We start from the raw sequence: 103,722 nt of genomic DNA on the forward strand, positions 1-103,722 counted from the left end.
CGCAGTTGTTGGAGACTCCACCGGTAACTTTCCACCACAAGCACCACTTCAACAAAAAGTTCAAACACCAGAAAAAATTGAATATAAGGTAGGTACAACAGAAGTTAGTAGTTAGGGTCTGTATAATTATCTTTAATAAAATTAATTTGAGAAATATTACAGTATATGGAAAAAGAATATTGCTCTCCAAAGACTTAGGTAAGTTTAATGTAAAGTTTCAAATTTCTACTGTGTAAGGAGCAGAAACTGCACTGTGCCTTAGCCCTCAACTTCTGAAGCTGTCAATGAAATACCAGACGTTCCAGTAGAACATCAAAAGGTGAAAATGTGAAAATTTATAAATGTTTTTCTTGATAAATCGTTTTGATTTTAGATCTGAAGATTTAGACTTAGCAGATTCTGTTGTGCAGACGACGCGAAAACTTTATCAGCATTCTTTCAAATTTTATGTTACTGAAAAACTCCATAGCACTACACTTGGAACCGTATGAAATAGAAGACGAAGATATCTGCACCTACAACCATCTCACATTCTGAACTTTATTGTTGTTGTATATTATTTTTTTCGAATGTAATAAAAAAACTTTTGTTAAAGGATACGTCATATTTAAAACCAACTTTAGTCCAGTTATTTTTCAATGAATTTGAATCAACCATAACAATCACCATCGTTTTGGTTGATACAACTTCTTTAAATTGTTTCGAAAAATAACTGAACGAATGATTTGAATTATTCCGCCAAAAGCAGAAAGGAAGCTGTTGTTTCCATGTACGTATAGGATTGCTAATGAGCCCAGAGATGGCGCTGAATCGTAAAATCGAGTTGTCTATCTAAAGGAGGGCCACCAGTGCCACTAAGAAATGTTAAGTTGTTGAGATTGGATTTAAATAAAAAGCATCGAATTCAATTTTGTTTTATTTATAATATTGACAAAATAAATATTGTTCTGCTCCATTTATATGACACATGTTTCGATGTAGAACCATCCGATGCTGCATATCTATCGAGCAAATAAGATTTCGATGGATACTTCCTTAAAAAATTAGGAGAATCTTCATTTTAAAATTATTGATATTGTATAAGGCAAATATTCTATTTATAATTCGCTATGAACGTATTCCGTCGTTACTTTCAATTCTTCAGCAAGGAATCCTTCGCATTCTTCAGTGTATAATCGCTAGAATTCATAAATTGAATACATGGTTAATATAATATATAAAATAATATTTAATAAAATAAATTTACGAAATTGAAGTTAATTAATGAATCTTTAGATAGTATAATACGCGATTGAGAATGAAAATTCGTAGTTTCGTGTTTTAGAACACAAAATATTGATTATTTCTTTCTGTTAGCAAATCAATAAAGAAAATACTCATGAAACTACAAAGAAAAAACAGTTTATGTAGACTCCAACAACTAATTAACTTGAAAATAAACCTAGATTGGAATGGATTTATTCAAATGAAAAAAGAAAATTAGTTAAGTGAAGTTAATACAGAGTAGGCTAAAGAAAACTGTCCAGTGGTAGATTATAATGAAACAATTTCCTTCACCGAGCTTACGAAGGTTCTAAAGCATTCCACGAAACACATACATCTGACAAGAAATTTATGGGGATCGTATTGGAAAACCATTTTTTTCCACTAAATTTGCACTCAAAAACATAACTCGAATAATTGAAGGGAACTGTTGATCTGTGTCTCTCTCTCAAATACGAGGGTTGCTACTTAAATTATGTGACAAATTAAAACAAATATTTATGTTTGAATAATGCTTTACAGTTTTCCAAAATATTTTCCAATACACTTTGGCACCGAGATTGAATTTTTTTTCAGTTTTTTTTGTCCCAATCGACACGAGCTTTTTTTTGAATGATTGTCAAATTCCGCGGTATTCAATGCGAACAAATCTATTCCACTGCCGAATGATCATGCAATATTGAATGTATGCGAATGGAATTAATGCCCAAGTATGCCTCAATCTCACGGTATGTCACATGGCGATCTTGCAGTATCAGTTCACGTACAACATCGATGTTTTCTCATACAAAAGCCAACTTTGGACGACCTTCAAGAAATTCATACTGTAGCGAAGTGCGATCACGTTTGAATTGTGAAAACCTGCTAAACATCTTTGCTCGAGGTGGTGCTAAAGTCAAAGAGAGTTTCTCGATACACTGCTGTTGGTTAAAGTCATAATGTTTCTCACTACGTGTATCCTAATGGATGTTTCATCACCAAGATGAATGTATCTGTAAACAGCTCAAATAGCACATCATGTTTTCTGTACATTCATCATTAAAAACGTCAAACTTTATGACGGCAATGTAAGATTTGACATAGTCACGCCAGTATTGCCATATCTTGAAGCCTAAGTACCCTGATATAATCGCCAATCGTTTCCAACACCCTTAATAACCGATTTCTTAGGTAATTAATCGGAGGGTGGTTTCACTGAATTTAGCATCTCAGGATTTGTTTTTGATGGAAGATCTAAGATGTAAAATCTTATAGGTATGAATGCGGTGTGAATTGAGTCAAAATATTCGAAGTTATTTTCAACAGCGACGATTTATTTCATCTGTGAGTAAAATCAAATTTGATTTAAGAGCAGTTTTTTAAAAGTACTTCAATTAAGTGATTAGATTGGTGAGATATCGAAACAGACAAAACATCTGCATTGTTTCCATTTATATTTCAGAGGTACACAAGTGAAAAAAAGTTCTCTAGTCCTTGGTACTCACCTTGCAATTTGTGTTTTCTGTTATGTCAGTATATAAAGTCCAAAAGGGTGTTCCCGTTTGGGCACTCAAAAACCATCCTGCCAACAAACTGGAACTTTTATATAACAGTTTTTTCAGGCCAGGTAAACTTTCAAATTCATTCTGGCTTTCTTCATTCACTAAACATAATACATACCTAAAAATATTGGGATTATAATAAAGAAACAGAATAAACTATTATCAAAACTTTTTTCATGAAAAGTGATGAGATACTTGCAAATTATGAAAATATAATACGCGTAGCTACTTCCTTGGAATAATGATCATGAAGTAAGTTGATTTATTATTATAAACCTATTCTTGACCTTCGAATATACATTGAATATGACCCGAGATTGTTTAATAACAGTCTCCGAGACCGACAGATAAAAATGGCATATAGTTGGAAGGCCAAGTGTTTATAATGTATCATTCATAGTAGAATTCGGGAAAATAAAGCATTCTTAGTCATTATCATTTTCTTTATTCATCATAAATAATTATATTAAATGGAATTAAACAAAACTCTAGAATATTGAAGTAATGAGCTTAAATGAAAACGAAAATTTAATATTATTGTACTAGAAACTAAAATTAGAATTCCCTTAACGACAATTTTTCATTATAGAAGCACAAACTATAACAATCCTAACTAATGACTTGAAATTTTACTGTTGAAATTAGTCTTACATTCTTTGCATGCTGGCGGAACGTGTTTCAATCATAGAGAATCTGGTGAAGCCTCATTTTCTCATAAACATTATTTTTAGAATTTTTTTGGAATAAAAGCGTGTCGTTCAAGCAACTAGTTGGCCAGGTTTTTTAAGATCATTCTTCTGGGTTATTTTGACTGTACATTTGTCTTATCTATCACATATGAGTTGATGGTTGCTATATTTAGTGCGCGGAGTTGTATGCTGCGCAAAATGTATCTACTGTGTATACGCTTCAGTTGAATTATAATCAATGATCATATCAGGTTTATCAGTTGCTTTGTCTATGATATCATCTCTATAGATCGTAGAAAGAACGACACTACAATACATGTCTCTTAAAAAGCGAAATAGAATTTTTCTCAGGCCTTTCCAACTTTATCTTTCCTGGAATTTGTGGTTTATTCTCCTTCGGGGAACTAAAGATATATTCGATGTGTCAAGACAATTTGGACCTGCTGGTTTGTCTTCCGACATATATCTCCATTTTTGCATCGACCAGGGAATAATCTTTAATCTCGTACTTATTGGGTTTATATGGTATATGAACCCAAAGCTGTCAGTTTATCATATTTCTATCGTTATCGCCTTGTTGTTTTATTGTTGTATTATTTTGAAGCTATAATTTGAATCTTTCTAATAACATTATCACCCTTAATATTTCGAATCTCATGCCATCAGTTCGAAAAAGATTCAGAATATTGTGATAATTGCTTTTCATTTTACCAGCAATATAAAGCAATCCGAGCAGAGCTTTTATTTCATCTTTGTCCGTTGGTCTTACTATTTTGTTCGATTCTGAGATTGCTGTGCGTGCTACTATATTTTCCTGTGATAAAAAAAGACCATATTTCATCTGCTACTGTCTTCTGTTTACCTTCTCCTTCCACTCCCGGCAGCTGAGTTATAATGTTGATGTTTGAAGATTTACCTTAATGTTTCTTCCATTTGGTGCTATCTTTTGATAAGGAGAAAGCCTCCCTATGTCTTCTAGATTCGAATGCATCTATTTCCGTATCAAATATATCTTGTCTTGTGTCAGAATTCTCATCTTGATTTTCGACGACATTATCTTTTCTAAGATTGCTGTCGCTGTCATAACCTTCTCCAATTCCATCTGATTCAGCTTCATCCCATTCTGTTCATCTTCGTAACTTTCTGAAGCTATTTTTTTTTTCAAACAATTCTGAATAAATTACTCGATTAGTTAATATACAAATTTTTGATTTATTTCATTTTCAGTATTATAAAACTATACTGAAACTAACGTCAGTCTGTAGAACCGAGCACGTGTTAAACGAAAGGATACTTACTTCATTAACTCAAAACCACTAACACTTTTGACACTTACAGCCCACAATTCGATACCGAAGAGAGATGTTTGGGGTAGGAAGGTACTGGATGCCGTTGGGCTATAGCTTGGCAAAATCGTAGATTTTCGGAAAAATTGTAAACTGTCTGTATCTGAGATGACTTGTTAGCTTCAGAAGGTTAAAGTCCTTGCTCTAACCGTTCTTGTTATAGACCAGAACAGCTAGAACTCAAGTGAGCAACTTGTAGTGAGCATTGGACATTTTTATATTTTCAATATTTTGTTCAGTTGATTATTAGGATTAGTGCTCTAGTGACCAAAGTCGTGAACTTTGAAAATATTTTACTCAAAAAAAAGGCAAGAAAGATACAATGATAATGTTTCTTCGACTGTTCATGCATATAGGTATTGAAAATCGAGTTTACTACCTATTTTAGTCACTTCAATTCCAATCATTCACTTGGATTCTTCAACTCAACAGAATATTTTAATTTCGTTTCGTTTTAGTTAATTGTTTCTTATTTTCTGCTTGTAGTAGTTATTTAATATATTTTGTAATAGTTAAGATTGTCAGTTTAATTTAGTGGAATTTGTAGACAATAATTGGTGAAAATATTTGGTATTGATTTACTTGACAACAAGATATGTATGAATTAGTTTTCGATAAAAATAGAGTTCGATTTATAGCTGAATGGTACTACTACACGAGCATTTTATTTTAATTTTCATATTCACTTTTAAATGTTAAAATGTTTGTTCATAGAAAAAAGATCCAATGAGGAAACGTCTTACTGAAAGAAGTGAAAAGTTAAAAGCAACTAAAGCTGAACTATATACAATTATGTAAATGTGCAAGGTAGGTTTTAAAACATGTATAATAGATCAAAATTTAGCAAAACATGAAATTTTAACTCCTCAAATCCAGCTAATGATATTGACACTAAGCTTGATGAAGGAAAATTTTGAAAAAATGTGAATAGCAACACTTATGCGTACTTTAACCACCAAAGTTCAAACGACAAGCTATAGAAAGAATCAGTAACATGATTTCAGATTTATTTTATTGTGCCTTCAAAAACCAATTAATTGCCTTCGAAGTTACCAAAAATTGTACCTAGAGCCCAACGATCTTAAAAATAGTAAAAACCGTGTATGGACGCATATAATTGTTGTTTTCTAGGAGAAACTGAAAATCTTTTCAAACAAAAAAAAATTAAGCCAAATCGAGGGGTTAAAACTATACTGTGGCCAAAGAAATGTATGAATTTACAGTTCAATTAAAATGTGATAAAGGAGATCATTAAAATAAACTGAATGCAAAAAAATGGAAACTTTCGATGAGGATAAATTCGAAATTGCCACACACTTTTCCATACGTTTTTTCATTTGATCTGAAAGTCTTCTTTGGTGAACGCCTTCAGGAGCTCTGCCGTTTTTTGCTTTATCGCTTCCGATTTTTTCTGAACTTTCAAGGAAATCTGAGCAGTCGCATAGACGCAAAAGCTTTGTAATTTGTAATTCCACGTGTAACTTTTTCTTTATCGGCGTTTACAGCCTCGGCAATCATCCGGATGCTCATTCGACGATCTGCACGCACAATTTTGTTGGTTTTGGTCACCGTTTCCGTAGTTGAAAGAGTCACAGGGCGACCAGGACGCTGGTGATCTTCAGTGCTCTCCCGGGCTTCACTAAAGCTCTTCAGCCACTCAAAACTATGTGCACGGGTTAGAGAATTGTCCCCATATACCTCTAGCAACAATTTATAGCACTCAGTCGGAGTTGTTTTCAATTTAACGTGAACTTTGAGATTGATACGTTGCTCTTGATTTCCGTCACACATGGTTTTTGGCACGAGAAAAAAACACGTTCATTTCAAACAGCTACTGCACAAATACTATATCCCATCCGTCTAGGGTGTCCTCTAGGGTCTCGTTTCGTTATTTAATAGCCAGACCTCGTATTTATTTGAAACTATTATCAAAAAACAATTTCGATAAAAAAAAGTAATTCATGAAAAAAGTTATTCGATCTACCGTGAAACTGAACGCGTAGCCAATTATTAAAATTAAAGGAAAATTTATGTTTATTTATATTGACATTCACTTTGAAATTTTAGTATAAACCAGAGGTTTGGTATTTCTGTTGAAATGTAAATACTCAAATCACATAGATGTACAAACCAAATAACTGAAATTTCATAGTATATGTCAATGTACAGTTTGGAAATTATGTTTAAATGTGAGTTTATATTTCAAAACGAATATATCGTATGTCAGAAATGTATTTGAACTAATTCATACTTTTCTACATGATTATTTTACGAGAATTCTGTTACTTAACCTCATTTTATTTCAAATTTAGTGTTATTGGATAATTCAATATGAAAAGAGATTCTGTATTTTAAAATAAATTCAATAGTTCATTCTTTGAAAAATGGTCGGGTCTTTCGAATATTATTCCCAATACAAGGATACCGGACCTAACTTAGAGATGGCGGTAATTACTTGAAAAATACCACTGTATTAGAAAGTACACAATCTGTACAGTTCCTGCTTCTGGGTGAGACTACTCCTTCGTTATCAACAGTCAAATATTAAGTAGTAGAGGTTAAATGAGGCCGCTAAGACCAGCATCGCAATGATCGACCAAATGAGGTGACGACTCTAGATATGTTGAAGAAAATAAAAAAATCTGTCAAGAATAATCGTTGACTGAAAATGCACGAGGTATCAGACATAATAGGCATTTCGAAAAGTGCGGTACATCAATTACTAACTGAAAATTTGAACAAGATGGATGCCGCGTTTGCTCACAATGGAAAACAACATCGTGAAGATGTGTCCATCAAGAGTTTGACAATATTTTTGCGCCATTTTATAACCATAGATGAAACGTAAGTCCATTACTTCACATCACAAAGTAACAATGGATTGAAAAGAGAGAACCATCTGCAAAGATGGTTCCGATCCATCTTCAGGAAAGATAATGGCGTGGATTTATTGTGACGCGCATGGGATAATTTTCATTAACTATCTTGAAAAGGGAAAAACTATGAACGGCGAGCATTATGCGAACTTATTGCAACGTTGGAGCGAAAAAATCCGCATTTGGCTTAGAAGAAAGTGTTAGTTCATCAAGACAATGCATTAGCTCAAAAATTCGTTATTTTAATGTAACTTCATAATAATACGGAAATAATAATAAAAAATTATGTTTCTAATTATAATGAGTGAAAAATCGCGATGGTTTGCGTATCAATTGAATTAGAGCATTTCGTGTTAACATTTCTAGATTCTTCACAATCAGTTGTATATTTAATAGTAGAAAAACAATGAATTACTCGTAGAATTTATTTTAACTTACCGTTCACATTTGGGATAAGATTTAATGTATCTAAATGCTCGGTTAACTCTAGCCAAGGGCTCAATTATTTCCAAATTTATTGTATCAGTTAGCTTATTGGAGAGTTCAATAGAATTACTGAAACTTTTCAGTGTCCCTCTTTGGTCAGCTAACTTGATAAGATCCTGAAAATAAGAAGTTATATTACAATTCGACAACTAATGACATACTTTTGATATTAACAGTGATATTTGAAAGATCCCCGACATTGCCACATGATCAGCGGATTCCAAACAGCAATAAATAATATTCACATAGTCAGCGGATTCCAGAACACGAATTAAATAAATAAAGTTCATTCATTGTTAAAGTATTGATTTGTCTGTAAAGTTATTTTCTGTAGAAATTATAAGTATTTTTATAAAAGTTAAGAATGTCTCAAACAACATTTCTATATTCAATAAAAAATCTACTTAAGGAGGTTCTCGCATCTACTAAGCTAGTTATATTGAAATTGAAATTTATTGATTTTTATTCCAGATGTTTTAATGCTTAAAAATCTTAAATTGATTAATTATGAACTAAAACAATGCATAGAAGCTGCTAAGCTAGACGTTAACATTTTATTAAAAATAAATAGTCGCTCATTTGTTTTTTTTTTTAATACGAGGTCTGTCTTTTAAATAACGAGACTGAGCGCCTAGAAGGCCTAGAAGGCCTAGACGTGTTTTTTTCTCGTATCGTAAACGACGTGTGACGAAAAACGTATCAATCTCAAATTTCTCGTTAAATTGGGAAAAACACCAACTGGGTGCTATAAATTGCTGCAAGAGGCCTATGGGGACAATTCTCTAACTCTTGCGCGTGTTTTTGAGTGGTGTAAGCGCTTAAGTGAGGGCCGAGAAAGCACTGAAGATGACCAGCGCCCAGGTCGCCCTGTGACTGATTCAACTCTGGAAACAGCGGCCAAAATCAACTAAATTGTGTGTGCAAATCGTCGAATGAGCATCCGGATGATTGCCGAGACTGTAAACGCCAATAAAGAAACAGAAAAATTTTACACGAGGAATTACGCATGACAAAATCTGTGCCAATAATGTGACTCCTGACCAAAAGCTTACGTGTCAACGGATCTGCTTAGATTTTCTTGGAATGTTAGAAAAAGATCTGCTTTGAAAGAGATCCGATTTGAGTCGGTGGAAGCGGTAATCTGAATCTGCAGCCACGGTTTTAATTAATATCTTTTTATCGAATTATTGAGAATATTCGGGGTTTGGATTTTCAGAACGAGCATTGAAAATCCTTTCGATTCATATATTTTTTCTTAATTTTTCCGAATATTTGGCTGCTAGCTTGATAGAGCTCTTCAATAGCTCACAACTTATTAGTGAAATGGCATCTCATCCTAAAAAGGTAAGTTGTTTTTTGTTATTATATAAACAATATAGTGTTTTTTGTAATGCGGTAAATTGTCTTAGCTTCATAATACTATAATGAATGCAATTATGCAAAGGAAAAATCCTGATAACTGATTTTCTGTTTTAGAAAATACATTTTGTGAAGGTATCATATTTTATAGCTTGCCCGTTTACGGTAAAAGTTGAAATAATTTTTTAAATTAAATTAATATGTTTTTGACGATACTAAATTGTTATTTAATTGTTTATGTATAATTATTTTGTCTTTTTCATATCAAGACAAATTATTTCTACTAATTAACTTAATTTACTGATTTGGCCATTGGGTTTCCTCATTTTTCACAACCATTTTTTCATAAAAGAAAGGTAATAAAATAAGTTGTTTTTTTGATGCCGATTCTTAATATTATTTACTACGGTGAATCTTTGGTTTTTATATATAGTTTGATTATTATTTTGTGTATTATTACATATAAAAATTGTTATTTTTAATAAAATTATTCTGAGCGTTATTGTCTAATTTATTGCTTTCACCTTACTGATATGATTGAATGGCCATTGGCCTTGTTTATTTACACAAAAAATCTGATGTGATTTCAACTAAATTCTAGAAATTTTTAGCTAAATAACTATACATTTCAGTACCCTCTAAACAGGCAAGGTGTCATATATGAAACATATAGTTTAAAAATTAAAAAAAAAAAACATCTAACATCTTACTTAAGGTTCAAATAGAAAATCATGAAAACAAGAAAGAAAGTCATTGGTTAAATCTTGCCAGTTTAAGGATGAACGTTTCATTGTGAATTAATTTGTTGTGTGAATAAATTAATTTAATAACCGATTCAAGTTAAATCATATTAGATTTAATACTTACTTGAATATATTCAACAGCTGGTTTAACGTACTCCTTTGAATTTATTTTGATTTCAAAATATTTTTTGGATACGTGGTTGACAAACTCTGAGATCGTCTCGACTGGTCTGGATGGATCAAATAGAGCAGATTTGGGAAAGCCCTGACTTTTTATATAGCTATTGAAAAAGAAATGAGCTCCGGAAATGTAACTGAAAGCGTAAATGTTCATTAGCTTTTATACAGATACTCAATAAGAAAAGAAATAATCTGCCAACTTTGATTTTGTATTATTGTGATAGATCAAGAATAGAATGAAAAATTATATCAACAAGCACACAGGTAGAGATCCGCTTAATGCACCTCGTTGTAAGCAACTATTACTTAGTGGATTAACTTTGAAGGTACTACACATTCTTTGAAGGTGGTAAAAACTGGACAGTTTCCTACCCTTTTCACACTTGTTCGATGGGATTTGAATCTAGGTCCAAGATAAACCTCCTATACAAAATAAGAAACAGATTGGCTGGATGGTAAGGCAGAGAACCATTAGAAGATGGCAGGAACGATGGAATGAACAAACCAATGGACGAAAACACCGAACAACTTACTATTTTGTCACGCAGATTCTCACAGGACATGAATAGTTCGGTACCTTTACTAGAAAAATTAAAAAAAAAACAGTGACGATATCTGCGAACAAAGGGACGACCCAGCTCATGTCTTGTATGAATGTGCGAGATGAAATCAAGAAAAAAGAGAAATAGAAAAAAAGCTTAACAGAACATTGCCGAGAACGAGTTAATTGAATTCATGATAAGCTCCAAAATTAATTGACAAAACGTAACAGAGTTCATGATGTCAATAATGAAGAAGAAGGAAAAGGAAGATAGAGAGATAAAAGGGTAAGTACAAACAAAGTAGGTGTTGAAGAAATGGCAGTCTCTGTCCTACCAGTACACAGTCACTCCCAAGGACGTTTTTAGAAGGGGAGGATGGTTTAGTGAGGTGCACGAACTCTCAGCTTCTACCTTACCTCTAGGACAAAAAAACGTCTAATATAAACACTACATAACAAACTGTATTAATTTTTAGAAAAACTCTAGAAATAGGGAAAAGAGCGCCGGCCGATAAAATGATGAGAAACTTGAAGGACCAATACGAAAACATGAGGAAGAAAAAAAATGGAATAAGAAAATAACGAAAATTGATTCTAAGCTTCAGAATTCATAACGTGCTAGAAAAAATCCAAGGGATGGATGCCAATATGAAAAAACTCTTAGAAAAGACGGAAAAAATGGAAAAATAGCAAGGGAAAAAGTCTCACTCCTATAGAAGACAAAAAAACGAAAAATAAAAGTGGGAGCTCCAAAAATTAATCGACGGAAGCCAGAACAATATGAAAAAATAAGGATAGAGGAAGAGAAAAAACAAGCAGAACCGGAGAGAATGCTACTTCTAATAATATTAAAATCTCCACACAAAGAGGATTTCAATAGAATGAAGATGCTTCTGAGTGAGTATAAAGAGTTTGAGTGGTAGACGTACTTTGCTAAGTACGTCTACACAGGATAAACCAGCTTCTCAATTCCCCATCGAAATGGCAAATAGAGGTATAACTTTAGAAGTCAAATTATTTTGTTAGGTCTATTACAACTAGCAAACTTGCAAAACTATATAAGACAGTCGTTGAAGTAAGGTTTTTATATTTTATAAAGTCTAAACACTTGAATTTATTGAAATGCGCGTCTGTTAGTGTATAGTGAACGTTGGTGTGGTGGTAGTTGGAAATATCGTGCTCCAGAAATTTCAAATTTAGTTATTCGGGAGAAGAATTGAAAATCAAAATGTGTTTGTAACTCAAAGATAGACAAAAACCGATAAACTATTACATCTGGAAGTAATAGTTTTAATATTACTTAGTATATTTTGGATATGAATATTACTTACGATTTATAAACTCGTGGTTCTGATGCATATTGCAAAAATTCTGCTATTCTATCAGTAACAACCTGAATCCATTGTCTTCTGTAGGAGTGATTTTCCATCATCTCTCCAAATTTCTTAAAACTAAATCTCCCCTTATCGTCCAAAAATACTCTAAAAGACTTTTCTGCTCCCAAAGAGGAGATAAAGTTCTGTCCAATTTCCGAATGTATAAAATGATCAAACATCACATGAATTTTCTCCAAAACTGGAGGCATTAATGAGGAATGTCGTTCATGACTCTTAGCTCTACTTTCAGCTTCAGGTCCTACAAACGCATTAATAGTTTGTAATATTGAGGGAAGAAAAGTCAAAAAATTCAAATCATTTTGTTTTCCTTCCGTTTGAGCAGTTTTCCCCAATAAATTGCTTGCTAGAGACATGATATCGTCAATATTCACATCTGAATCTGCTCTAGATTCCGGTTTTGTAGTTTCTTTAGTGGCTGAAAAAGATAACATGATACGTTAATTATATGAAAATTATATCTTTCTATTACCTACAATCTACGGTAATATCTTTGGTTCCTTTTTTATCATCTTCTTCGCTAAAGTAATTCAAAACCGATCCAAGAACATCCATCTCTGGTGATTTATCTCTTTTATTCTCTTGTCCAGCTTGATTTAAGAGAGACCCTACACCTTGCAATAGTGCTGCTGCTGTCCCAGCACCTTGACCTAGATCATTACTTTGACCAAAGAGAGATCCCAAGCCTTGCAAAAGAGCCGCTGCTCCGTCATCCTTCCCTGTATCTTGATTTCCTTTATCTGAACTCAGAAAAGATCATAATATTGAATTGAGTGTGTCCAAATAATGATTGAATTTGATTTTTGATTCTAGTTAAATTTTTTCTTGGAAAAATATTCGGATTAAAAAATAGAATTTCATATTTAAAACATAGTGTCTGAAGAAAGAAAGAAATAAAACGAGATAATTATGGGATAGGTCTGGCTATAAAATAACGAGACTGGTTACGAAAAAGGGATTTGTTATAAAAATTATTCTACATTCAAATACTCCCTTTCCCTCACCACATACCTTTACATACGTTTTTTTCATTGATCGAAGCAGTGCTGGAAGTCTTCTTTGGTAAGGTCCTTCAGGAGCTCTGCCGTTTTTTGCATTGCCGCTTTTATCGACTCAAATCAGATCCCTTTCAATGCAGATCTTTTTCTTACTTTTTTAGCCTTTCAAGGAAATCTGAGCAAACTCGTTAACGCAAGAGCTTTTGGTCAGGAGTCAAATTTTGTGGCACCATCTTCGCACAGGCTTTTGTCATATGTAATTATTTTTTTAACAGTATCTTTATCGTCGTTTATAGCCTCGGCAATCATCCGGATGCTCATTCGACGATCTGCACGCACAATTTGGTTGATTTTGTGACTGTTTCCGTGCTGGTCATCTTCAGTGTTCTTTCGGCCTTCACCAAAGCGCTTACACCAATTAAAAATACACACAGGAGATGAAGAAACGCCCACCCATCTAGGGCGCCCTCTAGGCTTGCAGTTTCGATATTTAATAGCCAGATCCCGTATATTATAATATATCGAAATATAAATGAATGTAAAACATTTAACACTTTTTTTGATTTTTTGAAGACTTGAAATAGACAAGTAGATATCCGCCGTTTTTATAAAAACCCAAACATTCAAATTATACTGGTTGATATTAAGTTCACATTGGTGACGGTTCATATCCTTGGAAATGGAGTAAATTTACTCTTGGGATCATATTATTGCAAATTTTATATTTTCATCAATAAGACGATCCTGAGATATGCATATTGCGAATGGAAAAGGTTTCCATCATTATATACAGTGCCATTAGTAGAAGTGCAACTATAGTGACATATACGGTGGGTCTTTCCTGTAACAACATTTCCTTAGCCCAGCTAATTCCGAGATACCACCCTTATAAGATGGTGACATAAATTGGGTTTCTAGCATTAATAAAAGTTCATAAGCACAAAACAAGAACTCAATTTTAATCATTATCTCATAAGGGTGATATCTCGAAAAGGAGTGCGCTGAGTACCACCGAAAATGATATATAATCTATTTTGATAGTTTTGCATAAAGAAAATTACCACCTTTACAAAGTTCAGTTGGCTAAGGTGTTAAATGAAGAATCCTCACTGGATGTGCGAGGCTCACACTCAATATCCTTAAAAAGTGAACTTTTGGGCTAGTATCATTGACAATAAAATTATTAGCCCTTATTTTTTGAGGGCATAGTTAATGATGAGGTTTATCTAGATTTTTTCCAGATGTTGATCATCCAAATAGATGAATCTATTTACTACCAACAAGACGAAGCTCCACCGCATTTTGCACGTACAACTAGGAACAATTTAAATGAGGTTTTTTCCAATAGATGGATTAGAAGACGCGGAATGATCGAAGGACCGCCCGCCCAGCTTAGGAATTTCGATTGATACAATAAAACAACAAAGCAACAATCGATGGAATGGCGACACTCTGGTTCTCCAAGACCTAAGAAGTTTCGTGTCCAAAAATTTGATGGAAAAGCTCTTGCTTCAGTTTTATGAGATTGCCATGGAGTGACTATGATTGATTTATTGGATAAGAGAAAAAATTAAAGAGAAAAGACGCGGAATGCTATCTCCAAAGGTGTTGTTTTTGCAGAACAACGCCCCTGGACACAAATCTCATGCAGTAATGGAAAAAATTCGTAATTTAGGGTTTGAATTACTAGAACAATCCCTTATTCACCAGATTGGGCTCCGTCGGACTATCATCTCTTTTCTCAAGTGAAAAAAAGTTTAAAAGGTCGTGAATTTTCTTCCAACGAGGAGCTAATATAAGCTGTGGAGGTCTTGTTTGCAGAGCAAGAAGAAACATTTTTTTTTAAAGGTTTTGAGACGTTGCAGGTTCGCTGTAATAAATGTATCCAATTAAGAGGAGAATATGTTGAATAATAAAATATTTTGACATTGAAATTTTGTTTGGTTCCATAGTAGGCTAAGAATTTTTCGATATTTCCTCATAGATTTCAGATGGATGTATAAATTTTTGTCAATATTTCTAGTTAGTGATTGCTAACGTACAATCATCTTGTATGGATAGAAGTGAAGTTACTTCGCAAAAACAAGACTTGTAGTACAATTATCAGATTATTAGACAACTTCAGGGTGGAAGCATTTTTGTAGTGAGCTTAGAAATGTGAATTCACAAATTGACTAAATGAAATATTACTTCTCAGAACAAACAGAATTCATTACATCATGTATTCAACCTGTATCATAAATTTTTCTGTCAAGAAATTATGAATTGGATTCATGGCATTGAATTACTATTTTCTTATTCCACTATACATTTAACAAATGAAAATCATTCACTTGGTGACCTTCTAAATATTAGTGGGAGAAAGGAGGATCTACTCACTTAACATATTGCTGATGGCTCCTATTCCTTTCAATAAAGCCGCCGTATTATCCTTGCCATTTTGTGACTTTTTTCCTTGAAGACTACCCATTAGGGTGGCAATACTTCCGAGACCTTGAAGACTTTGAAAAATATCTGGACTATCCGAATCTATGAAAAAAATGATAAATATATGATGAATTATGAGGAACATCACTTTAACCATATATAGAGGATATCATGAAGCTACTTAAAGGTATCAACACCTCTTCTTTATCAATTTACAGGGTGATTTGTGAAATTAACCATAAATTTTGATTGGGTGGAGTGTTTAGAAAAGTAATTTGTCTGCATCTGACTGTAATTAGGCCTGGGGAAGGTGTTTGACAGATCCAACAAGATCGAGACCTATCAAAGGATTTTACCTCTCTTTGCAAATGCTGAACCATGAGATATTTTTATATCAATGGTAGGAGTCGCGTTCTTTGGAGAAGAGGTAACACAATATTTGTCGCGTCATTAGTGATTCTTCTTCATAGAATGACCGATCATGTTGTGACGATATAACTGTGATGTATATTGAAATAATCACTAGATTCGGTTGATTATTGTATTTACCTGAATTTCCATCTTTTTTCTGTCCAGCGAGCAGAGAAGTTAATCCTTGTAGAATTTGTCCTCCGCCATCTTTACCAAGTTGCGACATAGCACTACTTAAAAGATCCGCTCCACCATTATCCATGATAGTTTTTATAAGATCACCCACATGCTGCTTCTTCTGTTCCTTTTTGATATCTGATACTACCTCATCATAGGGATTTGAGTCTTGTACGTCGATTTCATTATTGTTTATATCTTGTAGGGATTGGTTCACTATAATGAGGATGACTAGATAGATTAGAGTCTTGCTGGCCATTTCAGCTTCTGCAATAATATAAAAAAGAATTATATACAGGGTGAGTCATAAAGAACTTTACATACCTCACGAGAGATATCTTGTGGCTTTTATTGACTATAGTGTTTATATAGCTGGTTAGGTTAGGTAACTTCCAGAACCGGCTTTGGAAAAATCGATTTAGGGATTCGTACTCAATATTCCCCACTGTATAAATTTTTTTTAAATGCAATAAGTGATTTAATAATGATGATAATAATTGCAAAAAATAAAAATAGTTCATAGTAGTTTCTTGACATATAACCTAGCAGTCTCTATAAATTTTTATTGACGATATGTTAAATGAATTCTTGAATTTCTAGGAAAGTTTCCGATGAATTCTGGAATTGCTTTTGAATTTCCCATGACCTGTTGAGTTTCTCATACGTTGATGAATTTCTTCGAAAAACTGCAAGAATTCTTTAAATTCTTCGAGAATTTAAAGTGAACTTTTGGATTTATTCGAGAATTTGCAACAAACTTTTGAAATTTTTCGTGAATTTTCCATAAACTGTTGATATTCTTTGAAAAATTTTTATGAGCTCTTGTATTTCTTTGATTTCCGTGAAGTGCTGAATTTCTTTGAGAATTTTCAAAGAATTCCTCATTTTTTAAAACTACATGAATTATTTGCATGAACTCTTATATTTCTCCTAAAATTTCATCGGGAAATTTTGAATTTATTTGGGAATTTCCAATAAACTTTCAAATTTCTTCAAAATTTCCCATGATTTGTTAAGTTTCATGGAGAATTTTTCATACGTTAATGAATTTCGTCAAAAATTTCAAAAGAACTCTAGATTTTCCTCAAAACATTACATGAACTTTTGAATTTTGAGAATTTTCCATGAACTTTTGTGTTTCTTCTAGAATTTCATCGTGAAATTTTGAATTAATTTGGGAATTTCCAATAAACTTTTGAATTTATAACAAAATTTTGCATATCTACGAGAATTTCCCATAAAATGTTGAATTTTCTTGAGAGTTTTTAATGAGCTCCTGTATTTTTCAAGTTTTTTCCATAAACTTTTGTATTTCTAGAAGAATTTTCCATACACTGTTGAATTTATACGAGAATTTGCCATACACTTTAGAGGTTTCTTGAGAATATCTCGTACGTTGATGAATTTTTCCGAGAGTTTTTGAAGAAATCTTGAATTTCTCGAAAAACTACACAAATTCTAAAATTTTCTTGAAAAACTACATGAACTCTCAAATTTCTTCGGGAGTTTGTATTTCTTCGATTATTCTCCACAAACTTCTGAATTTATTCGAAAATTTCTAATAAAATTTTGAATTTCTACGAGAATTGACATGTTGAATTTCTTTGAGAATTTCTTATGGGCTCTTGTATTTCATCAAGATTTTCCCATGAATTCTTGAATTTCACTATTGAATATTTTTTAAAATTTCCCATGAACTGTTGAATTTCTTCTAGAATTCCCCATGAACTGTTGAGTTTTTTTGAGAATTTTTTCGAGAATTTCCAAAGAACTCTTGCATTTCTTCGAAAAACTATATGAAGTTTTAAATGTCCTCGAGAATTTCCCCGTGAACTTTTAAATTTATTCGAAAATTTAGAATAAAATTTGGAGTTTCTTCGAGAATTTCTCTTGAATTGATGAAAATCTTCGAGAATTTTCCATGAAATGTTTTGAGAATTTTTCATAAGCTCTTATATTTCTAACGAAAACCAATTTTGTTGTCCGTCGAGTTTAACAATCGACTCGATCGAAACTTTTTTAAGTTACGTTACAAACTTGTTATAAAAATGACTAAAACTCAAGTACTCAATTATTAAACTACTAAAGAACTCTACAAACGTCCGTGCAGGGTAAAAAAAAAGTCGATAAGTGTGGAAAAGTTTGTGCAAGATAATGAATTCGAACATACAAGTCTTCCAGGCACGAGATGTTCTGTATTTGACGCTACTACGCAATTTAACACAAACTAATTCATAGAGTTTTGAAATTTGTTGGAGCTTGAATAAACACCTTTTCATTAATTTATTTTGAAAAATTACGAATCAATTACATAGTCGGATGGAGTGAATGAAATGAAATAATTGTAAAGGAAATACTTAATTACCTACGAGTGTTAATAGTGTAGCCAAATAATTTTGTAGTTTATGAAAATATGAGAACTGTACTTTTTATTGTGAACTAGATTTATTCCATCCCTAAAATCAACATCAATCTATATATCTTCATATACTTTTTTCTCAACCCCACGTAACATACAATTTGTCTTAATAGGTCAATGAGTATTTACTATTTTAGCACTATAACTTAAACTTTTCTTCTTGGCTGGCAGTATGTACTAAAAGATCTCTTTTTGTGATAGAATTTGAGCACATTCTACGAGGCGTTCATAAACGCTTAAGATCTTTGTTCTGAAGCCTTTAGAGGCTTTTCATGCTGGAGTTACTTGTAGTACCCCAGAGCTTATATGTGATTTTCGACTGTACAATTTAGAACCAAAAATAATGGATGCTGTTAGGTTTTTGGCTAAATACTTTAGAAGACTTCTGGAAGCTGTTACTACCAATATGGTTGAACAATTTACTGCCATAATTGTACAAAAATTGGGAGACAAAAGGATCAATTTCACCCAAAGAAGATGCTACCAAGATTGCTGTTTTTCTGTAGTTCTAGCGACAAATACCAAAAAGTTTCTTTGTCAAAATATTTTAAGCTTTACATGAACATTTAAACTACGAAGTCTGGCTATTGAATAACGAGACTGCGCGCCTAGAGGGTGCCTTAGACAGGCGCGGTAAAAAACGAGTAGTGCGTTGGATATATAGATATCTTGTGCAGTAGCGGTTTGAAACGAAAGTGTTTTTTCCTCATCATGTGCGACGAAAAACAGGAGCAACGTATCAATCTCAAATTTCTCGTTAAATTGAAAAAAAACTCAGACTGAGTACTATGAATTGTTGGGGAGAATTCTCTATCTCGTGCGCGTGGTTTTGAGTAGTGTAAGCGCTGTAGTGAGAGCCGAGAGATCAAATCAAAATTCAAGGCAATATTGATCGTTTTTTTTCGACATTAACGGTATCTTGATGACTGAATGGGTTCCAGTCTGTCAACCAGACTTACTATTTGTCAGTTTTGGCAACACTGCCACGAGTTGTGGAAGAAAAACTCGTGGATTTTAAACCAGGCATTGCACCTGCCCATAATGCGCTATCTGTGCTCGAAAACCCGCCGTACTCACCAGATTTAGCACCATGTGACTTTTTTTGTTTCCGAAGATAAAAACTGCTTTGAGTATATTGAAGGAAAGCATTCGAATGTAGAATAATTTTTATAATATAACCCTTTTTCGTAACTCGATATTTAATAGCCAGACCTCGTATACCCAGCTTTTTACGTATTATACACAATTAGCGTTTCCTTACTTCTGTAGGTATTATTCGTTTTTACAAAAACTAGGGCATACAGCATAAATGACGGTTGAAACACGTACATACATATTAGCAGTATGTTATCAAATTGGCACCTTGAGAAATGCTTTTTTCATATGTACGCAAACAAATTATGGTATCAAGAACCATGAAATAACCAACTGAACGAATAATTAGTTTCCAGTATACCTTTATCTATCTAGTTAAAGTAAAAAAATTGAGTTAGTTCAGACATTGTTACTAATATAGAAATTACATACACACTTTTCGAAAATATTCTTTCTCATAGGAACATGACAATTACAGATATAAGTAGTTCGTTTTTACTTATAGAAACATGTCCTACATTTCTACTTTTACCAATATTTGTTTCTTATCAACTGATATAAACCACTCAACGATTATTCTGATAAAATTATTATTTCTATGGCTATAACACAAAGCTACTTTATTTCAACTGTTGATAGATCGATGAAGTACACTGTATGTCTAACCTGATTAAATAATGTGTTGTTTGGAGTTATTAGATTCGTTCCAACCCATCAAAAAATCGTCCTTGGTACGGTGACGATCCTGCGCAATAGAGATTACGTGTTCCAACCGACTAAGGTAACGTGAACCGTTTCTGGGACGGTCTTTTCGATTGGTTGATAGTAAGTACTGTTACAAGAACCGTGCAACTGTGCAACCTATTATTTCACAATAAATTAAGTCGACTATGAAATGTCAAATTTCAAGCACTGACAGCTCTAATTAGACATAGTTGTGAAGGATTTTACAAAATCATACAATGATCGAAGAAAGTGAATTAGAGCTTATTCCACCGGAAACAGCTGCTGCTGAGAAAAAATATGGAAAGACCACAAATCTTTCCGAAAAAATTCGGGAGTGAGTTGAATAACGTGAAAATAATACGAACCCTCGTTTCTGAGTTATATGCCTTTAAAGTTGCAGAATCGAAGCTCATATTTAAATATATTTTCAAAATTGTACATTCAAACATTATTAATTTTTTATGGGTGATTACGATTCCACACTACTATCTGAAAACCAGAGACGGCTGATGTCCAATGGTTAACAATCCGTAACTCTTACAGGGACAAACTGTACAATCTTAAGATATCAAAAATGAATTTTTCAATGGATTTTTTAACAAACTTTAACTTCCTTCAACTCGATGAATAGTTCATACAGTTGTTGAATCGTTTGAATGCAAAAATCAAGGAGAAAGGGCCTCCTATGTCGAAGAAGAAACCACTGTTTCACCAAGAACATACACCAATTCACAAGTCGATGGTTAAATTGAACGAATTGCTTTCTTATCGACCGTATTGTCCAGATCCCAATGAATACTAGTAATTCGCTGATTCAAAAAATGCAAAATGCGTGGGATTGAATATATTACTCTTGAAGGAGATTATTACATTGATGAATAAAATCGATTTTTGGTTTTCTTAGTTAGTCATACGACTTATTGAGTGATGTGTTAAGTTTTAAAAAATTTGTACAGTTACAACTATACATAACCGATGCAACTCAAAACTTTTTTTCGAAATAGTTCAGACGATTTTCGACCGTGATAAAACCCAAATTTTTTTCATTGTGTTCTCACTTATTCACAAACTGACAAATTGTTAAAACTCTAGGACACTTCTAACAGAGAAAGAAGCTTCAAATACAGAAAAAAATTATTGCTGGGTACACGGGTCACTACAAAACTAGAACATTTTGCAATTTCTATGCCATATTAGTGATAAGTAACTCTTGCTGTTTGAATGTGCCTTGAAATTTTATCTAAATTCGATCAAAATTACGATTTATTTAACATATTGATTACTGAAAAGCTTACTCACTAATTAACTGATATTATAGTCAATTTTTATGGCGAGAGAGTAATAAAATCTACTTACTAATCCAAAACTTATCAGGGCATTTTAAGTGTTATCACAGAATGATCTAAATATTTTCTAGAATTTTCATACATGTACCTGATTTAATACAAGTTTTCAGGCTTTTATCGGTCTCTTTCAATCATAAGCTGTACAAAACAATAAAAAAAGTATACAAAAATACATAGTGGAGTCAAAAGATTTATAGATTTAATGATAGTTAGAAATTTTGCTTCATTTTATTTCCAAGAATCTCTTTCAGACCAATTTTACCGAAAATACAATATTAGTATAGTTAAGAGGTCCAATTTGTGTATTCTCAACAGTTTAGTTGCAACTTGCAAGGTGAAATTTATTGTGAGTTGTAGTATGATTATCAGATAGAACGCTTGTTGTAGGGAAATCTAAGATTTTCAAAATTTCGAATAGAAAATCATTTGAAAGAAAGATTTCCTAGGAAAGTAGATGCGTTCTTCTTTAGAAAAGAGTTTCCTAATATAGACAAAACTCTCGTATCGTAATAAGGTAAGGATTTCCCTGAACTGAGTCGAAACGCAATATGAAAACTGTGAAAAGAAAAAGATTTTCCCTGCAAAAAGCATTCCAGTTAGTTTATTTTGATAGAAAGCGCTTTTAGAAGCACTTTCCACTGGACTACAACATCCTTTACATAGCATCAAATGACGGATTTTCGCCCTTCGAATCACAACAGTTTAGCGATCACAATCTCGATTCTAATGTGATGGTTATTGAAGATTAGTTCAGTAGAGAAACACTTTGTAGATTAAATTCGAACTTAACCATTGTAAGATACAGACTTCAGGTAGAATTAAGACGCGGCAAAATTATCTGAAATGTGCGCTTGCTTCATGACTATGCTCCAGACCACCTCAAAGCTTCTGTACACGAATGTGGCTTCCCAGAGATTGAATACCCACCATATAGCCCTGAACTGGTCTCGTTCAAATATTTTTAGTTTGCAAAACTGAAGGCCGAGTTAACTTATCAATTGGAACCAATAGCAGCAATAAAAATTCTCATAGAATTTATAAAACAAGTTGAAAAAGATCCGCAAATACTCAAGAAAAATAATTATCTCAAGATAAAACCAATTTTCCACAAATATGTCACTATTATTGTGGTTTTCTACTGTATATTGAAATTTTATTTTATTTGTATCTTTATTTAGTTATTTTTATGTTTGTTTTTTAGTTGTTACAAGCTTTTGTCTGCAAAATTTTTTGACATTAAGCATTTCTCACTCATTATTGAGGACTATTCACGGCCAAAAATCCTCACATTCCTATGATTTTAAAAATAGATTAGTGATGACATTGAATTCAGAAAAATTATACCAGTTTCAAAAATCACCAATTATTGATAAAGCTATGTTAACTAATGAGGGATCTAATACAATTTCGCAAGATCCGGATGAGTTTTATGCAAAACCAAATCCTGTACGTCCACTTCCCAAAATGAGAGAAAAAATCCCAACTCCAAGGATAGATCAAATATCTTCTGTTAGAGGAAAAAACTCGGAATATCCAGATTTAAATTCCATTGTAGAAAATAATTATGATAGTAAAAAATCTGTAGTATGCCTCTAAATAGTTTTTCGGAGGATAACAGCACATCTCTAAATATTGGAAAACGACTACAAACTCCAACAAAAGCTCAAGGCAATCTGGAAATTCCAGAAGAAGACAATACATCTTCCGCAATTAGTTACAGACTCCTGTTGAAGTTCTATCAATATATTTGAACCATTTCCATCGAATTCTAATAAAATTATTGCTAGTGACTAGTTTATGAAAAATCAGTATTATATAACTATAACACGCGTTGGTGGGGTAGCTAAGAATTACATTGCAGTCTAAATAATTTAGAATTTATAGGACAAATGAAATTAAACAGGCGGTGTACGAAAATTTTGACATCAAAGATGAATCATAGTAGCATAGAAGTTGTGGTCTGAAAAGTTTTGAAAAGTATGTAAAAATAAAGAGAGAATATATTGAAAAACAATCAAAGTTTTTTTAATTATCACTTTTTTTTCTATATTAGTCACATGCATCGCACTAGGTTAATGGTCATAAAAGTAAATGTTCTAAATAAGATTCTGAATCCCGCAATTAGCTGTTGTTTCTCTCATGACATATAAACTGGGAATTAATTACCTATAAAATAATTTTATCTGCTTGATCAGAATCGTGCCATAAAGGAAAGTTAATAGGTAAATAATAGGAAATCCCGATAATTGGTTATTTTTCTCATTAAACTCTATCAAATTGAATTGAAGTTTAAGTACGCTCATGGTTGCTAAATACAAAGTGATTAAAATATTTTAATGGTTTGAAATTGGTTGGAAAATATACATCCTAATCTGCGTTATCAAGATCATTACTTCACGTACTTAAAAATATAATCTACCCTTCATGTTATCACTTTCCTCATTTTATTTTCTATTCACTAGAACTGATATATGTAGAAGTTTTTAATCAAATTTTTTTACTGTTATGTTAGTGGGTGTCATTATTTATATTATGCTTATTTTTGATAGAAAAACTTATTGTTTTCGTTGTGATGCGATGAAATTATCTGCAACTATGATTTCTGAGTTAACTTTCCAAATTCTTATGTACACTATTTTATCATTATATAATCAAATGATTTAAATTATTTATAAGTTGTTGAGTTTTATATGTAGACCATGGTCGATAATTAATGAAACAAAAATATTATAGTAGGATGAAACCCTTTGGAAAAGGAGCAGAGTATTGAAAACAAACGGAAGAAAAAAGAATTTACAGGCGATCTGAGGTTTTTTATTCTCATCTTCTACAAAAACTTTTTTTTTCATTAAATTTTGTGAAAACTTTCCTTTTTATGTGTCAAATACACTATAACTAATTTGATTTGAAATATTTATTTTTTTACATCATTTTAACGTAATATAGAAAAAGCACCCTAATTTTCAATCGAAAACAATCCCATCAAAGTATCAGCTTTTTCTAAAAAGTCTGTTAATTTTTGTTGTTGAAGTCTCTTCTTTCTGATTATGTGAAAAATATCACCATCATCATGGTAAATTTTCCCAGAAAAGACAAAAAAATCGAAAAATCTTTTTTTTCAAATCATTTGTACAATTTTTATTTATTTATGAAAACTTTCCACTCTAATTACATAAAAATCGTAAGAATCCATGTTACATTGATAAACATAAGTTGAAATTTTTGAAATAAAATGGTAAGTCTTCAACAAATTTCATGAAAAAAAATATTTTCTATAAATGTTAAGAATAAAAACCACAAACTTTGTTATTTAAATTTTTCACATGAATTTTGAGGTTATATGCAAAAAGTGTGTAGATCTTTTTATCACCTACAATTTTGTCATTTAACATTTTTCTATGAGACTTGTAGTTTTGCCTAAAATCGAGATAAACCGTTTTTCACCCTTAGAAACTAAGAAAATCGCCCGTAAATTAGTTTTCCTCCAATTTATATCATAATCTCCTAATTATCCTATGGGTTTCGTTCTTTTATCTATTTTTTTTTTCACTTCTTAAGATTTTTAAAGGCTTCTACTCTGGTTCAATGCACGATTAGTTCCACTCATCAATAGACGAATGCGTGTATCTAGCGCAGGGCGGTTCGAGCGCACAGATTATACAGGAAGGTGCATCGAGTGCACATTTGCAGGTATAAAGACGGTATCTCCAATGCCTGTATTTAGCTTGAAATGTTTATTACCGTGAAAAAAAGAAAAAAAATTATAAAAGAGTTAACAAAAAGTTAGTACTTTCTCATCAATGCGATTATAGAAATAGTCTCTTAACCTAATCTGACCATTCTTAACTTAAAAGGCTTTTTTGTCGAAAATTCAAAATACATAATTTTTAATTTTGGACCTAATACCAAAAATGCACTTATTTTTAAAAAAATAGTTTTTCCTATCAATTTTTCTCAACATTTGCTCATTTTGGAAAATCTTAGATTTAGCTGATGGTTTTTCGTTTTGTCTTAATGATAATAATTATTCAAAAGTTCGTATCTTTGCCTATCTCCAGGACTCACTTCAGCAGATCTAATTTTCTTGTGCGCTCGTTGCAAGATATCTTTGATACTGTGCGCTAGATGCGCGAAATGTTTTCTAAATGTGCCTGTGCGCTCGATGTACGTGCGCTCCCCACCAAATAGACCTTGTAAGCTACGCTAGCAAAATGTAATTTTTTATGAAACTACAATTATTAAATGTGCAATGCATGAATGACACGTTCTTCAAATCATTCCGTTCAAGGTCGAATTTTCCTGTAATCAAATTATATTTCATCTTGCCATTACAACTCCCATTTGGTCGCAAATCCGGTGTTATTTTATCATTATTACCACACGTTCTAAGCCCTTTATTAGCTATTTCTATCCTGTGTGCTACCGATTCATCAACATATACTTCAGCGACCTTTAATTACTTCCAACTGTCATCAAGTCTCCTCCAGATTCAACTAGAAATGTAGCAGATGATGTATATATAGCAATGAACTGTACATGAGTTGAAAAAACTTAGTTACCGTTTGGGGAACTTTATGAAGTACCTGTGAATTTGCGCTAGATACACTCTCCTATATAATTTGTGCTCTCGATGCGCGCATTCCTGGTTTTCACCCATAGCTTGAGCGATACATTTTCCATTGTGATATGCATAAGATTTATGTATATTGGGTAGCATTTAACATATTTTTCTTTAACTAAAAATCTCCTGTTCACATCATTCTTTGTTTCCTCAAATTTCACAGTTAATAACGTTACCTGGCCGATTTAAAAAATTCGACAAGCTCCTGAAACCCAACAACAACAACAACCTTGACCATTAAATAAACTTTATCGGCAGCATTGAAAAATCACTAATTTCTATACTGGTAAAATACATTTTGTTTCAAAAATGTAAATAATTTGATATATTTTGAAATGCCTACAATATCATTAGATCGTAAATTACTTTTATTCATTAAATTATTCTACCACACTATTGAAGACTTTTGTTAGTATGCAAATTTACTGTATATTTTTTTCATCTATCATTCCATGAATTTTGAATACGCGGTTTCGTAAATTTTCTTCTTCTGATTCCGGTGGAGTCAAAGATAACTCGGAATCGGACATTTTTTTTACTTTATAGTATTGAAAATACCTTCTAAACAACCACTAAGTTCACAATTTTTAGTCGTGTGTGTGTGTTGATATTTGGCTTCAGGAATCATAGTCCTCACCGAAAAAATTTGTTTTAAAAGAAAATCAATAAATAAAATCATATAATTTTATATGACATCAGCATTTAATACTGTCCAGTGAACTTATTTTCTTCAAATGCCCTTGAGATATACCGTGATTGAGCCTCATTTTGGTAATTGTGGTAGAATATTTTTTACAGACACTATATTCGATTGTATAGGAAATATTTTGAGGTAGTTAATATTCATCTTTTTTCTAAGAATTGGTAGTAGTCTTGGGTAATTTTTTAATCAAATCTCAAAATTCAATTGACATAGCTACGAATTTCAAAATTCAAAAAAATCATCATTTTCACGTCATAGAAAAAATTGTGTATTATACACGGAAAAACTACTGGATTTTAGTTAACAGTAGTTTAAAATCTGATACAAAGTCCTTCAACAATATTTGTTTTTGTTATAAATGAAGACAGTTGAATTTGAATTTATGACATTTCAAGTTAATGACCCTCTTTCCTCGAGGTAGTGACCCATTAGACGAGAAGCTGAAAGACGAAATTCATAGTTTCCATTTGAAATTTCATATTAATTAGAATGAAGATGATTAATGTGTTCTTCCATGGCGGATTATTAATGACGAAGACCGATGTACCTAAGTGATATTTAAATTCAAACATTTCTACTTTTTGAAAAAGAATGATGAATCAAATATTCATTGCAAACACTGCAATTAAAATTTTATTAGAATTTATTACACATTATCATATTTTTTTATCTTTAAAACCATTAAAAGCAAACGAAAATGTTGACTACGCATTATTAGAATTTCTTACCTCAATTTTAGAATTTTATTAAACCGAAATAGTAAAATGTTAATAAATCAGTACACACAGTAAAAGTACAACTTTAATCAACATCACATATCACCTAATGAAGATCGAGTACTACGGTACCACTATACACGCACTTAGAAATTTTGTTGAATATTGTGTTAAGCGATGACGTACTTCTAAAGTCAAGCAACTCTTGGTAACGGTACCATAAAACGGTTCTGGAACCACTGAAGTACCGGCTTGATGAGCAGATCCTACCTGACTTATTTCAATGATATACATACCTTATCTTTTCGGTAAGTTCCAGTGGCGTAGGTGACCCCTTAACGAAAGATTTTTAAAGCATTTTCAGAAATCATTCGAAACCAAAAATATGATCATTTTTGCGATTCATATAGAACAAAAACAGATTTTAATATTGTGATGTTTTTCATATTAATTTATACTATCATAACTTGTTCAATAAAATATTGTAAATTATACAATGTGTGTGGAATAAATTCAATTTCAGCGCTGTTATGTACTATGTGAAAAAAAAACCTGAAACAGATCGATTTTTATACTAAAATTGACGATTTACAGTATGAAAATATTACCCCCCTCGAAAATATCAAATAAGAAAGAGATTTTAATCCTCTGTTAAGCAATATAGTTTTTCAAAATTTGGTGCTATCAGAAATGAGAAAATTAATTTTTAAAAAGTTAAATTTTGATAATGTCTCTATCATAAAAGTTTACAATTAAATTAAATGTTCAAAATAACCACCATTCACTTCTTGACAATAACCGAGGCGATTTTGGAATTCTCGTACATAATTTTAAACGACCTCAAGTGTTATTTTGTTAATTTCTTCCGTTATCCTAACTTTTAAATCAGCAATATCGATTGGTCTATTGAAATTTATTTTAGATTTTAAATAAACCCTAAGAAGTAATTAAACGGAGTCAAATCGGGGGATCTAGCCGGCCATTCGATCGTTCCACGTCTTCCAATCCACCTATTGGAAAAAGCCTCGCTTAAATAATTTTAACTGTACTTGCAAAATGAGTGGAACTTCGTCTTGTTAGTTAAATAGATCATTTGGATGATTAACATCTGGAAAAGTCTTCTTAATGTAGTTAATCAAAAAATCTGAATAAACCTCACCATTAACTGTACCCTCAAATCCAATAATTTTATTGTTAATGATACCAGTCCAAACGTTCACTTTTTTAGGATATCGAGTGAGGATTTTCTAAGCTTCAATATTTACAGTTCTGTTTAAATAAAACGTCGCTCATCAGAAAAAACTATTTTGTTTATAAACTGCAGAACTGCGTTCATTCTATCCATCATGAATTCACAGAAATCTTGTCTTCCAACTGAACTTTGTAAGGGTGGTATTCTTGCAAAACTAAACACTCGATATCCTGAAAAAGTGAACGTTTGGGCTAGTATCATGAACAATAAAATTATTGGCCCTTATTTTTTGGGGGGCACAGTTAATGGTGAGGTTTTCTAGATTTTTTGATTAACTTCTTAGTGCCTACATTACAAGGACTTTTCCAGATGTTAATCATCCCAACAAGACCAAGCTCCGCCGCATTTAACAAGTATAGTTAGAAATTATTTAAACGAAGTTTTTTCCAATAGGTGGATTGGAAGACGTGGAACGATCGAATGGCCGGCTAGAGCCCCTAATTTGCATCCGTTTGATCACTACTCAGGGTTCATTTGAAATCTTCAGTACGTGTGTTTGTAATTGAACTCCTTCTAAACGCCGATTTTGATGAGATTTTTTGAGTGTATTCAAGGGGATTCGAGAATTCGATCAAGTAGATAATGTTTTATCAACTATTTTTAAATTGTTGTTGATGTTAGAACGTTTTCCATAGAATTCCGATAGACTGCGCTGCAGTTGTGTCAGATATTAAAAAGTATATTTGAGTTTCAGTTGCACCTGGTAGACGGCGCTGAGATCAGATTTTAAGTTAGCATAAGTATAGTCCAAACTATGGAGACTATAGACTTCATGTGTATGGTGTCTAAACATTCATACTGCTATGCTACTCTATACGATACATATCTGAATGAAAATTCATAAAGGACAGTTCGGCTGAACACATTTGTTACTTTTTGGTACATCCATTACTTTCTTCTTACGGATATTACTTAAAACTATTTATTTTGAAATTTGTTATATGTCATGTCACATGTCACAACAGACATAATCAGAAACTCACGTTAATTATTCAGGTAAGTACTATTTATCACACCTTTTGTATCAAATACCTGACAAATTGAAATCTCGTTATTTCACTTGTCCGTATTTAATCTTCATTAGTTATGCTGATGCTATTACGAAAATATCTTATCTTTTTTCTTATCTCCTGGAGATAAACCTGTTATTTATATAAAATTGAAATTTAAAAAAATCTGAATCAACATTCACACATTTAACAAGAAAAATATGGAGCAATGATTATGCAGTTGATTATTGGGTTGTAATAAGCTACAAACTCAATACGTTCTGGAGCTGACGCCATCTTTCGGAGCGCTTTTAATTTTAATTTGTGCTAGGTAACGGTAGCGAAGCTGAAACGTGTAAAACTGAAAAAAGACTGAGACAAAACAAAACTTGGAATTTGTTAAATTAAATAGGTTGTTGTTGTAGCCTTCTTAGGCGCAATTTTACAACTTTGAGTAAAACTGAAGATTAAACTAAAGTTCAAACTCTGGATTAAACCCAAGAATAAACAAGAATGTTTTATTTTGAAATTTTTAAAAAGCTCGTGGCGTCCAATTTAATATTACCTATTCTAAGTACCAGTTAATTATATTTTTTAACTGGGGCCAAATACCACTTTCCAAGGAAGAGTCTCCAGCCGGGGAAGTAAAGTTGAAAAAACAGTTTTGAATAATTATATTTCATCATCACTAATATCTTCTTCCTCTTCTCGTTCGTGCTAGCTGTTGCTCGATTGAACGCTCCACGTTTCTCTTTTTCAAATTCTTCAATATTTGGAAATTCTGAAAAAAAAAGCAGTGGGTTTTTCGACAATAACTCGCTCAATTTTCAAGCTAGACACTTTTTTAAAAAAGCGTTTTGTAGGGGATTTCAAGTACTTCAACAGAATATTGATTAATGCCTCGTTTCGAAAAGGATGCACCTCAAAAGGGTTGCATAAACCACATACATAGATTTAAAAAAGCTCAAAGTTTTTTGCAAAAAAAAACTCTACAATTAATATTTGAAACATTTTCTCATAACATGGATAGTTTTTGGATTATTTAAGAAAAATTGCAATTTAATAAAATATTTTTTCATATCAATAATACATCAAGTTAATTGCAAGTGAATTATGATTAATTTCAATTAGGGTGGTACTGGCGAGGGTATAATTATTATATTTTTTCAAGAAAAAAAATCTTATTTTTGTTATAAATCAGTGCCCAGGTTTTTTTATGTACTTTGAGAAAGATATTTTGAGTTTTTTAAAAAAATTTCATCAATTTCAAGTTATTTGAGATTAAAGTTTTCAAATTTCGGGGTTCTACAAACATAACCATTCTTCGACAAGCAATAACTTATTGAATTTACAGAGGTCCTTTAGCAACGAATCTCTTTGTTTTTTTAATTGGATACATTTTTGACCTTGATGATTTTGCTGATAAAATTCATGAAAAAATGTGAAAAGTCTCGATCGTTAATAAATCTTTTTTTTCCCATTCTAATATACATATCGTCCGGATTTTTTACGTTAGCTATAAGATATTTATTATTTTTTCAACTACTTGCAAACTTAAGGATGAAATTAAATTTTTTTCTCCAACCTAACTTGACCTCAGAACGACCATGATTTGTCATTCTTCACTCTTATTATCAATGTGTCAAAAATCAAATTCAACGCAAATTTTGATTTAACACTAATTTTAAACTAAAATTTTGATGTTCCACTAAGTAAATTAGTTCACCAACAACTTAAGTTGGTGCGGTATCAATGAAAAAACTTTGTAGAGTAAAAGTTGCTTACATTTGGTCAATCTATCGAGAGATTATTTTGATGAAATAAATAAATTTGAGGCAAAAATTTCTACATTTTCAAATTATTTTCAATGTAACAGCGTGTTCTAGAATGCTGTACCATATTCAAGTTACATTTTTTTAAATGATCCTCATTACAATAATAAAGGAGTGTATCGAGTTCTACGGGGTAGTTAGAACCAAAGTCGGTTGTGATTCGTAATAATACAAATTGGTGTTAAAAAATACTCTGGAAGGGTGGTCGATGATCAGAAAAAGTGGTTGAAACCAAAATAAATGTCGCTCCAGACATAACTAATAATTTATTCAAAAAATCGTATGCAACTCTTTTCAGGGGACAGTAAAACACGTTTTTGGATAAAAAATATATTACATATTTATAGGTTATGTAATCGTTACTCAATCAAAATCTCATTTTATGCTTAGATTAATTAGATGCATTTTTCGAATGACCCGCACCCAAATCACCCGTATTACACGGTATACTAGGGATTTTCGAGCCCTGTTTAGAAAACCCAGAATACTCGGACATTATAGGTTTCAATGGTGGTGGTAAACCTGTCATGGGGGTTTCTCCGGTCTTATCCAATAAAGTTTCTTCACAGGTAGAATCTTCTAAGAACGGAATAACGAAATTATCTGACTGTATCGATATTTTGGATTCATTTTGCACAAATACGTTGGAAGGTATTAGAGGAGTTTGTGTTACGGGACACGAGGATCCCATAGGAGAAAATGGATCTGAAATGAAACTAGGTGTTGGAGATTTTCTTTTATCAGGTGTAAGATCTTCGGCGATACTGTTTTCGGTACTTAAATCGGAAAAATCAATGTCGTAATTTATTTTCGATAAACCTAAGTAGCTATTATCATCTGGTGTAATACTTTCAACGCTTTTATCAAGAGCTGGAGACAGCAGAGCCTCTTTAGTGCAGGATTTTTTCGAATCCAAAGATTGAGGTACTGTAAGACATGGTATAATATCCAATTGCAACTTATTTTTGGTACTATCTAATGCGTTCATTTGACTAAGCGATAAATTTTGTAAGTAATAATTTTGATTCGTAGTGCTGGTTTCTTCTTCTGGTGGAATGATATTTTCTGTTAATTTGTCGGACGAAGATGTTGCTTTGGTTAAAGTTAAGGTTAATGGACTTTTTCTCGGTTTGATAATCAATGGAGTTCTTGCTAGTACTGCTGTTACGCTTTCACAAATTTCTTCCTGTAAAAATAAAATAATAAATGACTTCATCTTTTAAAAAAAAATGATGATGTAACTACCAACTACATGCAGTACAAATCAGTCAATTAAGATGTATCAACAGTATACATTTAATCACTTTAATTAATTTTTAATATGTTAGAATAACTTATTCCAAATTTGATCAGCAACGTTGAAACTTGAAAATTTGGTTAATTATTTAATAATAATTGGTGATATGCATCAGAGAGTTATGTAATAAAACCTAGTGAACGTCATCTACGGCTCAGTCATTTCTTTCCAGCTGAAAATTTGTAAGCTGATTGTTTATATATTGCTGTGATATATAAAAAAATCCGCTAGTAGTGAGTCGAGGAAAACCTGGTCAGCTGATGCAATAGATGCTTCCTACGTATCAGTTGACGGTTTTTACCACGAAGATAAAACCAACTGACTTATAAATTAGTGTTGGTGTAGTGTTAGTGTAAACAATGTATTCGGTATGAATATAACCAACAGTTCCAGATATTCTAACTTAGTGACTGTCATCTGTCTAGCCTAAAGCCTTCGAATATGATGCCTGCCAAGTCTGTATACAAATCAGTGTAGCCGTGGCCGTTTTTTTTTGGTTTTGCCGTAAAAATGATTGATCTAAAAATAGACATCAGATTGTTGTGAAATTTCAGATAAAACTTAAATTGAAACTTATAAAGCAATTGAAACAAGTGTATGGCAATAAATTTTTGTCGCGATCACAAGTATTCAAGATGACCGAGAAGATGTTGAAGATGATTCAAGTTCGAGTTGTCTTTCTACTTCAAAAACGGAAGAAAATATAAAAAAAAATCAGCAATCTTGTTCGATCTGACCGTTGACTAAGTATTCGTACCATTTATGAAATTATTGACAAGGAATGTGTGTGACAAATTTTACTTGAAAATTTCAACATACGAAAAGTTTATGCAAATTTGTATTGACATTTTGAATGCGATTGAAAACGAATTAAACTACAAGATTTCCTGCACTGTTTCGAACAATCGAGTTATAATTTTATTTACTCTAATTGAAAATTAATGAGAACGCTTTTCTAATTGTAGAAAGCTATCTACAGGAACGCGAAACACGACCTTTACCTACGTCTCTACGTTTAGACTTAATTAACGGTTCAATACTTTACAATACAAAAAAATGCACAATCATTTTCCAATTCAAGTAAAATCTTTTTCGGGATTTCGCAATAAATTCAAGGCATAATTACTGGAAAATACTTGCTTCGGTCGGTTGGTTGGGAAAAGCACTGTAGTCAAAATTCCAAATAATTTTCAAATACTGTTTAAGGATGTAGGTTAAAGATGCATTTATAAACTCTTACGATCGCACCCGTCGGCTTTAGACGTTCGAGTTCACGTTGGAAACTATTTAAAAAGTTTAAAAACAATCTCTCAGCTCGAACATGAACGTTTGTTTTTATTAATTGCACTTCGTAATCTGTTTAATTTACGTTGAATGCGAACGAGGGCGTGAGCGTGGACGAGGTTTATAAATTGACCTTAAATCTACCAACTCAATGGTAAGATTTTTGATTATCTCTATATATAATCAATTCTTGGTAAGCAACTAACAAGATGTAATTAAATATTCGATACTAGGGAGAATAAATAAGTTGCCAAATTGACTCAAGTATTTAGATCTTCAATTGCGCTAACAATTCTAAATTATAGAGAGTATTTCGAAATGTCTTTATCTTTTGATAAAAATAGAAAATTACTCAATTTAGACGCAGTACCATCTTTTAAATGACAGTTGTTAAATTTTGAGTTCATTCTTTATAATGTGTTCCCTTCTGCAAAAGAAGAACAGGAAAAACAGGAGCAATGCCATTATAGATCTTTTAAAAAAAGTTGGAGAACAAAATTGACATCATTCCATGAAAATCCTGGAGGATAAAGGAAAACAATTCACATTTGGCATGTTTTTTGAATGGAAAAGGGTCGATTAATAGGCAAGACTATACAGATGTATTTATTATATCTATAATAAATAAACTTGTACACGACATTTTTTCAAAATTAATTTTGAGAATCTCCAGAATAAATTAATCGAATTCGGTTAACAAACTATTTCGGATAGTGAACGGTTTATATTTACCGATCACCCATCACAAATTTTACTTTGAAGGATGTCAGTTACACATGATAAATACTAAAGTAGATCACTTGTATGCATATTCTACAGGATCGGATTAAGCCAGCGGCTTGCGGGTGGCTATAGCCCCGGACGTATCAATATATATTGTTTTAATTTTTCCAGGTTTCCGAATTCCTTAAGGGGGCCCTGACATTATTTTAGCCCCGGGTCTTATAAATCTTAATCCGGCCCTGATATTGTACAGACTTATATAATAGTTTCGTTCGACTTTCGATGGTATTGAAACTTCAAACTCAAGAAATAAGAATTTTGAAAATAGTTTCCTTTATTAACCCTTAACTCCTACCCGCGGCAAATACCAGTATTTGATCGATCTAAGCCTTCAAAAATTATTATGTACTTTAACGCATTAACGGCGTAATGTAACGCTGAAGAATGAATGTGAAAAGAGGTAACAGTGCGATATTGCTAAGATGAATGTGATCAACAGCAAATTAGTGTATTGGAGATTTAGAAATCACCTGTTAAACCTAACCTTGAAATTTCAAGTGCCGAGAAATGGACTTTTTGTGTATAGGAGGTCTGGCTATTGAATAACGAGACTCCCTTTCAAAGCAGATATTTTTCTAACTTTGAGGGAAATCTGGACAGACCCGTTGAGGCAAGAGCTTTTGGTCGGGAGTCAGATTTTTTAGCATCAATAAACTTTTGTCGTGCCTAATTCCCCGTTTAAAATTTTTCTAATCGTTTCTTTATAGAACGACCGCAAAATGAACATTTTTGCGATTCCCGCAAAGTACCAGTTTACCAGCAATGTGCCCAAAGTATCTTTAGGATGTTTTATTAGAAACTTCGTTTTATAATGTTTGTTTCATCCTTTTTCTGTTAATAAATGATTTTATTTCGATCTGTTTTTACTAGTAAAATAGAATAGTGGGCCACCTTGACTCTTGGATAGTTTTGATATACAACTCTTGCGAGGATAGTAGTTAAGGGTTCAAAATAGTATCACAAATTTCTGTTTATCCTATACATTAGAAATGGATCAATGAAACACAAAATTATTCATACATTTATTTTTCAAAATAAACAAATTCATTTATTGAAACATTTTTTTAAACTTAGTCTCAGGAATCGCCTCTTAAACTATCAGAGATTTTCTTCTATAGACTATCTTGCTATCTGCTCATTGCAGAAGTCGTTGATTGCCCACCTGACAATTAGAAATTTTCCACGTTGTTTTTGGAACCGTTGTATACAAGTCAGTCAAAAAAATTTGAAATATTCATAGTTATACATGCTCCTTAGACAAGACAAGACATAGACAAGCACGCTAATAGACATGTAGAAGCGTCCAAATCGATTTTTGAAAATGCAGATACTACGAAATCGATTTACAACAAGTTCAACACCATATTAAGAATTTGTTCATGGATATAATCACTGCAGCGATGTTTGTAGCACTAGATAGTTATCAAAGGACTTGTACAAACCAAAAAAGACCTGGACAAGGACGATAATAGATATGGAGAAGCGACAAGATCGATTTTTGAGAATACAGATACTACGAAATCTATTTACAACAAGTTTTGCACCACAGTAAGAATTTGTTCATCGATATAATCATTACAGCGATGTCTGTGGCACTAGTTACTTATCAAAACACTTGTACCAACCAAAAAAACCTGAGCAAGGGCGCCAATAGACATGGAGATTTAGCTACTACGAAAAAATCGTTCAAGATGACAAAAAAAAGTTTGAGCCCTTAATATCAATATTTAGAGGTGCTACATCGTGATTTTTAATTTATCATTTAAATTAGATAGGATTTATTTTTGAAATCTCAATGTTTTTCAACGGATTATTGTGTGGTTAACTCGGTTAAAAGTTATTCGCAGGTAAAGTTCAACCTAAAATAATATATGATGACTTTCACAACTCTTTATAGTTTTCTATAAAAAAATTGTCTTGAAAACATAATTTTCGTGATTTTTCTCATTTTTAATTTCCAAATTTATTGAGAAAAACCAAAAGAATTTGTTTGTGTAAATTTTTTTCTGAAAGAAAATGGAATTTTCTATCGAATACACTTTAGGGAAACCATTACCATGAGAGATAAACAGTTATCAATTTTTTTAAACATTTTCCGGTTTTGCAAATCCACGCAAATTTCGCGTTATCAATACCTATAGTTTTGAACTATTTTCATAAAAAAATTACATGCACGCTCAAATACTCTTAATAAAACACAATCTTGATGTTAAGCATAATAATTTCCTATTTAAAATTGCAACATTGCCTTGTGTTGGGAACTCTTAGGATCTGTTAATCATCTAGTTAAGTGATACAAAGTTGCCCTCCATCAACGCATCGCACCTAATTTATCTTATATGATTGTGACTGTAAAGAATTATGCATTTACCTACCTAACTTTAAGTTATTGTATTCGTTAAGATTGTATACTAGCCGCCCCTAATGGGAACCAACGTCATAGTTAAGCGATCCAAGTGTCCCTTAGTCACTTGAAGTTCCATTAAAGTATCAAATTACTTACTTTTATTTTATATAACTATTCATAGCTTTTGTGTACAATGAAATTTTGGTATTTAACGGGGTGATACGAAATTTTTAATAGTTTTTCGTTCGTGCAGTTCGGTAGTCGGATTATTGAAACCAAATTTAATTAATTATTTTATTATTTAACGAATAGTTTATTTCAAAGTAGTTTTAATACAAAGATTATGGTCAACCATCATTGGTTTAGCCCGAAGCTACATTATAGGTACATTCACCCCACCATTTTGTTACTTATAAGACAGATTTTTTTTTGTTTTAATTCACACAGAATAGTTCAAGCGACAGTTACCTTCAATTTTTGCATATCCTCGCTCAATTTGTGAGTGGTATTTTGAACTGTTGTCGTTCGTTCAGAAAGTCCTTTTAATAGAGAAAGGTGTTCGCACAATTGATGCATACCTTCGCAGGCAACTAATGCAGATTCCCATGCGCTGACAACTGTCAACTCGCCGGACATGTAAGCTTCGAATTCTTGTTGCGGCATATTCAAAGATTCCGCTGTTAAATTTTCGATAAAGGAAACGGCACAACACTGTAAGAACAAACATTAATTTTCAAACGGTTGTCATAAACACGTACAGTAGAATCTGATCTGGCGCTCTCAGACAGGTGTGGAGGGGGGGAAATCACGTTCATACTCAACACTACAACTGACGATCAGCCCAGTAACCTCTTATTTCATGTATCGTGAACATCTATTCTTTTAGTGTTATTCTCAACGTTGCTGTTTAGTAGTGTATCAGTTTATTTGTGACAAAAATGTCATCACAATGTAAATGGAAACACCAAACATCAACGTTGCTTAAAAAAAGGAGATTTTGAAAAGGTGAAAAGCTATCCAACCTAGCAAATGAATACGAAGTGCTACGATACTCAATATACGAAAAAACTGTACAGGTTGAAGACAGTTTTGTATGCTAGGTTCCTCTAAGAGCGAAACAAGCATCCACTGACCTCAGGAAAAGTTCTCAAAGAAAAAGCCAAATACTACGGTAAAATAATGGGGATTTTCCAATCAGTGAAGATTGGCTTGAAACATTTAAAAATCGTTTTGGAATTTGTCTGCCAAGTATGACGGGCGACCGCAACAGTCGACCCATATTAAGATAACTTCAAGAAGATAGTTTAAGAGTTAGGCCCCCAACTCTCGACCAAATCTATAATGCAGATGAGAGCGTTTTATTTTGCCTGAAAAGACATTTGTCCATCGTGCTGAAACAAGTGCTCCAGGGCTGAAAACTGACAGGGTAACGTTTATGCCATGTTCGAATGCTAGTGGCACTCATAAACTGATTCTATTGGTGATGAACATTTAGACAACTGCATTAGAATGGCAGCTACAACATACTCCAATCTTCAAGAAAATACTTGATAGCCAAAAAGAGTTCTACTACTTTCATTGAAATGAACATTTAAACTTTTTGTGTTAGACTTCATATATATTTTGATTAATACTAGAATTAAATGTTCGTTTGTAATAAACTGGTTTAAATTCCATTTTGTGTACTTTCTTTGGCCCAATATTCTTAGGTAGCTCTCTAAAAGGTTTATAAATGTTAAGATGCTTCTCCAACTCAATAGTTTGGCGACCACTGTTCTAGATATTGAGGAAAATTCGCATAAGACAACTAGAGAACTTGACCTTCACTGCATTTTGCACTTACAGTTAAAAATTATTTTTTTTCCCAAAAAGATGGATTGGGAGACGTGGAACCACTGAATAGCCGCCTAGATCTCCCGATTTGACTCCACTCGATTACTCCTTATGAGGTTATTTGAAATCTAAAGTATATTTTTATATACCAGACAATATTGCTGATTTAAAAGTTAGGATAACCAAAGTAATTAACAAAATAACCCATGAGGATATACAAAATGTTCCAATAAACCCTAAGAATTTTACAGATTCAACGACGTCAATGGTGGGGTTATTTAATAAAAAAGAGTGCAATGTATTTTTATAAGAGAAAACGTTGAGATATAGTAGTAGCTATTTGAAAGAAGCGCTTACCAAATTTGTAAAATAGTACCCAGCTTCGCCTTGCATTAACCTGGAATCCTTGCAAAATCTAGTAACATACAGTATGTTGCTCTTCAATCTAGCAGGATTAGCTTTCAACACGACAAAAATCAAAGCAGGTAAAAATTCATCGGCGCTCACTGGACCACCTTGACAATGTTGTAATACCTCTACGACACTTCTACAACATTTGACAACGCAGGCGAGTTTTTCTTGTGGCGCTTTCATCGAATCCATACCGAGAAGATCGTTTATTGCCGTGTAGACCAAATCTCTGACTTCGATGCTAGTTTCACTGATGCAACAATCTAGATGATGAGCATTCACCCAACTCAATTTGCGTATTCTGTCTTGGATAGTTAAATCTTTTTCTTCGTCATTAGTTGTTTGTGGACAGAAAAGAGAACTGCGAAGAAAAATTATATTTTTTCATTTATAAAAATAGCGAAAGATAAAAAACCATATAAAAATAAACACGAAAGACATAGAGACATGGAAAGAATTCTTCGAGGAAAAATTCAACCGCAGAAGTAGAAACTAGACAAGACAAAGATGAATTGGAAGAAGCGACAGAGAAATCAAAATAGGAAAAGCGCGTGGAGGAGTGAACATAGAAGTGGAAATATTTAGGACAAACAGGAAAGGGATAGATATTAAAGATAATCAATTTAGCCCGAAGCACAAATAAAATACTCAAAGGCTCCGAGGAAAATCAATTGGTACTACTACATAAAAAAGACGACATAATGACATCGTGACAAAGATAAGGAAATGAATTAGTATGAGGAAAATAGGAATATGAAAATGGAAGAAGATCGTGGGAGTTTAAAATGAAAATGGGAGTAAAACATGGATATAGTCGCAGTTCTTTTTTATTTATACTTGTCATGGAGAGAATGATAAAAACAATAATAAAAAAGACTATAAACTGAAGACAATTGTCTACAAAGCTAGAACCAGAAAAAAATAGACGGATTAATATACGCAGATGCAGGTAAAGTTAGCCCAGGTTTTTTCAAAATTCAAAAAATTTAAAGTTGTCCTAATTTGTGCAAGGTTTCTGCTACTTGTGCTGCGAAACAAAATTCATTTTTTTTAATATTGGAAGTTCTATGAGCTGATAAAAAACTCAAAAAAGTTAGCCCTGCCATTTTAGAATTTCGAAATAAAAGTAGGGTTCAATTGTGCCAGCTTTCTGCTACTAGAGAAAATTTTGAAAAATTAATTGGAATACCTTGAATATTTTTTTTTCTTTTTTTTTAACGAGGGGTTCGTCATGACTTTGTCATTCGACACAGGAATTTTTTTTCGGAAAAGTGAAGGTTGTGCTACCATTTTACTCCACGGTGCAGTCAGCACGAAAAATTCTTTTGTCAAAATTAGTGATTAAACTTCTACACAACCTCTTGTGATTTTTGAAATATTAAAATACATTTTGAAGTTAGATGTGATTCGAAAATCGAGCATTTTATTACCAAAATAAGACATTTGAACAAAAAACATTGTTGTAAGACGTTTGTGTTAATAGTGATTCACAAAATAAATACCACATCGTAGATAACAATTACCTGTAAAGTGTGATCATGCTGTACTTTTCGAAAAACTCCACTAATTTCTCCCGCACTTCAATCGGTAAATTTTCGTAAACTGGATATGAGTTAACACGGTTGTTATACAGGTTGTAGTAGTTCTGTGCTGTTTCCGCCAAATCTTCGATTGGCTTTGTGTCTAATTCACTTAAAATTTTGTTGGAAAAAGCTTGACTGCACCTGAAGAAGTCCTTCTTAATTCCTTCACCCCATTGACAAAATATGGAAATGAACTCGACCATTAATTTATCAGTATCTGGATTAGGTTGCCTCAATATGTATTTTTCTGGTCTGCTAGCATCTATAAAATAACGAAACAACGATTTTTTCAATTTCTTTTCAATCAAACTTAAAACTCCCATTATTCTACCGACCGAATTCAAATAAAGTCATAAATTATTGGAAGTAATAAACTAAATTGATCTTATTCCGGGGATTATGAAAATATCATTAGTTTGCTAATAGATAATTACACACTTAAATTGCTATCTTCATAAAATGTTGATTGAAGTTCTAATACATAATTAATTTACAACAGAGGCGGATTAGCCCAACTCATACGTTTTCAACATACAAAATTTTGCTAAATTTTAGATGAAGAAACTTAATTTTTTTCTCTAACCGAACAAGTTTTTTTTAATTTCCCAACGAGAGTCGAGAAATTTTCTCAAATGTGCCATGAAAACGCGAATTTTATACACGAAATACAAAAGACATTTTATGTACAACTATGAATGTGTATTTATCTGTCTAAAGTTTACAGGATGTTTCAAAGAAAGTTGATGGTTACACGGTTCGTGTCAAGTAGTATTGAACATAACTTATTCAATATTAGATTTATTGAGCAAAATTTCAAGTGAACTCGAACATCATTTAATTTTACACCAAAAAGTTTGCCAAAACTCGATACTGTACACCGTTTTCAGAATATTTTAATCGTTAAAAGCTATCAACTAGTTCAAGAAGGAAGAGTGGGGCTACAGCGATTACAGGATGTCTGACGACGTATTTTTATGTCTTTAGAACGACAATGAAGGCTAAAGTAGCAATCATCCAACCTACATTGATTTCAAGCTAAAACAAGCACGTCGTCGGGGTAGATAAGTGTTATGAAGCTGTTGCGAATCTTCGTGCAAGAATGTGTTCTAAAAAATGTGGTGGTCAATATTTGCCTACTTTTTAGACGTGTCGTTGTACAACAGTTGATTACTCGCGAGAAAAAAAGGATGCAATGAAAAGACAGACTCTTTATTAGCATTCAGAAGATATTTAGCTCGAAGCTTCGCTAAAACAAGCAGATAGGCGAGGTGGATAAGTGTAGTGAAGCTGTTGCGAGTCTTCGTGCAAGAATGTGTTCTAAAAAATGTGGTGGTCAATATTTGCCCATTTTTTAGACGTGTCGTTGTTTAACAGTTGATTACTCGCAAGAAAAAAAGGATGCAATGAAAAGACAGACTCTTTATTAGCATTCAGAAGATATTTAGCTCGAAGCTTAGCTAAAACAAGCAGATAGGCGGGGTGGATAAGTGTGATGAAGCTGTTGCGAATCTTCGTGCAAGAATGTGTTCTAAAAAATGTGGTGGTCAATATTTGCCTACTTTTTAGACGTGTCGTTGTTTAACAGTTGATTACTCGCGAGAAAAAAAGGATGTAATGAAAAGGCAGACTCTTTATTAGCATTCAGAAGATATTTAGCTCGAAGCTTAGCTAAAACAAGCAGATAGGCGAGGTGGATAAGTGTGATGAAGCTGTTGCGAGTCTTCGTGCAAGAATGTGTTCTAAAAAATGTGGTGGTCAATATTTGCCCATTTTTTAGACGTGTCGTTGTTTAACAGTTGATTACTCGCAAGAAAAAAAGGATGCAATGAAAAGACAGACTCTTTATTAGCATTCAGAAGATATTTAGCTCGAAGCTTAGCTAAAACAAGCAGATAGGCGGGGTGGATAAGTGTGATGAAGCTGTTGCGAATCTTCGTGCAAGAATGTGTTCTAAAAAATGTGGTGGTCAATATTTGCCTACTTTTTAGACGTGTCGTTGTTTAACAGTTGATTACTCGCGAGAAAAAAAGGATGTAATGAAAAGGCAGACTCTTTATTAGCATTCAGAAGATATTTAGCTCGAAGCTTAGCTAAAACAAGCAGATAGGCGGGGTGGATAAGTGTGATGAAGCTGTTGCGAATCTTCGTGCAAGAATGTGTTCTAAAAAATGTGGTGGTCAATATTTGCCTACTTTTTAGACGTGTCGTTGTTTAACAGTTGATTACTCGCGAGAAAAAAAGGATGTAATGAAAAGGCAGACTCTTTATTAGCATTCAGAAGATATTTAGCTCGAAGCTTAGCTAAAACAAGCAGATAGGCGAGGTGGATAAGTGTGATGAAGCTGTTGCGAATCTTCGTGCAAGAATGTGTTCTAAAAAATGTGGTGGTCAATATTTGCCCATTTTTTAGACGTGTCGTTGTTTAACAGTTGATTACTCGCAAGAAAAAAAGGATGCAATGAAAAGACAGACTCTTTATTACCATTCAGAAGATATTTAGCTCGAAGCTTAGCTAAAACAAGCAGATAGGCGGGGTGGATAAGTGTGATGAAGCTGTTGCGAATCTTCGTGCAAGAATGTGTTCTAAAAAATGTGGTGGTCAATATTTGCCTACTTTTTAGACGTGTCGTTGTTTAACAGTTGATTACTCGCAAGAAAAAAAGGATGCAATGAAAAGACAGACTCTTTATTACCATTCAGAAGATATTTAGCTCGAAGCTTAGCTAAAACAAGCAGATAGGCGGGGTGGATAAGTGTGATGAAGCTGTTGCGAATCTTCGTGCAAGAATGTGTTCTAAAAAATGTGGTGGTCAATATTTGCCTACTTTTTAGACGTGTCGTTGTTTAACAGTTGATTACTCGCGAGAAAAAAAGGATGTAATGAAAAGGCAGACTCTTTATTAGCATTCAGAAGATATTTAGCTCGAAGCTTAGCTAAAACAAGCAGATAGGCGAGGTGGATAAGTGTGATGAAGCTGTTGCGAATCTTCGTGCAAGAATGTGTTCTAAAAAATGTGGTGGTCAATATTTGCCTACTTTTTAGACGTGTCGTTGTTTAACAGTTGATTACTCGCGAGAAAAAAAGGATGTAATGAAAAGGCAGACTCTTTATTAGCATTCAGAAGATATTTAGCTCGAAGCTTAGCTAAAACAAGCAGATAGGCGAGGTGGATAAGTGTGATGAAGCTGTTGCGAATCTTCGTGCAAGAATGTGTTCTAAAAAATGTGGTGGTCAATATTTGCCTACTTTTTAGACGTGTCGTTGTTTAACAGTTGATTACTCGCGAGAAAAAAAGGATGTAATGAAAAGGCAGACTCTTTATTAGCATTCAGAAGATATTTAGCTCGAAGCTTAGCTAAAACAAGCAGATAGGCGGGGTGGATAAGTGTGATGAAGCTGTTGCGAATCTTCGTGCAAGAATGTGTTCTAGAAAATATTGAAGGCCAATATTTGTCTACTTTTTAGAAAAAAAAAGTATTCAATAAAGAGACTGACTCTTTATTCGCATTTTGAAGATATGTAGTTTGAAGCTTGCTCGTCACAAATGGAACTGCATCACATTAAATGCAAAAGCTTATCAAACATTTGTCTACTACACGGTATGACAGTAGGACAGAAAGTCACTGTGGAATTCGATGTCGACGAAACGCAAAGTTCAAGTGCCTGAAATGCCTTTGAAGGCCTGTATCTTAAGTGTTTTATGGACTACCATAAAACAGGCTCTTAATCGTAATATACATGTTTTAGTCAATCGATTACTTTTTTCAATAAACGACTTAATTTGACAACAACTGTCAATTATTTAGCATAGTAATCAAATTAAGTACTACAAGAAACTGTATGCAGTAATTGGTTGAAAATATTCGTCGAAAATAGAAAAACGACGATATGGATTTATCACAACTAGAAAACAAAAAATTTACCTTTGTCGGGGAATAACACACTTTTCAAAAATTGTTTGAGGTATGATAATTTTGGATGTTTACCGTAATTTAGAACATGACGAATATGAGTTATATAAATTTTTGATATGTTCATATTTTTGTGAAATGACGTTAAAACGTCAAGTTTAAAATGCAAATTGCCGAAAAAAATTTGAAACTTCCATAAAATAATTTGAGCATTGTGAAAAAACCAAACGGAATAAATTTTGCCTACTATAAATATGTTGTCATTTATTAAAAAAGAAAAATTCAATCAAAAATATGATAAGGGGATAAAAGAAAAAACTAAACAGTTGAACAAGATGGTAGGTAAAGTAAAAAAGTGACGATAATTGATAGTAAACAAGACGATGAAATAAAATAAGACGATACACAGGACTGTAACGACGTGTGAATATCTCAGAATTATATTTTCAGAGGAAGGGACAATAGAGGTTGGAATAAAATAATGAAGAGAATAAATAAACGCCATCATACTAATCACTAAACAAGACAAGGGATATACCAAGATGGTAGCGGTTCTCCATGTTGAACCACTAAAACTGCTGTTAATGAAAAAGGGTCTAATGATATGGTTTTCAAAAATACCTAGGAAGAGGCCCTGCAGAACCGAATAATCAACTTATTACACAAAATACGGAAACTAGGTGAGATGCCAAGCTAATGGAACAAGGCAATTATTTGTCCCATACATAAGAAAGGAAATAAGGGTGACTGCGGTAATTTCAGGGGCAATACCTTAGTGGATATTATGAATGAAGTGCTAGCTTCATTCGAAGCAGGTTAAACAAATACTGGGACGAACAAGTAGGGGAGTATCAAGGAGGGTTTAAAAAAGGAAGATCGACTAGAAATCAAACAATACAGAATGATAGCTTTGAGCAGGGACTGAATTTGAAGCTATTTTTCATCGACATTAAACAGGCATGATTAAATAATGAGCTCTAACAAAACTTGGAATACCTAAGAAATTAATACGATTGGTGAAAATGACACTGAACAAAACCGAAAATATAGTAGCCATAGAAGGAAGTTTATCCGAAAAAATCTAAATCGAAGAAGGTTTAAGACAGGGCGACCCGCTATCAACAGTGTTGTTTAATTTCCTACTGGAGGTGATTCTTAGAGATAGTCCTGGCATATGCAAATGACTCAGTATAAACTGTTTACCTTCAGTCTCTGAAGACGATAACTTGGTTATCGAAACGCGCGTCAGACAGTGTAATCGTGAATGTTGGAATAGTGTAAACAGTGTGTTCAGTAGAATATCAGAAACAAAAAAATACATTTGTATTAAATTGATATGAGGTATTCAAGTAGCTCAAATAGATATGAAGAAAACATTGGAATTTTATTGATTTAATTAAGTAAATTCGATGTACTGACCTTTGACATTCGACGTCTTCCTGAAAACTGGTAAGCTTTTAAGATATTTGTTTTTCTTATCCGTTTGTTGTCGTTTCTTTTCCTCAAATTTCGAAAATCCAGACATATTAGTCTTCGATTGTTCAGCTGGTAGAGTCTGATACGACTTTTTCTGCCTCTCCAAATCCATTTTATTTCTGTAGCATTGTGAACAGTATCCTGAAAAACCGCGCGAATATTGATAATGAAACATTTTAGGAATAATTATGAAGAAAAAAAAATTCAAAGAATTTTGTAAGTAGTTTAAACATTTTAGGAAGGTCGCCATATTGCGTGATGTCATAAGTATAAAATAAAAACTGAACAGTGAATATGAAAGTGTGTCTCTCGGTTATTATAAAATAAGCGATTAAAACACGTGATGAAGTTTTTCTTATGATGCCAAAAAATTCGAATATGCAACAAAAATGGTTTGAAAGTGTTGGTCGTTTTGACGATCCTGCGGGATGTAATTATTATTGTTGCCAGAATCATTTTAGTGTAATTAAGATTGAACTTTAACTTCTTTTAACATTTTATAGTAATTAAGTTTCTTATGCCTTTAATTTTTAACGTGATTTTTAAAAATGTAAGAACTTAACCTATGAAAGGTTTATTTACTTTATTCTAATAAATCTACATCTTATTCATAAACTTGAATTTCCGTTTGCCGTTGTCGCGGGTACATTTGTCGTTTGACGTTCGTAGCAAATTCTACATCCTATTTATAAATTTAACTTTCCCGTTTAACGTTGCCGTTCGCGGGTGACGTTTGCCGTTTGAAGTTATAGCAAATTCTACATCCTATTCATAATCTTGACTTTACGTTTGCCGTTGCCGTTCGCGGATTACGTTTGCCGTTCAAGGCAAAATCTACATCCTATTCATAAACTTGAAATTTCGTTTGCCGTTGCCGTTCGCCGATGAAGTTTGCCGAATGTAGCAATTTCTACATCCTATCCATTAACTTGACTCTCCGTTTAACGTTGCCTTTCGCGCGTGACGTTCGTAGCAAATTCTACATCCTATTTATAAATTTGACTTTCTGTTTGCCGTTGCCTTTCGCGGGTGACGTTTGCCGTTTGACGTCCGTAGAAAACTCTACATCCTCCAGACGTTGCTGCCGTTAACTGAAATTTTTGTTGTTTTTGACGTGTTATTGTTTTTTGTTTTCGTCATATGTTTGTATTTTTATTTGTTATCCAGTATTTATGGAAAATAACGAGCGGGAGGAGCTCGGGCCCCGGCAGCTGCCGGCATGACTCGATTAGATATCCTTGTTGCACTTTTTTTATCACACTTATTTACAAATTTTATTAACGTCTGGTAATAATTTATAATCGTCTGTAGGTCTTATTGTAATTACTTAATAAATACGTGATATAAATTTCAGATTCCCTAACGAATATTTTTTTATAATTAAAAACAAATTATTTTGTAATCGCCTGGCAATACTTAATCGACAAAAACGTCTGGGATTTTTTTTTCAATTTTAGAAATAATAAATAAGAAGATAAAGGAAATTCAAGTTGCCTAAAATTATATTTTCTTTTGCAAATGTTGCTCAGTAGCGAAATAACCGCTAACTCGCTAGAAAACTTTCAGGGCTGGATTCGCCAATTGACTAAACTGTAATTTTTCGCAACTTCAGCTTGCTTAAAACACCTTTTCAAATTTTGTCATCAGTTCTCCGAATAGAAGAGCTTTTTTTATTGGATCAAACAAGACAAACGCAAGCGGATGTGATTGGCTCTTGCTAAGGAAATTGCTACGAGCGGACAATGGCAAAAGATAAAATTCGTTTATGTTGAAAGTTACCAACGGCAGATCGATCAGCAAACAGCGACGTTAAACGGCAACTATGAATGAACTCAAAGATCGTACGACCTCGTTCTTCACTCAGTTTGTGGCATTCTAGGACGATTTGCAATGACGACAATTCAAATAAACATCTACTCCCTACGTTTTTAAATGCGTCTATGTCTTTCGCAACATGAAACAATTCTCCGACGCTGAGATTTGTCCATTCTGCATTATGTTCTGAAGCAGTAGGTATTTGTCGTTGCATAAGATGTTTTTCTTAATCTTAATAATTGTTAACAGCTTTCTTGTGCGACCAATACTTAGTCGTTGGGGATTCTGTCAGTTCAGGGTATCTTCGGATGCGTCTGTAGAGCCATATCTCAAGTTTTTTGATTATTTGAGCTTTCAAGGTCCAAGTTTCCAGCAGTACTAACCACACATAACATTCCATGAGTCCTATTATGACGTAGAGGTTTATATTTCTATTTGCAAACATTGGGGAGTAGAATTTTTTTGAAACTCTTTTTTGACAAGGTTCCCTCAAATATTCGGATTCGGCGACCTCGAAAACATATAGAATCGACCATTATTGGCCTTTAGTACAAATCTGCCCGCTACTATGAATTTTTGGGGGTGGTTGTCGCTCGCCTAATAATACTTTGTTTAATAACTTGGTTTTTCTTTGCAAATATATGTTTTTGTCAATTTAATCTACGATCTAGATGTGTGCCAAGATATTTAACAGTATTTTCTGATCATTTAATTGTTTATTGTTGAATTTCAGAGGAAGACATGTTTTTGTTCTATTTGTAAAGCTTATATTAACTGATTTACTCTCATTTGTTTTAATTCTTTATATTTTTGCCAGTTTTGTATTCTGTCAAGTGCAGTCTCTAAGTTGTGAGATGCTCTTGTTGAATCTACGTGTGATGATTATATGATAATAGAAATTATAAATTGTTACGAACTAGCTCGCAAATGGGTCCTTAGGCCGGCCCTGTCGAGCTACAATGGAATGTTAAAATTCGGCGAATTCGCGCGGCTTCTTCAACATTTTTTATAAATGCGATTTTGATGTGTCGTTTTATTATAGCGGGCGGATTATTTACAGTATTTCTTCTAAATAATTTCTATCAAAGTCTATTTATTTACTTCTTTAGTTTCTTTGTAGAATTCTATTTGTGGTATGTAAATAAGTTTATGTAGCATAGTAAGTTTAGTTTTGAATAAATAATCGTAGTAAAAAAACGAAATAGTGAAAGTAATTGCAGAAATTCTTCATGTGATATTGATAAGTGAATTATTTTAAGTGTTAAGTGTATTGTGTAGTGTGTAAATAAATTGATAACATAAGAGACAGTGTTTATTAATTCACCATACGAATAGAAAGAGTGTATAATGCTAACGAAACAAAAGTTACTCACCATCCCAGTCAGCATTTCCATAGTATTTACACCCACTTTTACATTTCAAATCAGCCTGTTTAATCCTCAGGGAAGGCTGCTTAGTGGCGTACATGATGTACTTATAAGATCTCTGCAAAGTTAACACAGGCATCTTAATTAATTAATTAATTATAATAACCCTTAGTCACTAAAAGAATAACACTAAAAATTATAGTCTGTCTTTCTTCACCTTCAAAAACTTATGCTTTCTTCATATTTTTTTTTATTTTTTCACAAACTTATTTGTGATGAATTTATTTCCTAATAGTAATAAGAGTTCTGATGATGATTATCGAGGTGGCACGAAACTGTGATCGTGTGCACACAAGTTAAGTTCTGTCATCAACATTTGTACAATTGGAAACTGGGGGTATTTGAGAAATTGGTAAGATACTTCTTTGGATCCTTTAGATTTGTTGATTGGAGTGCAGCAAACGACACCAAAATAAATATTAGAAGATTCGCCAGGATCAGCCATTGGTTTCAGACTTTAGGGAAATCAGTATTGGCCACAATTTGAGTAATTTTTTTACAAAAAAAAATACACTTTTTATTAAAAATAAAAGATTATCGTTTCACTGTATAATACGTTACGAAATAAATTCCCAACACTTAACAACACTGAAAATGATAGACTGTTTGTGATTTTCAATATCATCTTGTTTATATATAAAAATCGTATCAGTAATGAATAAACATAGGCGGGACATGCCGAGTTCAGTATGATAATAAATAAAAAATAATATACAGAATGGTTCAAAGTATCTCCAGTACTGTGATGGTCATTTATCGTAAATAAGAGATTAAAAATGTTGTTTGAAATTCAAGGAAATCCATATCGACCTTAGTAAGCTACTGGTTAAAAACATTATCAATTCATTATAAGAGTCATTTGGAATGTGGACATTTAGTGTGTTCAGTAAACGTAGTAAACAAATTTTATGAAAATTCTCAAAAAATCGAAATCTCGTTGTAACTGTTTTGTTGATAAATCTGATATCTCATAAATCATGATAACCACATAAGCACTGATTTAAATTCATATGGTTCAAGATTAATATGATTCCAAAAAATAATATAATCAGTCACATTTACCAAATTGCATTTTTTAGTCGAATTTTTCAAAGAAAAATTAGACTATTACGGTAGGCATGACTAGAAGAAAAATGGGGGGCACATCATTTTTCCCATGTTTTGAGACCTCCTGAACACGATTATGATGGTTTTACGAATGCAATTGCTATGGGTCCGGTTTGGTTCAAAATTAGCATACATGGCTTTTTTGGCGGCGGATTGATGTTATTAGAGTTTGGTTGAAAACAAATGAATATTTCGAGGGGTCGCAGTGCAAAAAAAGTGGTTTTTGACCTTTTCTCGCCTCTGCAGGTCAAACGAAAAGCGACTGAAAAATGAAATTCCACATGTAGGTTCAATTAGTTGCGAGATGATTTCCTTTCTAAGGTGGGAACTTTCCATCTCCACCCCTCTCCATTTTATGGTCATTTTTGTTATATTTTCTTATTTTTTGGCCAGAAAAAGTTTAACTAGAGGGTTCGAACTTCGCATACAAGTAGGGGTGATGTTGAAGAATTGTCTTTCTCAAGTTCAAAGTTATCATCTTCAGTTCTTCTAGCACAAAATGCCCGAAATCATTTTGATCGTTGTAATTGTTGAACTGGACCGCCTCCTATTTAATGAATAATACGAGTATGATCGTTGCTAGGGTGATTTTTTGTACTTCCCATTTTCGAAATTTCTTGTCATTATGACAATTTTTTCTTTGTTGTCAATTGGATTCGAAAAATTCGACTTTCGTGATGGGGCTCTGCTGCTCACGGCTTTTTTTGGTATAGAATTTTTCACGATCTAAGAAAGTCACTAGCCTCCAGTTGATATACGAAGATGTATTGATATCTAGTTAGCCTAGACTATGCATAAACAAAATATTGCGTTACCATAGCAACGAACAATAACTTATTAGAAGTGTCAATGTAAAGTTTGACGTCAAAAAAGTGAACCAGAGTTACGCAATAAATTAATAGAAGAAAGATGTCCACCGAAATTGTGAAAATCAAAAATTGGGTAGAAGCATCGCGTTCGATCTGTGCTCGATTTGAAAACGATGCAGACTTCTTAAACCGAATTGTTACTATGGATGAGACTTGGGTACATTTCTACGATCCAGAAACAAAGCAACAATCGATGGAATGGCGACACTCTGTTTCTCCAAGGATTAAGAAGTTTCGTGCCCAAAAATCTGCTGGAAAAGTTCTTGTTTCAGTTTTTTGGGATTGCCATAGAGTAGTCATGACTGATTTTTTGGATAAGGGTAGAACAATAACTGGAGATTTCTGACTCTACGGGGAAAAATTAAAGAGAAAAGGCGCGGAAAGCTATTCGAAGGTATTTTGTTTCTGCAGAACAACGCATCTGCACACAAACCTCATGTTGCCGTGCAAAAAATTCGTGATTTAGGGTTTGAATTACTAGAACACCTCCCTTATTCACCAGATTTGGCTCCGTCCGTCTATCATCTCTTTCCTCAACTGAAAAAAAGTTTAAGAGGTCGTAAATTTTCTTCTAACGAGGAAGTAATAAAAGCTGTGGAGGTCTGGATTGCAGAGCAAGAAATATTTTTTTTTTGAAAGGTCTAGAGGAGAATATGTTGAGTAATAAAATATTTTGACATTGAAATTTTGTTTGGTTTTACAGTATGCTAAGAATTTTTCAATATATCCACATAAAAATAGATTTTAACTTTCTGTCAATCTCTTCTAAGTTCTGAAATACGAATAATTTATTCTTAATATGACATTTTTATTGAAAGTTGGTTACCGCAATTATCAGTTTTTATTTTTTGTTTGAGTTTGATAAGTAACGGATGCACACCTATTCAATTGGCCGAGCTTTGAATTAAGAAACTATAAATTATGTTGGAAACTCCTGAGGAATGTGTATGAAAATGAATTGGCAACCTGTATTATATAAATCTAGAATAAGTTATTATTTGAAATCATATCATGACAAAAGTGATATTCTCAAACAAACAATGTATTCTTATTTTCTTGGTAATAACGATCGCCAAAGCTCAGGTATCGGGTTACCTCGAGGACAAGTTTTCTATCGAATAAGCTATTTGTAGATAGAGTTTAATATACTTAATTCATTGAGAAAAGTGGGTACTTATCGACGATATTTATCCCATCTTCATTTTATTTCCAGAATTTAAAAACAGCTAAATTTTTTATTTGTATGTTGATGTAAGATAATCCTTCAAAAATAATATACGGCACTTCTTTTTAATAATTAGAATAGAAAATTTGATAAGAGGAGGTTCAAGGTTCTCCAATATGGCAGTAACTTGATCATATTGCATTCTTTCGATAAAACTATCAAAAATCAACATGAACCAAAATATTTGTCTAAACTAAATAGAAATTATGATAAATTTATGATCAACATTCGATTCTAATTGAAATTTGTTGATAACAGAAATATAATAAAAACAGCATCACTGCTATATTTAATTTAAATCAAGGCGAACTTTGGACTTGAGCATTAATCTATACAGGGCGTTTCAAAAACAAGTGATCCCGTTTCTAGGGTAGATAGAAAACTGAAAAAAATTAGGAGTTTACCCAGTAAAAAATTTTCGTAACTCCATTCGTATTCAAGCTAAAGGGCATTGAAGATTAAATTTAGTTGATCAAAATACAACAGTTAGAGTAAACGTCTTCTTCAAGTACTTGGAGGATACTCAAAAAGCAACAGATACATCCTTATCACTACAGATAAATCCAAAAGTTCCTGCCAGACGATCTACTGGTTAGAGTTGATTTTTGTCAAACATTAAAATGTTTGTATGTTTAACTCCCATAATGCGCACTACTGGTGTGATGGGAATGTCAAAAGGGTCATTACCAACACTAATTTAGAGTTAATTTTTGAACAGCAGCTCTAGATAACAAATTGATAGGTTATCCCATTCTACCTGGCAATTTAAACGGTGATATGTACCTGGTTTTCTTAAGACATTAGAAGATTTAACGTTGATTGAGCGAAGTCTACTTTTTATGCACGATGGAGCTACACAACACTTTGATAGAAGGTTTAGTAACCATTTTCGAAACGATGAATTGGTAAAGGTGCAGAAACTTCGATTCATTGGCCTCCTCGGTTATGCAAGAAAAGGTACAGAGGTAAATTCACCGCAAGACTCCCAAATTGGTTCAGTTTCTTTGTAGTATTAGTTTCAAGGGTTTGATCAAGAGCGGGGATTTTATTAACCATTTCTGAAGTAGATACAGTAAATAACGGTTCCATGAAATCAGCATTAATTGTGTTAATCTAGCCAGTTTTAAAAGTCGCAGAAAACCTTAAAATAAATCCATGGTACGGAGCTCTTTCAGGATAATATTTATGTAACGTTTCCTTGTTTTTTTTTTAAATTGTTTCTTCGTAACAAATATTGTTTACTCAACAATCGAAACTGGTTTTATACATATTTACCTAATAGCAAAAACCTAACTAACAAAATAATCACGGTAGTAAATGTACCTCTGAAAACTATCCTTTTATTCTTATCCTGAATACCCGTGATTTGCAAAAATTCGTTATTTAATAATAAAATTGTTTTTTATTATACACTGATAAAAATTATTCTTCGTAACGGTTCTATCTCTCATTCGATGATCCTTAAACTTTTTTTTAATATAAACTAACCGCGTGTTTGAAATATTGCGAAATATTTTATCACATCTGTTACTTTGACTTACAATTGATATTATATTTCTATAATTATACCATTTATTTATCAATAATTGACATTTCAAAAGACTTTTAGACGTTTTATAGCGAATATAAAAATACAATTCCACCAAAAGTGATTCAAATCGTTAGAGATTCTGATTTCATGGATTATTTAATTTCATTTATTTTGTTTAAATAATAGGATTTTAATATTTTAATAAAAAAAATCCTGAAATACCTCTGGAGCACAATTTTTGTCAGCACTAGGTGTCAGTAATTAATTTTTGAGATAGAAAAATAAAAATAAATATTTATAATTTGAGAGAGAGAGAGAGAAAAGCTTTATTTTCAAAAAATTGTTACATTAGGTGACAAAAACTAAATAAAGATACAAAAAAAATAAAGTCGTTTACAGAGTAGAAGGCACTTTCCGGTAAATATGTTCTCAAATTATTGCGGAAAAAGATCAATTAGCAAGTGATTGTCCATTTTTTTGGATTGTAAAATATTGAGCCCTCAACTAATTCTGAACGTGGAGTAGGTAGATTAAGGGCGTGCTCCTCGTTCTTAAGTGGATAGTCATGCAACGATCTTTCTGAAATTGGAGATGCGTGCTTACGAATTAGGCAAACCTATTCGAATTTTTTTTATTTAAAAGAAGTCCCTGCACTGAGTCCTGCTTTTTAGTCCTAGTAAATATCTAACAGCTCTCTTTTGTCGTTTGAAGATTCACTAAAATTGAGTCGCACCACACCTATCCCAGAAGGGAAGGGCATATCGGAGATGCGCTCAATAAGGGCGTAATAAACTGTTAAGGAGGTGGATAAGTTCAGTTCTAAGGTGCCAATATATAACTTCCATATCAAGGAATTGTACATAACAAGCCCCAAGAATTTACATATTTAATGGAGGCAGCAATGTATTTTTATATGACAAAACTTTAGTTTTAGAAACGTTGGGACAGAAGATTAGAATCGCACGTTGATTAGGTCACTAGATATGGTCCTATGAAGGGCCGTGAGATCAGGGAGAGTCGTTCCCCTGAAATCATAGTACTGCAATTTATTGATTAAAATATTTTGCCCTTTTGGAATGAAACGTTAATTAAAGTGGTAAGGTGATTTAATGTGCAATCGGTAGATTCGAAAACATTTTTGATGTAAGTCCATCAGTTCCAGATGAGTATTTATTTTTGATGTCATTAATTGTACTGCGAAGATCTGCTGAAACTACGGGCATAAAGAAGAAACTGTGTAAGTTAGCATTAGCATCAGGAATATATGAAAGCAGATCACTAGAAGAAGTTATAGAATTGGATAAATTTTAGGCTACGTTCAAAAAGTAATTATTAACGTGAAGTAGAGATTATGCTCGATGAAGTTTATTCACAATGGACCATGTTTCTTTAGAAACAGTACGAGAATTTTCCTTATGATAAATTTTTCTGTATAGTTTCACGTAAGACACTATCCGAGAATTTTCTTAGGTGACATATTTTTGCAGATATACGTACACCTTTAGTGGACCAGGGTTTATTTTGCTTATTTTTAAGGGAAAAGAATTGGTTGCCAGACTAGTTAGTGTCATGGCTTTATTGCAGTGATTCCCAAAGTGGTCCAGGTGTATCCCCAGGAATCAACGGGAAGCTCCTCAACAGAAGTGAACTTGAACTCTCAGCTGGAGTAACAATCTCAGAAGTTGATAAAGGGACCCAACTATTAATGACCTCACCGACAGTCTCTTCTCAATACTTTTACTTCGTATTACAAGTAACAGCTGCAGAAGGCATGTTTTTTAGATTAAAGTCGCTTAACCTTAACCTTAACATTTTTAGAAATCAATAATATGCTTTTGTTACAGCTGATCATGGAAGGGAAGATAGAAGGCAGACGCGACCAGGGTAGAACAAGATTTTCATGGTTGAAAAACCTTCGAGATTGGTTCCATGTACGTGATGCCGTAAATCTAATACGCATGACTGAAGATCGTGAGGAATTCCAAAGGATGATTACCAACCTTCATTAGAATAAAGCAGGCACCGGAAGAAGAAGAAGAAGAATAAGTCCACCGATAGACAGGTGACGAATAACAGACCTGACATCGTAGTGGTTGATAGAAGAGTCAATTCAGTCCTTCTTTTCGATGTAGCTATACCGAACACTCATAACGTTCTCAACAAACACGAGGAGAAACTGGCTAAATACGCAGATCTCGCAATTGAAATATTGAAATTAAACAGATGTGGTACAGCGAAATTGTGTCGTGTTTAAGACCTTACACCAAAAACACCTTGGCAAACACCCAGTAGGGTATAATATGGAATACTTGCCACACAGTGCGCAAGTTTTTGATGTGAACTAATCCTTTTGGTACTTTGTTTCCGGGATAGGTTAATAATACCGACTCTAACCCGAGTGGTGCATAAGTCTTTAGCATACTAATACCAATGATAAATAAGCTTCCTTCACATACAAAATTGATACCCATAAAATTAAAATGTATGGAACAGAAATGGAAATAACGAAATTATGAGAGAAAATAATAGAAAACGCAGACTCGAATGATACAAACACATTAATAGAAAAAGTGAAGAAGAAAGATTCAGAAAAATATCAGAAGAGGAACCAGTTGTGGATGGAACAAGGAGAAGACCAACAACAAGATAAGAATTCAATGTAGGAGCTGTAATTTGTAAATAAACAGGAAAAGGCTACAATTCAGAATTGTGCTCAATGTAAAACAGCTAAATTTTAGTAATATCGGAAAACCTATTCGTTTAGACCTTGTATATATGAAATAATTTCCCAAACTATGCAATTTTGCGATTCAAGTTATAATAAAAAAGTTTTTGCATACAATTGTCCGAATAATATGGGATTTAGAGCAGATAAACTATTTATTTCTCAACATTTATGTGTTTGTTTGACCTTGTTTTCTGATTAAAAAATTATTTCATCATTTTGTGGGCAATTTCAAAATTACATAAGAAATTCAATTCAAATTATTACTGTAAATTAAATAACCTCAAAGTCTTAAATATTATAGGCAATGCTATCAATAATCTTCACTTATTCAAATTCCTTCCCAGATTATTTTTTTTTCATACAACAAAATCTTCAACAAAATAAATTAACTATTTTTTTCAAATTAACTTTTATAGTGTATAGACTCTGAAGACTTTATTTTGGTTATCGAAACACGCGTCAGACAATTTTTACAGTGATAAATGATTAAATCTAAAAAAAATCTCAAATTATCAATCCACTTTCAAAATTATGATCTAATTAAATATGTAACTCTTTGATTTGATATATTTTAGTACATCTATTAAAAAAATAAAAAGTTTTTCATGATAATTTGTTTTGATTTTAATAACAGATGTTTGTGAAAGAATTATCAATAAATCGAAGATGAAGCAAACTACTAAAGAAAACAAGAAGCAACAAAAGATGCTCTACTATATGAATTTAGCTCTGACTACGACATAACTGTAGTGTTAGTACTTTACTTTGTTATTCTTGATGTGTCAGAGGCGCGGATTTCTTTGATGGATGTCATCCAAGTGATGAAGTAACCACACATTCGAAAGGGCGAAGATTCTTTGATCTGATTTTTCTTAAGTATTTATGTCATAGCTAGGAATTTAAGTAGGAATATGTTTATTTTTGCATACAATGCATCTACAACGTGTCACTATATGGTGCGCATTATGGTCTGGAGGAATAATTGGACTCTTTTTCTTCAGAAACGTTCAGTCCAACAAGAACCCAGAGAAAAGCGAGAAGTAGCTGGACGTTAGAAGAAATCTTGAGGCAGCTACCCTCAAGCCAAAAAGCTTATATACTGGCTCCGAATTAACTCCAGCTCACCGAACAAACTGTGTACGATTAGCTAAAGAACACTTTAATTGGACAGACCAACAATGCGGCTCTTCTCAGACAAATCTAGAGTATGTCTGCATGGTAGCGATGGAAGAGGACGAGTCTAGAAAGAACTTGAATAAAGATTCGCGCAGTGTTCTATAAAACAAAAAGTGCCTTTTGGAAGGGGTTCCTGGATGGTCTAACAACAGCTCAAAGAAAAGCGTAAAGTGATTAGACAGTCAGAAGAAGACTTAAAAACAGCTAATCTTAAGAAAGCAATGCATCCACAACATGTCACTATTTGGTGCGCATTATGGCCTGGAGGAATAATTGGACTCTTTTTCTTCAGAAACGTTCAGTCTAACAAGAACCCAGAGAAAAACGAGAATTAGCTGGACAGTGAGAAGAATTAAAAAACATGCTAATTTTCGAATTTTACGGAATTTTTTTTTGACAGTTTAAAACATACTAAGTAACATTGCAATATTTTGTTAATAGGTCCCTTATTGGGTATCATTTGAAATAGTTGAAAAAATGTGAAAAAAATTCAATTTGAAAACGAACGATGCGCATCAGCGCTCAAACGTAAAATTCATGAATTTTTTTTGGTGTTATAAGAAATAATTTAATCACAATTTTTAGTCAATTGTCTTCTAATTAGGTAAACTTGGTAATAAATGTATAATTTCTCTACTTTTTGGGTCTTTGGATCAGACTCGTGAAATATGTACAAAAAACAACGTGTTTTAAAATGTTTTATGCACTTATCTGTAATTTTTGGTTTTAAAATTATGTAGCTTATTATAATTTTATTATATATCTCCTCTATTAACATTTTTTTGCAAAAGTTCAGTTTATTTCGTAACAAAATATTCATGGTAGAAATCCTTGAATTACTTCACATGTGTCATTTTTTATTAATTCTCAAAAGTTAATTTTTTATATAGACAAGTTTGTATTTATATAAAAACATGTAAAAGGGAGTCAATAATGCCTTAGAAGGAGGTGAAATTAACAACTGCTTCACTTTACTAGTCTCATTGTTGTCTATACCTAGGGATAGTAACATTGACATCTGCAAAGTTTTTCAAAAAATATTACATTTTCTTCCTCAAGTTGCAATCTCTGAATATTTCTGTTCCAATAATAGAAAAAATTACAGTACTTACTACATTAAAAAATAAATAAAAACGCAAGTATAATAATTTTTCAATAAATTATTTGATTAGAAGGAATCAACACATTATTTCTTGACTGGAAGATACTTTGGAAACAACATAAAAAGAGTAGCCGCATATCTGCAAGGGAGTGATGATCCCAAAATCCTCATTTTTTACCTTCGAAAATTGAATTCAAAGTAAATAATTTGTACTCATTAATAAGGTGACCAGAGTCCCCAAGCTTCCAGTGGAGGTAGCCAAATGTCTCGTTAGATTCAAATTTTGATACCAAAACACTCATTGATTCATTATATATAGCTAACATCATTTTCAAATGTTTATGGTATAAGAATTATGTTTATGGTATAAGAAGTTGTATTTTCATTGACGACAATATACTGTTTGACTGCATAACAAAGTAAGTGAATGAAAAAGAAATCTACGTATAGTGAGAGCTCAAGACTCCTGTCGATCAATGTTTCAAACATTTTGAAACAGAACAAGTATCGTAATATTTGAGCCAGTACACTGTCTGCCTGGTTCCAATGCACCAGCGCATACAGTTTTCACTCTGATAAATATCCGTAGTTTTATACATTTTCTGCTCAAGTTTTTTATTTGTAAACTTTATTTTTTCTTATAAATAACGAATTACATTTTGGGTGGGTACGATTACAAACCCTACTTTACAATTTAAAGTACTTTTCGAACCAAAACACTGGTTGTTGTTTTGCTTTAGTGTTTCAAAATTATGGTCACCTTACTTATTTACTATATAAATAATAATCAACAACTGTTTACACTTACCTTTGATTGAACACACTTAATTAACTTCAATTTGTAGATAAAATAATTTTTTAATTAATAACTTAATAATATAACCTTTATTTTTCTCAAATATGACATTGACGTAAAATTGACAGTTATAACTACAAAATCCATTGGAAAACGTTCAAATAACAAGAAGCAGAACTTCCAGATCTCTGTAAACCTTACTCCTGAAATATATATGACCAAATATACATTCAATTTAGCTTATGAAAATAAAAGTATGTGGTTGAATGAATTGCCTATATAGTAGGAGCGGATTTTCATTTCATCAATTATTATACAGATCTGCAACAAAAATGCTGTTTAGATGTTTTAAACTGATTTGGGTGTTCTGAAAAAATACTCAAAAAATTTTAGAACGTCAGCTAATTTTACAAAACGCAAAATTTTATTTAAAAAAAAGGGAATTTATGGGCTAGTTTGGATTCATGAATAAATAAATTTTTTATTATTGTTTTTAAATGTATACAGGCCATAACGTATCATTACTATATAAATAAAGAAGGCTCTGTATGATCTAAGTTAACAAAAGTGGTGTAAAAAGTGGCGCACCTGGGTTAAGTATAGTCCAATATCGTCTGTACTGAAGTGTGTGAATTCGTCTGATAGTTTCTGTTATATTTGTGGCGAATATATGATAATAAAGCAACAACTTCATATTACGGACTTAGTAAAAAAAGTATACTTCGCGTATTTTGGCTATAAACTCGAACGGTATAACTTTTGGGCACCTCATGAAATATATGTGTTGAAGACATTCAAAATTGGTTTAAGGGCAAGAAAAAAGCTTCCTATGGTATGGCGCAAGCAATAGAATCAAAGTGATGATTGTTACTTTTGTTCGTGTAATATGAAAGGGTATAATTCAAAATGAAAGCAGTCAATTTCATATCTGCAATTATATATTCGTCCCATACCTCATGGGACCGAAATACCAGTGCCCAAGTTCCCTGCTATCTTGGAAAAGATTCCAAGCTCTAACGACGGTGGTGCTGTACCTGAATCCGATAACAAGTCAAGCTTTGAATTTGAAGATGACAGCATTCCGAAATTATTTTCCCAGGGCGAGCTAAATTATTTCGTAAGAAACTTGAATCTTCCCATAAACGCTTGCTTGGATCAAGGCGCACAAAAAGAACTTCCTTTTACCGGGAGTGTCTTCCTCATGGTTTAGATATCGTAAGGAACAATTCAATTTCTACTTTGTCCAAGGGGACGAGTTGGCTCATTGTACCAATTCTGCTCCACAATGGCGGTTTCTGTGCTTTCTATGCATTCCTGTCGATTATTCCGTACACCTCAAGGAAGAACTTGGAATTGGTTCTATGTACATTCAAATATGAAGACCATGGATGGCAAGTGTACGGTCATTTTACAATCTTAGGCATGTTGTTCAGATAACAATCTTAGATTATCGAATTTCCTTGCTTTTTTTGTTTGTGGGATAGTAGAGACCGAGCAAATCACTGGACGAAAAAGGGTTGGCCACTGAAGAAGTTTAACGTTGATGAAAAAAACGTCCTGCATGAGACTTTGGTGCCTTATCATAAAGTTCTTCTACTACCGCTTCATATAAAGCTGGAACTGATGGAGCAATTTGTAAAGTCACTTCCAAGAGATGGAAATTGCTTCAAATACTTAACATAAAAGTTTCCGTGCCGCAAAGTTGAGAGAAGGTGTTTTCATTGGAGCAGATATTAGACGGCTTATGGCTGATCCACAACTCATCACTCGACACATCAGCAATCATGCAATTTATTTTGGACTGGCCTCCCTGTATGACGGCTATATTTGATTTATTTGCGCAGCCCCAGAACTCGATATCATACATCCAGATAAGCTCGATTGTAGTTCTATAGAGTAGCTTGTTTTCCAGGGTTAATTTGGATGCTTTACTAATTAGCCAGTATAATTTTTTTTCTATCAGATCGATTTGCTTGAGTTTCTGAATGATATGGTTTTTTATGTGAGGGAGAGCGCTGGTTTTTCCTTAGAGTGAAGGTCACTTAAACGTGTTTTATTTTGTTTGCCTTGATTTTCCATTGGATCAGCAGCGTTTGGATGTCATTTAATAGTGTCTGCACAATCCTAGAAGCTGCAACTGTGTCATCGGCGAAGGTGCCCATAGTAGTTTCATTATTTGCTGGTAAATCTGCCGTGGATAATACATACAAGGGCTGCTACTTAAGTTTTGAGATATGGCAACAATGATGTGAATGTGTCAAATTTGACATTGATCATCATATTTAATTGTGAACGTACTTAGAACGTGTTGTCATACAAGAATTAAATAACGAACAGTACCGATTGAGTCGCTTTGATTTTTGGTGATGAAGCACCATCTCGAGCCATCATTTCTAACTGGTTTTTCGAAATAAATTGTGGTCGCACCTCACCATAGGATGAAATTTGTAAACTTCGTCCAAAATCGGCTGTTGTGACAGAAAATATCGATGCTGAGCTTAAACTGATATTGCAAAATCGTCATGTGACATACTGTGACATTCTTAGTCATTAGTTTCATTCGCATACATTTAATATTGCGTGAATATATTGCTGCCTACTTCAATATGATATTTATCGGAAATGTTTTCATTAATTTTTGTTCTGAACTCTCTATCGCTTAGGTAAGATTTTGACAGTTGGAACTATGTAATTGGAAGACAGTTTCGATTTTAAATATAATAGGTTTTTGCGCCAAAACTTGTCGAATGCCTGGTTAACGTCTAAAACACTGATGTGCAGTATTTTTTTCTTCTAGTGCTTGATTTATTACGTAGCTTATCCTGTGGTTTTGTTTTATAGTTGAATGTTCCTTCCTAAATCCAAACTAGTGTTTGGGTATGAGTTTATTCTTTGTGATAGTAATATTTCAAGTATCTTCGACAGGATTGGCTTATTGAAGGATATAAAGAAACAGCGTTTGATGTTTTGCCCTGTTTTGAGATTTAAATATGCTGATGATAAGTATTATACCTTTCCTTCGTAATTTCTTCAACATTTTTTAAGTTATTTTATCTATTCCCCACTAGATAGATAGAATGTTCTTTCTATTTCAGCATTAGGTATGTCGTTGTTTGGAGTAAACATTTTGGCAAGGTGCTCTGCAAACATTACTGCTGTTTCTTCGTCGCTTCAAACCTATTCGAGATTATATCCTTTTTCGTTACGAATATATGGCAGAAGAGGTTTGAGTTTCTTAGAATTTTTGAGTGGTTGCCAAATCGAGTTCTTCGATCGGTTAAGATTAGTGATTTAATCCGTAAAATTCTTTCTACGACCTCTTTTCAATTGGTTATTTTATTAGTTTCGATGCCACTTTCCACCGGATTTTTTTATCTGCTTCAGTTTTTTCACCTCAACTAGAACATTCAACTTTTTACTTCTAATTTGGTTTGATATTCAAACCAATTTGTTGTGTTGTTTTGAAATTATTATCATGTTTTCCTTATCTATTCATATAATTTCTATTCGTGAGGTGAATTAATAAATACTGTTTATTTTGTTCCTAATTTATTTAAACACTATACACTACACTCAACCAACTTATAACTATTCACTTATTAACTAACTTAAATTGAGTTATATTAATTATTCTATTTCGGCCTGTTTACTATGACTATTTATTATAAACTAACTAAACTACGCTACACATATTCCAGAAGAAATCTCAAAACTTTCAGAAAATGAAGAAACAAAACAAATAAATGAAAAGACTTTCCTAGAAATTCAAGGGAAACAATGTACATAAACCGCCTGCTATAATAAAAACTTATACAAAACAAATGTCAATCGGATTCCGCGATTTATAAAAAATATGTCAAAGGCACCGCGTGTGTCCACCGAATTTTATAATTCCACTATATCTAGACAGGACCGCCTCTAGGGCGGAGACGCGTTCGTAACATTAAAATGATGATTAAGAATAATTTACAAAGGATAATGTAAAAATCTGAAACGTTGAATACTGGAAATTCATATACCAGTAATCACCTGAATTTTGGAAACATATTTTCAAAACATTTAGTCCTAGTTATTAATTCATATTTAGCATTGTACGTACTGCAATTTTTTACACGTATTCATTTCATGTTAAATTTAACTTTATTTAAGTTATAATTTATTAAGTATGATAATTTGTCTTATTAGCACCAAGGAATGATGTCGAGCTCAATTTCAAGAGTTACGACAGAATCAGTTCAACTTCCAGAAGTTTTTGAATTAGGCGATAAATAAAATCTTCTCATAGATAAGCTTCAAACTCACTGGAACAAAAAAAATAGTAAAAATCACAACGAAAACAAATATGTTTAACTCTTATCGTATATTATTGTTCTTCTTCTTTCTTTGCGGTATTCTGTTGAAATGTGTGGGTTTGTATTTGAGTTCGCTCTTATCGTCTCTTGTATCTCCGCTTCACAATATGCAGGCAGACTCGTCAACTGCAGATGCTAAGTTTAGTGGTTGATATTTATTTTGAAAAAGCGATACAATGAGACCCTAAAGTATCGTATAAATACATATCTTACCTCATTATAACAAATATTATGCAAACGAAAAATTATTATTAGAGTCATTTTTTTTTCATATGAATGAATTCAATTTCAATAATTACCCCTCTATAAAAGTTTTTAACGAACAGGAGTGTGTTCAGGCAGTTTTAATTCTTTATTTAGTAATATCGCCCTACTCGATTTTTAGATATGATTACTAATAAAAGAAAAATCGTTTCTTAAAAAATTTGGTCCTCGAGTCAAATACCTACCTATAAAGATTGACAAGTCTATCAGTTATCTCTTTACCAAAAACATCAAATGTGTAAAACGCGAATAGATCACGTAAGTTACGTCTAGGAAAATCCCGACTATTTTAAAAATAAAAATGCAAGACATCATATTTCATACGCATAAACATCAATCAGCTTGTTAAAATTAATGTAATCTGTTTAAAATTGTTGTATTATTGTGAGTACAAGTATTTTAAAAATAGTTTTTCGTGAGAAATATGTGTTTATGGCGCAGTCAGTAGGTTTAGTGCGGTCGGCTTCGTATTTTAATACGGCAGTGCGAATATTTACGTTCTAGGAGGAACGGGTCGTCCGGGTCGCATATAAGTACAACGTACATGTATTTGACAAACACAGTGCGATAGAGTTATTTTATTGGTCGATGCCAGTACAGTACACATACTATACAGGCGCCAAATAAATGTACATTTTGCCACAGAATATCCTCTCGCCAAATAACAGTACAAATTGCTCTGCATATCTCAAATGGATGTACATTTTGCTATCTCAGCAGCTGCATACCCCCGCGCCTTTGTTTTTGCTTCCTCTCCACGTGTCGTTTTAAGCAAGCAAGCACACGTTGACGAGTTGAACTTGATTTTAATAATGTATTACATAATAATGTGCGCAAATGATATGGGGATACCCCAATCTTTTAAATACAAAACGAAAGAAGTGACTAACAATAGCCATATTATAACAATTTTGCTAATAGAGGGTATAGTGAAGGAAACAATCTTTTAAAACCACAACTGAAGAAAGCAAGCTATCTAAAAAAGGATAGCATAAAAAAAATAGATGAGTTCACACATATAAAGTTCCAAGTGAAAACAAGATCAAGTGCTATACGATGTGAATATTGAAATTGGTTGCTGCACTTGTTTTGTTGGTCGGCTAGGTAAAACATGTGAATATCAAACAGGAAATTCGTTACCAAATCGCATGCTTGGCACTGGGTGCAAATGCTAAAGGGCGAAAATTTTACAGACCTCTTGTTAGTTCGCAACAAATGCAGGCATCAACTTCGGTGTGAAAAAATTATCCATATGAACAACAACTCACGCAGAACTACATAATGAAAATAGTTATAATAATGAAAATTACTCTATATCCATAAGTCAAACGCCATACAATAACACTGAATCATCATCATTTGCAGCACTGTTAAAAGTTATGCAAGATTACCACACAAGATTCGGTATTAGTGAAGCTTCTATACAAAAAAGTTTAGCTCAACTCCACATGTCACCACCAGAAATGCATGGGACAGTTTTTTATGCACAGCAGGATCCAGTATCCCATTGAGGCGTTGTCGTACAACAATTCGTGTACAACCAACAACCATTGCCAGAAGAAGACCTGGTATTACAAGAGGCAGTAAGAGAATTCCTAATGGAAAACAAAATAAAAACAAGAATATTAAAGAGAAAGCGGAATTTATATGTAAATTTGGAATATAACATAGCAAATGCAAACTTAGTCTTTTAGGTTCTACTTTATATGCCTTTTAGTTTGTGTTAATGTGCTTACTTTTCGTAGTTTTTGTATTGCATTATGGTACGTGCTTTTAATTTACTGGCATAACGTACAATACGTACTGTTATCTGGCGTACACATGCATTTTAAACTCACTTGCAAAACGTACATTACTCTGACTTTACAATTGCAGAACGTACTGCTACCTGGCCGCAACCAATTAGAAATTGTGGAGGTCAATAATGTTCGTTGAACGAGTTTTGTTTCTCAAATCATTGTTAACAGATCGAGTTTATTTCGAGGATTTTTAGCTCTAGAGATGCGATTAATGTAATAGTTTTGTTTCATAGTTTTGATAGTTGTCCGGTGCAATAATTTGAAGTTGTGATCAGGAAAATGATGATAAGATTGCATTTGTAGTATATCAGTTCTTCGTTCTATAATACGTTCATTTGTAGAATATCGTCCGCAAAGAGTTAATGACTATGCCACTCCTTTAGGATGGGGCATAAATATAATTATTTTTATATTTGTCACAAGATTACATGTATATTTAAGTTTACCTCTACCAATATCAATGTTGAGATTTTTTGGTCACCTGGATGTAGATGATTATTATCTTTCTTCTGTTTTTGACAAAACAGCTTCTGCTCTCTGTTAATTTCCATATATCTCTTATTTTTCCTGATAATCCTCATCATCTGAATCATCTATATTTGTTCAATTGCGTTTTTTCTGACCGCTTGAATATGCTAAATCAACTGTGCAATTTTACTTGAATTCCTTGGCCATCCATAAAATATTTAGTGATATTTGATTAAAGTTGATAAGTTTTTGTACCACAGCTTCAACAAAAACAAGCCAACATCTTCAGGTGAAAATTATGTTGGAATTCAGGTATGCACTATGTTGTAAATAGCAATTGTTCGTCTTGAACTTTGTTAACTAAGTTGGAATTTCTGGAACCGCTAATGACGTTCATACTGAACACACTGTTTATACTACCACTAATCACAATTCATTCTCTGGCTCGTGAACCAAGTTATCGTCTTCAGAGAGCAGTATGTTGAGTATTTCAATTCTTCTATTTACTTTGAAAAAATATATTGTCTTGATTCCCTATAACCGTGAAATATCATTCATCAATTGCCCAAAGATTCATTCTATTCCAAAAACAACTCAATATGTTAACAAAGTTCTTCATAAATTCAGTCCGAGAATAATAATTGGCTTGAGGTGACGGAATTTTGAACCAATTGTCGAATTTTTACATTTCGATTGAGATGCCACCATAAAATGTGATTTGAACGCATCAACCGTTTCTTCAGGCGTAGAAAAACGTTGACCTCGTAATTTATTACTAATCTGCAGAAATAAGAAGATATCATTGGGTGCTAAACATGGACTATACGATGGATAACCAACCAATTCGATGTATTCAGTGTTCAAAAACGTTTTTATTTGAACTGATGTGTTAGAGCTCGCTCGAAATGATTCGATTTCTTCTAGCAAACAAATTCTGGTGTTTGACCAGTTATTCCGACCATTTGCTTCGAAGTCCTTTGTGCGCAAACAACTTTCTTGTATTTGGATCGTCTAGAAAGTCGATTATTTTCATATGACGTCTTTTGAAGAACCACGATTGAATTTTTTCATAATTGTCAAATTATGCGGTATCAAACGCGAACAAATCTTTTTGAAATCCAAATGCTCATGCAATATTGAATGTATGTGAGTGGAACTGATGCCTAAGTATGCCTCAATCTCACGATGTGACATATGACGATCTTCCAATATTAGTTTACGTATAGCATCGATGTTTTTTGGCACAGCAGCCAATTTTGGATGTCCTTGACGAAATACATTCTGTACCGAAGTATCACCACGATTGAATTCGAAAAACCAGCGAAGTATAGTCGAAGCTAGTTCATCGGACAACTGCAGTTGGTTTAATTGACGTCGAAAGTAATTTGTTTCGGTAATTATCTAATAATACAGCTAAATAGTGAACATAATATGTGAAAAATGCATGAAACCATAAGTAAATATGAAAGATATTGTATAAATAGTGTTGTTGAGTTGTTGAGTAGAAGCTAACCTAACTCTAACACCCTTCACAACACCAAGTCGATAGGAGGTGGGAGATGATTTTTAGATAATTACCTTTGCGTCAAGTTTCAAGTATATAGAAAAGTGTAAACTTAAAGTTATATAATAAATATATCCTTTTGGGAAAAATTGGTGGAACTCCGTCCCTGTTCATGCAAATACGACATAATTTGATTGATGTGATTAAGAGTACATCGTCATGGAAATAAGTTATCATATCGTATCATAATAATTGCTGTTTAGACAATTTCAAGTTTATCAGACTTTTTTTTATCAATGTTGACAATGACTAATACTTAACCAACAAAAAGGTTGACGTCATTATTAACTGACACCAGCTCTGTAGGCAGATTGAGAAAATTAAGTGGCGCGTATATGAATCAAACCATACAGGTACCCGGCATAGTACCCGTTCGGTTTCACTTGGATAGATTATTCATTTTAGTTTATTATTGAATGTCGAGGAGAGTGTAATTAAGTTTTATCGCTTGGTTTTTTCATCAAAAATAAAATGTTAAGTAATATAAGAAAGGTTACTTACGATTTTATAGAAAATGAACGAGGTTTGTTTGGTGAGGGGCAAAGTGTTAACAATTGTGATAAAGGTGAGGTTGTATTTAGAAAATTATTTTTTATGCATTTATGAGTAGTTGAATATACAAAACAGCGTCGTAGAGTTGATATTAATTAATAGTGAATTACTAAAATTTTGCAAATAATTGCCGTTCGAATCTTGTATGAGAGCGTTTGCAATGTATGTATGTATATAGTGTGACTCAGAGAGTAGGTGATGCAATCGACATAAAAAAAACTGTTTCTCTCAGTGTCTCATCATTTATTCATAACAAAAACTTATTCTGAAATACATGATATCAATTAATTCATTCTTTCTCTCATTATAACTAGATAACAATGAATAATAATTTATATCTAACTAATATTAGTAATATCACAAATTTTAAATAAAATATTTCATATCATGTTATTGAGAAACGCTTATAAATGCTTTAATGATCAGTCTGTAGATCTCAAACCACCTATTGTATAGACGGTTTAAGCAGATGATTCAAGATAAGTTAATACTTTATTCAGTTCACCCTTGAAGGGATTTAAGTGTATTTAGTATGCGTAAAAATTTGTGTTGTTATTTTTTCGTCATTCTTGTCCCTCAGGTTGTTCTTTTGGACGCATTTTGTTTGAGCATTTCTAGGTTTAGAGATCAATTCTAAATGATACACCAGCATTGGTTCATCAGAAACATCAGAGAAACCAATCGCAGAAGACTTCCACCTCGACAATGCGAGTTCTCATACATAATTCAAACAAAAACGTTTCTGAACAGCTAGAACATCGAATTGATGAGTCTTCCACCGTACAGTCCTTGTTTTGTATCAATTAATTTCTTCTTATTCCCGCAGACCAAAAATTAATTGCGAAGTCAACGTTTTTATACACTTTAAGAAGCGGTTTATGCATTCAAATTACATTTTTTGGAGGTCTATAACATGCCATTCGACTTGTTAAGCTTTTCTTTAAACATTTTGAATATTCGTTTATTCACGTATTGTGGTAAAATAGTCACCTCTGATTTATTTATTCTAACATTCGAATTATGGAAAAAATTAATTTGTTATAGACCTCGCACTCTATTCGATAAAACCTTGGGATGTATTCTAAATCGTCCTCTATCCTTTATCTTTCTTTATGTAGTATTTTGCAAGCACACATATTTATAGTCAGATGAGAATTTGAATTATTTTGCTTTGAACACTTGAGTGTCGATAGGTAGAGGACGATTTAGAATACATTCCAAGGTTTTATTGAATTATTCGACACATTAGTTTCTTCAAAAAACTTATTAGAATAAATAAATCAGAAGTGACTACTGTGCAACAATACGTGAACAAAGTAATCGAAATGTTTGAAGAAAAATGCTTGGACAATTGGTTCAAACAAACAAAAGTGTATTATTCTTGATGGAGAATATTTTGAAAACAGCATAGTATTTTCCAATGTGAATGTCCATCATGTTTCTTGCACCATAACCTAACCTAATCATACTGTAATCTGTAATCATAATGGTGTGACATCCACAATTATCATCTGTGATCTTAGGAAAAATATTTCACACAAGTTGTTCGTAAAATTGTGATATTCTGGCGTGAATAATTTTCTAGGATTCTGTTTTATTTCAGATCAATATATTCAAGAAGTGGTTTCACGATCTATAGAGGCGATAAATACGGAAGTAATAGAACAAAATGAATTGAGGTAAATTATTGTTGAATTCTTCTACACTGGCATATTCCACCTATCATTTAACTGTTAATACTAATGGTGGTGATATTTTTGAGCATTTTTTATCAAATATCAATTACATTTCTCTATGGACCAAACCTAGACCAAAGTCCATGTCTTAGAATAAATTGCGAATTTCTACACCATTTTGACAATCTCAATCCTGTTCGTGTCTATTCGTGTCTATCATAATTCTGAGGATTTATATTAATTAGGTTATATTAAGTAAGGATTGAGTTAGGTTGAGTTGAGATAAGGTTAGGTTAAGGTTGGGTTAGGTTAACGTTTGATGAGGTTAGGTTATGTTGGACGCGACATTATTTTCAACCCACAATCCCTATAAAATGTAAAAAATAGATACAAGACAAGGGTCGTAGCGGACAATGCTGCTAAGTATGACGTATATAAGTTAGGTAAATATTTGGTTAGGTTGGGTTAAGATTTGGTTACGTTAGGTTAAAATTAGGTTATGTTAGGCTAAGATTAGGTTAAGATAGGTCGAGATTTGCTTAGGTTCGATTAGGTTAGGCTAAATTAAGATGACGTGTTGCTAGGTTAAGAAGGATTGAATTAGTTTAATATTAGGTTAAGTTAAGTCACGATTAGGTTAAGATTTTATTAGATCAGCTTAAGATTTGATAAGGTTAGGTTAAGATTAGGATAGTTGAGTTAGGTAATGATGAGGGTTAGGTTAGGTTAAGATTAGGTTATGTCAAGTTTAGATTAGGTTAATTAGGTTGTTTAGCTAGGATTAAATTAGGTTGGGTTAGGTTCAGATTTGGTTAATTAGGTTATGTTGAGTAAGGATTGAGTTAAGTTGGGCTGAGATTGGGTTAGGTTGAGGTTGGGTTACGTTAGCGTTAGATGAGGCTAGGTTATGTTGTATTACGTTAGGATAGGTCGAGATTTGCTTAGGTTCGATTAGGTTAGGCTAAATTAAGATGACGTGTTGCTAGGTTAAGAAGGATTGAATTAGTTTAATATTAGGTTAAGTTAAGTCACGATTAGGTTAAGTTAGGTCACGATTAGGTTAAGATTTTATTAGATCAGCTTAAGATTTGATAAGGTTAGGTTAAGATTAGGATAGTTGAGTTAGGTAATGATGAAGGTTGGGTTAGGTTCAGATTCGGTTAATTAGGTTATGCTGAGTAAGGATTAAGTTAAGTTGGGTTGAGATTAGGTTAGGTTGAGGTTGGGTTAGGTTAGCGTTAGATGAGGCTAGGTTATGTTGTATTAGGTTAGGGTACGTTGAGATTTCTAAAATTTCTTAATGTTGTATAGAATATAGAAATGTTAACTGCTAAGAAACTGCTGAAAATTCTAACTACTGAAGAAAATTCAAAATTTCCTACTATTAAAGGTGGTCACACCTATAAACGCAACTCACTTAACCAGAAAAAGGTAAATTTGTCGGGCTTAGTAATTGCGGTATCTAATAGAGAGTATCAAAAATTTCTTTCTGCGTCTGTTATCAGTCATCCTCATCCTTATAATTGAAAAAACCTCTTACAAGCGCCAGGACAGCCATGTAAACAAAATTCTGCCGTTTCCTAGACTTCTTTCGGTACTGTTTGTGATGTAATCAGCAACTCTACACAAACCTTACTATATTTCTTTTGCTTAGACTTTCATACCAAATGAGCATAGAGCGGATGAATTCAAACGACTTGATGGTAATGAATTAGCCATATTTCTTGACTCCGCATCTTTGCTCACATCGGAATATATGGTAAGAAAAGTATCATATATCATTCCCAGATTAAAACGTACTGACATAGGTGGAAACGTCTATTTTTACTTGTATTTTTAAATTAATTTTGTGTAAAATAATCAAAAGAGACCTAAAAAAAGGTCTTAAAAATTAAAATGTCAAATAAATATTTCATGATCTGCTCATCTAAAACTCTGATTCATTTGAAATTTTCAGTCAAGCCGAGTATATGCCAGGGGCGTCAGAAATAAGCATAATGCTAGATTCAAGAACAGATCTTACAGGAGAATCACCAAAGAGGTAAGATGCTCCAAATTCTCATTTACCCTCTCCAGTTCAACATATACATCAGTATTCGTATCGAAAAATTCAGGCGAGCACCTTCAATTGTCCGATGTGAGGAATGCTGAAATTTAAAAAAGTAATATCTCAACAGAAATTAACAATTATCCCACGCTTATCCGAAAAAAATGACGACATGACCTTGCCTGCAGATGGTACGGTCTCTACGTTCTTTGGAGCCGGTTCTCCTTTATCAGTCCACTGTTTCGATTGTTCTTTTGTTTTTGGTGTGAAGTATTGGACCCACGTGAAACATTTGGTAGAAAAAAATCTTCACGACATAACGATATTTACATATTGTAGGCTGTAGGTTTTTTCTGTAAAATAACTTGTCTATAGAATTTCATTGTAGGCATAATTCTGTCAATAATAGACATTTGGTTTTTATTTTTATAGATACACGACTAAATGTTACTTGGAACCAAAAGCGGTTCCCTATTGGTACAATGAAAACCTATTACTATTCATCAATTCCACAAAGAGGATTTATGAAGAAAAAGTATATTTCAAAGTAAGTATATTCATCCATTGATAATTTATTATACAGGGTGAGTTATGAGGAAACTTACAAACTTCTATCAGATGTAGAATCTTTCAGCGAGGATATCATGTGATTAATAAAAATTCTTCATCAATTTGCAGAGTGATTTGCAAAATTGACCATAAATTTTAGTTGGCTATAGTGTTCACGCAGATTTTTGAAATTTTTTCATACTAGCATATAACTAGAAATTCCAAAATCGGAAAAATCAATTTAGGGATTCGTAGTGAATATTGCACCAGGTATAATATTTATTCAAATGCAGTAATATCCAAATATATCCAAAAATATGTGAACAACTCTCAAATATACGTCTGATTTTGAAATAACAAATGGAACATCAATATAAGTCAGTCTTTAGATCAATTATTTTGGAATAGTGATTTTTTCGCATTTTCAGAAATGTTCTACAAGCGTCTTCCTGAATAGTCAATTTCTTTACATTTTTTCAATCTAATGCACCAATCATTTATTTTTTCATCTCTTCCAAATGATTTCTGTACTATGTAAATAAACAATACTTTAGTTATCAGATATATGTCGTAGCACTTAATATGATTATTTAGTTTAGTCGCTTTCCCTAGTATTTTTTCAAAAATCAAACTTTCAGAACCCAATAGTTCCTCATTACGATCCATTAAATCTTAATTGAGTCTCATAAATTCATCAGCAATTCGTGCAAATCCCATAAACCAACAAAACAAGTATCCATTTTTTTAGTTCACTAATTACCTTATCGTTGGATGTGGTTAAAAACTTTATTGTGTTTCATTTTCTTTGAAAATTAAAATAAAATTTTGTTTAAAACATATTTCTTATCAGTACACGATATAGGAACATGGTACTGTGGATAAATTTATATTTATTTTGAAATTGTGAGTCATAAGCGTCAGTATAAGTATCTGGACGGATATATCAGCATAAAAAAATCTCATTCCAAATAATTTCAATCAAGTAAATTATGTTTTTCTTATCGAGATATTGTATACTGACTTTCCGATTCAAAAACACATTTTTTTACAAAAATTGATTTTATTCGTCATTATAATTTCTTTTAATACAATAATTTCCACGCTTCTCTAACTTATCGATGCCGTGCTTTAGAATGCTTCAGTTTCAGCAACTGCTTCTTCATTTTAGCTAAATTTCTTTTCGGTTATCATTTTTTTGAGATCATCGAATAGCCAGAGTTTATTGGGTGCCAGAACTAGACTATACTGTGGATAACGAAGCAAATCAAAGTGTAATACGTTCAATTTAATAATCGTTGCCTTCCCCTCTTGTCAATTAGTACATTGTCTTGGTAAAACAGTGGTTTTTTCGACATATGAGGTCGTTTTTTTTGATTTTTGCATTCAAACATCCAACAAAGCTGACTGTTGCGCCTTTGCATACTTCGGACCTGGTTCACAGGCTGCATTCCACTCAGATGATGATCGTTTTGATTCCGGAGTGAAATGATGGATTCACGTTTCATCAATTGTCACATACCGGCGACAAAAATCTCATTTATTACGTGTATACATATCCAAACACTGCTCTGAATCATCAACACGTTGTTGTTTTTGATCGATTGTTAGTAAACACGACACCCACTTTGAAAAAAGCTTTCTCGTGGTCAAATATACATGCATAATTGTAAATACATTGTCTATTGATACTTTTATGGCCTCAGCTATCTCACGCGATTCCAATTTGTGGACTTTTTCGATGTTTTTTGGAGTGAATATCTGGATTGGACGACCAGAAATTTAACCATCGTCGGAGTCTGTACGACCATGTTTAAATTCAGCAAACCAATAAAAAATTGTTCTTTTCGATTGAGCAGAGCTCGGATAACATTTTTGAAGCCATTGCTGCGCTTCTACAGGATTTTTTATCAAGAAACAATAATTAATAATACCCGAAATTATTTTGAAAATAACTAAAGTAATTTCACTTAAATGGCTGTCATTTTTTTCTGAATAATCAAAATCTCACGAAATTTTACACATAGTTTTCTGAAAGTTGGTACTTCATAAACGTCATATGTATTTGACAATGGCAGTGCCATCTGTGTGTCAGTCACACGACTTATTGAGTGATGTAATATTAACGAAAAGACTACTAGAATAATAATTTTCCGGTCCCAAAAACCGTGCCCACAGTTTTTCGTAATGAAGCTTTGTAGTCGAATCGAAGAGTTTGTTCGGAAGAAATAACACAGCACGTCCAATAAGCTCATAATTTCCTTCTCAAGTTCTCTATCAGTACATCTGGATCGTTCTTTATCATGAACAGTTGTCTTTCTTTCATAAATAACTGCTTGGAACTTGAAAAAATTACATGTCATCGTTAATTTTGTCAAAGAGCAGCATGGTCATTTTTATTAATTTTTTCATAATGTGTAAAAGTTTGTCTTATATAACATCTTGTATACATTATCATGAAATAAACTGCAGAACGTGTAGATTGGTGGCACTTTGACTCCATACTGAATAAAAATCTAAACATGAGCAATGTCGCTCAAAAAAAACGAAAAAGATCGAAGCTCGACGTTGAGTGGTGGTTTTTTGCAATGTGAACACATTCATTTAAAGTCTATAGCCAGAAAGATTTTTTAACACCGCTGGAACGGCATTGCTCGACGTTCACCGCTTGAGCGTTGCCAATGTGAACTAAATGCAACGTTTGCAGAAATCAAGCAAAAACGGCAGCAGTTGACTAAGAAGATAGTGTTATTTCATCAAGACAATCCATTAGCTAATACATACGTTATTGCGATGGCCAAAATTAATGAGTTGCATTTTGAATTGCTACATCAAGGACTCTATTCGCCTGATGTAACCCCCTCAGATTATTTTCTGTTCCTAGACTTAAGAAAATTATCCAACAATTCAGCTTCAAGAAATTTTTTTAACTAACAAAAACTATCTTGTAAATGCTTGATGCTTGATGCCCTGATGGCTTTTGCTTTATTTAACTGTTTTAAATAGAAAACAAATAGAAAACAAGCGTCATCTTGTTAAAATGCTGTAAAATAGAACTGTAGCGAAAAGATTTAAGGAGGTCCACACTCGTGTCCAAATTGCCAATCAATGCTTCTCTAAAATGACGACAGTTTTCTTCACGACATTTTGAGTGCTTCAAGGTAGTATTCTTCAGTCATCGTCTATTCTTCTGGAGCACATTTTTGGTGCATAATCAAAGAAAACAGACAACATTATCTTCGATTACACTTTGATGTGCTTTTTTTTGGTCTAATGACTCAGAATGGTTTCACTGTGTTTTGTTTGGCTTTAAATTGTGATCATCCATCACCATCCATATTAAACACACTCTGGTCACAAACTGTCTCGGTATCTCGTATCTATAAAGACTTATTGGTATTTGGTATCTCACAGTGGTTTTTTGAAAGCTTTGACATGGATATATGAAAGTAGGATCCATACTTTTGGGGTAAACCACGTATAATTTAGCATTAAAAATTTGTTTTATTTTAATTTTGTACATTCGAAATTATTAGAAAGAGGATCTGATTATCTCCAAATATTCTTATGGTATTCGACTATTATTTTCGATTAAATTCAGTGGAATTTTCAAAAATTCATTCGGGAAGGTATTGTGGATAAGAAAAAAAATCTAAACCCACATATATTCTGTTTTTTAAATGAAAATATATTTATTATTTTCAGGAAAAGTTTCTACCAATAAAATGGTCAGAAAGAATGTGGACTGAAGCAAATTACAGTAACCATCCGTTGAAAATTTCCACGCTTGACATTCCTCTGACCGACATATATATACCTCTTAATGAAGTACAAGCATGCTGATAGAAAACATGATGCCAAAGATATATCATACCAAAAATTGAACCCTACATCCCTCATTTTATAAATATTCTGTTTAATTAACGGGATACGTTAGCCCTAAAAAATCATAAACGTACTTTAAATTATTTAATACGATTGGATACATTTGTAAAACTAGTTTCAATAAAGAGTTTTATAGTCATGATGATTTTTATTGAGGGGTCTAGCTGGTCTGGACAACTATGTTACATTAGAAAGTGGAAAAGAACACAATTTATACCCTCTTGATGCATGTATGTCAGTTGTTGATTTTTATAGTTTTTTTAAAATAACCTTTTGAGCGATTTTCTGTTTCTTCTTCGGTTGAAATAATCAGTCACGTGAATATCGCTGAAGTCGTGTCTGAATGCACATATTTTCCGCAGACTTAACTTAACCGTTCGAATTTTCAGAAATATCTAGTACCTTTTCGAAACATTGCATTATTTCAAAATAAAAATTTTCGAAAATTGTATGAATTTTGTATGAAAACCCAGAAAAGTACCGAAATTCCAGAATATTTCTGGAATTCTTGAATGTTAAACGTCCAATTTTTCAGAAATTTCCAGAATTGTACCCACTTTTTGTTGTAGTTTCCAGAAGTAATCATTTACGCCTCGAAATATTGATCGAATTTCCAACTCCAATGGTTTATTAAAATTTTAAGACCTAACAGTTTTTTAGATTTTTACTTCTTAAGCCCCTCTTGTGATAAATCATCTTGATTTTTGGTCTTTTATAATAGAATACTAGTTTCAAAAAACTGAAGTTTCGACCTATTTCAGTCTTTAATAAAATATATGTTTAACAATTTATCAAGACACCATTTTTGAGAAATTGCATGAATATTTAAGAACAGATTCAGTGAAATTTCAAAAATTTTGCAAAAAAACTAGATCGAAATTAAGTTAAGTTAAAGTCAAGTTCTTTTCTACTAGAAAAAATTCAAATTTTATTCTCAAAGTTCAATAATGGCAACAATTTCTGGAAAATTAAGCTCCTCTAGTAAAAGATACAGTTCATCTGATTTGTATCTTAGGGATTGAATACTAATAAGAAACAGTCCGAGCATACAATAGTTTAGTCTTTCAGAGGGTGCTTGCTTCTCTGATCGCGTCATTTCAACTAAAAATTCTTACATTTACCTGAAGAGTTACTGGAATAATATTTACGATAACTTTTCCTAATTTTTTGAAGCTGCGGAAGTTTCTCTGTTGAAAAGAAAGACCTGAAGACGGAAAGATCTGCTTTAACGGCTGAACCAATATCATACGCGTTGTGGAAGAGACAATATAACTCACACAAGGAATCAACGTCACTCGGGAGTTCCAGACACGACTCCAATGTTCAGTACTTAAACGGAATATTTACCTCGAATCCCTCTGTTATTCATTTCCACACGCGTTGTAATTTGAATCTTCAAAGGATCGAAATATTTGCAAACAATCCTTTATCAACGTGGTCACAATAAAACATCACTTATGTTGGTATAAAATTTGTCCTATTATCCCATCCCAAGTGAAAGTAACTGGTATTTACATACCTGTTTATACCTGCCAACCCAGTAGTTTGTCCAGGTTAATAATAAACAGCCCTACGTCTGCCCATACTATATATTTTATACTTTAAGTCCAGTATAAAATTTTCTCATTAACTTGATGTTGCAACATTTCATGAAAAATCGTTTTTTGAAAAATAATTGAAAATAATCTTTCCAGGATTTTTTCAGACAAATAAATTTATTATAAAATAAGTTTTATTCCATGATCAGCTTGGTTAGCTATCAATATAAATAGATAAGGGCTAAGGGATGAAAAATCCGTACAAACTGTTTGTTTTAATTCAATTATTCACTTTAATTATGCACTTTGGGAGACAATGCAACCTCAAGCTAAAATCTAGTACTTTTTTCCCTTTTATAAAGAATAACAATTCACTTTCATAAGCATATATTTCCAGTATTCACTGATTCATTACATTTAGTTGCTTACAAGGTTCCGTTTCCGTTTGATAGAAATTTAAATCACAACATTTATTTTGTCTGGCATTTCGAGAACTTCCATCTGTGAATTTGTTGGTACAGCAATTGTAGGAAACATGTCGAAACATTTTGTGTTTCTGAAGATTTTTTGTGTCGTTGATGAAGTTATCATCCAAAAATTTACAATTCGGAACGCTGGAGAATCTTCTGTTCTGTAAATGTGGTGGATCTGCTAAGGAGAGCTAAAAATGAAAGTTAGGATACAAAGAATAATACCGAAACCGTTGAAATATCAATTTTAATAGTAATTCAATAGAACTGTTACAGACAAAATATATTTTGAGCTCAATTGATAGCTCTTCCGATATCAACACTTGCCCACAATTTTGTTTGATCTATCTACCATAGCCGTAGATCATTTTATAAATTTATTATTTTTATAAATACTTTTAAAATTATGTATATCTTATCGTTAAAAGGCAATCGACAATTAACTTGCTCAAACTGAATAATCAATAATTATAAAACGTAAATAGACGAGTACAATGTACCTGCCTGTGAGGGAGTTTGGTTTAAACAGGGTACAAGACGTGAACTGAGCTCTTTTTCTACCTTATTCGTTTTTTTACATGTTTTTCGGTTCTGTGAATGATCCACAGCAACCCTTTTCGTGACTACTCGACAAATTCATTTACTCAGCAATTCTTATTATGATTTCATCATCAAATTGCTGAATATTTTCCTTTTTTAAACATTCGAATATATTCAAAATAACTTCCTGTGATTGTATATCTAAATCTTTATTATTGTAATTCCATTTTATTCATTCGCCCGTGGTCTAAAGAATGCCATGTTTATATTAATTTAAGGAAATTTATGAATTAAATGAATCACATCAAGACACGCCACTGCTTATCGCAGACTGGAATATTCCAAAGAAATTTCTTTCATGTTCACGATTCGATGTTTTCATTGGTAGACAGTGGAAATGATCAGTCCACATGGACTGACAGTTTGTTAGATGCTTTCCAAATTTTATGCAGGGACTCTTATAATTTTTCATTTCTGAATTTGGTGTGGGTACCGTGAGTATTTATGAAATATTGATTATTCCTCGCATAACTGTCTTCTGTAATTGATATAGGAAGAACTATAATTATTTATTTAGTACCAAATGGTTATTTACATCTAGTGTAATGAGAAATGAACTTGTTTAATATTATGCAGCTATGCTTTACTCATCTTAATATCGTGAGTTTTGGCTTACTAGAAATTTGTATTATGTTTGTTTTCACATTTTTGTTATTTATTTCGTTATTTTTTGAATATTATAACGAAATTCATAAATTGTATCATAAACTGAAAGATGTACCGTGTAGACGATTAAGAAAGACCGACGGCTATATGTCAGGAACGAAATATATTACAAATTCGGGAATACAAAAATTATAGAATAATTGCCCCGAGTAACTCGTGGAAATTATTGTCGGAATATTAGATTTACCACCAGAGGAAATATTTTAAAATATAAAATTGAAAAAGCCAAATTCTTTTGAATTGCCCATTAAGTGGTAATTTATATACGATAATCGAAATCCTTGGAATCTGGATCTGGAAGTCTGTATTTTCGGTTCTGTTTAACCTATTTCGATATTTTATATTCCGATATATTTATTTGAAAAAGGCTTTTGTCCAGAAATGAATTGTGACGAAGTCTTTGCCAGCTATATTATAAGCGTTTTCTTATTGGGAACGTGGCAATGAAACACCAAAGTGGAATAATTATCAACGTAAATTTCAATATTGAATTTGGAAATTTTAAAATCTAGAAAGTTTACAGAAATTAATACAATTTCAAACTAAAGAAAATCTTAATTAATTATTATAAGTGAGAATTTTACTATTATTATACAATTAGAAATATTTCTTATATTGTATTTGACCAAAATTTTAGTCGCAGACGATGAATACATAAGTATTCGGAAGCTCGGAAGCTATATCAAGGTTAGTCCACTTTGGTGTTTCATTGTCACGTTCCCAATAAGAAACCGCTCATAATATAGCTGGCAAGTGATGTTAAAAATACTTACCCCTTTCATACGATATGGATATGGAGTTGTGAAGCTGCTATGCATTGTAGAGACATAAGAATCATCGAAATTGTATTTTGATTCCGGTTTTGAAACTCTAAAAGACAATGCAATAATTACAACTATATATGAATTGTCGAAAGTCAGAATCGGCGGGGTTCACTCGAGGACATTCAGAACGGCTGCAGGAGTTAGATTCTTTCACGTAGCTCATTTTAAGTTTATAGTAAATCCGTCATGAGAGAGGTTCTAAATGAAGGACAAGACAAAATATCAGTTGGCGATAAGTGTATCATGGACAGAACACAGTACAAAAAATTGGTCAACGTACAAGGCTGCTAACCAGAATAAACCGCATGTATCTGCTGTAGCTAACTAGAAGATCGGAAACAATAGAACGATTAATCATAGAAGGGAAAGTAGAAGGCAAACGTCCAAGAGGCAGATCTCTAGCTAGATGGGTAGACCAAACAAAACCCTTAATAAATATGAGACTGCGTCATGCCGAAAAGATATCATAGGATAGGCAAGCATTCAAGTAACTACTGATTAAATTATAAATGGTATCATGGATAATGAAAAGAGGACGAGGATGAATTGTTTGGCTACATTTCAGATTATGGACCGTCGGATGTTTTTATGGCAAATAGTCCATGAGGTAAGGAGTTCACATACAAAATTTTACATTACGGAAATGAATAGCTTTTGAGAAAATAATTTTTGAAAATGTAAATAACGTAACTCGTTGACGCAATTTTGTAATGTCATACTTCAAATCGGTGTCATATTTTCGATTTTATTTTAGAAATTTGAATAACTAGCCTCTTTTCAAAACACTCTTTAACCTGAAATTTTGACAGAAAGTTATTGACACTATGGCGTATTTCAGTCATCGTTTGTTCGCCTTATAATTGAGAAAGTTAGGTTAGATTGGGTTGGGTTAGATTAGGTTATTATTATTTCCTTTAAAACCCGAACGATTTATAAAGTGACAATATATATTATGTACTATTTATGTATTATTTAAAGAAAGGCTCCCATCACGGGATGAGTAGCCGGGGGAGTGGTTAGGCTAGGAGCCGAGAACTTCTTAATACGTTTATACTGAACAGTACTTATTTATACCCGACATAACCTCAAACTTTATCTTCCAATTAAACACAACGGGGGGCTTCGCCACCAATCCCTTCAGAGAAGGGCCTTCCCTCACTATTCTCTTCTACTTCCGCCCGCAAATCACTAAAAATCGACGGTCCATAATCTTAAGTTTTACCAAATATTTTTATTCTAGTTGAAATTATCATTAATTCTACCATAATTTAGGTACAAATCCAGCTGATACTGATGTATTTATAACTTACTCGATCCCAGTATAAACATTAACCAATAATTTATTAGGATTAATGTCTAAATCTTTCCTTCTTTTGAAGACTTGTTTTAACATATCTTCTGTGGTTGTAGACCAATTATCATCATAGTTATTACCGCAATGATTGTAGTGAGACCTGAAGAGATTGTAATTCTCTGGACTGTAAGGATTATTATCTACAGGTTGTGAATATTGGTAGTTTTCCCATCCTGTTACTTTAACAGCTGGTATAAACTTTTTCTTTGTGTACAAAGTTACTTTAGGGCGAAGATCCATTGGATTTTCGTGTATATTTTCGAGCTGTAATAATTTACTTTAGAATTCGAGTACTTTTTTCAAAATAAAACTTACTATAAATGGAGGTGGCATTTTTGTTAAATTTTTCAATTGACGAGGATAAAAATGCTCTTTGACAAAATTCAATAACCAATTTTATCAAACTGACAGTACAAAAATGATTTTTTCTTCTTTCATTTAGATGAAAACGTAACTGGAAAAGTTGATTTTTTATCTCAATTTTCATCCAATGTTAGGATAAGGATATTCTTAGTATTATAGCCATTAATATGGTAACAGTATTGTCAATGGAATTAAAGGCATTTTTGGCACAACTGAAGCAAGTACCATTGTCGATATATATTACATTTGGGCAGCCTCTTCTGACAATAGAACGTATTAGTGGCTGCAGAAATGACATAGTAGTAAAAGAGACTGAAATGCCAATGTCTATGAACCAAGAGATCTATGATCTGAATAAAAAGAAATACATCCAGATGAAATGGTAATAATAGGAGAGCTGCTACCTTTGAACAATAGCAACACAGTTGTCAATATGTCAAATCTGACAAGACCATCATAGAGTTTGACTTTTTTAATTATGAACGTACTCAGATCGTATTTTTGAGTTGTATTCGGATACTTGACACATTCATCTTGGTAAAAAAATCGAATTAATTCGCAAACATTTTCGTGCAGTGATTTTCTACGACTTTCGACATGGATAAAACCAGCAGCGGTACCGATTGAGTCGCTTCGACTTTTGGTGACGAACTATCATCTTGAACCATTCGTGTTTCGCTGGTTTTTCTAATTGAATCGTAGGATGAATTTTGTGAAGGTCGTCCAAGATCGCATGCTGTGTCCGAAACAATCGATGCTGTTTATTAACTGCTAGTGCAAGATCGTCATGTGACGTACCGTGAAATTGAGACATACTTGGGCATTAGTTCCACTTGCACACATTAAATGTAGTATGAACAATTGGCAGTCAAAAAGATTTGCTTGCATTGAATACTGCATAATTTGAGAATCGCTTAAGAAAAAGCTCGTATCGATTGGTTCATATAAATGTTATATGTGTAATAAATCAGGGATCGATGCATATAAACTCGAAATTGACTACATTCGACTATATGGGTCTTCCAAGACGAGTCAAACCAACAAAAGTTGATCGCATATGGAGCAAGTAATCGCCTGTTTTTTTTTTTGAATTTATTGGACATGTCGCCACCGTCTCATTAGAGCAAAGTAGAGCAGCATGATATACCAGTATTTGTTTGCCAGAACCACGACGATGCAAGCTCTCACAAATCAGCTCAAACAAAACGTTTTTGAACAGTCAAAACATCGAATTGATGGGTCATCCACCGTACAGTTCTTATTTGGCACTCATTGATTTCTTCTTATTCCGTAGATTAAAATAAATTGCGAAGACAACGTTTTTCTACACTTGAAAAAGCGTATGATGCATTCAAATCGAATATTTTGGAGGTACCTCAATCGAAATGGAAGAAATTCTTCAACAATGTTTTGAAAAACAATGCAGCCTTATCCAATTGTAGATATTGTCGGCCTCGAAAGAATACGAAATAATTTCATAATAATCACACTAAATACAAATAATGAAAAAATTACAAAACGTGAAAATTTCTTTATTTATATGAGAGATAGTGTGGTAGAAAATATCCAAAGTTCTGTATGTGACAGTGAGATTGGTTAATTCTATACAAAACTCTTAGTATGGGGATTAGTTGTATAGTTCTTGATCAAGAGACTTCTTTATTATGAAAAAGTCAATTTCTGTCACACGTTGTAAATAATGTAATTACATGATTCTATATACTTGTCCAAGCAAGTCGAGTGAATCGATTGGTTGGTACGTATAACAAAAATTTATATTTCTTTCGGTGAATTCTGGACAGACTGTGGAAAGTCTCTTTACTGAAATTGAAGTTTACTACATAAAAAGGGTACATTTAGAATCAAATTGCCCTCCAGACATTTCTGAAAGATTATAACTTCATTCAATGCTGTCGGTTAAATTCTAAACTCATTTCAATTTATGAAACTAATTTAATTCTAATATATCTCGAGAAGGGTGAAAAAATTACGAAATTTTTATTATAATTTCACGGATACATGGATTTTTAAATTCGAGTTCGTGTTGACTAAAAATAAGTGATGGAAGTATTGATTTTTTTGTTTTTAATGACTGTACTAATGTGAAACTTTCCATACGGAATACAAGACAAGACATATAAAGTCTCTCGACTTCACGAGATTTCAATAGCTTTTATATAAAAGAAAGCAGCACTAGAAACAAAACCTCTCTTCCATTTAAACACTACATATTTTTAATAGAAAGTGGAAATACTAAAATAGTTACGTGAAATATGAACTGAAGCTTTTGAATTTGTGAGAAATTTTAATATTCTTTGAAAACCTGTAAATTGCTCAACCGTTCAGGAAGTGATTTACATTTTCAGGTAAAAAAATTAATGAATACATCAATTTAATTGCTTGATGTGATGAAATAATGAATTTATGTAATCACACATTGTAAATGCGTCGAAGCTGTCCAATAAAACATTGTAGAATGATTAAATTTTGTAGTCTTACCGATTGGAGAATCAGAAAATAAGTAATTTAACTGACGCATATAAAGGTACAAACCACTTTTATACAGTAAAAAAATATTCTACCGTTCTTTAAAAAAGAAAACAACTACTTTCCTGGCTAATGCCTCGACGAATATTAAATTACATCCCCTATGAATAGCGTGATGTCAATTAAGCTTTTTGTCGATACGAATATCCTCAATGGCGTGCAATTGCAAGGAGAGGTTTGTATTCACTGACTAGTTTCGACGTCATTACGTCTCATCAGATTAGTTTAACAGTCCTTCCTTCCGATTTCTATTTTAATCTGTCGAGCTTAAATGGATTCATCGTGATTCCTGCAAAAGTGCTAATTCTACTTGTACTTGAAAACAAATTTTGATAACAAAAGGTCTCATTTCAATTTATTCTTTATTCAGATTTTGGGGGCTTAAAATCTGTTCAAACTTTTCGAGAATCCATCAAAATATGTGGAATTGCAGTGGAGAAACAGTGTGGCCCTTCTTAGTCACCGATTTTTCAGTCAAAATTTCATTTTAAATTCAAGTTAACCCATCAGTATCAGAAACAAATTTTATAAACTTTCTTGAAACCTAATAATCTATATAAAATTCAACTTCCCTTTCTGTTTTGAAATTAAGTTATCCCTCACTATCTACAGGGTTAGTTTAATGTATAGAAATATCTGAATATCTCATAAATGAAACGAGATTGGAACTAGATTATAACAATCACCTCTATATTTGTCGAAATCGCTTCCCACCAGGTTATTTTTTCTCAAGTTTGGGAACAAAGATTTTGTGGCAACTACTGGCGACAAGTTTTAGAAGCTTCTTCATACGATGAATTTGTTTTCATATCTGACTCTCATAGAGGGCGCTAGTTACAAGGGTAATACTAAGTGATATTGAACATATTTCAATATTAGATTTATTACGAAAAATTTAAAGTGCACATCATTTAATTTTTCATCAAAAAGATACTCTTGATAAATTTCGATACTTTGTACCGTTTTCGAAATATTTTGATTTGAAAATTATAAAGTACTAACCGATGCTGGTATGAAGTAAGGATAAATGTATTAATAAAACAAAAAATCTAAAGATAAAAATTTAGAAAAACGCTAATAACATGAAATAGAATTCAATTATAGTAGATTAGTTTAGGTTAGGTTTGACGAAATGCCTCATTGGGGACACAAGCAAGTGGATAAACTGCAAACACAGGGCAACCAACTATTTCGCAGACAGATTCTTACGGGACATGGGTCATTCGGTACCTACACCAATGATCTATGCAGCGAGGGTAATCAAACGGACGACGCGGTCCATTTCCTGTATGAATGTGCGTGATGGGATCAGGGAAATAATGACATTGAAAAGAAGATCAAGGGAAAACTACCAAGAGAAGAGGAGATAGTAGTAAACATAGTGAGATCCAAAAAAAAACTGGCAAAATATATCAAAATATATGACTGTCGTAATGAGGAAGAAAGGAAAAGAGGACTGAGGAGAAAATGAGTAATTATTAATGAAGTAATTGAGTAATTAAGGGAGGTGTGCTGATGAAATGATAATCTCTGTCCTGCCAGCACACGCAGACTCCTAAGAATGCTTAAATGAGGAGGGTGGTTTGGTGAGATGTGAAAGTTCCACACGTGCTCTCAGTAGTGCATAGCCCGCTGAGAGGAAGGTATAAGCTTCTACCCTACCTCAGGGGCCAAAAAAATGTTAGGTTAGTTTAAGTTAGGTTAATCCTTGAAAGTTTATTTCTTTTATTTCATATTATAGGTTTCACACACTTGACAGTTAATCATACTTATGATTTCGTGGACCTTGATTGCAGAGCATTCACCCAAAACGTGGAGCGAGTGTGCACGTGATAACATGCCAAAATATGTAATTATCCATGGATCACACCAGGGCCGGATTAAGCTAGGGGTTTGGGGGCTATAGCCCCGGGCCCCAGGTCCAAGAGGGCCCCATCATTTGGAAATCATTCTGTATTTTTTGATGTGTTGATACCACAAATCTAACGTATTGATATTATTTTGTGAATTTTTCCGGGTTTTCGAATTCCTTAAGGGGGTCCCGTCATTATTTTAGCCCCGGGCCTTATAAATCTTAATCCGGCCCTGGATCATACTGATCGCTTTCATGTTTTGGCTACAGCGGATCGCGATTTTCATCATTAAATGTAATTGTTAATTATTTTATGATTGTTAATAATTCATTATAAGAAGCAAAATAACTTTTTAGCAGTAAATGAAATGATTTTAACTATAAAAAATACTTTTTGTTTCCGATCACCCCTTAAAAAAATGTTTCCACTAACATAACTCAATTCACTCCTTAAAAGGGCAACAAATTTGGTCACCTTGTAACGAATGAGAACTATTGTTAAGCGGATTTGGATGTTTTCGAATCTGAAATTCAAATTCAACGGACTCTGTTGTATCTTTACAAATCGATGCGTAACTCCATCCCGATCTGAATTTATTCAGTCATCTTGTTTTACAAGTAAAATATTTTTAGAAAGATATGGATTGTCATATGTAAAATATATTTCATATCAAATGTCACTTATTATGAGAAAATACTTTTTTTGACGACGCCATCTGAAAGTTGTTTGTTCTGTATTCATTTACATACCGAAAGTTGCGTTTTGACTGTTCCATGTAGTGAAAGTGACAGTTCCGTACTGCAAAACACTTCAATGTTGACAGTTGACAGTGTCACTTCGATGATTTTGCATAACCTTAAATTTTGAATTTTCTGAAATTATTTGTTTTATCTAAATTAATGAATAACAATGAATGATGATGAAAAAGAAAACATCAGCGATGAAGATTTATTCGAATCCACGCCACCTGATTTCACCGAAGAAAGCAATGAGGCCGTTCTTAATTCGTTGCGGATAAATTTCGTGCAAGGTATGAAAAACAGTACGAGCTCTTTATGAAGTGGTGTCACCAGAAAAAAGCGAAAAACCCAACGAAATACGTAGCGCTCGCTTATTTTTCAGAAAAATCTAAAATCTGGAAAAGTTCTACTTTATGGTCTACATTCTCGATGATTAAAAGTACTCTCGCAATAAAACAAGATGTTCACATCAACAAATATCCAAAACTCATCAATTTCCTGAAGGAAAAAAACAACAAAGGGTACACTGCAAAAAATCAAAAACTTTAACTTCAATGTAATTTAAAAAGTTTTGGATCTTATGCGTCGTATAAAAAATGTTGTGTACGCCGCGGCTGGAATACTACTTTGTTGGACTCGTCTCACAATTTGGCATACAAATAACGATTTTTTTATAATAAGAAATATTTGATAGTGAAAATAGAAAAGGCTGAAGAAATAAATTCTTAGACCGGGCGCAAGTTGAGACGCAGTGAACACGTGTTATGTATCACTTTGTTAACACAGTGTTGCCATAATATGTTAAAAATAAATACAAATAGGTCTACAACAAATCTTTCGATTATAAATCAATACACCGGCCGACATCATTTTCCTTGTTCAAGTTCTGATTATTTTTTTCCACTAATTTGGTAGTACTGATCACGAAATTATACCTCATTTTATCGTATCACATCAGGATTTTAAAAAAGTTAAGACATTGGCTATTTTTTGATTAAAATAAATTGAATTTTAGATTTTGGCGCTCTTTTCTCGAATCGTGCGACCTCTCGTGAGAAAATATATTAGTTGCAACAACGACACACCCATTCGAAACAGGTTACATGCAAATAAACCTCTACAGTTACTTTGTTTATAAACTTTTTACTGAAATTAGTGTGTTTATTTAAAAAAATTTCTTACGTTTTACTTTTAGTGTTTAATAAATTTTATGTATGATTTGTTGTTGAAAAACTGTTAAAACAACAGAATGTCTTCAAGAAAGTGTCATAATAATGCGGATACATTTTGTTATATTTGTGGAAACTTTATGACTTTAAAGCAAAAACAAAATCTCAAAGTAGTAACGAAAAACGTTATAAGAAAAAATTTAATTAGTCCTGAAAAAATTTTACTACCTCCGATTCATATCAGGTAAGTCAGTAAGATGATACAGTTCGTTAAAGCATTGGATAAAAACAATGCTAGTTTTGAATACCTGTGTAAAAAATTACCAAAATTATCTGAAACAAAAATTTAAGGAGTGTTCGATGGACCGCAAATCAGATCTTTGATGGCTGATGAAAAATTTGATGCCACAACAATGAATAACACTGAATCAGATGCTTGGCTGCTAAACATCCCGACTATAAAAATAAGGTTGCAAACTTATTGGATAAGTATCAAAAATTGGGGTGTAATATGTGCATAAAACTCCACTTCCTAGATTCACATGTGGACTTTTTTCCTGATAATCTTGGTGATTACAGTGAAGAGCTGGGAGAAAGGTTTCATCAGGACATAAAAACTATGGAGACAAGGTATCAAGGTCGATGGAATGTGAATATGATGGCCGGATTACTGCTGGTCACTGACACGTGATATTATTACTAAAGTTACTCACAAAAAAACTACACCCAGACGTAATTTGTCACTCTAAATAGTCCTGTAGCATTGTCTAGACTCAATGTTTTCTTTGTAAATGTTCAAATCTATGTTTTTGTAATATGATTATTGATTTTTTCTTTAAATTTTCAAAAAAATGCTTTTTTCTTCTTTTAAAAAAATCTGATGTGATAGGACAAATATGTAGGTGTTTTTGTGTTTAAAATAGTATAAATTGGTGATATTTGTGGCTCAAATACAAACTTTCAAAAAATCTTTATTTGTCGGCCGGTGTAATATTATAGTTTAGATATAAAATTACGGTATAAAAATTCATAAGAGACATAAGATTATTAAAAATGTGCGTCTAAAAGTTTGACGACATACTTTATTTGAAGTTTTGGCTACACTTTGACCTTTATCAAAATATTCGGTTGACGAGGTTCTAATGCATGAACAGATGATTCGTATTATGATTTGGTTTATTATTGTAAAGTGTGCAAATCGAATTATTGTTGACATTTGTCAGTTCGCGTTGGAAATTAATATTTGCAGATGCACTTATAGCGGCGAAACTTCGCAATTGTTCAAACAGCGTCTATCATTACACATGAATGATCGTTGAGTAGATAGAAATTTATGTTCGACCGTTAAATGTGAATGCGACTTATTAATTAAACTACTAATTAAATATCAAATAGTATTCAAGGTCAATTGAACCGGCAGAATTATGCATATCCACTATTTGTTGCATGAAATTTTGTAAAAATGAAATAGCGTCCAAGTTGAGCGCCTTATCTTGTTCATACCGTCCAAAATTAGAGATTGCTTTGATTGTTGACCACTGTCGTTAACTTTCGAACTGATTCAAAGAACAAATTGAGAAATTCTGTTTAGGTACGCATGACGGTCATACAAGGTTAGAACTGGAACCTAAAGATGTGATATTGAAATATATATGCCGAAATAATGTTTTACGAGTTTTAATAGGACGTCCTAATATCAATACCTTATTACATAATAATACGTCATTAGAGCTGCACTTTGTTTCGTCTACAGGGTGTAATATTTAGTATGAATCCCTCAATTACTTCATCTAATACCAGTCCTGTAATTATTAGATTTAGCTAATATCAACCACATTCTTGATGGTATCTGAAAAATTCAAAAAATCAAATGAGCTGCGTTGATCCCACAAATCACACTGTAAATTAATGAAGATAAGGAGTTGATACTTTTTTGTAGCCTCACGATATCCTCCCCAAAGGACTCTACTAATGGTTAAAGTATGTAAAGCTTGGTCAACATTTCACATAAATTCTTGTTTTGTGAAGCATTCGGCAAATATTTTTGTGACCCACTATCCGAAAGTTGTCAATTTTTAATCGAATGTCAGATGATTTGCGGCACTTTGATGATGCATATTTACTATTTGTGTCGGTTGATTTTAGTCTTTCTTGCTCTGTGTTGTACTTTTTTGTGTGCTTTTCAGTATCACCTTATGACTAAATTAGAAGTAAAGAATAAATGTACCGTTTTCGTTATTATGAATTACCTCGTTACCAAAAAGAATGCTAATCAAAGAGTCTGTACTTAAATAGAACGCCGTAGCTACGAAATCAAAATGTCATTATTTAGAAATGCGACGTACAAACTCAGCATCAAAATATAAATCATTACGCAATAATTTTCTTTGTTTCATTATTCCTTTTTGCGGCAAACATTTTTTGCGCTACATCGTTGTGACGTACAAGAAAAGAACTTATGTCAGAAGTGGACACTCCTTTTAGTTCCACATGACTTCACCTGTATGAGAAGAGACCTCAAATTAAGTTAAAATAGAATAAAATATTAAACAAAACAAGAAACAAAAAGTTAATATAAGAAAGGTGACTGAAGAGGTAATTCCACTGCTTTCGATGCTTTGGACTTTTGAAGGAATTATAAATTCCACTTCCGAAACTTTATTTTTAAGAAACTTCATTCACAAAAAAAAGTTCCAGTTTTATGAATGTTGAACTAATCTCAACTATTGAATTAACAAAATTCGTTATAACGGTATTTACAATAATTTTTTGTGCTAATAAAGCTTCGAAAGTTAAATATATATATTTGGCGCAGTCGTAGTAGGATTCGTACGAATTTTACGCTTAGTACAATGAAACACTCGACTACGTATTTCAATACAGAAGCGCGAACATTTACGTTTTCTTTATAGGCCAGGGCACTTACGAAAAAAAGGGCTTTTGATGACAAAATTAATAGTAGAAAAAAAACAAAGCCATCGGGTTCTAGGGGTTGAATAAAAGTTATGTGCATGAAATTCAACATTTTTTGTCTATGCTTTATTTTTTTAAACAATAAAAACACCAAAAAATCGGTACAAATTTTGTTTTTTGCGTTTTGCGCTGAACCTATGCAAGAGTCGTCTTGGTTACTGTGGACAATGTTGTAGAAAATTTTTCATTTTTAAAATTTTTTTAATTTATTTAATTTTAAATATAAAGGTTTCTTATTCATTGAAAACTGAGATCTCGATAAACTCAATCAATACTCTAAAGATGGGCCCTGTGGCCCTAATAGTTTTTGCAAAATGGCAATTAAACCATAAGAGGCCCTTTTTCAAAGGGCCATTCTTGCTTACCAGATGGTTCTATCATCATTTGAAAAGTCGCGTTGGAAAGAAGAAGAGTTGAACTAAAAATCCTTCATCTTAGTTTTTCGAATTTTTTGTGGCCTCAAAAAAGTGTTAAAAAAAGGGGTAAAGTAGGGAAAATGAAAAGAAGTAAAGACGGCGCTCTCAAAAATGCTCCGGCAGACTTCAAATCTGCGGAGCGCTAAAAAATATTAATTATCTCAGTAACTATTGGGCTGATTTTGATATTTTTCTTTTTACTGGGCTAACTCGTTCAGCTAAAATTAGCTGCCACATTAGTTTTTTGCTAAAATTAATTGTCCCCTCTATAAATTTTGCAATTTTTTGTAAGACTTATTTATTAACTAAATAAACAGTTATTCATACTGGCATAAAATACTTTGCATTCTAGGTGAAAATACTTCGTATTTACCGCTTTACTTGAATGCATGCATATGTTTCATAAAACACATTAACACTTTTTTGAGGTGACAAAAAATTCAAAAAAACTGAGATGAGGGATTTTTAGTTCAACTCTTCTTCTTTCCAACGCGACTTTCCAAATGATGATAGGAGCAAGAAAGGCCCTTTGAAAAAAAGGGCCTCCTATTGTTTAATTGCCATTTTACAAAAACTATTGGGGCCACAGGGCCCATCTTTAGAGTATTCATTGAGTACATCGAGATCTCGGTTTTCAGTGGATAAGAAACTTTTATATTTAAAATTGAGATAATTATAATAATATAAAACAAATAAAAAAATTTCTCCTTTCGGTCAAATTATCTAAGCAACAAATTATCGAAATTTAATTTTTCAAATTTCTACAATACTGCCCATAGTAACAAAGACGAGTTTTGCATAGGTTCAGCGCCAAACGCAAAAATCAAAATTTGTACAGATTTTTTGGTGTTTTTATTGTTTAAAAAAATAACGCATAGACAAAAAATATTGAATTTTATGCACGTTACTTTTATCTAACCCCTAGAACACGATGGGGTAATTTCGTTAATGCCCTGGCCTATCAAGGGACAGGGACTTCAGATCAGAGCCAAGTCTCACTAATCTAGCAATTTTTCCTTTTTTACCCTATCCTTATCAATCAGTTGAGTAAGGAAATAATTTTATTAATATTTGAATATTAATTATTTATATGAACAATTTAGATAATTTATTAAGAACATTTAATAAATTGAATATAAAAAAAGTCAAACAGAAACCAGATTTCAGCTTAGAAAATAGTTTTTTATAATTATCTAGAAATGCAGTAACCCGCGGCTACGAGGTATCGGTTCTAGGCCACCGATACAAGATCATATTTTAAATTTCTTCAACTATAATTTGTTATCTAGGAAATTAATTATAGTGCCTTTCCTATTTCTCCTATTCTACTATTATTTTCACATTATAAGGATGTTAATTGAGCGCTTGACAAGATTAATTCCTTAATTAAAAGGCTCTAAGAAGTAATCACTTTCCGATTTTGTTTAAGATACTGTCAAGTAAACGTCCTGTGCTGGATTAAGATTATAAAGATGAACTCTTTGTAAATTATCTGTTCCATATAAGCGAAATTAATTGAAAATCTATTCACAAAGCTTTTATTGACTGAAAGAAAGAAATATATTAAATTCCTTCTGCTTTTCAATATGTAATATAGAGCAATTTTGAATTATTTAAATTCCTTTCAACTATTCGGTCTGTAAGCATTTCGGTTGACTAGAAAAAAAACAAGAGAATGTGTATGCAGAACCAAACGTTGATAGACATTAGATTTAACGCTTTCCGCAAAATACGACGGTTGGGTCGAAGCATATTAACTAAGTTAGGTCAAGTTGTCACAGTTATTCAATAGTATCCAGTTTAATTAAATGCAGTAAGTATCATAGGGCTGTTTACTTGGCAATTTGCAAGGATTAATTAACTTCACAGTTCGTTATCTCTTTTGACACCATTTAGAAATTATTCACTACGATTTTTTAAAGAAAAAATTCATTATACACAATTTGTAAATAACGTATTTTTCAAATTATATGAGAACATGTAATATTGGATGACAGGAGACTTAGAGGCAGCCTCCAGATTTGTAATACGGGGCTAGTTTACAAACTACAAACCGGCTTTTTCACAAGCAGCTCGTAAAATAGTCCAATTAAAGACCTTTATAGACCTTCATGGATTAGTTTGAAATTTTGACAAAAGCTAAAAAATGATGTATATAACAAACCTGATTTGGTGCCAATATATGCTTCTACCCCAGGTTTGAATGCCACCCTTACTCGAGGATGGAAATTTCGAATTTCAAAATCGATAGGGAATTGAATTTTATGAAGAAAATGTTGAATGAAGCTTTTTATTTAACTCAATAATTTCTGAGTTATTCGCGATTGAAAGTTATAAAAAAAATCATGTTTTTCAAAATTTTTTCACGAAAAACTCGAAAATTACTCATTTTCTGAAAAAAATTATTCCCATCAAAATTGAAGCTTATAAAAAAACAAAGAAATTAGTCAGTTTAAATTGAATTTTTTCAATAATATTCTTCAACTTATGAGTCACTAGTAACCAATTTTTTCTTTTTCGTAAATTAATGCAGAGGTTTGAGCTCAAAAAACGGAAAACGGAAAATCAATTTTTCATAAAAGTAGAAGAAGAAATAGACGAATTAGAAAGTTAAAGTTGAAATATTAATGTATACTTTAAAAATCATGGCGATTTTACACTTAATTTAATGTTAGGAAATAAATATTTTTTATTGTCATAAAAGGTTTAATATTTATAGGGGGTGAAAATTGTAGAAATATTATATCAGAAGCAACAATTCATTTTCTTAACGGAATCCATTACTTCAAACTTTCAAAACATTTTTTCCCTAATTTTTGTGATGAGCGGTAGTTTTTGGGGGTTGATTAAATTAAAAACTTATGTATCAGGTTTGTTATATTTGATTTATATATTTTTTCTACTCAAAATTGAAAATAAAATGATTTCGTACTGTATTAGGGTAGATTTTAAGGGTAGTTACATATAAAAAATAGAAATATCACTTACATTGTAAAAAAACAACAATCATTTCACATGTTTGGACATGTTTTTGGTGATTGCACTATTAAAAATATTGAGGGTTAGATTTCTTATACTTGAAGAAAAAAATTCTCCCATTACGATCCAAAATAAAAATAAAAATAAAAATCATGTTTTTTAACACATTTTTTAAATAATCTATGTATGAGGGGTTGTTTTTAAGGGTAGGTGAGCTGTAAAATATCAAAATATCAAAGTCATGATACAAAACAATCGACATTCATTATATTTGAACATAATTATAGCCCATTACTGCTTTAATTCATTAGTTTTCAATTTATTGAAGTAAGGGGTGATTTTTCCCCCTTAAAAATAAAAAGCATACTTTACGATCAAGTCAGAGCAATGAAGATGTCAGAGGAGCTGGTTCTAGCAGGAGTTGCAACAAAACGCGAAACGGAAAGTGCATAAGACAAACCGTGGATGGGAAGACGTACTGATTAAGGTGCATCAAATACTTTACTGAAAGAGCTGAAGAACGAAGATCCTGCGGCGCCTAACAAATGATTTTCTTTCATTTTCTTTCGTTTAAAACTCGCATCCCTCAACGATTTGTTGCTGTAGTCTTCATCTTTAATGCTCCACAATGTAGGAAATTGTTGGTATACTTGTAAAAACAATGAAATATTACTAGTGCTTCACATCATTTTCACGACAGGATCTAGTTAGGACACTATAGGGAAACCACCAATAACTTTTCACATTAACCTAACCTAATTAACAGCAGACGGCAACAAGTGGTTTCAACACGCCAGCTAGTTGGCTACCGAGCAAGTGGGAAGTTTGTGTGTACTCAAGTATTAGCGCACCCGCCGACGAGCCGGCTTGTTAGCTTGTAAACTCGCCCTGTGTACTTGAGCCTTTAGATTACGTGCTGTAAATTTACGAAAGTCATATACAATGATATTGACAATATTGTAGACTACAGCTGAAAGAAATCATAGTCTTGAGTGTCTAAAACATCGGTTGATAGGTTATGTAGCTCTTCCAATATCAATTGCAGGTTATAAAAGCCCTTGCCGACAATTTTGTTTGATCTACCATAGGCCTAGATACTTCATTTTATGAATTTATTGTTTCTATTAATACTTCTCAAAATATGTAGATCTTATGCGAGAGAGAATTCGTTAAAAGGCAATCGAATAATGATAAATTGGACGGCATTATTTGCTGTTATTTAGACAGATGCACTTAATTGTAGTCCTACTTGGAACTAAGAAAAAAATCATCATTATACCTCCTTAACTTGCTACAACTGAATATCAAATTATAAAATATAAATAGTCGAGTAAAATGTAATGGCGTTTGGTTTAAGCAGGCTACCAGACGTGAACTCCTTTTTGTACCTAATTCGTTTTATTTTTCTAGAAAACGAAATTTCAGAGCAAAAACCATGAAGTAAAATAAATTCGTTGCAAATAAAACAGAAGAAAAAAAAACATTTCGATTCCAAAGTATCTTTATAAATAATCATGGTAGTCATCTATGATTGAATTATGAAGGATTATATAGAAGGTGATACCACTTAATTATCTTCTTCTTTGATGACATATGCAACAAAGTTTTTTCAAAACTATTGGCGGTCTGCTGCTAGAACTTTCTTTACGTCTTTACTCAGTTCTGGAGACTGATTACATTTTCGAAATTCTGATTTTACGTTTGATCATATTAATTCTATAGGGTTGAATATGCAATAGTAAAGAGGTAGTCTGAAAAGAGTATGACCCTGCTCTTTGCACATCTTGTCAATATAATAAATTCTCTCTAACTTTAGACCTTCAATAAAAGTAAGCAATTCTTTGTTTGTTGGGCCTTTTTTACGATATTCTCCTTATATAAACTATAAATTGTCCTATGTATAAAATCTTGAGTAGTTTTGTCAACTGATTTTAGTTTTTTTTACATGTTTTTCGGTTCTGTAAATGATCCACAGCAACCCCTTTCGTGACTTGTTTTGTTTGTATGTCTAATTCTTTATCATTAAATTCATACCTGTCTTTATACGCCATATTTCTATTTATTTGAAAAAAATAAATAGAAAAAGAAATTGTGTACATATGTCTTCCGACAGCCTCGGTCAATAGAAATACATTTAAGTTTACGATTCGATGTTTTCATTAGTATACAGTGAAGATAATGAGTCCCCATGGACTGACGGTTTGTTAGATGTTTACCGAATTTTATATGGGGAGTAAACGTTATTTTTCATTTCTTAATTTGGTATGAGTGCCGTGCTTATTACTGAAATATTGATTGTTACTCGCTCTTCTGCCATTAATATTGGAAGAACTATACAACAGTGTACTTCATGGTTCACTGTTTAAGAAGTTATGGGTTTACGTTGTGGAAAACTTGGTTGTTTGCTAAAACATCTCTTGGTGCCATTTCATTAACTCAAAAATGGGAATAATTAACCTCTACTTCGACTCAAAGCTAGTCGACTAGTAAATATCACTTCTGTCATGCCTATATTCATTGACGACTCCTGAGGTTAAGACATTGTTTTGTAAAATTTTGAGGCGTTAATTTACTCACAATTCAAACCAACTTTGCATGGTGACGCCTTCGTCATCAAAACAGTTTGACAGATAATTGAAAATATAAGGTTTTTAGTCATCATCTGTCAAGGATTCCATCTTCCTTGTTATTCGGTTTGAAAAAAGTGTACACAGAATGTTTATATTGAACACACTGTTTACACCAACACACTGATGCGCGCTTCGACGAGACTGAAGACTGTTTACACCACCACTACACCAACAATCACAATTACATTGTATGACGCGCGTTTCGATAACCAATTTATCGTCTTCAGATATTGAGGATAAACTTCATTTCTTACCTTACCGTAAACAGAGTATACAGTTTGAATATCGCCAACGGTTCCAGAAATACCAACTTACAGAATGTTTATTTCGTCGACGAACGCACTTTCTACGTCTTAAGACTCTGAAGGTAAACTATCAGCTGTACAAATTTATATTCATAATTCTATATGATTTTGTATATCATCTTAGTGATAAAGACCGTGGAGATAATGGTGAAATAATCAGAATTTTACGGGGTATTAAGCATTTTTATATTAAAAATCACGGGCAAGGTTTTACGGTAATACAACAATGAAATTCAACCCTCCTTTTAATCGACTAATCTAATATTTCAAACCGATTTGATTTATTATATTTTTTTCATCTTTCTGTTGATTACATTCTCTGTAAAGGGTTTATATTTTAATTCGCCGAATTCCGAATAAAAACTCCCAAACAAATGCCTGGAAAATTTGTATTCCCGCAAATACGCTCTCTTGCCTTTTGTGATTAATGGTATTTTGAAAAAATAATCAAAAATTATATTACATGTTACCTGATTAGAGATAAAAACTTTTTTGTTTGCTTTAGAACGTGACGAGTTTTCCCATTATTTCTTATACAAATAAATACAATATCCTGAATAATTATTTTAATCCCCGTATTTCTGGCTAATAAATTTCTTTAAAGCATTATGAGAAGGCATCGTCATTATATTTCTCTTCCAACTTCTTTCTTGTTCTCTTGTATATAAGTATGAGTTAGGTGTAGAGACTGATTTTCCTTTCAGTCGACGATCATCCATTACCGTTTTGTGGATTTTCTTGTGACCTCGTACTAATTCGAACTTATCTCGAATACGAGAAAAGACATCAGAAAATCGTCATATTCTTCGGCTACTTCAATAGTAACGCCACCAGAACTGCAAAGACTAGTGGAGTACTGTCAGAGAAAGAAGCTGCCAATACTCCTAGGATGACATGAAAACACACAAAACACTGTTTGGGGAAGCGAGGACAACATCATTGGAGTTGAAAGTAAATAACCTTAACATCAACATTCGTTACAGAGGTAAAGGATGAAACTTTGGACATAACTATAATAACGGGTGAAAAACTGAAGGATTTCGAATGAGTTGACTATTATTGATCATATTCAGACTAACGATCGTTTCCACTGAGCCATAACACCGATATTCAAAGCAAAATGTTGTGTTGTTCATAAATCTCTTTTAGATGTATCAGATTATTGGATTCAAGATGATTGTTCAAAGAAAACGAGGTATCTAAAAGATTTTGGTCGTACGAGAAAATCACTTTGAAATATAAAATGTATGTATTGGTTTTTTATAGTGTTTTCTCTGGGCTCGTATGAAAAGTTCACATTCTCTGATTCCAAACTCAACTTGATTGAATAGAGTTCTATGAAAGTATGTGTATTACAAATGCAAACATGCATAATGTTATTCAAGTTCGTTTCGGGAAAAACCTTCACACTCCTTGAATCAGTCCTCTGGGTTTTTCTTTTCCATTGTGAAACGGACAATGTAAGTTTATTTCAAAGAAAATAGAAATGGTTGAATGCAGTGGAAAATAGCAAATGCTTATTATTTACAATATATAAATTCAATCGCACTAACCAAACAAAATATTTACTTCAATCCTTTCAGTTGTGTGATAGTTTTATACGTGTAGAAGTTAAATATCCTTTTATTAACTTAATTATAAGAGATATGAAGACAAGTAAAAAAGTCGCACTCTCGGCGCGAAAGACTATAAAATCTATAAAACTAAAACAAGAAGAATGTCAATAATATAAATAAATTGATAATAATGAATATTTTTATAGGTTATGAGATTAACATTTAATACAGGAAAATTTAAGTCTGGGAAGTTGGTAACACTTTACGATGTTGTCAAATTAACAGTGTGTCCGTGTCCGGATAATTGAAAATGCAGATTTGGACTCGATTTTAGACTTATTCGCATTATAATATAAATAATATACTCCAACTCAACTCTTTTATCAATATATACAACGTAAACTAAGGATTTTTAAACAAAAAACAGCAAATAGTAATCACAGAACACAGAATTATTACTGCACTGTATATTTAAGGATACTGACAAAAGAAATCATTTTTTTTTTACTCAAGACTACTACAAACAGGTTTTTTCGCAGTTAAATCCCTTTATTAACAAACACTCAATGGGTTCACACTCAGCTTGACGCTCTAGCTACTTCATAGCTTTTTCCAAACAGGTAGACACCTCATCTAGTAGGTTGGAACATAGTTTTCTACTTCAGTGTCTTTTCCATCCTCCCCTTCTTCTCCGACTTCCTGATCTAATAACTAGGATCGTCGACGTCGTAATTTAACCAATCCTTTATATTTGCATCGCCACACACCTCAGAACTTAGTGTTTCTTCGATGATTTCTCTTATTTTATACGGTTCATCACTTTCTTGTGGTTCTTGAGGGTCATCTGGATCAGTATCACCATTTTCTTTTGAAACACATCTTATTCCATGCTTTTTCAAGTGTGGCCAAAGCGTCTACCGCCATGTAGACGGCCTCTTTTAAATTCAATATTTTGTAACTACTTAGCACAGATTCTTCACCATTTTGCATATCTAGAAGCAGTATTTGAAGCAATTACTTCCTGTTGAAATGTTTGATTTTTTTTATTACACCCTGGTCCATTGGTTGTTGAACTGACTCACATTTAGCGAAAGAAACAACACATTGAACTTGCCATCATGTGAACTCAAAACAAGGTCTATGAGTAAGAGCACTTCACCTGTTGAACTTGTTTTTTGTTGGTGTTGTTTAACATGTGGGGTAAAAAGGTTCTCATACCAGTTACCCAAAATCACTGTTTCCATTCAGGAATTTTTTTCATTTTTGTATACAACAAGGCGCTTGCTTATGCCACTAAAACATCTAGGCTGCTTTGTTATGCCAATAATTAGCAGCGGGAGCCTGTGATCGCCAGAGCCAGCGCAAAGCTTTGCTGTAATTCGGGCTTTGTACCCAGGCACTGCAGTTTCTTTTTTGGAAAAAAGGGATCTGGTTGGCAGCTTTTTCCAGTTAAAATCTGTTTCGTCCGCATTGTAAATATTCTTGGGTTCAAAACCAGATTTGCAAAATTTTTGGCAGATACTACATCACCTGACAGTCTATCAGCTTGTATGTCTAGCTCCCTTATCCCGTGCCTGTATGTAAAGCGTTGAAGTTTGCCAGTTATACCTTCGAAGTTGGGATCACCATTTATCATTTGGTTTATTTGCAGTATTTTTTCACAAATTATCGGTTCGTTAATTAGTTGTCCTTGACTTCTAATTTCCAATCAACCAAGGGTACATTGTCAGCTCCTCATTGTCGTAGAAGTAGTGTCGCGCTAAACTAGCCCCACGTACATCTCGATCTAGCACTTCCAATATTCAAAGTTTTTTTGCAATTGACAAAGCGTTTACGTTTAAGTTTAGTGGACATCACTTACAACAACAACAACTTAATTTATAGGTAAATACAGTACAATATGTAATCACAAAAAGATTATCGACTGACAAAATTACGATCTTTTATTATGAAATGCGGGATTACGGGCGCTCCGAGTGGCTAAATCCTAAACTACAGCAAGCACTACACACGGTGAAAGCTCGAAAGCGGGTACAATATTTTTTGTTTTCTAAATTTTAATAAACGGATGACCACCAAATCGCTAAATTGAGAATATACTGTATTGTATCACATGATAAAGTCATAAAAAACCATTTTCTGTAGCAAAACAATATAATACAGCTAAATCAAGAGAGCATTTGACAGCAGTGATTAATGTTTCACTAAGTCGTGGATAAATTACTTTTTGTGGTTAAAACAGGTTTTTTCAAATTTCTGCAGTACTGTGTAGAAATAATGTTATTTAAATATATCTCTTAGTTCAAGTATTAAAATATATTACTTATTTGGTTTCTACCTCTTCCAGTACATGTATGTACGTTAAGGGTTATTCCACGTTATAATTTATTCCTTCCCTTTACTGTTAAATAAATCAGTTCATAGATAAAGATATACACGTAGATAGGCAACCAATTGTGTATTACTGTATTAAGTAACAGTTTTCATAGTGAAGGTTTAGGATAAGAATTATTTAAGAAAATATTAAGAAGGTTATTTAAGTTTTGGTAAATATTCAATAATCTATTTTGCATCTGCTTACCAAACTCACTTGCATAGCATGATTGTGGTAATTCAGGTGTCTCCTTGATCACGAAGAAATCATCCAATCAGCGAACAAATCTCGTGTCTAGAAATGGTAGGGAATTGTCGATGTCTTCCACTTCTATGGTGAATTGGACATACGGATCATGACTATTGAAAGTGTCAAGGTTT

At 32.7% G+C, this 103,722-nt stretch overlaps 3 protein-coding genes across 4 annotated transcripts; 1 reads left to right on the forward strand and 2 right to left on the reverse strand.

Moving 5' to 3' along the window:
- Nucleotides 1–747: 747 nt before the first annotated feature.
- LOC130446623 (uncharacterized) lies at nt 748–28,334 on the reverse strand. The gene is made up of 9 exons (XM_056782990.1): nt 28,070–28,334; nt 16,393–16,698; nt 15,796–15,945; nt 12,895–13,158; nt 12,356–12,836; nt 10,428–10,617; nt 8,154–8,317; nt 2,748–2,922; nt 748–1,178 (listed from the first exon to the last, which is right to left on the reverse strand). Exons 2-9 carry the CDS (start codon nt 16,688–16,690, stop codon nt 1,098–1,100), a joined length of 1,803 nt encoding a protein of 600 aa, XP_056638968.1. The 5' UTR covers nt 16,691–16,698; nt 28,070–28,334; the 3' UTR covers nt 748–1,097.
- Nucleotides 28,335–32,444: 4,110 nt separating this feature from the next.
- LOC130446591 (rab5 GDP/GTP exchange factor) lies at nt 32,445–60,954 on the reverse strand. Of its 2 annotated transcripts, XM_056782952.1 has the most exons (7): nt 60,845–60,954; nt 50,245–50,356; nt 47,000–47,197; nt 41,609–41,930; nt 40,032–40,446; nt 38,310–38,552; nt 32,445–33,316 (listed from the first exon to the last, which is right to left on the reverse strand). In XM_056782952.1, exons 2-7 carry the CDS (start codon nt 50,336–50,338, stop codon nt 32,522–32,524), a joined length of 2,067 nt encoding a protein of 688 aa, XP_056638930.1. In that variant the 5' UTR covers nt 50,339–50,356; nt 60,845–60,954; the 3' UTR covers nt 32,445–32,521. The 2 variants fall into 2 exon arrangements, with proteins under 2 accessions (XP_056638930.1, XP_056638929.1); XM_056782951.1 differs by lacking the exon at nt 60,845–60,954 and having other exon boundaries at nt 50,245–50,906.
- Nucleotides 60,955–69,464: 8,510 nt separating this feature from the next.
- LOC130446346 (uncharacterized) lies at nt 69,465–78,122 on the forward strand. Its single transcript, XM_056782545.1, has 5 exons — nt 69,465–69,844; nt 71,435–71,510; nt 73,465–73,548; nt 73,987–74,101; nt 77,806–78,122. Exons 1-5 carry the CDS (start codon nt 69,751–69,753, stop codon nt 77,941–77,943), a joined length of 507 nt encoding a protein of 168 aa, XP_056638523.1. The 5' UTR covers nt 69,465–69,750; the 3' UTR covers nt 77,944–78,122.
- Nucleotides 78,123–103,722: the final 25,600 nt, after the last annotated feature.

Source organism: Diorhabda sublineata, chromosome 7 (genome assembly GCF_026230105.1).
Source record: "Diorhabda sublineata isolate icDioSubl1.1 chromosome 7, icDioSubl1.1, whole genome shotgun sequence".
Classification (NCBI taxonomy): Eukaryota; Metazoa; Arthropoda; class Insecta; order Coleoptera; family Chrysomelidae; genus Diorhabda; species Diorhabda sublineata.

Coding starts and splice junctions, on each gene's coding strand:
- LOC130446623 (XM_056782990.1), bottom strand. CDS start 16,690: ATGGCCAGCAAGACTCTAATCTATCTAGTCATCCTCATTATAGTGAAC. Junction 15,946..16,392: donor GAAAAAAGATGGAAATTCAG/GTAAATACAATA, acceptor TTTTTTTCATAG/ATTCGGATAGTCCAGATATT. Junction 10,618..12,355: donor GAACCACGAGTTTATAAATC/GTAAGTAATATT, acceptor TTACGCTTTCAG/TTACATTTCCGGAGCTCATT.
- LOC130446591 (XM_056782951.1), bottom strand. CDS start 50,377: ATGCCTGTGTTAACTTTGCAGAGATCTTATAAGTACATCATGTACGCC. Junction 38,553..40,031: donor GGTACTATTTTACAAATTTG/GTAAGCGCTTCT, acceptor TTGTTCTTACAG/TGTTGTGCCGTTTCCTTTAT. Junction 33,317..38,309: donor AGGATATGCAAAAATTGAAG/GTAACTGTCGCT, acceptor TTATTTTTACAG/GAAGAAATTTGTGAAAGCGT.
- LOC130446346 (XM_056782545.1), top strand. CDS start 69,751: ATGTTAAGTAATATAAGAAAGGTTACTTACGATTTTATAGAAAATGAA. Junction 69,845..71,434: donor TGTTAACAATTGTGATAAAG/GTGAGGTTGTAT, acceptor GTTTTATTTCAG/ATCAATATATTCAAGAAGTG. Junction 73,549..73,986: donor ACAGGAGAATCACCAAAGAG/GTAAGATGCTCC, acceptor TTATTTTTATAG/ATACACGACTAAATGTTACT.